General features: G+C 37.5%; 1 protein-coding gene across 1 annotated transcript; it reads right to left on the bottom strand.

Annotated features, from left to right (window-relative positions):
• Window positions 1–51,489: 51,489 nt before the first annotated feature.
• CCDC172 (coiled-coil domain containing 172) lies at window positions 51,490–131,612 on the bottom strand (the record flags this gene model as incomplete). The annotated part of the gene is made up of 8 exons (XM_080695410.1): window positions 51,490–51,525; window positions 52,521–52,608; window positions 77,925–78,027; window positions 78,702–78,803; window positions 95,851–96,016; window positions 97,350–97,466; window positions 131,230–131,315; window positions 131,534–131,612. The coding sequence occupies 8 exons, from the start codon at window positions 131,610–131,612 to the stop codon at window positions 51,490–51,492; spliced, it is 777 nt and encodes a 258-aa protein (XP_080551536.1).
• Between the last annotated feature and the right edge of the window lie 12,567 nt (window positions 131,613–144,179).

The following is a 144,179-nucleotide window of genomic DNA, read 5'->3' as shown; positions in this document are numbered from 1 at the left end:
ACACACTGAGTCATTCTTGAAAATTACATTAAGGTTTTGAGATGTGAGACAATGCACAATTAAAAGGCATTATTTTTCCAAACTACAATAAGTCTTTATTTCTAACACATTTCTGAACGTGAACATGTATTTATCAGAGTCTACTTGCCAATGTGACAATACAACATAGTGTTCATCGTCCCCGCCTTCAGAGGCCAACCCCAGGCCCAAATTCTGGCTCTGCTACTTATTAACAGCAGGACCTTGGGTTCTAAAGCCTCACTGTTTTCTTCTTCATCCATAAAATGGGGGTAATCATGGTTCCTAACTCATAGGGTCATTTAAGTGATTGAATTATTTATTGTATGAATGATACCTGGTAGGAAGTGCTATAATAAAGGTTAACTTTTATTCAGGTTGCTTTTCAATTATGTTAGCGATTATGTTGGGAAATTTGTATTCACATTTAGCTAACTACACCCTTCCATGATTTTACATAGCCTTCACGATCTATTTCAATAATGCAAACTGACTTTTTGACTATTACATTAAGTTAAATTAATGAGCAATTCAATCCACTAAGATATTCTGGGTTCCTTACTTTTTAAGTGTTCATTAAAGATGGCTGAAAGGATTCTTGTTTTTTTTCCTCAATTTTTCTCCTCTTACCATAATAGCATTAAATTTTTAATGATTTAAATGGCACTCTGCCTTTTGATACAAACCTTGTTACATTATGCAAGAACCAGGCAAAGAGGAGATTATGAAGAAAAATAGTTCCAAGTGCTGGGTGTTTCATTGGGTTGAAACGTTTCCTGCCACTCGGAGCAGCCAGTCCACACTGGCTGGCAGACAAGCAGTCAGCAGAGGAGTTCGGCAGCACCAAGCATGGTGCCTGGCGTGTTGTGGATGCCATTCTCTAAAAGCTCCACCGAGCCAGGTGCAATGGGGCACACCCGTAATTGCCTTAGTTGGAAGGTTGAGACAGGAGGATCTCAGGTGCAAGGCTAGCCTCAGCAATTCAGCAAGACCCTCATCAACCTAATGAGACCCCATTTCAAAATAAAAATTATCTTTAAAAGGGCCAGGTGTGTAGCTTGGATGCAGAATGCTCCTGGGTTCAGTCTCTAGTATCAAAAATAAAATAAAATAAAATCTTCCTCAATTACTACTAGATATTTTCTCCAAGGGGCACTTCAAGAATCAGTGTTTTTAGTCATATGTGTAGGGTAAGTATGAATAACATAATAAAGTAACAATTCTCAGAAGAATGTATCTATTCATGTGTTTATCCTAAGTGACAAGCACATCGTCTACAACATAAAAGGTACTTAATAAAAATCCTTAAGAAAAAAAGTACAAAGATCTACCGTGATAATATAGGAGATTTCAAAAGATCACCCATTTCATGTTTTCATAGCACCATTTAAGGAATATTTATAGTACCTAATAAATTATAGAATCATTAGGTGTTTGCCTATGAGTCTCCTCCCCTAGGGATAAGGACTGGTTTTTATTCACATGTCTGGCCTCCAGCACCTAGCAATAGGTCTATCATAACAGGCACTTGGTCAATATTTGTTGAAAGAAAAAAAACATTAGATTTTATTGATTTCACATCATCCAAGAAAATTCTTACTCTGGAGAGATTATCATTCTGAAAGTCAAGACTCATACTTCAACAATTGCACTTAACGAGAATCAGAGACTGTGAGGCCACAGATGCTTACTGAAATATGACAGTTTTGCCTGAAAAGTATCACATAAAGGAGCTAACAACAGCTTTTAAAAGTCCATAAAGAAATCTATCCTGTCCAAATCTTCAGCTCAACACTGCTAACGGTCCTCTGAGCCTTACTAACTGGGTGTTTTATCCCAATCATAAGATCATCACATCCAAGTCCTAAGAAACTGTTTCCCCAGAGCTTCCTCATGGCTTCCCCATCCTCATTATTGGAGCTGCTCTTCTTTGAACCAAAGCTGGAAATGTCCACATCATCACTGATGCTCTCAGGGTCCTGGCTGCCCACATCCAGTGAATGGCACCAGCCTATCCATCGCCTCACTCAAGCCTCCCTCCCTCAGACCCAGTGTCATGACCCCTACTCAGAACTTCATCTCTTGCCTGAAGTATTGCTGCCATCCCAGGCTTCTGTCTCCAAAGTCATGCATCCTGGATGTTATTTAATGATAAACTATTTTAAATCCCATTTCTGGCCACACTTTCCTCAAATACCTCTAAATAATAAAGTTCAAACTCTCTCTCTCTCTCTCTCTCTCTCTCTCTCTCTCTTTTTTGTGGTACTGGGGGTGGAACCCAGGGTCTTTCTACCTCCAGGCTATACTCCCAGACCTAGTTTTTATATTTTATTTAGAAACAGGGTTTCACTAAGTTACTGAGAGCCTCACTAAGTTAGCTGAGGCTGGCTTTGAGCCTGTGCGATCCTCCTATCCCAGCCTCCCAAGCGCAGGGATTACAAGTGTGCGCCACCACACCTGGCTCAAACTCTGTTTTGACTTAGAACAAGAACTTCTATGTCCACTCTTCAGTCTATCTTCTAAGTCTTAAAGTCTATGTCCCGCCGGGCGTGGTGGTGCACACTTGTAATCCTTGTGCTTGGGAGGCAGAGACAGGAGGATCACGCAGGTTCAAAGCCAGCCTCACTGGCGTAAGAGACCCTGTTTCCAAGTATATAAAAATAGATCTGAGAGTGTAGCCCAGCGGTAGAAGGGCTTCCAAGAACCCCAGTACCATAATGTGTGTGTGTGTGTGTGTGTGTGTGTGTGTGTGTGTGTGTGTGTAGCCGGGAGGTAGAAGGGTTTCCAGGAACCCCAGTACAATCACCAAAAAAAAAGTCCATGTCCCTTCACACTCAGTGCCCCGTCCACCTCTGAGTCTTTACTCAGGTTGTTTCTTCTACCAGGATAGTCCTTCCTCACCCTTTCAATTCAGTAAACCTAAATTGTAATCAAAGACCCAAATGAAATGTAAAAATCTTGCCCATGAATGTTTCTCTCAGTTCCCCTCAAGATATGTAATATTTCTCATTTCTGAATGTCTACTTCATGTTATATTATTTAAAACATTTTGTATAACTTAACCAATCTTGTATTGCTTACTTTTCATCTCCACTATTAAACTTTAAGCGTGAAGGCAAAAAGTATGTATTTATATGCTTCATATGACATTTGTTTAACACAGACTTTTTTTTCTAAAACACCAATCTGATGATTTTTCTGTGAGATAAAATACAAACTCATGAGCACATGTATGCAGTCTTTCTCAACCTGCCCCACCTGCTTCTCTGCCCACTCCACACTGTAAGCACCATCAGGCTGAACCACTTCCAACACTGCAAACAAGCCAGCAGTGCCCCTGCCTCTGCACCTTCCATGTGCTTTTCTGCACCTTTTCCTTCCCCTCTGCTACCAGGTAAGACCTAGTCAGTGTCACGACTACCTACTCTTTGAAATCATCCCCAACTCCTCAATGGAAAATTATCATTGACTCTGGGCTCCTACACACACTGGACATATCTCTAACTCTGGGACAATGACACTATCATCAGTCCCTGTTGGGCTGTACCACTTGACCACCTCCTGGAGATTAAGGAAACAGTGTCTCATAGGTCTCTTTTGTTCCTCAGAACCAAGAAAGGTGCCTGTCACTTGGTAGATACTCAGTACTTCTTGAACGAATATATATATATATATATATATATATATATATATATATACATATATATATATATATATATACACACACACACACACACACACACACACACTTTTTTGTAGTATTGGAGATTGAACCCAGAGGCATTTCACCTCCGAGCTACATTACTTTTTATTCTTTATTTTGAGAAAGGGTCTCATGGAGTTGCAAAGGGTCTCTCTAAGTAGCTGAGGCCGTCCTTGAACCATGATCCTCCTGTCTCAGCCTCCCAAATGCTGGGATTACATGTCTGTGCCACCACACCTGGCATGAACAAATATTTTAACAAATAAATGAGAAAAAGAGAGAGGGGAGAGAGAAAAAAAGAGATGAAAAATAATAACAGACATCTTGATTTGGCTACACATTTCAAAACATGAAAATTCTGGGGCTGTGGTGTAGCTGAGTGATAGACTGCATGGGTAGCATGTGCAAGGCCCTTGGTTCAAGCCTCAGCATTGCAAATAAAAATTCTGAGGCACAAAATTCCTACAATAATAACCGCCACAACTCATGGGGAAGAAAGCAACCCTGTAAGTTTAATAATTTCTTTTTCATGTTTTCTATTATATTTACTTTAATATGCATCAACTTTAGGTTTCTCTGAAATATTCCTTAAATATTTTTATCTTTACACTAAGAAAGGCATATATACTTCAATATAACAAATGCATATTTGACAACAAATAATGGCAATAATTCAACTTTGATATTCATAAACATTTATCTCCAACATGATAAACTGGATTATTTCATCAACTAACTTAATATTATTTATTTTTGCTTCATGAAAATGGTTAGTCTAATTCATTAATTTTACCTATGAAAGAGGACATAAGGGCAAATTAAAGACAACTGAATTTTCTCTTTCCACAAGAGAACCAGTACTTGGGTCATTTTTGGCAATGGCATGCTGCTTCTGGAGTTTTATAGGACATATATCCTTCAGCTCTTTACATGATAAATCACAAAACTCACTTTAACAAGTATACATATCTCTTCTGGAAGATTTTATACTTAAATTTTACATGACATTAATATGATACAGAAAAGTCAACCCAATCTGACATCTGAAGAGGATACTAAAAAGAATGACCTGGAAATAGAGTAAATGGAAATCAGTGGTCTCTGCTTTTCATAATCCCACTAGCTAGCTATGGTCTAGGACTGGACACTCTTTGTAGATATTGATTCCTTTGTCTGTCAAATGAGGAGATTGAACTTTGTATATAAGGTCTTTTATGTTCCTATGTAATCTATGCTTTGAATTTGAAGAATCACCTTTATAGATAGTTGAGAAAGTTTTTACTGGAAAAAAAAATAAACGGGACAATTTGAATTCCTATCTCAAAATGATGGTGTGCAGCCTGGAGTGGTAGAGCATGTTTGTAATCCCATTTTGAAGGCTGAGACAGGAGGATTGCGGTTTGCAGTCACAGCTATTCATTGAGGCCCTTTGCAACTCAGCAAGATCCTGTTTCAAAATAAAGAATAAAAAGCCCAGTGTGGTGGCACAGGCTTGTAATCCCAGCATTTGGGAGGCTGAGACAGGAGGATTGTGATTCATGGATTGCCTCAGCTACTTAGTGAGGCCCTTTGCAACTCAGTGAGACGCTGGTTCAAAATAAAGAATAAAAAATAGGGCTGGGGGTATAGCTCAGAGGTCAAATGCCCCTGGGTTCCATACCTAGTACTGAAAAAAAAAAGAAAAGAAAGGAAAAATGATGCTGCGCTACAACTACAACCAGAGTCCTAAACAGAGCCCTGATTCTGAGAGTCTTAATCAGGCTCAGCCACTCACCCCCAAAATTAACTGATTAAAAAGTAATGGTGAAAAGCAGAAAGGAACTTTAATCAACTTGGCAGTACTAGAAAGCCCAGTGAAGTCAGCATTTCAGCCCTGTCTTTGGGGTGCTATGAGCTTTGTTTTTAAGCAGAGGAGAAGTTGGGGCACGGAGCAGGAGGAATGTGTAATTAAGCAGTTTTGGTCAAACTGTGGTTTCATCATGATCACAGGTCTGGTTTTCTGAAACGGCTTAGGAGAAGTCCTCATCGCTTGAGGGTGCTATCTCCATTTGTGTCACAGGATGTTTATCTATTCGACCAGTGATCCTGGAAGGGGGCAATTTGTTCCCTAGGGATTATTGTTCCAGCTTGGGGCTGGCAGTGTCATCTCACCTATATCTCACCTATAAGGCTCAGCTGCTCCTGGAAGGCATAGGGAAAAGACTAGAGATTTCCGGGCATGGCTCCAGGGGTCAGGAACAGGCTGCTACAAACGAACAGCTGAATGCTCCTGCAAATTTCGAAAATACCTTAGTTATTCTTACCTTGGTGTCTCAAAGGGGGTGGATTACTAGCTTCTGAGGAACACTCCTCAAATGATTATCAGGATTATATGCCGAGATGAACAAGAATCTTAAATTTTGACCCAAATTTTAAGGCAATAAAGGAGACAGATACAAAAGTATGGTAAAGATCCCACATTTTTATCCTTCTTTTAATGATCTATTGGGCATCTTCAGGTGCAAGTGAAGTCAGAGCTTTTAGCACAAAGCACCTGCTAATTCTCTGTTATATAACCATAAAGCTACCTATGATGATATTTCTTGGAAACTGTTGTCTCCATGTAGATCATAGTCAGGCAGTGTTTCTTGGTAACATTCAGAAAAGAGTGCCTTTCTTGGGGCAGGATATTACTAAGACACTTTAGAAATGGAGAAGGACTTTAATTACAACTAAAATATACAAAGAATCGGTGTGTCTTGATGAATGGAGAAATTGACTTATGTCCAATCAGATCCGAGACCTCGCTTTAGCATGAACACCAGTGCTGTTTTGAAACAATAGCATCTGAGATCCCCCCCCCCACTGTGGAAGAGCATAATGAAAACAATAACAAGGAACTACATACCTTAAAGGATGAAGCCTCACCCTTGAGCTGGAGGACTCCTAAGGAAAGAGAGACCAGTTGACAGATCATAAAGGCTCAATTTACGAATGGATCTTCAAATATACCAACATCTCCAAATGAAAAATTAATGGATTACTTCAATAATATATTTCATAGTATTACTACAGATAAGATCCTGGTTATTAACAGGGTTTAGGAAATTTAAACACTGATTCTACCCTCAAGGAGACTACAGTCTCATTAAAGTTGTATGACATATACATTAAGAACTCTAAAAGCAGATTGAAGGTAAAATTTATGAACCAAACAGAAAGGTAATAAATCCAACCTCATTGGCAGTGCCCGAGGAGAGGCTGCATGACTATTTGGGTGATGTAAGAGATATTTATACATCTGTTAAGAAGTTCAACCACATGACCTTCAAGATCCTCTCTAATAAATGTGTTATGGTTTTATTAAGTCCATCAATCCCATAGGAAAGATCAGAAAAGAGCTGATTTTCTGTTCAAGTAATGGCTCAGGTAGATGTTGTTTCTTCTTATAGAAATGTGCCTCTATTTTATATTATCAATTTCCAACAAGGGATCTTAAAAAACATTCTTAATTAATTTGCTTAAAACTCCTTTGAGAATTCAATCAGTAAAAAAAAAAAATCCAATAGAGAACATTTTAAAATCATTTCTAAAATCAGATTCAAACATTTTTCCCCCAGCATCATCACACTGACTTTTTAAAGAAATTTTTAATTATTTTATGTAAGATGAACTAGAAGAACGAGGCTAATATCCTAGACTTCCATATATCTATAATTCCCATTTACTCTTCATACTACTTTAGCTTTGAGATTAATTGTTCAGAATCTTATTTCACAGTCACTCAACTTTTATTGACTCCAATATTGACAGACTCAGTACAAGTTATAAAGCCTTATGTGGCATGATATATAATTAAAATACTTTGTCTCATAATTTATATTAATGCGTGCATGTCAGGGAATACCTATTTGCCTCCAAGAAGAATGTAAACCCACATAAATTAATTTTTTGTGGACGAGCCTTGCAGGGCCATTAAGCACTCTGCCTTTGGCTCGCATGGGGAAGAGCAGGCAGCCGTGCACTATGGCTGAGAGTAGAGTGGCTCAGCCTACTCTGCTTTGAAGCCTCTCCTGTTCACATATACTCATATTCAACTAGCCTACTGGGTAGAGTTTTCAAGATGCAAAAACACTGGATGAGCTGAAAATACAATAAAAACAAAGCATCCATAGAAGCATCTTTTCCTGGCACTACCCACTAGCAACTTTGATTAGCACTTTGAGTAATCTTGATATTTCTCTGCAGATATTTTACCTGTAGTTCATTCATTTAATGTGTGGTTTCAAAGTAAAAGCTATAGTAACTTTCTGTCTAAATTATCATGGTAAGTGAGACTCCCACTATCTTATCCGTATACTCATACGTAAGTTCAGTGGAAAGTAATGTATATGGCTGGTGACATAGCTCAGTGGTAAAGGGCTTGCCAGGCATGCACAAGAAATACCCTGAGTTCAATCTCTGGTACCTAAAAAAAAATTCAGAAAAGTAATGAGAAATGTCTAACCATTTTTATAGAACTGAGTTAGAAAAAAGCAAGTAGCAAGATCTGGTCTTCTATTTACAGATCAAGATACTTTGTCAGGATGCCCAAGAGGAATAAGGCTCTGGCAACTGATGTAGCTACCCAAAGCAAAAAGACAGAACCTATGTAAACTGGAAAGCAAATGTATCAATGGATAAGGAGAAAAATCCCCTCTGAGGAGATAGGATACTCTGGCGCCTGGTAATTACGATCTCTCCCCCGGCCAGATCAATAAGGCTTCTGTTGCTTGGGGAGCATCATATGTAGGCAAGGACATTGAGGTGAATGTTAATTATGGCCACTGCTGACGATGCCTCTGTCTCCATAGTGACAATATCCTCGAGGCCACTGGTCTGGCTACATTTTACCCCTAGACTGTGCCGAAGACACGCTGACAAATTCCTGCTGTTTGGACTCTGTCTCATTACATAGTTTGTTCTCTTTAATATAGCCTATCATTATCATATGATGATAGTGCATCATTCAGGGGTTTGGGACCAGGCCAAGGCCACTCAAGAAGGGAACATTTTCTAAGGGACCTAGAACTTAAGTTTCCAACGACTATGGGAGCTATCTAGACAAGACGCCAGCCAAGTATAAAAAGACAACCCAAATCACTTCCCATTTCCCAAACAATGATAGAAGTATGTAACACAGTGCAAACAGGTGGGCATGACATCAGGGATAGGTGAAGTTTTAAAATATAAATCAACACGGAAAAAGTAGGGATGTCTCGTACTGATTTGTTACTCCTTGGCTTGGCACGATAGCCTCATATAAGGCATCAGAATCAGGCCCTAAAACCCTAAACCACAAGTCCTTCAACTGGGAGCAGTCACTGAGTTACTTTTGTATGCAAAAATGGAGTTTACAAACATAAGTGCTATTTAACTTGTATAGACTTTCTTTATACAATAGTGATTATCTTGGGATATATATTCAGTTCTGGCACTCCAACATCATCATACATTAATTAGTTTTTAGTTATTCATTGCCTTGCAGTTAAACAACAACAACAACAACAATAACAACACTTCGATTTGTAGTTCTCTGGTCATATGATCAATATCAAAAAAGGAAGACAAAATAAGCAATAAACTTTCAGAAAGTTTAAAATTGGAAGATGTGTTTGGGATTCTGCTTTCAATTATACAGTTTTGATAATATGGTTCAGGTTATTAGTCACATTTCAGAGAACTGATTGTGGTGTGTGTTAATGGGCCAGGCTGTAACTTGTCAAATTAGTTTCTTCAAGAGAAAATTACACTTAAAAATGAAAAAATTCCAATTATACATTTGTGTAGCTGTTTATAAATGCATTCAAAGTCTATAGGTTCTAAAACTCAACCAAATATTAAAGTCCATAGGTTCTATTATCAACTGAAAAGACCCCAGACTTCTATATATTTTGTATTGTTAAGAACTGAGTAGGAAATTTCATCTTGAATGGCACTAAAACGTCCAGAAATAACTCTCACCACTCAGCCACCACACATGCAATTCACAAAAAGGAGCCCTGTTGTATCTGGATTTCAAAAGCCAGGGGTCCAGGGTCAATTACTACACATTCATGGTATATTATATTTTAAATTCTTTGGCACAAAGCAATTCCTGGCAAATTATATAATAAGGAAAGCTAGTTTATGTCTCTTGGAAAATGCTTCCTTTTCAAATTTAAGTTTTTCACATTAATGCTGTTCACTGTAGGAGTTGAGTCATGCTGACTTTTTTTTTTCTTTACCAAATATGTCAACTTTTTGCAAAATACTTTCTAAGTCATTTGCTGAATTCCAATCAGGGCATTTCATCTTCTGACACATAGAAATCTTGTCAATATCATCAGTTAAATATAGGGAACTAGGTGATATTACTTATATCTGTGCTTTCTTCAACTGCAATAGAACTGCTATAACTAACTTAAATTCTGTGTGTTTGTGGGGGACAGGTACTGGGGACTGAACCCAGGGGCATTCTGCCTCTGAGCTACACTCCCAGACCTATTTTATTTTTTATTTTGAAACAAAAGGGTTGCAATAAGTTACATAGGGCTTCACTAAGTTGATGAGGCTGGTCTTGAACTTGCGATCCTCCTGTTTCAGCCTCCCAAGTACTGGGATTAAAGGTGTATGCCACCATGCCCAGCTATTTCTATGCTTTTTATTTTTTTAATTTATTTTTATTTTTTGGTGGCACTGGGGTTCCTGGAAACCATTTTACCTCCGGGCTACACTCCCAGACACTTATTTTTTTTAATATTTTTATTTGGAAACAGGGTCTCTTAAGCCAGCGAGGCTGGCTTCAAACCTGCGTGATCCTCCTGTCTCTGCCTCCCAAGCGCGGGGATTACAAGCCTGCGCCACCATGCCCGGCTTCGCTGCTTTCTTATAACTATTCTGTAAGTGCTCAGAATAGTTCGAGGAACCTAACTTCAACATACCACTACTCAACAGCACTTCCAATACAACTTGGATGCGCTTGTCTCTGTGTAGGACACATAATTTCTGCCACATTCTACCATGCTCTTTTATAAACGTGCCATTCTAAATGGCTTTTTATGGCTGGATCATTTTTTCACTTAATATATAACCTCATTTACAATAGTATCAGATATTTTATTCATACCCAAAAATGATTGCTTGCTGAAAGTTCGGTCCTTTTTTCAGTTTAATATCTTCATCCCTCATCTTCTCCATATACCAGTCAGAGGTCTTGTGATGGTTTATTTCCTAATGACCTCTTAAATTGTGCTTCTTCCAAGAGAGTCATCTTTTATTTGCCTATTACACAGGGAGACATTTTCTTCACTTCATCAGAGAAAGATGATCTCTTAAATTGAGCCTGAATTGATCTTTATTTTCCCACATGCAGTGGTATGTGGGCCTACAGAAGCAATAATTTAGGAGAAATAATTCCAATGGCAAATAAAATTATCCTCAGTGTTTAGAGAGACAATAGGGAGTAATGGTGCTTGTGGCTAACAAGAAAGCCAATGTTCCATCTAAGGAAACAGCTTTTGCCCCCTATATGAAAGAGGTATCTGATTGCTTCCATGCAAGAAAGCAGGTCTAGCATCATCAGAACTAACATTTTTAAAAAAGGAATTGGAAAATGATCAGGTCCATTAAACAAAACAAAACAAAAAAGCAGTACAGGTCAAAGGCCAGACAAAACAAGTAAGCAAGGTAGATTAGTCCCACAGACAACCAGTATGAAATTTCTATATTAAAGTGTTTTGTGAATCAACTGGAGACGGATCAAAGATCTGGAAGTTAGACCAGGCACTGTGAAGCTACTAGAGGAGGGCACAGGTTCAACAGACCAACATATAGGCACAGGTAGAAACTTACTCAACAGATGCCCAAGGCTCAGGAAATTAAAACAAGAATTAATAAGTGGGATGGCATTAAACTAAAAGCATTCTGGTCATCAAGGGAAACCATCAAGTCTAAAAAGGAAGCCAATAAATTGGGAGAAGATCTTTGCCAGCTATCCCTCTGATAGAGGACTAATAACTAAAATATACAAAGAATTTAAAAGACTTTAAACTAAAAAAAAAAAAAATAACCAAATCAAGAAACGGGGAATTGAATTGAATAGACACTTCACAAAAGAAAAAATACAAATGGCCAACAGACACATGAAAAAATGTTCAACATCATTAGCAATCAGGGAGATGCAAATCAAAACTACACTGAGATTCCATTTAATTCCAATCAGAATGGCAAACATCAAGAAGTAAAAAAACAATAAATGTTGGCCAGGATGTGGGGACAAAGGAATTCTTTTACACTGTTCGTGGGATTGCAAATTTGTTCAGCCATTGTGATCCTTCTGAAGATTACTCAGAAATATTTTTTACAGAAAATTGGGAATGGATCCACCATAGGATCTGGCTATACCATTCCCAGATATCTTTTCAAAGAGGCTGAAATCAGAGAACTACAGTAATATATAAATACTCATGTTCATAACAGCACAATTCACAGTAGCTAATTTTGGAACCAACCTAGGTGTCCATCAACAGATGAGTGGATTACAAAATTAAGGGAAATATACACAATGGAATTCTACTCAGCAATAAAGAAGAACAAAATTATGCCATTTGCAAGAAAACGGAAGGACTCAAAGAACATTATGCTAAGTGAGATTAACCAGACACAGAAAGTGAAGAGTCATATTTTTTTTAATATGTGGAAGCTAGGGAGTTATTGGGTTACCAGAGGGACTCCAGATAATGGAAGAGAAACCTCAGTGGACTGAGGGAGGTGGTCTAAGGGAAGGGGAGGGGGAGACTGAGGCTCAGTAATTATAAGTTGCATTTCATATACATGTGTGAATATACTAACATCAATCTCAGTACTCTGTATGGAAGAGGGGTAAAATGGGGAGATGGGAGCATCAAGTGCTATGTGCATGTACGTCACTGTCAACATGATTTATATTATGATGTGAGACTATAATGCACCAATAAAAGCATATTAAAAATAAAAATAAAATGTTTAGTGTTTTCCTAGGATTTTACTTTTCTAAAACTATACCAGTCACCTTGAATAAACCTGTTAACAGAAAACTACACATGAAATAGTGTGAATTGCCTATTTTGTTATCCAATAGGTTTTTCTGGCAGAGACACCAGTGCCCCACCCAACATCCTACCATGGGGATGAAGTCAGGTGATGCTACCGGCGACAGCCCTGGGATTTATGGATGGCACAGGACCCAATCCAGACCAGGCTTTTGTTTAAGCAAGTAAGAGATAGCTTCTTCTCTTGGAGTCATTACCAGAAAGTAGTCTTGAATGGTCTATGGTCGTTTTAGCCTCCCCATAGGAAGATTCTACTTAAAATGATGCCAACTTGGAGGAAGAGAGCAGAGTCAAAGACAAAACCAAACAAAGAGGAGGAAAGAGACAAATGGTCATGAGATCATTTCAACCGCTGAGCCCAGCCATTCCTGAAGGCAGAATTTTCCTGATCTTTCCAGCCATATGAACCAATATGTTCTCTTTTTGGCTTAGGATCATTTAGGGTGGGTTTCTATAATATGAAAAGTCCTGCCCCTGACTAGTAGAGATAGTGATTACCCATCAGGTCTATCTTGTTTAATAAAGATCCCCTGTGTTCCAAAAGTTTTTTCATTATAATTTAATGTACTGAACTATAGCCTCTTATTTAACATGAATTTTACCAAATAGTTATTGAAAACCTTTTATAAAGGGTCAGATAGTAAGCATTTTAAACTTTGTGGGCCAGATTTTGGTGCAACCAACTCAATTTAGCCATTATATCATGAAATCAGCTATCAACAAATTATAAATAAATAAGGATGGCCATGTTATAAGATGATTTTAATGTCCATCTTAAACCATGATAAGATGGTTTTAATGTCACTAAAATGTACATTTCACATAAATCCACATCATGAAATATTATTCATTCTTCTTTTGATTTTTTGGTAACCACTTAAAAATCATTCTCAGCTTGTAAGCCATATTTGGCCTTTAAACTATAGTTTACTGCCCTTATCATAGATTATGATAAAAGAAAATTTCTAGAAACAGCCTAAGTTTAATTACAAAGGCCCTTGCCCAGCATGCACTAGGAACTGGGTTAGTACATGCCGGGCTGACATGTTGCTGGTCCTTTTCTGAGGCTCTTACAAACTTCCTTTCATTACGTAGATAATGGCTTTCTGACCTATATAATTTTCCTTCTTTCTAAAGAATTTCTTTTAATATTTCTTACAAAGTAGATCTACCGGCAGCAAATTCCCAAAGAATGGAGGGTGAAAGTGATAAGAAATGTTAACTAGTTAATTGCTAAGGGCTGAAGCCACCTCTGACAAAAGAGACTTCCCCATTTATGAATAAATGTTAGAAACCTTGCTTTAAAACCCCTGGAGACTGATCCTTAGGCACTACACTTTCCTGCTCACTGCTTTCTGACTATTAACCCCAGCCAATTTAGAAGAAACAAGCATTTCTCCTTGTGGACTGTCCTCCAATCTCAAAATGCTCCCCCCTTTGCCTTATCCCAGCTCTCATTTCTGTAGCCAGTGTAGGTTCAATGGAAACAACTTATGCTTCCCTTTCCAAAGCTTCACTATGAAACTTCCTCTTGCTTCTTGGTCCAGTGGACATATTTCCAGCTGCTATCCAGCTTTGCTGCTAATAGCTGCAAAACTTTTCCAAGACCTGGTCTTTTATTGCTAGCATCTGTAATGGCTCAGTAAGCCCCCCCCCTTTTTTTTTCAGAGAACTCTCAGTCTAAAAAGTTGTGCTTTCAGGTTTTGTGCTTACAACCTCCATAAGGGTCAGAGTGAGTCTTATTTGTCATCTTGTCCCTAGACCAATATTCACACATATGTAAATGCTTCACATATAACCAATTATCAAATAGATAAATGTGTGATCCAGGAAAATGAAGATTATGGAAAATTCAGGTATCAAAAAAGACAGTTCCACTAATTATTTTGGAAATTTAATAGAAGTTTTAGTTTTAAGGAACCTGAAGAATCATGATTTATTTCCACCAGTTTTTGGGTCCCTTTGTTGTTCGATCGTCTCTTCAAAAACTCCCTCCAGAATTGTGCCGGGAACTCCAACCTTTCTCCGGGCATTCAAGTCGCTCTTCTGTCTTTATGGCCTCTGCCCCCACACCTGCATAAGGATCCTAAGCACAGAGGGGTTCTGCTTACAAATCAGGTGACCAAGCATCCCAATTTCTTTTCCTTCCCCTTCCTTCCTTCCTTCCTTCCTTCCTTCCTTCCTTCCTTCCTTCTTTCCTTCCTTCCTTCTTTCCTTCCTTCCTTCCCTTCCTTCTTTCCTTCTGCATTACCTCCCTTGCTTCCTTTCTTTCTCCCTTCCTTCCTTCCTTCCTTCCTTCCCTTCCTTCTTTCCTTCCTCATTACCTCCCTTCCTTCCTTACTTCCTTCCTTCTCTTCCTTCTTTCCTTCCTCATTACCTCCCTTGCTTCCTTTCTTCCTTCCTTCCTTCCTTGCTTCCTTCCTTCCTTCTCTTCCTTCTTTCCTTCCTCATTACCTCCCTTGCTTCCTTTCTTCCTTCCTTCCTTCCCTTCCCTTCCTTCTTTCCTTCCTCATTACCTCCCTTGCTTCCTTTCTCCCTTCCTTCCTTCCTCCCTTCTTTCCTTCCTTCCTTCCTTCCCAGTGCTAAGTCAGCATCCAGGGTCTCACCCACATGAGGTAAGTGCTTTACTACTACATCTCCAGCCTGACAATTTATTATTAAGATTCTCAATAGGTAACTAATGTTAGGCAACTCAACCATTCATTTTTTCACACATAAAATGGAGAAAATATCACCTATTAATATTCACATATTTTAAAAGTATAACATGGAATGGTGAATATACAGTGCATATATGCTTCCTAAATTCTTTAAAATTTTTAACATATTTTTGCGTGTGTGCAGTACTGGGGATGGAATCCAGTGGCTTTTCTACCTCCAGGATATACTCCCAGACCTATTTTATACTTTATTTAGAACCAGGGTCTCACTAAGTTGCTGAGAGCCTCACTAAGTAGCTGAGGCGGGCTTTGAACCTGTGTGATCCTCCTGTCTCAGCCTCCCAAGTGCTGGGATTACACCAGTGCGCCACCACGCTCGGCAACACATTATTAATAAAGTTTTTAGTGGCTTCACAATGATCAATATGTATAAAGAATGTGACTATCTTTCTTGAAAAAATAAACCAAATTTGTTTTAAACATAATCACTATAAAAATTCTCTTATTTTTAAATACAAAAAAAAAATAGGAATTATCAAAGGAATTGTTGGGGGAATAATCAAGTACAACCAGGACAGTTTTCATACCATATTTTTTCTTTGTTGTTAATCTCATATTCAACTAATTTTAAACAATGCATGAAATGAAAAATGCTATCTTATTTTTTATTGGATATGGGCAAAAGAATTCAGTCAATGCAAGCTCAAAAATATAAAAAATTAAGCTTTCAGAATGTTTTACTCTAGAGGAACACAAAATTTGGAGCATCTTTTAAAATGATATTTCATTCTAATGAACTCCTTTTTCCTTTCACTCACTTGGAGGATAAACACAGACTTCTGGTTAAAGTGAGCACCAAATGAATAAAACAGAAATGTGTCATCAATTGATAACACAAATATTAAATAATAGTATTCTAAGATTTTTAAGTTTTTCTCCCAACAATGAACAAGTCTCTTTCCACAGAAATCAATGTGTCCTTTATTGTGTTGCTTAGCTACTGTTGCTAAGCTTTTTCAAGTTTTATTTTTCTTGAAAGGTAATATTGTTCCATATAATCTGTGGGTCTCTCTTTCCCTACTTTACCTTCTGTTATATCTACATAAAACTAAAAATCTATACCAACATATTTTTGTTTTAGATCATGATACATGAAAGTGGCTAGAATGAAAATTGTTTTAAATGTTTATATCATATTTCAACTGTAAATCCTCATAAATGAGAAATCTGGGGCCATTGGCCATACTATCTATGCAATCCATAATTTGCATTTATGTCCATCTCTGAAATATTTATGTAAAAATAAAATATCTAATGCTGACCAAAAGTGATTCCATCACTTAAGAACTATAGAATGAGAATATATTCCATCATTTAAGAAAGAGAGTGGTAGCTGGGTGTGGTGGCACACTCTTGTAATCGCAGTATTTGGAAGGCTGAGACAGGAGGTTCAGGGACAGCCTCAGCTATTTAGTGAGGCCCTTTGCAACTCAGTGAGACCATGTTTCAAAATAAAGAATAAAAATAGGGCTGAGGGTGTAGCTGGGAGGTAGATGCCCCTGGGTTCTATCCTCAGGACCTCAAAGAGAGAGAGGGGGAAGGGGTAACAATTTCCCTTAGTTATCTTCTTCTGATATAGTATATATTTTAGCAAGTATATAAATGGAACATTCTTTTTCTACTCTATTACTATTACGGAGACTCATAAAACAATACCATAAAGTGTGGTGCTTTGATTTGCAAAGCCAGAGAAACAGTCTAACAACTTGAGTCTCTGACCTGCTCCTTCCTCCCTGTCTCTTGATTATGTTTTATCCTTTTTCTCCCCTGAAGGCAGGAAGAAACTCTTTCTTTGATCCCTTTTCCAAAGGAAGTTACCTTCCCAAAGGAAGGCAAGTGTTAGGAAGTTTCATTACTCAAGAAAGATTAATTACCAGAGAACAGACTGAAAACCAAACACACCTAGAGCCAGAGGAATTTTGTCTCAGATCACTGTTCTCAATTCCCCTTAAAAATCACTTACTATCCCTCGAAAGTGCCAGCAGCCCCTCTACTTCCCCTTACCCGATGAAGAGGGTCTTTAAGCCTCAGCCATCTGGCCATACTTTGCGTTTCATATTTTACATGGCTCCTGAACACGTGTGTGTTAACAAAGTGTATGATTTTTCTCCTGTTGATCCGTCTATTGTCAGTTTATTTCAGCAGCCTTAAAGAGTCAAATGTTCAGAGGGAAAGGGGAAAATTCCCATAGCCTCTAAACTCTGGGAAGCAATGTCATTTTCCACAGATGGTTAAAAAACAGAAAAAACACCAAAGTATTCTAGTCAGCTTCAGTTGTAATTTCCTAAGAGAAATGAGCCCAGGTTGTGCACAAGCCTGACTCCTGCAGTCTGCTGGAGTTCTTCAAGGGAGGGGCTTTGTCTTACTCATCTTTTTACCTCCAGATAAATGGAAGATAACAGGAGGAAAGAGCTCAGTGAGAGTGGAAAGGAATTGATGGAGAGGTAAAAGGCCAGTGGTTAAGATTCTATTTGTAGACATGGCCAAAAGTTTCTTTAGGAAATGAAGACAACATTGTATCAGCCAGGACTAGAGAGTAACCTCTAAAGAAATAAAAATAAGAAGGAATCATCATTATTTTAAATGTAGACAAATTTCAAAAAGCCACCCTAAAATTTATACCCATTTCTTAATCTCTATTGAGTTGGTATATGACCAACTACAGGATAGTTGAAGGAGACACTATGAGATTAGAAACTATATGTTTTCTTCTCTATCGTGGAAGCTAGAAAAAAAAAGGAAATAAAAGACTTCAAATAATAAGGAAAGATACTAAAAGAATAGTGGAAGGAGATTTGGGGAGGAAGATGGGGTGGGAAGGGAGGAGACTTGATGAAAGAATCAGTTCAAACAATCCTAGGTACATTCATAGAAGCCTTCAACACCAATCTCAACTGTATGACTGGAGAGGCAGAGAGAGCGGGGTAGGATCTGAGGATATACACCAGGTGCTGTGTGCATGTGTATTTCTATCCACTAACCTTCAATATGATGTATGGTTACAGTGCACCAATAAAAGTGCACTCAACAAAGAACCATTTGATCAGTTGTTGGAATTTGTGTTCCTTTTGAATTCTTGTGTTGCATATATGCATGTTCAATATTTTAGAAAAAGGTAGGGTTAAAATTATTTTACCCCATGAAAGGCTGCATGGCAAAACAGGCTTAACTTTTATTTTCTAGAAACAAGTGTGAGATTCTATTGAAAAAAATCTAGATTTTAAAGAGGCAGATAAGCTGGGCGTGGTGGCGCATGCTTGTAATCCCCGCGCTTGGGAGGCAGAGACAGGAGGATCGCGCAGGTTCGAAGCCAGCCTGGCGCACTGGCTTAGGAGACCCTGTTTCCAAATAAAAATGTAAAAATAGGTCTGGGAGTGTAGCCCGTAGGTAGAAGGGCTTCCAGGAACCCCAGTACCACCAAAAATAAATAAATAAATAAATAAATAAATAAATAAATAAATAGGCAGATACACTTATTCTCAATATACCTGACCTCTATCTTAGTAGATTTCTTTAATTTTTAACTCATTTTTTGAGGTGGGGTCTCACTATATATCTAGGTTGGCCTTGAATTCCTGGGCTTTAAGAAATCCTCCTGTCTCAGCTTCCCAAGTAACTAGGAGTACAGGCACATAGCATCATTCCTGGCAACACTTGATTTTATTTTTTTTAATTTATTTTTTATTTTTTTATTTTTTCTGACCTCTTTATTTTTTTAACAATTTTTTATTGAACATAAATAGTATACATTTACACTATATTTGGTGCCCTCTCCCCCGCCGCCCCCGTTTTCCCTTCCCCCCTCCCACCAATGGTTGTCCAGGTTAACCATGTCTTATTCATAATTTTACACATGTTCAGGTGTAGACCCTCATTAATCAAGATCGGCCTTCCTCCTCTCCTATCTTACCATCCAAACTTAGCTAGTATTTCCCCTTCAATATCTGGAATCCCACTGGTATCCTTTGTGTTTCCTAGTTTGGGAATATTAGAGGAAACATATGTATCTTCTCCTTCTGTGCTTGGCTGACCTCACTTAACATAATGTTCTCCAGGGCTTTCCATCTTCTTGCAAATGATATAATTTTGTTCTTCTTTATGGCTGAATAGAATTCCATTGTGTGTATTTCCCACAGTTTTGCTATCCATTCATCTGTTGATGGTGATCTGGTTTGGTTCCATATTTTGGCTATTACAAATTGTGCTGCTATGAACATAGGTATGCATATGTTGCTGTAGTTCTCTAAATTCAACTCCTTTGGAAAGATACCCAGGAGTGGTATAGCTGGATCATATGGTGGATCTATTCCCACCTTTTTTAGGAATCTCCACACAGATCTCCATAGTGGTTGAACTAGTTTGCATTCCCACCAACAGTGTAAAAGAGTTCCTCTTTCCCCACATCCTCGCCAGCATTTGTTGTTGTTTGATTTCTTTATGCTTGCTACTCTGACTGGGGTTAGGTGGAATCTCACTGTAGTTTTGATTTGCATCTCCCTGATGGCCAGTGATGAAGAACATCTTTTCATGTATCTATTAGCCCTTTGTATCTCTTCTTTTGTGAAGTGTCTATTTAGTTCATTTGCCCATTTCTTGATTGGGTTGTTTGTTTTGCTAGTGTAGAGTCTTTTGAGCTCTTTGTATACTCTGGATATTAGCCCCCTATCAGAATGGTGGCTGGTAAAGATCCTTTCCCATTCTGTAGGCTTCCTCTTTAGGTTATTGATAGTTTCCTTTGATGAGAAGAAACTTTTTAGTTTGATGTTATCCCACTTGTTTATTCTTGCTTTAATTTCCTGAGCTTTGGATGTTTTGTTGAGAAAGTTACTGCCTGTGCCAATATGTTGTAGTGTTGAACCTATGCTCTCCTCTACTAACTTCACAGTCTCAGGTCTAATTTCTAAGTCTTTGATCCATCTTGAGTTGATTCCTGTGTTTGGTGAGATATAGGGGCTTAGATTCATCTTTTTACAAATGGTTAGCCAGTTCTCCCAGCACCACTTGTTGAAAAGGCTGTCTTTTCTCCAGCGTGTGTGTTTGGCCCCTTTGTCAAAGATTAATTGACTAAAGATGTGTGGGTTTGTTTCTGTATCTTCTATTCTAATCCACTGGTCAGTATATCTGTTTTTGTGCCAGTACCATGCTGTTTTTACTACTATTGCTCTATAGTATAGTTTGAAGTCTGGGATTGTAATGCCTCCTGCGTGTTTCTTGTTATTGAGAATTGCTTTGGCTATTCTAGGTCTTTTCTTTCTCCATATGAAGTTCATGATTAATTTTTCTAGGTCTCTGAAGAATGTCACTGGTATTTTAATGGGAATTGCATTGAACCTATAGATCAGTTTTGGCAGAATGGCCATTTTGATATTTATTCTGCCTATCCATGAGCACGGGAGATCTTTCCATCTTCCAAGGTCTTCTTCAATTTCTTTCTTTAATGTTTTATAGTTTTTGTTGTAGAGGTCTTTTACATCTTGGGTTAGGTTTATTCCTAGGTATTTTATTGATTTTGAGGTTATAGTGAATGGAATTGTTGTTTTTGTTTCTTTCATTGTGGATTCGTTGTTGGCATAAAGAAAGGCCACTGATTTCTTTAGGTTGATTTTGTAACCTGCAACTTTGCTGAATTTGTCAATCAGCTCCAGAAGTCTTTTGGTTGAGTTCTTTGGGTCTTCCAGATAAAGGATCATGTCATCTGCGAATAAGGATCATTTTAATTCCTCTCTTCCTATGTGAATTCCTTTGATTTCCTTCTCTTGTCTGATTGCTGCAGCAAGAGTCTCAAGGACTATATTGAAAAGGAGTGGTGATAGTGGGCATCCTTGTCTTGTTCCTGACTGTAGCGGAAATTCTTGCAGTTTTTCCCCATTCAATATAATGTTGGCTTTGGGTTTGCAGTATATTGCCTTGATGATGTTGAAGTACTTTCCTTCTATCCCAATTTTTTGCAGTGTTTTTAACATATATGGATGTTGGATTTTGTCGAATGCTTTTTCAGCATCTATTGCTATGATGACGTGGTTTTTGTTCTTGGTTCTATTTATGTGGTGAATAACATGTATTGATTTGCGTATGTTGAACCAGCCTTGTTTTTCTGGGATGAAACCGACTTGGTCATGATGTATTATTCTCTTGATATAGTTTTGAATGCGTATAGCTAGTATTTTGTTTAGAATTTTTGCATCTATGTTCATTAAGGATATTGGTCTGTAGTTTTCCTTTCTTGAGGTATCTTTATTTGGTTTGGGGATTAATGTGATACTGGCCTCATAGAAGGAATTTGGAAGATTTCCATCTCTTTCAATTTCCCGGAACATGTTATGAAGTATTGATATTAGTTGTTCACTGAAGGTTTTGTAGAATTCAGCTGGGAACCCATTTGGGCCTGGGGTTTTCTTTGGTGGAAGAATTTTTATTGCCGTTTCTATTTCTTTGGTTGTTATTGGTTGGTTTAGGCTTGCTATGTCCTCTTGGTTGAGTGTAGGAAGGTTAACTGTGCTTAGAAATCTATCAATTTCTTCCAGGTTTTCAAGTCTATTGGAGTATAAATTTTTAAAGTAGTTTCTGATAATATTTTGAATTTCTTCACTATCTGTGGTGATATCTCCTTTTTCATTTCTAATTTTGATAATTTGAGTTGATTCTCTTTTTCTTTTGGTTAGGTTGGCCAGGGGTTTATCAATTCTATTAATCTTTTCAAAGAACCAACTTTTTGTTTTATTCTTTGAATTGTTTTTTTTTTTGTTCTCTATTTCATTTATTTCTGCTCTAATTTTGATGATTTCTTGTCTTCTGCTGGCTTTGGGAATAGACTGTTGAAGAATTTCTAGATCCTTGAGTTGTGTCATTAGGTTCTTTACTTGGTGGTTCTCCGTCCTTTTTATGTGGGCACTCAATGCAATAAACTTTCCTCTTAGTACTGCCTTCATGGTGTCCCATAGGTTTTGGTAGGTTGTGTCTCTGTTTTCATTTGTTTCCAGAAATTTCTTTATTTCTTCCCTAATTTCTGCTCTTACCCATTCGTCATTCAATAGTGTATCATTCATTCTCCATGAATTTGAATACTTTCTTTTGAGTTTGCTGTTGTTGATTTCTACTTTTATTCTGTTGTGGTCTGAAAAGATGCATGGAATTATATTACATTTTTTTAATTTGCTGGTATTTTCTTTGTGTCCCAGGATGTGATCTATTTTGGAGAAAGTTCCATGGGCTGCTGAGAAGAAAGTGTATTCTGTAGTTCCTGGTTGAAATACTCTGAAAATGTCTATTAGGTCCATTTGGTTTATGGTTTCCTTTAGTTCTAAAGCGTCTTTACTCATCTTTTGCCTTGAAGATCGATCCAGTGGTGTGAGAGGCATATTAAAGTCTCCCAGAATTATTATATTTGGGTCTACTTGGGATCTTATGTCCAGAAGGGTTTGTTTAACAAATGAGGTTGCACCCATATTTGGGGCATAAATATTTACTATCATTATATCTTCTTGGTGTATTGTTCCTTTTAATAAAAGGAAGTGCCCTGATTTGTCTCTTTTGATGTGTTTTAGTTTAAAGTCTGTTTTGTTGGATATCAGGGTTGCTACTCCTGCTCTTTTTTGGTCACTGGTGGCATGGTATATCTTTTTCCATCCTTTCACGTTCAGCCTGTGAATGTCTTTGGCTGTGAGGTGAGTTTCTTGCAGACAGCATATATTTGGATTATGTTTCCTAATCCACATTGCCAGTCTATGTCTTTTGATTGGTGAGTTAAGTCCTTTGACATTAAGAGATATTATTGAAATATGATTTTTGTTTTCTGCCATTTTGTGTTCTATCTACTCTTGGGTGGTGTGATCTTTCTTCTTTACTTAAATGGCCCATTTATTAACTTCCTCTCTTCTCTGATTCTGAAGTCTGCTTCTTTTTTCTTCCTTATGGTTTATTTCTTTAAGAATTTTCTCTAGTGTTGGCTTTGAATTCATGAATTTTTTGAGATTCTGTTTATCCTGAAAGACTTTGGTTTCATCATTGATCTTGAATAGTAGTTTTGCTGGATAGATGAGTCTTGGTTGGAAGTTATTTTCTTCCAGGGTCTGAATCACATCGTACCAGTCTCTCCTAGCATTCCTGACCTGGGTTGTATAGTCTGGGGTGATTCTTATTGTTTTGCCTCTATATGTCACCTGTCCTTTTGTTCTCACTGCTTTTAAGATTCCTTCCTTGGCCTCTATGTTGGTCAATTTGGTTATTATGTGGCGTGGAGTGGTTTTTCTTTGGTCCTGTCTCAGTGGAGTTCTGTATGCCTCCTGGACTTGAAGATTCAAGTCTCTTTCCATATTTGGAAAATTCTCTGAGATTATTTCCTTGAAGATATTACAGATGCCCTTGGTCTGTACCTCTATCCCTTCCTCAATGCCTATTATCCATAAATTAGGGCGCTTCATATTATCCCATAATTGCTGGATGTTTAGGTTTTGTTGCTGTAAAGATTTCTGTATATCGCTGACTGTGTTTTTGGTTTGGGATGTACTGTCTTCTAATATTGATATTCTGTTTTCCATTTCATCTAATCTTCCAGAATTTCTTTCTATTGCTGTCTTCATTTCACTTATTGCCTCTTTCATTTCATTCCAGACCTCTTTCTGATTCTTTTTTAGTGTTTCTAATTCACCTTTAACCTCCTCTATACTTGTTTTAAATCATTTCATCATATTGAACATCAAGATTCTGAACTCCCCTTCTTGCATTCCTAGTAGGTCAGTATTCGTGATTTCTGCTGTCTCTTCATAATTCCTGGTTCTCATATTTATAGCATTCTCTGTCCTGTTTTTCTGATTTCTACCCATCGTTCGTGAGTATTGTGCTTAGTCAAATCTTAATATTAGGAGTTTAGGGGTATCGGCTAGTCAGCAGAGCCTTTCCAGTGTTGAGGGCGGGTGATGTTTGAGGAGCTGGGGTGATAACACTTTGTTTTAAAATGAGCACTCTGGGGCACATCGATGAGGTTGATGTTGATCAGTATATGCCCCAAGATTTCCTTGGTTAACTTCCTTCCTTCTTTCCTCTTTCTTTCTTTCTTTCTTTTCTTTCTTTCTTTCTTTCTTTCTTTCTTTCTTTCTTTCTTTCTTTCTTTCTCTCTCTTTCTTTCTTTCTTTCTTTCTTTCTTTCTTTCTTTCTTTCTTTCTTTCTTTCTTTCTTTCTTTCTTTCTGTGGTACTGGGGTTCCTGGGAGCCCTTCTGCCTCCAGGCTACACTCCCAGACCTATTTTATACTTTTTTTTTTTTTGAAACAGGGTCTCTTAAACCAGTGCAATCCTCCTGTCTCTGCCTCCCAAGCACAGGGATTACAAGCATGCACCAACACGACCGGTGGTGACTTTTCTTTATGCAAAAGAAGAGAGATCCCTGAGCAGTTTATGAAACCTGTTTATGTATTTTAACAGTATCTTTCATCTAATACTTCACTTGGAGTAGCACTCTTGATTGTAAGAGCTATAACATCAGACACTGTTTAGAAATTGTCCCTTCAAAACTGTCTGGATCTCTAGAGGGTGTGGTGAGCTTGGCCTTCACTGCTGCAAGTTGCAGTCGGTGTTTGCACAGGAGGAACTGATGATGTACAGTCCAATATTCTGCAGCTGCTTATTACAAGTGCTTGATTGTTTTCCTGTTTGCAGCTGCGAGGTGGGCAGGTTTCTTTTTTGGTGTTCTTGAGCGGTGCTCTGGATCTCTGGAGGGCATGGTGAGCTCGGCCGCCACTGCTGTGAGTTGTAGCCGGTGTTTGCGCAGGAGGACCTAATGGCTTACAATCCTGATGATCCACAGCTGCTTACTTTGGGTCCTTGATCGTCTTCCTATTTTTTTCTGGAGTCAGATGCAGTGAGGCAAGATGGTGTTGTTGTGGCACCATCAGCCGCGAGGTGGGCAGATTTCCTTTCTGATGTTGTTGAGCACCATTCTGGGTCTCTGAAGGGCTTGGTGAGCTCGGTAGCCACTGCTGGAAGTTGTAGCCTATGTTTGCGCAGAAGGAACTGATAACATACAATCCTGATGATCTGCAACTGCTCACTTCAGGCCCTCGGTTGTCTCCCTGTTTGCTTCTGGAGTTGGGTGCAGTGAGGCATGATGGTACCTTTAATGTGCCTGCAGCCGCGAGGCAAGCAGGTTCCTCTTCTGTTCTCTGATTGGTCTTCTAGCCTTTCTTTCCCTGTCGCCTTTGTTCTTTTTAAAGTTGTGATGTTTTCTGGCTTTTGTAAGAACGCTGTTTTTAAGGCAGTGGAGAGCGAGAGTCAGCAGGACTGGTCTGCACTGCTTCCTCAGCTGCTGTCTTCCTGGAAGTCAAATAATTTTAATATCTGTCTTCTTCCACAGAATAACTATATAGCATTACTCTGAGGATATTATATTTTCTTATTTTTTATTCAAATAGTTTTTTTCAAGATTAATTATTACTAACAAATCCTGATTTTTAGTGCAGGTTCAGGATTCCTTATCCAAATACTTGGGACCAGAAACTTTTCAGATTTTGAAATATTCACTTATGCAATATGAGATATTTTGGGGATGGGACCTAAGTCTAAATATAAAATTTATTTATGTTTGATATATATCTTATCATACTTATAACCTGAAGGTAATTATTTTAGTGTGTGTGTGTGTGTGTGTGTGTGTGTGTGTGTGTGTATAGTACTGGGGATTGAACTTGGGGTCATTATAACTCTGAGCCACACCCCAAGCCCTTTTCTTTTTAATTTTGAAACAGGGTCTCATTAAATTCCTGAAGCTGGTGTCAAACCTGTGATCTCCTGTTTCAGCCCCTCAAGTACTGGGATTACAGGGGCACACCAGCTCTCCCAGCTTCTAGGTTTCAGCTGAAAATCATTTACCCCTTGGCCTTGATCCTGCAGTGGCACATCATGGCGGCAGTAGAGGGGGAGCTGCCCACATGAAGGTGTAAAGAACAATTTTAATATTATTGTGGGGAGGAAAAGAGGCAGGGTAGATTCCAGAGGGAAACACACAAGTACTATGTGTATGTTTGTTTTAATAAATTACAAAAGATATGGGGGGTGTATCTCAGAGGCAGAAAGCCTCTGGGTTCAGTCCCTAGTACAGAAAGAGGAAGGAAGGCAGGCAGGCAGGGTAGTTGGCTCCATAAAGTGACAATATGGCCTAGTCAAGTTGCTGGCAAATTTCTTAAAACATAAGAAAGGCTGATATAAACTGAGTTTTTACATAGAAGCCAGTTAAATTAGATGTGGATTCAAATATTACACCAATTTATTAGAAAAGTAAAAACCATATCTCTTGTTATAAAGGGAAAAATTGAAAATCAATTCAGTTAATTAAAAAAGAGGTTCTCCAACTTGTAAGGCAACGCCATCAGGCTATACCAAATCCTTTCAGAAAGGTCCCAAACTTAGAGCCACAGGCACATTCTGAGAGGCCATCTGAGGCACATCGAGTAAGAACTAATCATCCATATTTACTGCTTACAAGCTGCTCAGGTTTTACCATATTCTTCTTCAATAAATGTGAACTACTGCAGAATTATTTTATCGCTCACTAGAAAAATGTTTGTCCTTGATATTCAATTCGGCAGCACAGAGATGCTCTGGGGAATATGAAGCCGGTACTGAATTCTGAATTTGTGCCAGAACATTTACAAACACAAACCAGTTTCTTCAGCTTCAAATGTGGAAATTAGATGGTGCTGAGGGAGGAAAAGCTCCTGCTTAAAGGACATGACTTCTACAAAATGAACCAAACAAAGGGAGCTCTTGATTCTGCCTCCGAGTCGAGAAGCCCCAGAATTATGTCTCCAAGTAAGTCTGTATCATTTGCGTTGATTACGAGTTGCTTCCTGGAACTGGAGGAGAGGCTGTATGTTTTGGGCAGGGAGAAGTCATGTTAAGAGGTTTAGCAGGATAGCTAAAAGAAAAGGGTGATGAGATGAATGGGTCTTGAAATTTCTGATAGGCATGGTCAAGAGAAACTCAGCCTTATTCACATGGAGTCAGAAATCAGTGCCTTTCTAATAAAAAAAAGGGGGGGGGGTCCAGAAGAAGTCCACTTTAGTGATCAGGATGCCAGGAGATTGTGCAGGAATTTCTCCCTACTCTCAAGTGCAAAAGGGACAAGGAAGAAACAAAAGAAAACACTAATGATTTACGAAAAACACAAAAGAAAAAAATGAAGGAAGGAAGAAAGGAAGGAGAGAGGGAAGAATGAACCTAGGCTCCATAAAGTGATAATATAGCCTAGTCAAGTTGTTGACAAATTTCTTAAAACATAATCCTTCTGAAGGCTGATATAAACTGAGTTTATACATAGAAGCCAGTTTAATTCATCTGGGTTCAGATATTACACCAATAAGGAAGGGAGGGAGGGGAAGGGCAGGGCAAACAGATACATCAGTATAGCCCATAATTCCCAAGCTCCACAATAGTTTATCAAAGAGCAATCCAATGTATGAAAAATAATTATTTTTGCCTATGAGCCACTAGCAGCAAAATGAATTTTGTGGCATAATTATAGTTTTGCCGTAGTTACTTGGAACTGACAGATCAAGCAGGTTTTGAGGCTGAGTCTGAATGAGCGGACAGTTCATCTCACTTAGTCTTGGGTGGTCTGTGCAGTAAGAGAATGTATGACCTGCCCTCGTGATTGCATCCCATGAGCTGGTGGAGCTGAAGGGCTGATGTGGGCAACAAGCAACACGCGTGTGGTCCTGAGAAGGGTGGGATGGAGACTCACCAGACTCCTGGTTCTTCCTGAGGATCATGTGTCCCACGCTAAGAATGGTGCTCAATCTTGTTTCAGCTTCTAAAAAATTAAAAACAGAACCAAAAAAAATAACAATAAAAACCTGGAGAACTCAAGCCAGGTGTGGTAGCACACGCCTGTAATTTCAGTACTTGGGAAGCTGAGGACTGCAGGTTCAAGACCAATGTTGGCAACTTAGCAACACTCTTAGCAACCCAGTGAGACCTCATTTCAAAATAATTTTTTTTAAAAGGGCTGAGGATATAGTCCAGAGGTAGAATGCCCCTGGATTCAATCCTGCTGTACCAAAACAACAAAAATGACTTGGAGAAATCACAAGAAAACTCTGAAGGCCGTTCTGTCCCTGCATATTCATTCATTTTTACCAAGTTGGTCTCTGGAAAGAACCCTGGAGTTGGACCAGAATCTTGTTTTCTGACACAAATATTAAAGAATCTAACTTCAAAACACATGGTACTCTGTGGAGATGAGGCAATAGCTCAGGCCTAGCCAAGTGAAAAGTGTGTTCTCTAAGGAACTCAATAACGCCTAAAACATCTTGAGTACTTGTTGGCCCTAACTGAACATTGGAATTACTCCGGAAGCTTTAAAGTGCTGGCATCCATTTTAATTTGCTTGTTTACCTTATAAGTTTTTAGTTAAAAATTTAGATGAGGAGTGCTTGAAGATAGAATAAAGTGTATGAAGACATCATTGGTGTGCCCCTATGAAGCAAGGCAGGATTAGAGGAGAGCGCCCTCAAGTTGATAAAAGGCATTATAAAACATCCTAAGGCTAACACCGTATTTAATGGTGAAACGTTAAGTCCTTACCTCCCAAGACTGGAAACAGGAAACTTGTGTTTTCTCTCATCATTTGTATCTAGCAGTGAACTAGACGTACTTGCTAGTGCATTTAGGCAAAAAGAAGAAACAAAACATACCTAATGCAAAAAGAAGTTGTTGAGCCATCATTATTTACAGGTGATTCTCTCAGTGCGTATTTAGAGCATCCTATGGTTTGTAAACCTAGGGGAGCTAACAAGTGAATTTAGCAAGATCACAATGTCTCGGGGAATATTTTAAAAATTAACTTAATTTCTATAGTAAGCCATGAATGATTTTAATATTAAAATGATATTAGGTACAAAGGCATCAAAAACATCAAATACATTGGAAAATACCTTACAAATATCTTGGGGGAAAAAAGAGATATATGACTTCTTTTTTTTTTTTTAACAGTACTGGGGACTGAACCCTGGGGCATTCTACCTCCAAGATACACCCCCAGCCTTATTTTTTATTCTTTATTTTGAAATAGGGTCTCACTGAGTTGCAAAGAGCCTCACTAAGTAGCTGACATTGTGTCTCAGCCTCCCAAATGCTAGGATTACAAACCTGTGCCACCACACCTGGATCCCTGTATAAGACTTCTAATTGAAATATTTGAAATGTGCCGGGTGTGGTGGTGCATACGGTAATCTCAGTACTGGGAGGCTAAGACAGAAGGATTGCAGGTTCAAGGGCAGCCTCAGCAATGCAGCAAGATTCTCAGCAACCTAGCAAGACCCTGTTTCAAAATACAAAAAAGCCAGGTGTGGTGGTGCACGCTGTAATCACAGCATTTGGGTGGCTGAGAAAGGAGGATCTGGATTTGCAGACAGCCTCAGCTACTTAGTGAGGCCCTCCACAACTCTGTGAGACCCTGTTTCAAAATAAAGAATAAAATAAAATAGGGCTGGGGGTGTAGCTCAGAGGTAGAATGCCCCTGGGTTCCGTTCCCAGTACAAGGAGAGGAGAGGAGAGGAGAGGAGAGGAGAGAGAGAGAGAGAGAGAGAGAGAGAGAGAGAGAGAGAGAGAGAGAGAAGAAGAAGAAGAAGAAGAAGAAGAAGAAGAAGAAGAAGAAGAAGAAGAAGAAGAAAGAGAGAGAGAGAGAGAGAAAGAAAGAAAGAAAGAAAGAAAGAAAGAAAGAAAGAAAGAATAAAGAAAGAAAGAAAGAAAGGCTGGGGTATAGCTTGGAGATAGAATGCCCTCTCCAATTTAAAACTGGATTTTTTTTTTTTTAGCTCCTTGTATAGTCTGGATATTACTCCCTGTGGAAGGATGGATGGATACTCTGTAAATATTTTCTCCCACTCTGTTTGATGTCTTTTTGCTTCTTAGTTTGATATAACCCTGTTAGGCTATTTTTGCTTTTGTTTCCTGTGATTTTTGAAGGTCTTACTCAAAGAAAAAGCATTGTCTATCCTGATGTTTTAAAGTGTTTCCCCTGTGTTTTATTCTAGTAGTTCTGGGCCTTACATTTAGATCTTTGACCTATTTTGAGTTTGTTTTTGCATATGATGGGTGGTAAGTGTCTAGTTTATTTCTTCTGCCTATAGCTACCCAGTGTTGTTGAGAATCAGTCTTCACAGTTCTAGTTATCGGTGAGTTTCTTGTGGAAAGCGTTCTTCTAGTTAACCAGTCTACAGCTGTTACCTCGTAATCACATTCTACTGTGTTTTGAACTTGAATTCCTCAGTCAGTAATTGTGGTAGAAAACAATCCTGATCCACCTTCAAGGTTCTTTTCAAAGACCAACTTGTTAAACTGAGTGACAAGGAGGTACAGGTGGACTTAGCCTGATACTACTGTCTTTGAAGAAGGAGGAATGAGGCCCCGAGCTGAGAAATGCCAAAAGCCTAGAAAAGTTGGAAAAGGCAAGGAATTTGGATTATCCCCTAGAGCTGCCAGAAAGGACCAGCCCTGTTCACATCTTGATTTTAACCATGTAAGACCCACTTCTTTCTTCTGATCTCTAGAGCTACAAGATAATATATGTATATTGCATCAAGCCATTAAAGTTGTAATATTTTTTTCACAGCAGCAAAAGGAAACTAATAAAATACATCACCATTTACCCATATATGTATGATATTTATACACACAAATACATGTTACACATTTCCAGTTTTTTAAATGTTTATTTTATTTTACTTAATTATTTACTTACTTATTTTTGCAATACTGGGGATGGAACCCGGGGCATTTTACCTCCAAGCTACAACCCCAGCCCTATTTTTTATTCTTTATTTTGAAACAAGATCTCACTAGTTGCAAAGGGCCTCACTGAGTAGCTGAGGCCGACTGTAAACAGTGATCCTCCTGTCTCAGCCTCCCAAATGCTGGGATTACAAGCATGTGCCACCATGCCCGGTTGTTAAAATGTTTATTTTAAATGTTAATATATTTTATAAACTACTTTTTTCACCAAAAATTGACAACAGACATTCCTCCATTTTAATGGTTGCTTGATATGTCCTTGATTCCATATTTAGGTCATGCCAAATTTTCTAAAACTACCAATCATGTAACATTCTTATTCATAGACATACTATCTACATTTATACCTAGCAGTACCTGAGAGGTTATTTCCTAAAAATGTTATAAAAACATGTACCATTTCATTAATTTTGCAAATTCTGGCGTAATCTTTCTGTTTAATTTTTGCAATTTGTTGGAAAAAAACTGTATCTTGATTTTTTCACACTTTTTAAATTATAAATGAGTTTGAGCATCTTTTCATATGAATATTAGTTTTTGAAGCTCTTTCTCTTAATTATTAATATCCATTGACCATTTTCTATTATTCCATTTTTATTAATATTTAAAATTCTCTTTCTAGATTATTAATATTAACTCTTAGTTTGTAAATATATTTTCCCAGTTTTTCATGACCCTGTGTATGTGTAGCATCAGATGTCCTTCAGGATCTAAACACTTTATTTTCCATACACTTCTGACTTACAGGAGACCTTACCCCTAGCCTGCTCCTCTATCCTAAAAAGCTGTTTCTTTCCTATTCATATACTTTGTCAAAGAAATAGTTAAATTTCAACCTTTTAATGAAGCTGAATTTTAATTAATCTGAAGTAATTAACACTAAAGCGTGATGTCATTTTTCATGACAAACAGCAGAGAAAAATTTAGTGGCTCGTCCTTGACATCAAAATGTCTTCTAAGGATCCCAGAAAGTGAAGGAAACACCTCAGTGGAGCCAGGGAGGAAGGGTAGGGAAGAAGGAAGACTGAGGTTCATAAATGGAAATGCTACCATTGACTGTGTGTACACATGTGACTATACCATTGTCAACCTGGGTACTTGGTATTGGGAGGGAGGGTAATGGGGAGGCGGGGGAGGGCACCAAGTACTGTGCACATGTATGTCATTGTCAACATGATTTACATCATGATGTGCGACTATGATACACCGATAAAAGCATAAAAAAGTAAAGGAGGAAGCTGGGCATGGTGGCGCATGCTTGTAATCCCAGCATTTGAGAGGTGGAGACCGGAGGATCATGGTTCGTGGGCAGCCTCGGCTACCTAGTGAGGCCCTTCGCAACTCAGTGAGACCTCGTTTCAAAAACTAGAAAGGAGCCGGTCGTGGTGGCACACGCTTGTAATCCCCGCGCTTGGGAGGCAGAGACAGGAGGATCGCGCAGGTTCGAAGCTATTTTTGTAGCCTTAGTGACTAGCATGGAGCCTGGTACAACTGTTGGTATTTAATAAACACTTTTTAGGAGTAAAGTCGGGTGCTGTGCTGTGTGTACGGACGTGTTTTAGTTCTTACCTTTCTTCACATTTGAAACTGCTGCCCATTGCACTGCTTCCTCCTGAAGCTCTATCCTAGAAGGCCTCCCCGTCACACCTGTCTCCTCCCCTACCTCTAGGACAGTCCTGCTGTTCTTTGCTAGCTCCTCCTCCACTGGCTGACCCTTAGAGATGCTGGCTCCCCAGGGCCTTCCTCTACACACACATCCTCTTCAGGGGATTCCACCCCCAAGTATTCAATTTTTGTTTGTTATTTACAACAAATCTTTATTTCCAACAGATCATATGACCGCTGCCTCTGGGTTTTTTCCCCCTTAGATAGCTCACAGATACCTCCTATTTATCACAAAACTGGCACTTACTGCTTTTCTCCTTCACTTTCCTTCAACTTGACCTGCTCCACAGCACCTTATCTCAATAAATAGCACTCCTGTGCAACCCAGTATTCAGCTAGATACCGAGGCACCATGTGCGATTCCTCTGTCCCCTTCGCTTCTCCCTTCCTCTCCACCACAAAACTCTTTTAATTCTAGGACCTAATTTTTTTCTCAAATGTATCTTCTCCAAATCACTTCCACATGATCCAAGTCACTATCAGTTCTCACCTGTATCAATTTTCATCCTTTACTAACCACAATGGCCTCTGGTCTCCCTGCGCTTAGTTTAGGTCTTCTCTTCAATTTCTTTCTAACGACTGTAGCAAGTGTGCCTTAGTCAGAATGCTTTACCTGTAAATATGATTGTTTCCTCATTAAAATCCTTTGCTCAGGGCTGGGAGGTGGCTCAGTGGTAGCATGTGTGAGGTCCTGGGTTTGATCACCAGAACTATAAAACAAAAAGCAAACTCCTTTCTTCCTATCTGTAATGTAAAGTCCAGACAGCGGCCCAAGGGGTCTGTAATGCCTTCGAGCCTGGCCAGGGCTTCCTGTTTCTATACATATGGAGCTCAGATCCTTGAGAGCTCTTGGGGTTTCTCAAAGGCCCTTTCCTCTTCTTGAAACGTCACTACGCCACTCCCCCTTCCTCATGCTGACTCATTCATTTATTCTTTAGGGGTCAATTTAAAGAGCAATCTCTCTAGGAGTAATTTCTTCACACACTGTCTATTCTCACAATACCATGTACTGATTGATTGAATGATTGAATTTTAGTACTGGGGACCGAACCCAGTTGTAGTCTACTTAAGAACCATATGACCTCAAGCCCTTTTTGTAATTTTTTGTTTGAAACAGTCTCACTAAGTTGCTGAGTTATTGAGGCTGTTCTCCAACCTGCAATCCTCCTGTCTCGGCTTCCCAAGTACTGAGATTACAGGCGTTCAGTACTGTGCCTGGCTTCATAGTACCCCTTTAAAACATACATCATAAAGTTCAATATATCCTTTTTAGTTTCTTCTTTATTTATGTTCTTCATTAAAAATAAGCTTTGTCAGTACAGAAGAAAAAAGTGTTTATTGGACCCTACAATCTTTCTAGCATTAATGCTATGTCTGGTACACAGTAGACAATAAATATTTGTCAACTAAATGAATGAGTAAGTGGAATTCAAATAACAGTAAAATCGTTTCTGCTCTTAAGGAACCTGGAGAAAAGAGACAGCAAGAAGATTGATGGTAATCAAACATGAGTGATACGTTGTAACAAAGTAGATATAAAAACTAAAGAGGAATTAAAGGATTGACTAATGTTGCCAATAGCTGAGTAGGACAAAAAAAGGCTTTACAGAGGAAATGACACTGTAGCCAAACCTCAAGAGCAAGTGGACACTGAAGTGTCTGGAATATACCAAGTGTTTTGCTGTAGAGCCCACAGTTGTTCTTCCTTCCTGTGGTAGCAACACTCCCATTTTCTCTTGGAAAGCAAGGCTTCTACTTTCTCAGTACTGGTTTGCATTAAGTCAATCAATCTTATTCCTGGCTCCTCCCATCAGCCCTGCCTGGCCAATCAGAATCACAAAAATGGATCCAGGCACAGACACTTGAGGGCAAGACAGACCAATGAAAGCCAGTTTGGGGACTTAGGAGAAGTACTGCATACTGCAGAAAGATGTTCTTTGTTTTCTGGGGATAGGCAAACTGATGTGAACTGAGCCCAGAGCCGCCAGTAGCTGCCTTTGCAGCCAGGTGGGCAGAGTTTGCTTAGAGATGGAGCCAGAAGGACCAGCACAATCATTTCTTGGTTTTTATAACTAGTTTGAATTGAGTATGTGGGCATCTGCAAGTAAAAGCATCCAAACTTATTCAGGACCAATAAATACCTATTAAAGTGGATAAAAGGTTAACAGGCAGAAATATAATGAGATGGGATAGCAGGTCATAAAGAAATATGCAATGCAACATAAAAGAGAAAATAAAGTTTAATACAACTTAATTGAACCTTTCTAGAAAATGGTGAAGCATGTATGTATGTATGTATGTAAGTATGCATAATATGTTTGTGTATGTATTGCCAGCAGCCTACAGACACAAGATTTTTGATATCTTGTGAGACACCTATTTGGCTGTTTGAAAGCTCTGCTATCATTTTGACCTAGAATGTACTGTCCACCCAAATCCATGTTTTAAAGGCTTGTTCCCCTGAGTGGAGTGGCTTTATGGGGAGGAGGTAGAGCCTTTAAGGGGTGAGGACAAGCAGGAGGTTTTCTTTTCACTCCCAGTGAAAAGAAAGCCCTCAAAGGACATAGTGGGACCCCAGCCCCTTCTTTCCTCCTCCTTTTATGCTTTGCTATGCCTGGATGTGTGCGCCCCACACATTGAGGCCTCGAAACAGTGGGTCTGGAGGCCATGAATTCAAACCTCTCAAACTGAGCTGAAATAAACCATTTTCTGTAAGTTATTGATTTTTAAAAAATATTTTGCTAACATATTTTAAATCTCACTTATCCAAAGAATCCCAAAGATGGCAAATATCTTTTCTTATCTCTCTGAAGATATGTTGTTTTTTTTTTAAGTATTAATCTTCATTATCCTTCCAAGTTGCTTTTCCTCCACTTTTTTTTTTTTTTTTTCCTTTTGAGGTACTGGAGATGGAACCCAGGGGCATTCTACCTCCAAGCTACATAAACCCCAGCCCTACTTTTACTCTTTATTTTGAAACAGGGTCTCACTGAGTTGCAAAGGACCTCCCTAAGTAGCTGAGGTAGGCCGCAAACTGCGATCTTCCTGTCTCAGCTTCCCAACTGCTGGGATTACAAGAGTGCGCCACCACGCCCCACTTCCCCAGTTTTTCTGGATAGATCCTCTTTATGTTGAAGGCCTGTCCTGTGAAAGCATTTCTATGTTAAAGCAAGACTGTAAAGAGTTAGCTGAACCTTCTGAAAACATGGGTGGCACTTGTCAACTTTGGGTTACACTCCAGGGTCATCTGGCTGGACTGCTTCACGATCCCCTACTTAGTCTTTTCTTTGGGGCTTGTGAGATTCATCTTTCGCTTGGAACTGTGGTCTCAAACTCGAGTGTGCATGGCAGTCAGCTGTAGGGCTTGTGAAAGCAGACTGCTGGGCGTCACTTACAGAATATGGGATGCAGTAGATCTTGGGTGGAGACAGACTTGGCACTTCTAACAAGTTCCTAGATGATATTGATGCTGCTAGTCCTGAGACGTCAATTTGAGACCTCCACTGGCTTGGAGGATATAAACATGGCCACCCAAAATGAGACCTCTGTTAGAGTAAAAGGCTGGCAATTAAAACATTCAGAATAGCCGGGCGTGGTGGCGTACGCTTGTAATCCCCACGCTTGGGAGGTGGAGACAGAAGGATGGCGCAGGTTCAAAACCAGCCGCGTGAGAGACCCTGTTTCAAAAATATAAAATAGGTCTGGGAGTGTAGCCCGGAGGTAGAAGGGCTTCCAGGAGCCCTAGTACCACCAAAAAAAAAAAAAAAATCAGAATAGCCGGGCGTGGTGGCACACGCTTGTAATCCCAGCATTCGGAAGGCTGAGACCGGAGGAACGCAGTTTGTGGACAGCCTCAGCTACTTAGTGAAGCCCTCTGCAACTCAGTGAGACCTGGTTTCAAACTAAAAAATTAAAAATAGGGCAGGGGGTGTAGCTGGGAGGCCGAATGCCCCTGGGTTCCATCCCCAGACCTGCAAAAAAAAAAAAAAAAAAAAAAAAAAAAACTCAGAATGTAAATATTTCTTAATCCCTGTTTTTAATAATGACACTATATTCAACAGTGCCAGGTACCCCCTATCTATAAGTCTCTCTCTTTTATAGCCTCCAGAAAATAAAAATAAAATCTTCTGCTAGGGTTGGGAGAGGCTGTCCCCCGCTGAAGTGGGGGATAGGAGCTGAGGGATTCAGCATTTCCTAAAGATACATTCAGCTCAGTCCCTTCATTTCCAGCCCCGCCTCCAACTCCACTTCCAAAGGTGCCAAGTTCCAACACCTCTCCAGCACTTCAGGATCCTGAAAGAGCAAATCAGAGACAGGCTTTCTGTTTGCCTCTGCTGGCTTGGGACCCGCCTTCTCATTTGCTCATTACTTGGTCCCCATCATCCCTCGACTTTGTAGCTTTCAAAGTCATGCTGGTAGCCATGCCTCAATCACCTTCTCTTTGCTGTTTGGATTTTTAAGAGAAAAATAGTTTTACTATGACAACAGCAGAATTTGGGGGAAACATGAAGGTCACGCTTTATGTTCAATCTGCCTCCTTCGATTGAAATTTAGGAGAGTCTTTAGTGTCCAAAAAAACTGTGTCCTTAGACTCATTATATTTCAGAGTATAGAACAGCACTTTCTTGGAAGCAAACTGAACCATCCCCAGAAGTGCCTCTAGGCTGGTCAGTCCTGTTGTTTCAGATGTGGCAAAAGATGCCAATTCTGTGTGCACGGGGAAACGGGCTTCACAGCCTCAGGCTGTCCTACTGCCACAGCCAAGTGGGTCAGGACTCTGGGATACAAGCTACACATCAGACATTTTGTGACACAAAGCAAGAAATAAAAGTATATGAACCCGTAAGTTCATTTCATATATAGTAACAGTAAAAACATTAATATCAAGATTAGTAGTACCACATTCCATACTGTCTTCTGGCCAACAACAATTGGAGTGATCATGATGAACAGAATTACAGCGCAGCCTTTATATACGATGTCTCAAAGAATCTGTATAAACCAATAAGATGGACACTACTGTATCCTTTTACTACCAACTAGAAAATGAACTCAGAAGAGGTAAGAGACTTGCCTAAGGCAACCACGCTAAGCAGAGCAAGACAGAACCATAAGCTGGCCTCATTCTACCACCCTCACATGACCACTCTGAAGAAGGGAGATAAAAGCAAATGCAAAACCTGTGGGTATGGAATGAAGAACTCAAGCTGATCTTGTAATATAATTCAGTCTACTTGAATTACTTGTGAATCCTCCTGTCTCAGCCTCCCAAGCTCTAGGATTACAAGCATGTGCCATCACACTCGCCTTTATTATTTTATTTTGAGATGGGATCTCACTAAGTTACCCAGACTGCCCTCAAACTTATAATCCTCCTACCTCAGCCTCCCAAGTAGCTGGGATGTCAGGTCTGTGGAACCAAACTGGCTTATATTACTTCTTAAAGCAAAGTTTTACACCTTCATTTAAATATGTATTCAAGTAAACATAAAATCACAATTTTTTTCCCTTAAAACAAAAGCTTACTCAGATTTCTGTTATTTCAAATAAGCATATTACCCGCCAGGTAATGGCAATCATTCAAAACACTAACAACAACAAATGCTGGCGAGGATGTGGCAAAGTGGGAACTCTAATACATTGTTGGTAGAATCGCAAATTAGTGCAACCACTTTGGAAAACAGTATGGAGAATCCTCAGAAGAATGGGAACAAATCTACCATTCGATCCAGCAACACCACTTCTGGGTATCTACCCAAAAGAAAGGAAACCAAATGACCAAACTAATGCATGTGTATCTATGTTCATAGCTGCACAATTCACCATAGCTAAACTATGGAGCCAGCCAAGATGTCCATCAACAGATGAATGGATTACAAAATTGTGGGATATGTGCACAACGGAATTTTACTCAGCCATAAAAAAAATACCATTGCGGTATTTACTGGGAAATGGATCTTGAGGACATTATGCTAAGCGAGATTAGTCAGTCACAAAAAGTAAGGAATCGGATGATTTCCCTAATATGTGAAAGCTAGGGTGAAAGGGGTCATAGGAGGAACTGCAGGTGAAAAAGGAGATCCTATAGAGGAGCAAATAAGGCAACCTAACTGTGGGGATGGGAGTAGGGGAGAGGGAAAAGCTTTAAAGAGCATGATGTACTTATTCATATGGAAGTCAACCAGTAAACCAAGCATGGGAGGGAGGGATGGGGAGGGAGTGAGGTGGGGACTGAGTGGGGGCTGGCTAGGTGATGTGTACATTTATGTCTACACAAGTTTTTTACCCCATTATGATGTATAAATACAATGCACTAATAAAAATATGTTAAAAAAGTATAGGTTAACCATATGCATGAAGTCTTTCACATTTATTGGGTATCTGCAAGATACTTTAATATGGACCAGAAACAGAAAGATAAATGAATGGAAATTCTTGCCTTCTCAAAGTATGAAATCTAGAGGAGAATAATAATTATATCACTGCTGAATAATACTATAATGCATATTCTGAAAATGTCCTGTGAGGTAAAGAGGGCATGCCCAATTTGCCTGGTGGTACTAGGAGACACTTGGCAGAGAAATGCATAAACTAACAAAGAAGGGATATTTCTGTTTGAATAACCTCCACACATTATGGGAAGGAGTTAAGTGGTGGCCTCCCCCAGCAAAAAAAAGTTTAAATATTCCTGGTACTGAATACACTGCTACTGTATCTCTGGAAGAAATAGCTCTCTCTCCTGCATCGGGCCTCCTGAATTCAATAATAACAGCATTTATTAGAGAGTACTGACTGCAGGCAGCCCTGAATTTAAAACTACTTCAAAACTGCAACGATATTGATGACTTACTCAGCCTGGCAGCCTCCGTCCCCTTGGCTATGGAACAGTTACCACGATTCCCAGCTGTTAGGCTGATGCTCAGGATGAGAGATTATCTATTATAACACCTAGCATGAGAGATCAAAACTCAAAATTTGAATCTGGACTTTAAGTTTAAAAGGAAATAATTATCTAGTGGTAAAGCTGATCGGCAAGCCACCCTAAGTGGAGTGACTTCACTTTATTTGCTGGATTAACATGCATGAATTAATCTTTGAAAAGCAGACTGAAAGTTTTTGTTGTTGTTCAAAAATTTTTAAATGTAGCCGGACGTGGTGGTGCATGCTTGTAATCCCCACGCTTGGGAGGCTGAGACAGGAGGATTGTGCAGGTTCGAAGCCAGCCTCAGCTGGCTTAAGAGACTGTTTCCAAATAAAATATAAAATAGGTCTGGGAGTGTAGCCCAGAAGTAGAAGGTCCCTGGGTTCCATCCCTAGTACCACCAAAAAATTAAAAAAAATAAAATAATTTTTAAATGCATTAATCAAACCAATTAGTTTCCCTTAAAGCTAGCAAAAGTGGAAACAGTACTATAATATTGCTAAAATTTTACTTTTCAATCCCTTAGACAGTATTTTCTTAAGTACAGAAATATTAATGTAAGGATTAGTGTCAAATATGTATTTGAGACTTTTTAAAAAATTATTGGTGCACTGTAGTCATACATCTTTATGGAGTACACGATGGTAGAGGCATCCATGCACACATCATTAATTTAGCCCTCCCCCATTCCACCCTGATCCCTCCCCCTCCCACCTCATGTTTGGCTTAGTTAGTGATTGACATTGATATGCTTGTGAATCTACATTAGGGAATTTATCTCTACCCCCACTTCACTCCCAGTTATTTGCTTATCAGTGGTTTCTCCTCTTTTGTCTAGAGTTCCTTCTATGAGATTTTTATATGTATATACAAATATATGTATATTTTTTATTTTTTTAATGGTGCACTGTATTCATACATCATAGTGGGATACAAACTTTTGTAGACATACATGCACATTTCGCCCAGTCAGCCCCCACCCGATCCCCACCCCATTCTCTCCCCATCCCTCCCTCCCATGCTTGGCGTAGTGGTTGACATCTAGTATTATAGCAATTTATCCAAAATTAAAAGTGATAATCTCACATAACAGTTTAATTTGTCTGATACCAAGCTTTTGATGACTTAAAGATAACATTTCAATATTTCTTTTTACTTTCTTTCTTACCAGAGAATATTTTTTTCTATTTTTTTAGGTGAAACTATCATATATTTATATATTTATTTTTCAGAAAAAAAATCTATCCTAATATGGAATATGGACTCTAGATACCCAAAATGATCTTGAAAAAGAACAAAGCTAGAAGATATATATTTTCTGATTTCAAACCATATAAAGCTACAATAATTGAAACAGTATAGTACTATTCTAAAGGCAGATATATAAACCATTGGAATTAAATAAAAGCCTGGAGCTAAATTCTTCCCTATATTGTCAGGTTATTTTTGACAAGGTTTCCACGAACATTTGGTGGTGGAAATAATAATCTTTTAACTAAATATTGTTGAAAAATAATAATTACATGGAAAAGAATAAAATTGGACCCTTACCTATTCCCATATACAAATATTAACTCAAAATATATAATAGACCTAAATATAAATCTTAAGACTATAAACTTTTAGGAGAAAATCTGGGTCATAAAACCTCACTACATTGAAATTGGCAGTGATTTCTTGGTTATGATTTCAATGGCACAGGCAACAGAAGAGTATACAAACTCCCTAAAAAATAAAAAAAAAATATTGTATATCCAAAGACAATGTAAACAGAGTTAACAGTTACTAAAAGAAAGGGATAAAATATTTCCAAATGCTATATCTGAAGGTATATTAATATTCCAACTAGAAATCCTAAAAATTAACAACAATAAAGGCAAACAGTACCCTTTAGAGATAGGTAAAAGACTAACATAAATAATGAATCTCCACAGATAACCAATCTTAGTTGTCTGTTGGATGGAAACTCTTGTTTCTCTGGTTCTGGTGTGTGTTACCTATTTCTTCTTTGTAGTTAATCTCTTTGAGTATTTTCACTAGCGCTGGTTTTGAAGGCATAAATTCCTTCAGTTTCTGTTTGTCATGGAAGCTTCTTATTTCTCCATCTAATTTGATAGAAAGTTTTGCTGGGTAGGAAGTTTTTGGCTGGAAGTTGTTTTCTCTCAGAGTTTGGAATATGTTACTCCAAGCCCTTCTGGCTCTCATGACTTGGTTTGGGAAGTCTGGAGTGATTCTAATTGGTTTGCCTCTGAATGTCACTTGGCCCTTTGTTTTTGTTGCCTTTAAGATTCTCTGCTTGGCTTCCACATTGGTCATTTTGACAATTATGTGGCGTGGGGATCCTCTTCTCCGATCCCGTCTAAAGGGAGTTCTATAAGTTTCCTGGACCTGTGTATCAAACTCTTGCTCTATGTTTGGAAAATTTTCTGCTATTACTTCCTTGAAGAGATTGTTGATCCCTTTGGTTTCACTTTCTTTTCCCTCCTCTATTCCAATTATTCTTAGGTTAGCTCACTTAAAATGGGCCCATATTTCTTCAATGTCAGATTCCTGCTGTCGGATATTTTTTCCTAGATTAGAAACTATGCGTTCATTTTTGGATTGCTCATCTTCTAAGAGCGAAATTCTGTTCTCCCTGTGGTCTAATCGGTTGTTCATGCTTTGAATTGATGCCTTTACTTCATTAATTGCATCCTATATCTCTTTTTGGCTCTCTCTGAGTTCTTTTCGAAGCACCTCTATTATTTCTACAGTTATTTTCCTGATTTGATCTTCTAGAAATCTCTGATTTTCTGTTTTATTGGGTTCTGGTGTTGTGGGTTTGTGGGCATTCATTGCTCCAGTATTATTCCTCTTTCCCATGATTCGGAAGTTTGTGCCTTCTCTGGGTTCTTCCCTTGGGTCACTATGACTTCACTTAAGGTGTTCTGGATCTCGAGTCAGTAGTATCTCAGACCCCACTACTCCTTTACTGGGTTGTATCACAGAGTCTCCGACCCAGAGAGTCGATAGAGGCTGCTTTAGACTCTGGGGGGTGCCAGGTTGCACGTTCTATGTTGTGATATCTCAGCCACCGCCCCTCCCCCACTGGGTCAAGTCCCAGGGAGTACAGTACTGGGATTTCTCCTCTGTGGCCCACAATTTGACTCACTGTTCTTGAGTACGCAGATGTAGCTGTACTAGACTCGGTGAATTCGCTGCTGCTGCCGCTGGTGGCAATATGACGCCTCTGTTACGCCCTCGGCCCTGAGGCTGGCGTATTTCTTCTTGGTTTTGATTTCCACTCTGAATCCCTGCAGCGTGTGCTGAGCTCAGCCACTGGGAGCTTTAGATGCTCCTTGCACCGAGAAGTCCCGCCTGCCTGTTCCGCAGCGGCTCACCTCAGCTCGCTGTAGCCGTCCGGTGAACTCGCCGCTGCCGCCGGCAGTAAAGCGCTGCTGCCACGTCCTCGGGCATGAGGCCGGTGTATCTCCTCTGTGGCTCTGCGCTCTGTTCTCAGTCTGCTTTCTCTTGGAGCCTGGTGATTTTTTTGTTTCTCTGGTGATGGTGTTTTCTGGCTATGAAAGGCACTGATTTTGTGGTAATGGAGATTGGTTGTTAGCGGGGCTCTTAAGCCCCGCTTTTCTCGGTCGCCATCTTCCTGGAAGTCGAGATTTTTATATATATATATTTGAATAACTGGAAACTACATATAGGGATTTAAATTTTATCTACTACAAATGAAGGAGGAAAGAAAGGATGGGAAGGAGGGAGGGGGAAGGGAAAAGGAAAAAGGGAAGAAGGGTTGGAGGAAAGGAGGATGGGGTAAAGGGAGGCAGAGAGGATGGATCATCCTATAAGGATTTGTCATTCTCAAACTTGAGCACACAAAAAAACCAGTCCCTCCAATGTTGGGCTCAATGTGGTACTAGGAATTGCCAGCAGATGGCACTCATATATTTTTCTAAATATGGTGCCAAATAAAACCAGGATTACTTAAACTTTGTGTTTCAGATCAGAAAGACTGAATAAACCACAGAGCAAACACATTTCAAAACTTTCTATTACCATGAGAAATAATGCTTTTAAGGTACTCTAATGCGCATTCATAGCTTGCAAGCAACTTACAATTTTCACTCTATTCTAACAGCTGGTGGAACGTAAGTATTCATAACCATTATCTGCTGATCAACAGCTTGATAATAGTGGGCTATAAATGACCACGGGGAGATCCACAACTTCTTCCAAAATGGGATATGGGACCATAATATTCTAGTTTATTTTCAATGCTTTTAATAGTTGTTCTACATAGATAGGTTCTGAAATTAGCAAAATTATCATTACCGTTTTCTCAGCTAAGTAAACAGAGCTTCTGAAAGAGTAAAAAAATGAGAGAAAAGAGTAATTCAACCAAAAGAGATAATCAGCAATAAATGTATCCTCTGGTTTAACTAGAGAATCAATAATTTATGCTTAAATCCTTAATAAATATGGGCTGTTCATATTCAAACCATATTTCAACACATATTTACTCGAACATATCACATATGCCACTAAGGAAGAGGTAGTGTACAGTCTGGGGTGGTGGCTCATGCTTGTAATCCCAGTAATTGAGAGGCTGAAACAGGAGGATCATGGGTTCAAAGACAGCCTCAGCAACTTAGCAAGATCCTTGGCAACTTCGGGAGACCCTGCTTCAAAATAAAAAATAAAGTGGGGCAGGGGGGTGAAGGTCAGAGGTAGAATGCCCCTGGGTTCCATCCCCCACCCCCACACACAGTGTGTGAAAGACAGTATCACTGCTGTCATAGAACCTCTGTTTATGGGAGTATGAAGATAATTAAGCCAGTGTTTGTGACAATGTGGCTGTGGGGCTACTTTAGGTTGACCCTTTCAAGGAGGTTTCTCTTCTCTGAGTAGATGACTTGGCTGATCCTGACTGAGGGAAGCAGGCAGCCATGCAGAGGTCAAGGGGAGGAGCCTCCAGGCAGAGGGAGCATGGTCAGCCTGGGTGCAGAAGGCCCTGTGGCTGGCGAGCATGAGGAGGACGGGACAGAACACCTCCAGCAGGAGCCAAGCTGATGGAGAGATGGAAGAAAGGACAGACGGGGAAGAAATGAGCAAGGGTGCTAAATTCAAGTTAATCAGAATTTCCACACATTGATCTTTCTGGAATTTTTTCATTAGTCTAGATTTCTGTCGTAGCGGGTACTGAAATGAATATAATTCTTCTTATTATTTGGTATTTGAAGACATTGCCATCCTTTGGTTATCACCTTAAATATCAATGATCACAGAGCAGTACTGAAAATAAGCACATCTCTAGAAAGTATAATAAAATGGGATGAATAGGCATTACTTTCAAGAGATATCCAGATGGTGAATTTTTAATACTATTCAATTCTTTTATACCAATTTATCCCCCCTTTTTCCCTCAAGGACTGCTGAAAATTATTCTTTCTCAGTTAATTAAAGATTCATATTTGCTGATTATGATTAGTCAATGTTTTCTGGTAAAAGGATGAATTATATAATTCTCAAATTTTATAACATTTGTTGAATTTTATTACAAAAATTTTTGAAAAGCAATATATTTTTAAGTATATTATGAGTGAGGCCCAAGCAATTAAGCTGTAAAAAGGCCCACTGCTTTCTATAACCACACACAGGTCAGATCATTAGTGAAAACCTGGGTTCCTCTTAAAAGATACTGCAATATATACTTGGTCTCAAAATATAATCCCAATAAGGAGGTTTTAAGCCAAAAGTGATGGTGCATGCCAGAAATCCCAGTACTTAGGAGGCTAAGGCAAGAGGTTCATAGAATTGAGGACAGCCTCAGCAACTTAGTGAGACTCTGAGACTCTCAGCAACGTAGCAAGATCCTATTTCAAAACAGAAAATAAAAAGGGCTGTGGATGTAGCTTGGAGGTAGAATGCCCCTGAGTTCAATCCTTAGTACAAAAAAAATAATAAAAGAGATTTTAGATGAGTAAAAATGTTTTAATAAATATAACCCTGAAATTTTAAGAGTTTTAGTTGGCACTAAATTTTAGGGCTGATATTACCATGCCCCTATGACTATCCCTGAGCTACCTATACCCAATCAGGAGCTTCTTGTCCAACATTCACAAAAACGGTTTCAACAACGCCCTGTTTGATGGTGGCTTGCCCTTGCAAATACTTTCAGTAATCACAGAGCCATATCCAGAAATATTCATTAGTAACTATATTTGCATCTATTAGATGTAGATTAAGAGGGTTTTATTTTAACAAGATTTTATTTACCAGCTAATTGGAATGACAATTTATTACAAGTATGAAAATAATTAACTTAGAATTATTAGAGTAGTGCAGCTCTTCTGGTTGGAAGAGAAAAAAATAAACTCATTTTCTTTACTCTCTGGGCCTTGTTTGGAGCAGCTACTTATGTCAGTCATTGTTATTAATTTCACATCGCTACTTTGAATTCCGGTGCTGTTGATTTCTTAAAGGCCTTTTAAAAATAAATTTGCCTTGTATCAAATGCAGTTGTTTAAATAAGCATTCAATTCTGACAGATTTTTCTCTTCATAATTTTCACAGCAACAGCTGGGAGAGAACTTCACCATCAGTCATGGCTTTCTTTGTTATACTTCTTTTTTTTCCTACAATCAAATAAATATGTTCTTATAATATGCATTACCCTGCAAAATTTTTCTTCATGCTTAATAAATGTGACCCTCCATAAATAAACAACAAATAAAATTTTGATTCTTCCTTATCAAAGACAGGAAAGTTCTGATATCATTTTTTTTCACATATTAGTATTGTCTCAATATTCTTTTTGTCATATCAGTAAGCTAAATATGAAAAGAAACCTGCTTTGCTGTATGATTATTTGTCTATTAGTCCAAGAAAAACGACCTGAATATGCAATGTTTAGAAAGTACAAATGCAACTAGCTATGCATTCCTGTCTCAAACATCTTCAAAGATAACTTCATCCTTCCTTTTCCTACATAAAAAAGCATTGTTGTCTTAAGATAAAAGGGCCACAAAACCCCAAGACTTAATCCCTGCTTCAGGCTAATGACAAAAAATATTTTTCATTTTTAGTTCACATCCTGAAAAAAAATTCCCTGGACAGATGTTCTGAACTAGATTTTGAGAGGCAAATATATTTGCTTCACTTAAGTACTTTTCAGTATGATAAAAGAAAGAAGAGGGGTAAAAAAAAAACCATAAAAGTTCACCTAAAACAGATCAGCTTCAAATGATAAAATATTTTTAGTACATTGAACAACTTCAGTTTCAAATATTAACCTATAAATATTTGAATGACAGAACACCTTACCCTAATACACCCAGGATTAAAATTGTTTCATATTTACTTCTAATCATGTCACTGAACTACTGTTTTCCTGACTGCGAATAAATGATTTATTCATATTTGTGTGACAGTTATATATGATTGATTGGGACAGAACAGAAAGGGACTTTGTCCTCTGCAAAAGCTTAGGACAGGACCTGTCCAGTGTATGCCGTCTGTCCATCTGCAGCCAGCCAGCTGAATTACTGCGTGCCCATCTGGTAAGAGACTCAACAGATTGTCCTCAGCATAATTCCCAATCTACAATAAATTACCAAGCCCAATTGACTCTGTTTTCTAGATTCTAATTCATTACAATGCAATGACCTCAACCTTAAGACTTTTTGAATATCAACCATGGTTTTGTAAGTTTCAAGGAAAAACAGCCAGGCAAGCAAACAAAGTACTCTCAATTTTTGTTGCTTTTACAGAAGAAAACACTACCATTGAAAAAACGGATAGAATAGAAATCATCCTAACTGTGCATACCTAGAGATGAACTTTTCCTTCTCATTTCACTAATTGGGCCAAGCTAAGAAGAAAAGACCAGGGGCCAGGCTGCACCCTATACTTATGCTGATGCTCCCGCATTCAGACGCAGCAAACTGTCTATACATTTTACTATTACCCCCAATGGGAAGCTGAACACTAGAAAGTGGTTTCAAAGAGAACTCTGGTTGCATAAAGAGCTGCAGTGACAAGCCGGGAACCTCAGAGCCACATCAGTATTACTTTAGGCCAGTCTGCACGGTGGTTATAACTAAATATATGGCAAATTAAATGAACTTATTTAATGAATACACACTTGTTTAAAAACTGCCTTTCTCTAGAGCCAAAGTCTTACTTCCAGAGTCATTAAATTCAGTCTGAGATGCATTTTTACCCAGATAATTTCGGTTAATTTTCCTACTTAGGAGTTTTATGACTTAACTTTCTTTTTTATATACACTTTTACTGTTACACTGTAATTATACATCATAGTGAGGTTCAAAGGGATACAAACATGCACACAGCTCGGAGTGTTTCCCTTCAGGTCCCACCTGCAGCCCACCCCGTCCATACTAGTGGCCGTCACACAAGGAACAGCATTTGTAAAGTGCCCTCCCACTCTCCTCTCCCCTTTACCACCCCCTCACTCAGTCCCCTCCCACTGCTCTACTTGTCTCTCTCATTTATCTGATGTTTCCTGTTTCCTAATTTCCACATATGAGAGAAAATATTCGGCCTTTAATTTTCTGAGACTAGATCATCCTACGAGGCACAATATTCTCTAGTTCCATCCATTTTCCTGCAAATGACAGTTTTCTTCTTCTTTATGGCTGAGTAAAACTGTATTGTGTCTATATACACCATGTTTTCTTCATCCATTCATCTGCTGACAGACACCTAGATGGGTCCCAGTGTAGCTGTTGTGAATTGTGTGACTATAGACATGGATATGCATGCATCATTAGAGTATTTTGACTAATGCCTTTGGAACAATACAGAGTGGGACAGCTGGGTTATATGGCAGTTCCATTCTCAGTCTTTTTTCTTTTTTCTTTTTTTTGCGGTACTGGGGATAAAACAAATGGGTATTCTACCTCCAAGCTTCATCTCCAGCCCTATTTTTTATTCTTTATTTTGAAACAGCATTTCACTGAGTTGCAAAGCACCTCACTAAGTAGCTGAGGCTGGCCGAGAACCCCAATCTCCTGTCTCAGCCTCCCGAATGCTGGGATTACAAGTGTTCGCCACCATGCCCAGCTCCATTCCTAGTCTTTTGAAGAAACTTCATACTCATCTCTATAGTGGTTATACTACTTTAAAATTCCACAAACAATATATATGATTTCCTGTTTCCCATATCCTCATCAATATTTATTATTATTTGTATTCCTGATGATTGCCATTATAACTGAAATTAGATGAAATCTCAGTGTAGTTTTGATTTGCATTTCTCTAACTGCTAATGATGTCGAAAATTTTCTTTTTTATATGTGTATTGTCTATTTGATTTTCTTCTTTTGAGAACTGTCTATTCATATCAATTTCCCATTTGGGGCATTTTTTAGTGTTGGGCATTTCTGAGTTCTTTATATATTCTAGATATTAGTCCTCTACCAGAAGATTAGCTGGCAAAGATTTTCTCCCAGTCGGCTCTCTCTTTAAGACTCCTGATTGTTTCCTTTGCTGCACAAAAGCTTTTTGACGCCATCCCATTTATTAATTATTAGTTTTATTTCCTGAGCTTTAAGGATCTTATTGAGGAAGTCTTTACCAGTGCTTCTAGGTTGAGAGTTGATCCTATGTTTTCTTCTAGTAATTGCAAAGCTTATAGTCTAAATTTCTAATACAGTCTTTGATCTACCTTAAAAAAAAAAACCTGAAACCAGACCTAAGACACTGCTATTTTATATCAACAGTAGAGTTGAGCTTTGTACATTGTGATTCCTACTGGTTGTTATGTTTCTATTGCTTCAGAGAATTTGTTCCTTTACTCACATCAATTGTAAGAGTCTTTGTTATTCTGATTGGTATCACATAGGTAGTTCTTTGTATTACTTGTATTACTCCACCATGCAGTGCTACGGTAATCATGAATGAAAATTCATTTAAATCATAAAATTTGTACTTTAATCATTTTGAAATAATAAAAATACTAAATCCTTAGCTTTTTTCAAATTCAATTTATATAAATCCTGACCCTATTACTAAATATTAACTCTACATATTCTATGTGGCATACATGTGAAAGATCAGTAACATCAGTAGGCTTATTGTGCATATATGACACTGCACGTGAGCTATATAAATAGGCAGCAGATCTCTTGTTCACATTAATATTTTAGCTACAAAACCAAAACGAACAAAAACTACTGGCAAGTGAAAAGAGCTTTATTTGTAAACTCATTCTGCATATTAATAATATGACATACATATAATAATATGCATGAGACAGGATATGGGTAAACAAATGAGCTAAAATAAGACAGAACTTAAGTCATGACCAATCCCAATAACCATTTTCCATTCTATATTTGCATATAAAATAGATTATAATTCTCTCGCAGAATTAATTTTTCTTAAGCAAAAAATAATTAAATATTTAGAAAATAAAAATAGAAATTACTTCTGGAGATGCAAATTATTTAAACCAATAGCAATTGGTATATATCCCAAAAGTGAGTGTTTTAAGTTTATTAATTTTTAAAATATAAGAGTGTAAAACATCAAATACAAAAACTTGGTATTGAAATAAGAACTGTCTCGAAACTAGTTCTAAGCCCTCTACACCTTAACATGAGTAGATCCAAGGCATTTGTGAACATTTCATATTTGGTGTTACACTAACACAACAATAAGAAAGGGAACATGGACCTAACATTAGCACATCTCCCTAAGCAAGTTTGGTTCCCTTGACCTACCTGCCCCGAACCAGGGCCTTGTTAAATAGTTTCAACACAGTTTTAGACACCAGTGAAAATGAACCTTTCTAGCTAGTCAGGAGTACTGACAGTAGAAAAATAAGTGATGCTGGAAACTTGGTGGTAATACTAAGTTTGATCCAACCCTAAGTACAGTGTTCTGTTGCAATGTTTCAGGCTGCCAGTGAAAACGAATCCTGATGGCCATAAGGTGATTATGTCTCTCCCCAAGTGGATAACTTATCTTCATCCTAAGCAACACTGGCATTAGGAAGAAAACTGGCAGGCACAAATTGCTAAGAAATGGCTGCAGGTGCCCCGGACTTTTAACTCTACAGATACACAGAGAAAATGGAAAAAAGTGGCTTTTACAAGATGAATAGCCTCAGAGGACTCTGTCAACAGACATCTTATGATTGGAGAAGGATTAAAATAAAAGCAATCACCTTTTTGGGTGGAAATGGCACCAACAAAATTGAGGCGGTAAGCTGAGCATTCCTTCTTATGTGTGCTTGGCTGGACCCGAGGTTAAGTGAGAATAAAGAATGAAAACAACAGGCCAGAAAGGAGAGATAGCTAAGGGCAGGGCATGCAAGGGGTGTGGAAACACAGCATCTACCTCTTTCTCTTCCTTTAGAAACCAGACTACACAAAAGCCCTTAGAGGTCCACTGACTGACAACACAAAGATTACTTTATGTGTTAACGAACTAGTTCTAGGTACCAACCGATGAATATTCTGGTCCTCAGGTTTGGCACAAGCATCATGGTTAGGTTACTAATCATGCATCTGCCGCAACAATTTGATTCTAAAATGCCCTGACCAAGTCTCAGATGGCTCATCACTCTTGAAAAGTTATTTGTTTTCCTGAAGATCTTTCTGTGCCAATGTCTGAAAAGTAAACATACAATGAGTATTCATAAAGAAAATCAAATTCTTTTTCCCCCAACACTGGAGATTGAACCCAAGGCCTCATGCATGCTTCTCAAGCACTCTCTCATGAGCTACCCTACATCTCAGTCCTTTAAACTATTTTGAGATAGAATCTCATTAAGTTGCCCAGACTGATTTCAAACTTGTGATCTTCCTGCTTCAGCCTCATAAATAGCTGGGGTTAGAGGTACATACCACCACACCTGGCCTCAACCTAAATTCTTAATAAAGGAATCACATAAAATTTACTTAAATTTAGCACAGGGATAACTCTGGGCATTTCTAAATGGTGTTTTCAAAAGGTTTTATCGAAAATATAACTCTAAACCTAAGTGAAACATTTTTGAACATAAAATGTTTACAGAAAATAAACATGAAACAAAATGTAATGTATCAAATTAAAACTATATTTAAACATACTTTAAAGCTATGCATGTCTTGTATTAAAATACAGCATGGCATTTATAAACAACCAAAGTAAGCAGTTAAAGTAATTTAAAGTGCTCCCACACAATCTGAAAATAAGCTTCCAATAATTAAATCTATTTTTTTAGATCATAAAAATCTGTAACAAAGTTTCAGGATCAAATAAAACATAATGTATGCCTATCAAAAACAAGATGCTTTTAAGCATTATGATTATTAAACTTCTTTAGTGCATAATCCTCTAATAACAGGATAGTTTCAGTCATGGATATGTGAGGTCAGACTGAAAAACTTAGTTTGAAACTATAATCTTCTATTTGACTAAAACTTGCTTCATGTGGTACCTAATTCTCTGGGAACTCAAAATACTTTACAGATTTATATTCTGTCTTTAGTTTTATTCATTGTTGTTTATTAGGTTTTTCAGAGGGGTAAAAACTACTCCAAACATATGTAATTCAGAAAAAACATTCTTACCACTGGTAGAATGATGCAAAACAGAAGTTAAATAAGCAGTGATGGCTTACCGACTCCAAAAATTCTACTTCTGATTGGAGAGCTTCATAAATACTTTCCAAGTCATCTTCCTTATGAACTTCTAATTCTTTTTTTAGTCTGTTTAAAAAAATCATTCAATGAATTGAACACTGAACTGATATATAATAATTTTTATTGTATATACAGTGATGGGTTTATAGCTCAAAAATCAGAATTTCAAGTCAAAAGTAAAGAAGTTACAAATTTTAATTCTCTGTAATTCTTTGAAGACTTTATAAAGTTTGAGGAAAAATTCAGATAAAGAAAATAATGTTAGAAAATAAGTTATAAACATTTATTGGTCTTTTGATAAGAATAACATGGTTTAGTAGGAAAAACATAGTACTGTATCAGATAACCTGTTTTAGTCCTGGCCACTAACAAACTAAATAAACTTGTTTAAATTATTTAGCATCTCTAAATCTAAAAATTTTTCAAGAATAAAAAATTGTGATATTTCACATTGCTCTAAAATTAACTTTATAAAATGCATGTGTAATTAAAATGTTTTAAGAAAATTAAACATTCATGTTCTTCCCCAATTGTTTTCAAATAATTTGAATTTTTTAAGAAAAATTATTTCAAAGCTAGGTGCGGTGGCACTCACTTGTAACCCCAGTACTCAGCTACTTAGCGAAGCCCTCTACAACTTAATGAGACTCTGTTTTAAAATAAAGAGTAAAAAATAGGACTGGTCGTGTAACTTGGAGGTAGAATGCCTCTGGGTTCATCCCCAGTACCAAAAAAAAAAAAAACCCAAAATCTATTTTATGCCTATATTTAGTGTGGAAAATAGTGAAGATGTCATCTTCCATTTCTACCAAAAAATTAAAAAGGCAGAACACTAAGACTTAAAATGGGTAGCTAGGAGTGTGAAGCTGCCCTGAGAGCAGACAGGAAAAGTAACATTACTCTCATAAACCTTAATGATCACAGACTGACAATTAGATGAAAAGTACAGATCAACGTGAACCTGTGCTGAACCCGATCCTCAAGCACTTAAGACCAACAATTTCCCATAGATACCAACAACAGCAAAAGGAAATCCCCTCTATAGGAAACCCTAATATATTTAGACCCACACATCGTCCATACACTGAGAATCAACAATGAGTTTATAATAAAAAAATCACAAAGCATAGAACTAGAAAATCCAGTATAAGTAAAGTCAGTAGAGATGAGAATAACAGATTATATCATAATACATAAAGAACTACACATCTATAAGAAAAAGACAATACAATACAAAACAGGAACAAACAAAAATCCAATTTTTAACAGATAATGCAAAACAAGTTTTCTAATGACTAACAGAAACATGAATTGGTGTTCAATTACATTAGTGATCAGGGAAATATAAGGTCCAAAGTTCTATTTGGCATCCAATCCTTCTTTATGAAAAACGTAGCAGCCTTTTTTTGTAGTATAGTCTGTTGGCAAAAAATTCAATCAACTTTTATTTGTCTAAATATAGCCAAATTATGGAACCACTAGGTGTTCATCAACAGATAAATAGGGTATATATACACAATGAAATTTTTCTCAGTCATAGAGAACAACAAAATTATGTCATTTGCAGAGAGATGGATGGAATCAGAGAATATCATGATAAGTCTGTCTCAGAAAGTTCAGTTCAATATTTTCTCTCATATGCAGAAGCTAGAGGGAAAAGAAGAAGGTAAGAGATTCTAGATAATTGAGGAGAGTGACCAGTGGAACAGTGGAAGGAAGGGAAGAAATTGAGAGGAAAATCAGGATGAAACAGAGTTCAAATTATGATATGTGTGAAGTTATCACTACCAACATCATTATTGTATACAGAGGATGGGATGTGAAGGGAAACATACCGAGACTTGTATAATTTAATGACAAGTCAACTTGCTCTCTTTCTTTTTGATTTTTAGCTTTATATTTGCTTTTGAGAGGTTTGAATATGATGTGTATAGTTTACCTTTTTAAAATAAGCCAGGCGTGGTGGCGCACGCTTTTAATCCCCGCGCTTGAGAGGTGGAGACAGGAGGATCACGCAGGTTCGAAGCCAACCTCGCTGGCTTAAGAGACCCTGTTTCCATATAAAAATATAAAACATAGGTTTGGGAGTATAGCCTGGAGGTAGAAGGGTTTCCAGGAACCCCAGTACCACCCAAAAAAAAAAAAATGCTAGCTGGGTATGGTGGCCCAGGCTTGTAATCCCAGCATTCGGGAGGCTGAGACTGGAGGACTGCGGTTTGCGGACAGCCTCAGCTACTTAGTGAGAACCTCTCTTAAAATAAATAATAAAGAATAAAAAATAGGGCAGGGGGTATAACTCGGAGGTACAACGTGCCTAGGTTCCATCCCCTGCCCCCCTAAAAAAATGCTATTTGGTGTTCTCTGAGACCATCTGTGCTTTGAAGTATTTCATTATTTTTGTAAAACTCTCTGCCATTATCCCTGGCATATGAAACAGTACGATGAATCTCAAGTGCATTAGCTAGACTTTACAGTTTTCATTACACCTACCTGACATATTAGAAAAGGCACAACTAGGAAAAGAAAATAGACCAATGGTGTGGGTAGACTGCAGGCATTGACTATAAATGGGCAAGAAAAAACTTTTAGGGTGTGGTGGTGATTACATGACTGATTTTGTTTTGCAAGCCTCAAATCTGTATCCTAAAAAGGGATACCGATTTACTATATGCCAATTATACTTCAATAAGCCAGAGAGAGGGGGGGAGAAAGAGGGGGGGTGGGAAAGAAAGTTGGTTGTCCAGGTTCCTGTAAGATGACAACCATCACCTAAATTGGAAAAAAAAAAAAAAAAAACCTCTCAGCAAATCTCCCATAAACCATACAGACAAGCTAACTAGGAAACAGAAAATATTGCAAACTTGAAATTACATTTAAGCAGGGAAATGAACATCTACAACCTGCTGTGAATCCTGCACCAATGGGAGGGAATTAAGCAGCAATTAAATGGAAGGGAGGAGAAAGGAAAAGGGGCCCAGGCAAGTGGACGGTCCAGCCCCAGCGAGCAAGAGTGGAGTAGTGAGAGCAGGCTGGGCCTCACAGGCCAGAGCAGGCCCTGCTGCAGAAACGGAGAGTTTTTAAGACAAAAGCTCTCTTAGCGTTGGGTGTGTGTGTGGGGTGCTTGTATGTTTTTCTTATTTAATGACCTTTGTCTCTCTAGAGCCCTTAATTTCCATTTCTTGATGTCTTTAAAGGTTAAAGCCCTTCCAAGTTGTCTATTTTTTCACACAGGTACCATATCTGAATGAAAAAAAAGAGATTGTTTTATTTTTCTATGGAGAAAAATTTTAAGAACTATATTATGAACAAAAAACAAAAACTACATTTAGAAACTAGATAATTCCAAAATGATATAAACTGGGTGAGTATAAAAATGAAGAAAACAGTTACCTTTCTTCCTGAAGCAAATATAACACTGATATATACCCATGCCAAAAGTTATAAATAAAATACTGGCAAAATACCAAACCAATACCACATTAGAAAGAGAATCCAGGATGATCAATTAGGATTTATTTCAGGAATGAATGTGTAGTTCAATATTAATATTAACATAACTGATCACACTACTATTTCCCACCTTTAAAATATTAAAAATAATCCGGGCATGGTGGCGCACGCTTGTAATCCCCGCACTTGGGAGGCAGAGACAGGAGGATCGCGCAGGTTCGAAGCCAGCCGCGTGCGCTGGCTTAGGAGACCCTGTTTCCAAATAAAAATGTAAAAATAGGTCTGGGAGTTTAGTCCGGAGGTAGAAGGGCTTCTAGGAACCCCAGTACCACCAAAAAAAAAAAATATATATATATATATATATATGTATATGTATATATTAAAAATAGATCCTTGATGAAAATTACCAGTAAAAGTTAAAATTAATGGATTTTTTGCACAATTAAAACATCAGTCCTAAATATATATATATAAACTATTTTAAACATATAGATATATTAATACTATAAATATAAATTTAGTATAATATAAATATGAATAACTATTAGAAGTATTTTATACTAATGTATGTGTATGTCACATTTGCTAGGGAAACACTAGAGGCAATTCCTTCAGGAATAATGATGTTCATTGCCTCTACCTGTTTTTCATATTTTGCTGGATTAACTCACCAAAATTAATCTAGAGAAAATGACTAGAGGCATAAGAATTTGAGAGTAGTAATAAAACTACTTCAGTTTTCAGGTGATGTGACAATATGCCTGGAGAATCAATGAGAAAGTACACTCAAAAAGTAAGATAATTTAGTAAGGTGGCAAAATATAAAATTAGCATACAAAAGTAAGTAGGCTTTATTGTCATCAATAATAACTACAGTACTTTATCCTCAGATAGAACATCATAAAAATGTTAATTATTCCAAGTTAAATCAACTCAATGTGATCCCAACAAAAATACTAATAAGTTTTTCCCCCCTGGTGCTAGACAAATTGATCCTTAAGTTCATACAGAAAACAAAATAAACAATCAAGAAAGCTCTTAAATGCTTTACTTCACACAAACACACACACACACACACACGCACGCACGCACGCACGCACGCACGCATGCACCTGAAAAGGGAAAACAAAGCAGGGTGACTAGCCCTACCAGATGTTGTCGTACTACATACTATTAACCTTTGGTAATTAAAATAGCACAATACTGGTGTATAAATAGAGCAGTAAGACACACAGAAGACATAGACTTAAGTACAAAAGACATTTAGAATGTGAGAAAGGGGGTCCCTCAAAACACTGGAAGAAAAAGACTTTTTAAAAGTTTTAGGACACAAATGCATATAAATGAATATCAAAGATAAAACTGGATCTATATTTCACAATGTATATGCTCTAAATGGATGAAATATTTAAATATGAAAAGTGAAACCAAAGGAGGACAAAATGAAAGCATAAGTAAATTTCTTTATTCATTGAATATGGATAAATAGTTTTAAACTATGGCTTAAAATATACATAAAATAAAAGAAAGATTTTAAAATTCAACTATGTTTAAAAAATGACTAACAGCCAGGTACAGCGCTACATACCTGAAATCGAGCTACTTGGGAGGCTGAAGCAGAAGAATTGTGAATTCAAGGCTAGCAAAGGCAAAATAATAAAACCCTGTCTCAGAAAACTTCTTCATAGCAAAAATTACTCTAAGTCAAAAGGCAAATGATATTCTGGAATTAAACATTTGCCACATGAAGAAATTTTCTAACCTAAGGGGAATATGACCAAAACCTTGATGTGAAAATATAGAAAGGTCATAAACTAGCAGTTCAGGTGGGAGGCCCTGGGTTCTGTTCTTTTCTTTTCTTTTCTCTTCTTTTCTTTCTTTCTTTCTTTTTTTTTTTTTTTTTTTTGGTGGTACTGGCGTTCTTAGAAGCCCTTCTACCTCCGGGCTACACTCCCTGACCTATTTTATATATTTTTTTATTTGGAAAGAGGGTCTCTTAAGCCAGTGTGGCTGGCTTCAAACCTGCGTGATCCTCCTGTCTCCACCTCCCAAGTGCAGGTATTACAAGCGGGTGCCACCATGCCCGGCTAGGCCCTGGGTTCTATGCCCAGCACATAATTTTAAAAGAGACAGTTCATAGGGAATGGTATACAAGTTGCCCTTAAACATATTTTAAAAATGCTCAATTTTATTCAGAATAAAGACTGGAAATTATGCTATTCAGGGATACTATTTCTCATTTATGAGGTTGCCAATGCTCAACAAAAAACTTTTAGTGAGGCTATGGGGAAACAAATGGGCTCAAACATCACCATAAGAAATTCAAAATGAGTGGGCGTGGTGGCGCGCGCTTGTAATGCCAGCATTTGGGAGGCTGAGACAGGAGGATCACAGTTCACGGACAGCCTCAGCTACTTAGTGAAACCCTCTGCAATTCAGTGAGACCCTGTTTCAAAATAAAGAATAAAAAATAGGGCTGAGGTGTAGCTTGGAGACAGAATGCCCCTGGGTTTTATTCCCAGTACTGCAAAAAAAAAAAAAAAAAGAAAAAAAAGAAATTCAAAATGGTACAATCTCAATAAAGAGTGTGATGCTAATAAAACTGTATTTGCATTTTCCTTTGACCTTGCCATTCTATTACTAGTAATGTGCTGTGTAAAAACAAAACAACTTATGTTCAAGGTTATTTGCTGCAGTATTATTTTATTTTTGCGGATCTGGAGATGGAACCCAGGAGCATTTGACCTTCGAGCTACACCCCCCGCCCCCGCTCTATTTTTTATTCTTTATTTTGAAACCAGGTCTCACTGAGTTGCAGAGGGCCTCACTAAGTAGCTGAGGCTGTCCACGAACCGCGATCGTCTGGTCTCAACCTCTCAAATGCTGGGATTACAAGCGTGCGCCACCACGCCCGGCTGCAGTATTATTTTAATAACAAAATACTGGAAAAAATCTCTGTATCCATTCATAAGAAACTGATTAAATAGTTTAGTACACCCATTATGATGAAGTATTATACATCTATAAAAATGAAAATAATCTCTTTTTAACTAACATAGAGTGAGTTCGAGGATGCATTATCAAATGAAAAACAACAGGATAGAAAGATTATAAACAGGGTGTTATTGTTTGTGAAAGAGAAAAGAATACATATTTAACCAGTAATTTTTGTAAAAAGACACAGGGAAGATAATCCATAAACTAGTGGAGATGCCTCTCTGCAGCAGTGAGTGAAAATGGAATGAAATACAGAGGGGATGCGGTGAGATTCCTCTAGGTATCGTTTTATACTCTTCTGACTTTTGAAAAATAATGTTTCACATCTCCATCAAATAAAATTTAATCAATAAGACTGGCAAAAAAAAATCCATAAAGCTTGACACAAAATAGCACTTAAGTTAGATATACAAAAACCTAACTGCATTTCAATTTTATAATCCAAGAAAAATGTTTGAAAATTTAATTGAACTAATTTTTGTACATAGTCTATATACCTTAGGTGAGATATATGATAATACAAAATACAGAAGGAGCCTATATTTTATTTAGTAGGCTTATTGTTCATGGCAGTACACAGATACCAATTTAAAATCATGTTTAATATTACAAAGTTTAGGCAATGAATAATTACATGGATGTTGTTAAGAATCAGACTTTTCACTAGAAAAAGGTAAGTATAGATGCAGACTATGGGGAGGCGAAGACAAACCCTTTCATTTCAGATTTTAATTGGAGGGAATCAGTATAAATTCATGATTATAAACTGACATTGTGGGTTGTGCCCACGGCAAGTACTTAGTCCCAGTGACAGTAAGCAGCAGTGAGCACACCTGGCACTGTGATCCGCCGCTCAGTGCCAGCTCAAGTGTACCGGAGGTCCTTAGAGAAATGACTGGTGGATCTAAGCAAGGGTAGGAGCAGCCTGGATAGCTTCTTGCCCCAGAAAAAAAAAATTAAAACCTGATGGAAACATGTCAAGTTGAGTTATTCCAGGAATTTAAAAACAGCTCAGTATTTGTATATTTATGAATGCCATTTATTATAGTAACAGATTAAAGAAGAAAAATGCATATTATTATATCAATATATGCAGAAAGAAACATTTGATGAAATCAAGCACCCATTCGTAACTTAGACTCTTAGTAACTCTATGGTATAAAAATATCTAACTTCTCTAATAAAAAACTTATAAATTAAAAAAGGGGGAACTTCCAGATTGAAATAAATTTAGAAGACATTCTAGCTCATTGATATGTGTATACATTATTTGGAACCTAATTTAGACAAACTGAAAAATCAATGACATTTATAGGTCATTGAGAATTTGGCCACTGACTGGATATTTGATGGTATCAGTTAATTACTCTTCATTATTTCTACATGTGATAATGGACTCTAGTTATCTTTTTTTCTTTTTGCAGTGATGGTAATTGCATCTTGTGCATGCTAGGCAAGCACTCTATCACTGAGTTACACTGATCAGAAAGTCAACATATAAAATTTTCCTATATTTCTATGTACCAGCATTGAACAGTCAGAACATATACATTTGTTTAAAAGCATAATTTATAACATTATCTAAAAGTACAAGCTACCTAAAAAATAAAACTCACCAAAATGCACAATATTGAAAAGCAGAAAATTATAAAGTTTTATTGAAAGATATTAAAGAAAACTTAAATCAATGAAGATATCCTAAGTTCAAAGACAGGAACTCTCAGTTTAATAAGTACGTAAATTTTTTTCTGAAGTGAATATAGGATAAGTTAAATTGCAATCAAAATTAAAAAGAATTTTCATAAATATTTTAAGTTAACTCAGAAATTTATATTAAAAAACAAAGATCTGACTTCCGGGAAGATGGCGACCGAGAAAATCGGGGCTTAAGAGCCCCGCTAACAACAAATCTCCATTACCACAAAATCAGCGCCTTTCACAGCCAGAAAACACCATTACCAGAGAAACAAAAAAATCACCAGGCTCCAGAGAGAAAGCGGACTGAGAACAGAGCCACAGAGGAGATAAACGGCCTCACACCCGAGGACGCGGCAGACGCTGCAGCAGCGCCATACTGCCGGCGGCACCGGCAAATTCACAGGACAGCTACGCAAGCCGAGGTGAGCCACTGCGGAACAGCCAGGCGGGATTTCTCTGCGCAGAGAGCATCTAAAGCTCCCAGTGGCTGAGCTCAGCACACGCTGCAGGGATTCAGAGTGGAAATCAAAACCAAGAAGAAAAACACCAGCCCCACAGCCAAGGGCGTAGCAGCGGCGCCATATTGCCACCGGCGGCAGCAGCACCGAATTCAGCGAGGCCAGTACAGCTACATCTGAGTACTCAAGAACAGTGAGTCAAATTGCGGGCCACAGAGGAGAAATCCCAGTACTGTACTCCCTGGGACTTGACCCAGTGGGGGAGGGGCGGTGGCAGAGATATCACACCATAGGAGAACGTGCAACCTGGCACCCCCCACAGTCTAAAGCAGCCTCTATCGACTCTCTGGGTCAGAGACTCTGTGATACAACCCAGTAAAGGAGTAGTGGGGTCTGAGATACTACTGACTTGAGATCCAGAACACCTTAAGTGAAGTCATAGTGACCCAAGGGAAGAACCCAGAGAAGGCACAAACATCCGAAATCATGGGAAAGAGGAATAATACTGGAGCAATAAATGCCCACAACCCCACAACATCAGAACCCGATAAAACTGAAAATCAGAGATTTCTAGAAGATCAAATCAGGAAAATAACTGTAGAAATAATAGAGGTGCTTCGAAAAGAACTCAGAGAGAGCCAAAAAGAGATAAAGGATGCAATTAATGAAGTAAAGGCCTCAATTCAAAGCACAAACAACCGATTAGAACACATGAAGAATAGAATCACGCTCTTAGAAGATGAGCAATCCAAAAATGAATGCATAGTTTTTAATCTAGAAAAAAATATCAGACAGCAGGAATCTGATATTGAAGAAATATGGGCCCATTTTAAGAGAGCTAACCTAAGAATAATTGGAATAGAGGAGGGAAAAGAAAGTGAAACCAAAGGGATCAACAATCTCTTCAAGGAAGTAATAGCAGAAAATTTTCCAAACATAGAGCAAGAGGTTGATACACAGGTCCAGGAAAATTATAGAACTCCCTTTAGACAGGATCGGAGAAGAGGATCCCCACGCCACATAATTGTCAAAATGACCAGTGTGGAAGCCAAGCAGAGAATCTTAAAGGCAACAAAAGCAAAGGGCCAAGTGACATTCCAAGGCAAACCAATTAGAATCACTCCAGACTTCCCAAAACAAGTTATGAGAGCCAGAAGGGCTTGGAGTAACATATTCCAAACTCTGAAAGAAAACAACTTCCAGCCAAAAATTTCCTACCCAGCAAAACTTTCTATCAAATTAGATGGAGAAATAAGAAGCTTCCATGACAAACAGAAACTGAAGGAATTTATGTCTTCAAAACCAGCGCTAGAGAAAATACTCAAAGAGATTAACTACAAAGAAGAAATAGGTAACACACTCCAGAACTAGAGAAACAAGATTTTCCATCCAACAGACAACTAAGATTGGTTATCTGTGGAGATTCATTATTTATGTTAGTCTTTTACCTATCTTTAAAGGGTATTGTTTGCCTTTATTGTTGTTAATTTCTAGGACTTCTAGTTGGAATATTAATATACCTTCAGATATAGCATTTGGAAATATTTTATCCCATTCTATTAGTAACTGTTAACTCTGTTTACATTGTCTTTGGATATACAATAATTTTTTTATTTTTTAGGGAGTTTGTATACTCCTCTGTTGCATGTGCCATTGAAATAACCAAGAAATCACTGCCAATTTCAATGTTGTGAGGTTTTATGACCCAGATTTTCTCCTAAAAGTTTATAATCTTAAGATTTATATTTAGGTCTATTATCTATTTTGAGTTAATATTTGTATATGGGATTAGGTAAGGGTCCAATTTTATTTTTTCATGTAATTATTATTTTTTAACAATATTTAGTTAAAAGATTAATATTTCCACCACCAAATGTTCGTGGAAACCTTGTCAAAAATAACGACAATATAGGGAAGAATTTAGCTCTAGGCTTTTATTTAACTCCAATGGTTTATATATCTGCCTTTAGAATAGTACTACACTGTTTCAATTATTGTAGCTCTATATGGTTTGAAATCAGAAAATATATATCTTCTTGCTTTGTTCTTTTTCAAGATCGTTTTGGGTACCTAGAGTCCATATTCCATATTAGGATAGATTTTTTTCTGAAAAATAAATATATAAATATATGATAGTTTCACCTAAAAAATAGAAAAAAAATTCTCTGGTAAGAAAGAAGGCAAAAAGAAATATTGAAATGTTATCTTTAAGTCATCAAAAGCTTGGTATCAGACAAATGAAACTGTTATGTGAGATTATCATTTTTAATTTTAGATAAATTGCCATAATACTAGATGTCAACTACTAAGCCAAGCATGGGAGAAAGGGATAGGGAGAGAATGGGGTGGGGATCGGGTGGGGGCTGACTGGGCAATGTGTGCATGTATGTCTACAAAAGTATGTATCCCACTATGATGTATGAATACAGTGCACCAATAAAAATAAAAAAATAAAAACAAAGATCTATGAATAATCAAGACACTTTTGGAGAAGATGAAAAGAATAAGGTGCCCCTTATTCTTTACTATTATTCTACCTTATACCTCATTATAAAGTAACAGTAACTAAGCAATTATAGTTGAACAGTGTGCATCTAATAGTAATTAGGAGTTTTTGAATAAGAATAAACTAATTGAGCAATAGGATGAATACAAAATCTGAATGAAGTCCTCTATATACATATATATGCATGGTATATATGTCAAACATACATACAGCATACCATCTGATCGAAAATAATTCAGAGGCATTTTACAGAAAAGGAAATGCACGGGCCATAAACAGATGAAAAACGTTCAACTACATAGAGAGTCAGGGCACTAGAGGTTAAAATCACAAAATAACATTTCATATCCATAAGACTGGCAAAAATTAATGTCTGAAAATAAAGTATTGAGGAAGATGAGGATCAATGCAAAACTGTGTAACGTAATAATGGACATACAAATTGGTTTAATCACTTTGGAAAACAGCCTGTCATTATCTTGAAGCTCAACCTTCCAAGCAGTTCCAGATATGTCATAGAGAAATTCTGGCACATGCTAGCAGCATGCAAACAGCAACACCACTGTGCCAGGAAGAACCTGGAATCACCCAGCTGTCCATCAAAGAGAAAAGGCTGTGATATATTCACTGATCTACACTGACCAATAATATAGGTACATCTCAGAAACAATGTTGAATAGAAAACAAGCCCCAATGTAGGGCATGGTGGGCACTTTGTAATCCCAGCATTCTGGAGGCTGAGACCAGATCAGCCTCAGCCACTTAGCGGGGCCCTTTGCAATTCAGTGAGACCCTGTTTCAAAAATAAAAAGACAAAAAAAAAAAAAATAGGTCTGTGGGTGTAGCTTGGAGGTAGCATGCCCCTGGGTTTCATCCTCAGTACCAGAAAGAAAAAGAAAAGAAAAGAAGCCCCAGACAGTATAATACCATTTTTACAAAATTCAAAAACAAGCAAATACAATGAATAGATTGTTTGGGCGTGTGTGTGTGTGTGTGTGTGTGTGTGTGTGTGTGTGTGTGTGTATGTACACACATACATATGATGGATGGATTATATATAAACATATGATATACATTTAAATAAATTATATAATAAAGCAGGAAAATGAATCAAAGAGGTCATATAATACACAAGTACAAGAAGATGAACTACAGTAGGGATATTAATTACATCCAGGGTAAGATAATATAAGTTAAAGGAGGAACCATACCTAGGGCAAATTATTGGTAATGTTTTAGTTTGTTCACAGGTATTCAATATATTATTATGTTTAGAAATCACAGAGTTTATATGTATTCTAAGAACACCTAGAGAAGAAAAACATTTTTTACAGAGATGAATAAACAAATCATGTATGTGAAGTTCATTGTGTTCTGAATTTTTAAGAACTTAATAATAAATAGAAATCCCAAGGAGTGCTTAGTTAAGACAGCAAGTTATTAATTTTGAACATCAGATGTGTGCACAGCCATAAATACCCTTCTAATAAATACTTTTAAAGAGTAGTTGTCTCTAATTCCCTCAGGAATTCCCTTTAAAATCAGAAACAAGACAAAGATGGCCCTCTATCACCACTAGTTTTTAAGACAGTCCTCAACTCTTGCCAGAGCAATAAGAGAAGGATATAAAAGGAATTCAAATAGAAAAGAACTGAAAGTATCTCTATTTGTAGATGGCATGATTCTATATTTAGAAGACCCAAAAACTCAAACACAAGACTAACAGAGCTGATCAACAAATTTAGCAAAGTAGTGGAATACAAATCAACCTATAAAAATCAGTAGCTTTTCTATATGTAACTATGAGTCCACTGAGAAAGAAATCCAGAAAATAATTCCATTCACAATAACTTCAGAACCAATAAAATACCTAGGAATAAACCAAACCAAGGAGGTAAAAGACACCTACAATGAAAATTATAAAACACTTTAAAGAAAGTGGAAGATGGAAAGATCTCCATTGGGAAGACAAAATAAATATTATCAAAATAGCCATTTTACCAAAAGTGACCTACAGAGTCAATGAAATCCCTAACAAGGTACCAATGCCATTCGTAATAGATCTAGAAAAAGCAGCCATAAATTTCATATGGAGAAACAAAAAATTCTGAATACTAAAGAAATTCTCAGCAATAAGAATCATGCAGGAGGCATCACAATTTATGACTTCAAATAATACTACAGAGGTACAGTAATACAAATGTATGGTATTAGCACAAAAACAGACACATAGACCAAGAGTTCAGAATACAAGACACAGAAACAAATCCAAAAACTTAAAGCCAATTGATTTTCAACAAAGATGCCAGACACATATGCATACACTGGAGAAAAGACATCCTTTTCCACAAATGGTGTTGGGAAAATTGGTTATCTAGTTGTAGAAAAACGGAACTAAATTCTTACCTCTCACCCTGCACAGGAGTGGATCAAAGACCTAGAAGTAGGATTTGAATCTTTGAAGCTAGAGGAGGGCATAGGTCCAACATTCTAACATATAGGCACAGATAGAAACTTCCTCAACTAGACCTCCCTTTCAAGGTTCAGGAAATTAAAATAAGAATTATTAATTGGATGGCATTAAATTAAAAAGTTTCTGCTCATCAAAGGAAACCATAAGAAAGGGAGAAGATCTTTGCAAAGAACTTAAAAGACTTTACACTAAAATAGAAATAATGCAATCAAGAAATGGACAACTTATTTGAATAGACACTTCACAAAAGATGAAATACTAATGGCCAATAATACATGAAAAGTGTTGAACATCAAGAGCAATCAGGGAGATGCAAATCAAAACTATACTGAGATTCCATTTAACCCCAATCAGAATGGCAAACATCAGTAAGTAATAAAAAACAATATATGTTGGTGAGAATGTGGGGAAATAGGAACTCTTTTACACTGCTGGTGGGATTGCAAATTAGTTCAGCCCCTATGGAGATCAGTATAGAGATTCCTCAGAAAATTGGAATGGATCCATCATAGGATCTGGCTATACCATTCCTGGATAGCTTTCCAAAGGGGCTGAAATCAGAAATATAGTAATATATACTCATGTTCATAGCAGCACAATTTACAATAGCTGATTTGGGGCCCAACTTAGGTCTCCATCAACAGATGAGTGGATTACAAAATTATGGGAAATACACACAATGGAATTCTACTCAGTGATAAAGAACAAATTATGTCATTTGCAAGAAAATGGAAGGACCTGAACAACATTATGCTAAATGAGATTAACCATACACAGAAAGTGAAGGGTTATAAGTTTTCTCTAATATGTGGAGTTAGGAGTAATTGGAGCTGGGCGTAAATGGGATACCAGAGGGCCTCTAGATAATAGAGGAGAAACCTCAGTGAAGCTAGGGAGGTGCTCTATGGGAATTTGAGGCGGAAGAGTGAGACTCATTGAAGGAACTGCTACCATTGGCTATGTGTACATATGTAAAAATACTATCAATCTCAATACTCTGTATGGGAAAGGAAGGAAATGGGGAGGTAGCCGGAGATGGGGGGAATACCAAATGCTGTGTGCAGGTATATCACTGTCAACATGATTTACAATATAATGTGAGACGATAATGCACCAATAAAAGCATCTAAAAATAAGTTAAAAATAAATAAAAACACCTGCTCAATCAAGACAAGATTTTTATTGTATATATTATCATATAATTGGCATTTTTAAGATAGTTCTTTACCTAGGAATCTTAATTGGCCAGATACACTTGTCTACATTTGAAACATGCGTTTTCTTTTGTACCTCACTAAAGAAGACCCAATTACTTTAACTTCAAAAAGAGATGTGTTTTATTTTCCCAGTTTTATGGAGGCATAGTGACAAATTAAAATTGTACATATTTAAGATTCATGGTGTGATTTGATTTTTTTTAGAAATAACAAATCTGGTGTGGTAGTACACACCTATAAACCCAGTACTTGGAAGGCTGAGATAGGAAAATTGTAGATTCATGACCAGCCTCAACAACTTTGTGAAGCCTTCTACACCTTAATGAGATCTTGTTGTTGTTATTGTTGTTGTTGTTGTTGTTGTTTTTGTTGTTGTTGTTGTTGTTTGTGGGTCTGGGGATGGAAGCCAGGGGCATTCGACCTCCAAGCTACACCCCCTGCCCTATTTTCTTCTTTATTCTTTATTTTGAAACAGGGTCTCACTAAGTTGTAGAAGGCCTCACTGAGTAGCTAAGGCTGTCTGCAAACTGCCATCCTCTGGTCTCAGCCTCCTGAATGCTGGGATTACATGCATGCACCACCACGCCCAGTTGAGATCTTGTTAAAAAAAAAAAAAGTATAATTCAGGGAAAGTTAAAAAAAGTATAATTCAGAGAAAGAACACTTCTAGGTTCAATTCCCAGCATCACACACACACACACACACACACACACACACACACACACACACACGAAATAATGTCATTACTCCCTTGAAGTTCATGAGCACCTCATTATGATGTTTATGTATGTATACAAATACACATACGATAGTGTATATATACAGTATATATATATATATACTATATCTATATTACACACATTGTGAAATGACCACAAACTAATTAAAATATCACCTCTCATAATTATAGTGGGCATGGTGAGAATATTTAAGATCTCTTTTAGCAAATTTCAAGTATAAAAGCTAGGCATGGTGGCACAAGCTGGTAACCCCAGTACTTGGGAAGCTGAGACAGGTTTGCAGCCAACCTCAGTCACTTAGTGAGGCCCTCCACAACTTAGTGAGACCCTGTTTCAAAATAAAGGGACAAAGCCAGGCATGGTGGCGCACGCTTGTAATCCCCGCGCTTGGGAGGCGGAGACGGGGGATCACGCAGGTTCGAAGTCAGCTGTGCTGGCTTAGGAGACCCTGTTTCCAAATAAAAAATATGAAATAGGTCTGGGAGTATAGCCCAGAGGTAGAAGGGCTTCCAGGAACCCCAGTACCACAAATAAATAAATAAATAAATAAATAAATAAATAAATAAATAAATAGACAAAAAAGAACTGGGAGTATAGCTTGGAGGTAGAATGCTCCTGGGTTCCATCCCCAGGACCACAAATAAAATAACATAAAATGTAATTAATTATGTATTATTAAAACAGACCTTATTTATTCTGCATAACTAAACACTTAAACCCTTTTACTGACATCTCTCATTGTCCCCAACTCCTGAAAACCAGTTTTCTCCTCTCAAGGTCTACACAATCAGTTATTTTTTAGATTCCAAGTGTGAGTGGGATCATGTAGCATATCATGGAGCATTTATTTTCCAGGGGCTCATTTCACTTAGCATAATGTGCTCTAGTCCATCTATGTGGGCATAAGTGAGGGGATTGTCTTCTATTCTTAAGGCAGATTGCTATTGCACTATATGTGTCACATGTTCTTTTTCCGTCCTGTTGATGGCCACGGTTGATTCTACACCTTGACTATCGTGAATAGTGCTGCGATTAACATGGGAGTGCTGATGTCTCTTAGAGGCACTGATTTCCTTTCAACAATAATGTATTTGCTAGGGGTGGTGGCGCACGCTTGTAGTCCCAGCATTCTGGAGGTAGAGACTGGAAGATCCCAGTTCGGACAGCCTCAGCTACTTAGTGAGGCTCTTTACAACTCAGTGAGACCATTTCAAAAATTAAAAGAAGACTAAATAATAGGGCTGAGGATGTAGCTCAGAGGTACAATGACCCTGGGATTCATCCCCAGTACCAAAAAAAAAAATGTATTTTACATAAACTTGTTAATTAAAATACCATTTGTATTATTGAAAATATATAAATAAATATTATTTTTCTATATTAGTTCATGTGAAAATTATTTAGGTGAAATTTGAATATAATTACCTTTTTAAAGTAATTTAAGCATATATATGTTATATACAAATAAAATAAGTATGTAAAGTTATTTATAAGTAATATGTTACTTTTCAAAAGTAATATATAATTTGTTTCTGAAAATGATTTTGAAAGTTGAATGCACTGAAGCAAAATTACAATTTTCTAACTATGCTTTCCCTTGTCCAAGCCATGACCCAACAGGTAAGAGTCCTCCCAGGTATGTGGGCTGCATCAGAGAAACCTGGAAATGGAGCAGGAAGAGGGTGGCAACTTGCCAGCATTTCCCTCACTCAAAATCCTGGGTTGGCTGTGTAGGTACCAGTTCTTGGCACATATTTTTTCTTATTTTCCCCAGTCACACACCAACGGATATTTGTTTATAAATATAAGCATAAAAAAGCAACAACCCTGTTATATCTTATAACAGGGTTAATATGTCATATCTGTTATATCTTATAAATGCTCAGAATAAAAATATCATGCTGTTGACTTCACAGATTTATTTCTGAAACATGCTTCCTGTTGTATTAAATGAGCACAAATATTGGTTATATAAGACGTAAAAACCACTCTAGAAGAAAGTTTTTGGGGTAAAGAAAATGAAATGTTTAAAAATGAAATGTTTAAAATATATCAAAGATATGAAAGAATTTAGGAAACGATCACTGAAATGTTGTATATGGTCTATATAATATTCAAAATTATTTCAAAATTTAGAGGCAAATAGGTACATTTATATTTGAATGCAACTTTTAAAATAATCAATTGAGAATGTCAACAAATTTTCCCTATATTTACTTAGGAGCTTGAGTAACTACAGTATGTGCCAAGAATTCACAAAACAAGAGCTCTCTATTAGCTTGAAGGCTACATAATCGATGCTATAGAGACACTTCTGCTAGTGAATAAATAATGAAGTTCTACAGAAAAGATGCAGAGTCAACAGAAATATTCAACCAGATATATAGCTAGGAATGATCTTGGAATTAAATGGGGATTTTTATATTTTATAAATTTTTAAAAAGGGAATAAAATAATATAGGTGTGGTACCAATACATAATTATTTGACTCTCGTTTTGCAGAAACTTTAGAGCTGAATGAGATATGTTACACTTGTTCACTTTGAATTAGTTCTAGTTGAAAACAAAGAGCAAAATAAATGTGGAGGCTGGGCGTGGTGGTGCACGCCTGTAATCCCTGTGCTTGGGAGGCGGAGACAGAAGGTTCACACAGGTTCAAAGCCAGCTGCGCTGGCTTAAGAGACCCTGTTTCCAAATAAAAAATATATATATATATAAAAAATAGGTCTGGGAGTGTAGCCCGGAGGTAGAAGGATATCCAGGAACCCTAGTACCACCAAAAAATAAATAAATAAATAAAAATAAATGTGGACTCTTTCTAAATGTAACCTGGATAACAACTCCTATTGCTATATTAAATGATGCTTATTCTAAATAATATTATAGAAGCATTGCTATAAGCATTTAAGGATATATTTATAGAAATATGTCCATTTATTAACAATTATGTCTTGTACATGCATTCATGGGAGAATGATAAGATAAATATGGCATCTCCATACAATGTAAGATGTCCAAATTAACATGGAAACTGTTTATGATATTTTGATAAGCAAATTACAGACTAGTATGTATGACCCTATAATACTACTGTTGCTAAATCACATGAAAATACCTGCATATATGTGAACATAAAGAGAAACACATAAACTCTGGAAGATATACAACAAACTTTTAACAATGATGAGACAGACCTTGTACATCAGAGTCAGTGATGAGAAAGGAGACTCTAACATTTTACATCTTGGTAGTGTTTAAAATTTTTATTCAATCTAACCTATTCTCACAATTTATATATGTGTATGCAGATATATATTCAATACATATATCCATAAACATATATTTGATCAAATAAAAATATGTATGTGTAAATATACATACATATTCATCAGCATATATTTTGGAGAAGTTTATGGTATTTTAGTCTCATAATGTTTATGCCTTCTTATAAATTTAAGAACCATCAGTGTGACCTCTATGACCAATTTAACTGGATGACTTTTATATTGAAGAGGCAACAGCAGTGCTTTAAGACTACCTAAAATGCATTCAGCATCTCTCAGCAGCAAATGTAGATTAATTTTCATGCAGTTTCCATTGCAACTATGCTCTTCACAAAACTGTACTATCTTATAAATGCTCAGAATGAAAATATCATGCTGTTGATTTCACAGATTTATTTCTGAAACATGCTTCCTGTTGTATTAAATGAGCACAAATATTGGTTATATAAGACGTAAAAACCACTCTAGAAAAAAGTTTTTGGGGTAAAGAAAATGAAATGTTTAAAATTGTCTGCTATGTTACTATTTAGAGTGCCTTAAAAAAAATCACAACTCAAGTGTATTTTGGTAACCTTAGTGTTGAGTAGTAATAAAATATAAAAGGTTCTGGGAGTTTGTAGGAGCCCAATATAGAGCACTCTTCTTTCCCACCTCAAATCTTCCCAATTAAAAAATGAGGAAAAAGGGAGGCTAAACATTTAACTTCCTAGTGATGCAGCACATGGTAGAGAATGTGACTAATACCTGCAGGCAAGGGTGTCCAGTACTGAACTCCATAAGCAGACTAACAACTCACATCCCTGGAGGCAGCACTGGACCCCGGGAGCCCTCTCTCAGTCCTACCTCCACAAAACAAGCAGGTAGAGGGGCAGAGGAAACACCTTCTCTGAGTCAGGCCAGGCTGAAAACCACAGGGCAAGGAAGGACCTGGGCTCCACATGACCCAGTGAACCCTCCCAAACTGACCAGGTTGAGGCACTCCTCCCCGCTTAAGAAAAGTGAGGGAGGGACCAGGCTGAGGCCAGGAGGGTTAAATTGGTACAGCTTTTCCAAACTAAAGGGAAAATCAGGAGTAAAAAGAATTCCATTCCAAAGTGAAACTATCCCAGTGGGTAAAATATACCATGTCTTTGCAAATAACACTGAATATACATGAAGAACTTTTGTTTTTTTGGTAGTAAAAATTCAATTATATGCGGACTTAATCACAGGAACAAATATGTATTGAGCACTGCGTGCCCTTAACTGTGCTAGATGCAGAGACTGAAAGGGAGATGCACTGGAGTCCCCAGTCTAGTGAGACAGACTGTATCATAAGCTATGATTAATGATAACACAATTATAAACCAGTTATCTGTGGGTATAGAAAACAATGGCAGAGGAATGCTTACACGATTACATTCATTTATTCCTGTACTTATTTTTTCGATACCTACTGTATGCTATCTCTATCAAAGACAGATATCTATTTAATGGTGAACAAAATAGACATCATCATTCTTCTTACTGAACACATGATCCAGACAGACATCAGCAAAATAAATGCATAAATATGTGATTACAAAATGGAATGTGTTCTGCAAAGGAAAAAATACAGGATACTGCTAGGAAAACTGATAGGTTACATGACTTAGATCATAGAAAAAGATCTGAGGAAACATTTCAACTGAGACTTAAGGATGGGGTATGGCCCATCAGGCAGGCAGAGCAGGGAACAAAGCACTGTAGAAGATGAAAAGGTAAATACAAAGGGCTTTAGGTGGAAGAAAACTGGGGGTGTCCGAGGAACGGATGAGAAAAGGACCACGCCTGAAGATAATACCTGGGAGGTGGTCAGAGGTCGTCTCGTGAAGAGTCGGGTTGGTCATGTTAAGGACTTTAGGTTCTAATTTTTATTATGAATTCATTAAATAACTTAAAGAAGGGAATAACGTGATGAAATTATCACAGGTTAAAGGCTAGGAGAGTAGGGAAAAAGAGCAGGAAAGAGACTGTCACTGAGGTCCAGGTGAGAGAGAGGGGTGGCTAGAAGTTGGGTAGAAGCAATGGACATAGAGAAGTGGGAAAGTTCAAAACGTATTTTGTAGGTAAAAACAACCAAAAGCAGTGATGAATTGGGGTAAGGTAACAGTGGTGAGAACTTCATCAAAAATGATACATGCGCTGGGTGTTGAGGACTGAGCTGGATTTTGACAGATAAAAGAGTGAAGGACATTTGGGTTTGAAGGCCTGTGGATATGCAAAATACGAATCATATTCTGATGCACTACTAATAAAGGGTATGCGAAAAAACAGTGTAGGGAGATGGTTGTTAGTCAGAACTTATTAAAGACCCTTAAAGCTTTCTCTTTTTTAATGTTTATTTTTTATTTTTGCTTTTTACACTTTTTAAAAATTTTTATTGGTGCATTGTATGTATACATCATAATGAAGCAAAAAAAACTTGTGTAGACATAAATGCACATATCACCCAGCCAGCCCCTCCAAGTCCCCACACCACTCCCTCCCCAGCCCTCCCTCTCATGCTTTCAATAAGAAGGTTTAGTTTTGTCTGTTTGTTTAAACAAGACAGAATAATTTCAAATCAATTTCTCTTTATATTAGCCTTTGGAAATTCAGGATGGAAAGTGAAGAAAGAGGGATTCAGAGCCAGTGCCATGGCCTGTACCTGCAATCCCAAATACTCTGGAGGCTGAGGTAGGGAGGATCATTTGAAACTAGGAATTTGAAACCAACCTGGGCACCATAGCGAGACCCTCATCCCCAAACAAACAAAAGTTATAAAAAATAAAGAGTTCAGGACACATACTTGAAAATTATATGTAGATTATGACTAAAATCACTGAATCAAGTAAAGGAGCCCATTAAAAGTACAAATTAAAAGAGAATCCTTGATTAACGTCCAGGAAACCTTTACACTTAAAGAATAAACAGAAGAAATGAGAAAGAAATTTGAAAGATATGAAACTCTTACAGATAGTATAATATGAAAATGAAATTATAAGTAGTTATGGCTAGTAATTATATATGTCAAGCACTGTTTATAAGGACTTTATATATTGAATTGTATATTTTAAAATATTTTACTATAATATTTGAGGTAGGTAGTATTATTAACCTTTTGTTATAGATGTGGAGACTGAAGCATAGAAAAGTTTAAGTTGCTTGTCTAAAGTTACTGACCTAGTAAGTAGCAGAGCTGAGATTCAGGAAAATTTATTATAATCTTAACCTCTAGGTTTACTGTCTATCAAGACCCAGATATTTATCATTTCTGTTCTCCATAAACAATATTTTTTAAAATAGAACAAAAACTAGCTTAGTTATACTTACAGGACGCTTCTGAGGTTTCTGATGAATTCACCAAACCTCTGGTTTCAGTAAGTGTTAATTATAACAATAGTCTACATGAATTCATGTGAAACTACCAGTGCCAATCTCAATACTATGCATGGGGAGGGGAGGGGCTGGGGAGGGGAAAGTCAATCAAGTACTGTGGTGCATGTGCAGCCCTGTCACTCTGAACTACAGTATGTCAGACTACAGTGCACCAATAGAGATGTATATTTAAAAAACTAGTCTCTAGCCGGGCATGGTGGCGCATGCTTGTAATCCCCACGCTTGGGTGGCGGAGACAGGAGGATCGCACAGGTTCGAAGCCAGCCACGCTGGCTTAAGAGACCTGGTTTCCAAATAAAAATATAAAAAATAGGTCTGGGAGCGTAGCCTGGAGGTAGACGGGCTTCCAGAAACCCCAGTACCTCACACACACACACACAAAAAGTAGTCTCTAGGTTGACTAGTGTGCTCCACCCTATTCAAAATATAATTTGTAAGTAATTAAACATCTTGGTATTTATAAAGGGAAATATTACGTAAAGCAGGAACTATTAAATACATTAAAGAATAACATCTTTAATCTTCCTGAACATGGCAGATTAATTTTCTAAATATAAAACTTTACACACATATGTACATTTTACATAATCTATATATGCATATATACATATACACACACATAGAAGTTCCTCCTTATAAGTGGTTTCACTTTCTTCAGTTTTAATTACCTGTTCTCTCAATTATCAGGGTCAGTAGCAGTTTGAAATTATTAAATAGAAAATTCTAAAAAAAGCAACTTAAAAATTTTACACAATTTTCATTATAGTATTACTGCAATTGTCCTATTTTATTATTAGTTATTGTTAATCTTTTACTGTGTCTAATTTGTAAACTTTATCACAGATATATAGAAGAAAAAATACCACATCTATAAAATTCTATACTATCTGTGGTTTTAAGCATCCACTAGGGGTCGATCTTTAATGTTCAGGCATAATAAGAGATTAACAACAATAATAAAATAGAAAAATTTAAACAATATAATAAGGACTATATGAATGTGGTCTATTTCTTCTGAAAGAGTCAAGAAAAATATTAACATATTTAGACCACAGTTTGCCATCTATAACTGAAACCAAGGAAAGTGCAATGGTGGATAAGGTGGGACTACTGAAGAAAGAATAAGTTCATAGAGATGAACTCATATTAAGGTGTTCTCTTATAATTGCTTTCTTACTGGTTAAAGTTTATTAAAAGTGGAAATATAATTATAACCTTATAATAAACCTGGTTCTCAACTAAGGATGATTTTGCTACTCCCCACCTCCACCCCAGGGGACATTTAGCAGTGTCTAGTGATATTCTGGGTTGTCACAACTAAGAGGTGGGTGGTGTTACTGGCATGTAGTGGGTTCAGACCATTATACATCTTACAATGTGTAGGACAGCCATCCACAGTCAAGAATAATCCAGCCTAAAATAGTGGTAGTTTGAGAAAGACTGCTATAAAAATAATATCTACTCCACTAGAGGTCAGATCTGAAAAATTAAGAAAAATGTTAACTATTGGAAAACTCAGTATATATTTTAACACATAGATAAAAAGACTATTCTATTCCAAAATTTAAAAATAAAATTCACTTAATTTTGACCTTTAAGATGAAGCTGAATAAATGTTCTACCATTTTTGTCATCCTTAGTATTATTGCACTAGTTATAAGATAGATGGTCCTTTTTCTTAAAATATTTAAACTCAATATTTTGATTTCACTCTTCACTTGAGAAATTTTCACTTGGGAATCCTTTCATGAAACTCATTATAGAAAAGCTAATTACACATATCAAAGATTTTAAAGTGGAAATCCATAAATACTGGCATCTCATTAATAACACTAAAATGCAGTGGATGGACGAGGTACCTGGACTGACATTTCTGTCACTACTTCCTCTGTCACTGTTTATGAAGGAAAAAGCAATCTCCAACAGATGCTATGTGTTTAATTTAACTTAGGGAAAATTTTATGACTGAGTGATAAACCCACAAAACCAGAATTTATAGTAGAAGTTCTTATACTACTAAGTATGATGATACCAGAGGGCATTACCATTTTTTAAAGGATAAAGAATCAATGAGCAGATTGTCATTACGAAAATTCATTCTGTATCATACATATCACCCAAGAGGTTAATATTTTATGCTTATAAAACTTAACATAAAATTAAATTGCAAATATTTTCTCACAATCTACTAAAATGACAGCCTAAGGCAATACACTGCCAATATGAAGCATTTGCTCGGCTCTAGTGAACATATTTCCTGTATGATTTATGTGAGAAGGGCTTCATTTGCTACTTCATAGATTCTGTAATGAAGATTCTTTTCTCATATGAAGCCCAGGAAGTATAAGAGCTTCTTTAAAACTTGGAACTCAATAAATGTAATCCCAAATTACCAATAAGTAATAGTCAAAAAAATGAGGCCTTTTCTCAAGTTTATGACTATGTCACTTCAAACAACAGCCGTTACTCCACTATCCAAATTCATAAAACGCATCTAAATAGTCCATACACAAAACACATTCCCCATTCTTGAGGAACCAAACCAGAGTAACAAATTTCAAGCAAAATAACAGTAGATTATACCAGAGTAACAAGTAAAATCATCTACTGTTATTTTACTTGAAGTAGATACTCCCTCCCCTGAACCTAGAAAAATTAAATATGATTTCAATGCTTTCCCCTAAAAACATTACGAATAAAAGTAGATTGCCTTGGAGATACACGTGTGTGTGTGTGTGTGTGTGTGTGTGTGTGTGTGTGTGTGTGTGTTGAAACAGGGCCTCACTAAGTTGCAGAGAGCCTCACTAAGCAGCTGAAGCTGGCTGAGAACCTGGATCCTCCAGTCTCAGCCTCCCAAGTATGGGGAATTACAAGCATGCACCACCATGCCCGGCTTGACTTGTATATTAAAACGACAATAACACTCCATGTAATATACAAAAAATAAAATTGATTTCACTATCATCAACCCAATGCCTCATAAACTGATATGTAGCAATTTTTAGCCAGTGAAGTGTTTGCTTTTGGTAAGTTTCATGATAAACATAGAAGAAAAAAATGTCTTTATCTGGAACTTTTTAAGAAACATAGGCACCTAGCTTTTTGATGAAGTCTTAGAAATTTCCAGATCTTATATAAAAGTATAATAGAAAACTCTCACCTTAAGCACTCAGCATCGTTTTGAGGCTTTTCTTTGATTTTTATTTTTTCTCCCTCTAGGTATTTGGTAGTAAAAATGGCTTCATTCTCTTCATCTTTAAGAACTAAACAGTAAAGAAAAAATTCTTATAACCTTTTGCTTTATTTTTAAATGCACTTGTACTGATTCATTGTAATTATACATCATAGTGAGATTCACTGGGATGCAAACATGTATACATATTCAGCATAAAGGTTACTTTTGTTCACTCATGAAAAGAGTCAAATTTTTTGTATTGCACATCAAATATACATATGAATATTTTTTTATTTTCTACTTCAACATAGCAGCTGAAAGCACAAAAAAGATCTTTGCAGAATTTATAATATTAATAATATCAGCGGTAAAGCCAGGCATGGTGGCACATGCTTGTAATCCCAGCATTTGGGAGGCTGAGACAAGAGAATAGTGGTTCGTAGACAGGCCTCAGCTACTTAGAGAGGCCCTCGACAACTTAGTGAGGCCCTGTTTCAAAATAAACAAAAAAAATAGCTCAGAGGTAGATTGCCCCTGGGTTCCATCCCCAGTACTACTGCATCATCATCATCATCATCATCATCATCATCATCATCATCATCATCATCGTAATAATATCAGCTGTAACACCAATTCAGTGTTGTATCTATTCCTTTTTTATACTAATACCATATCCCAACAGATTAATATATTTTGAAAGGATAATATATCCCTGCTATATTCTTTTACCAAGCAAAATAAACTAACACAAAAATAAAATACCTTTATATTTTCTCTGGAGAGTAAACAACTCTTGTGTCAATTCATTCTTTTGTCTTTGAAGTTCATTTAACTGGCCACTCTCCTGTTCCAATGATTTCACTTCTAGAAACAAATACAATAACATCTAAAAACTACTTAGGAATACATTTAATCAAGGAAATGAAAGTTTGTATGCTTGGAAACTATAAAACATTGATTTAAAAAATTGAAGACAAAGCTAAGGAGAAATATATCCCATGTTCATGAATCAGAAGAATTAATAGTGTTTAAATGTCCATATTACCCAAAGCAACATACAGGTTTAATACAATTCCCATAAAAATTCCAATGGCATTTTTCAAAGAAACAGAAAACAAAACCTCTAAAATGTCTAGAAACAGACAAATAAAAAACACATTTTAAATATTTAGGCTTTTCCCTAAATATATCAGCATTATTAACTTTTTCTCATATAATAAAAATTTAAGCAGCATAAATTTTAAACTCCAAATGGCTTCCCTTGACCATCTAGAAACTGTCTTTAATAAACTAACCAGCACTCATTAATCACCAAGTGTTTCAAAAAAGATGTTAGGTGGTGGTTAGGCTAACAAAAGATAATCCAAACTATGTAATATCACTAAGTACAATGAACTCCTAAGAAGATAATAAGAAAATAAACCTCTATAACCAAAGAGCATTTATTTAAGAGTATTTACTGTATTTAGTACAGTATTTACTACATAACTAAAGTCTTTCTCAATATTACAAATATTGTTTCTTCTACTTAAAATCCCCGACCTCCCTTGATTTTCACAACTAATGCCAATTCATCTGTTAAAATTCATCTCTAAATTTTTCAAATGCTTTTTATTCTGCCATAATCTTCTCGAACTCCATTTACACATTTATTAGACTGCTTGAACATTATTCCAGAGGTTTCAGGGGTCAGTCCATGGGCAATTGGCTTACAGAAGAAAAAGGGCTTGGTAGCAAAGCTTTAGTGCATAGAAGAGGGGGAAGGAAAAGGTCCACTCTACTCATGGCAGCAGGAGCAGAGAAAAACTGTCTCTAGATCCCAGTGACCAAACCCTCCAGCCATGTCTCATATCTGAACCTTATTGCATTTCCCACATGCGAGGTTTTGAGAGACATTTTAAACCATAACACACGTGCATATGTATATGCATGTATGTATGTATGTTTACATATATATACAACCCAGGAGCCATGTGTGTATATGTATACATGTGTACACACTACATATGTGTGTGTGTGTATGCTTGTATCACTTTGAATCTCAGTATAATGTGTGATTTCATTGTACCAATAAACAGATATATAAAAAGAAAATAACCTATATTAAATACTACTATAGACCCACCCTATAAAAATGTTATAAACAAGGTTTTAATCTGAGCCATAGCAATGTAAATGTCTGGTAAAAAATAACTTTAGCTAAAACAATGTCTCTATTATTTAGAGGAAGATAGCAAAACTCAAACCTTCAACAGAATTGTAAACACAATGTCTCGTATGCAGTCCAAAATCACTAGACATCTGAAAATGTGAAAATAACTAGGGCAAGGGGGAAATTGGGTCAACTGAAATATGCACAGAAATGACAAAGATGATGCGACTGAAGACCAGGAATTTACAACTACTTTTATAAAGATTCACAGGGACATGATCTTAATGAAGAACTAAATGGAAAGATAAAAAGTAAACACTTAACCAGGGATAGATGAAATTTTTCTTAACTCGATAAAAGGCATCTATGAAAAAACTCATAGCCATTATAAAACTCATTAGTGAAAGAATGACTTTCCTATCTAAGATCAGGAGAAAGAAAAAAAATATCCACTCTTACCATTTCTAATCAATACTGTACTGGAGAGTTTAGCTAGGGTATTCAAGCAAGAAAAAGAAATAAAAGACATCCGCATTAGTAAAGTAGTAGTAAAACTATCTGTTTAAAGGTAGCATGATCTTGTATATAAAAAATCCCAAGGAACTTAAGGAACTCAACACTAAGCAAACAACCCGGGTAGCCAGGTGTGACGGTGTGCACTTGTAATCCCAGCACTTGGGAGGCTGAGACAGGAGGATCACGGTTTGTGGACAGCCTCAGCTACTTAGTGAGGCCCTCTACAACTTAGTGACACCATTTCAAAATAAGGAATAAAAAGGAATAATATAAAAATATAATAATATAAAAAGGAATAATAAGGAATAAATAGGTCTGGGGGTGTAATTTGTGGGTGAATACTCCTGGGTTTCATCACCAGTACCAAAAAAAAAAGAAAAAAGAAAATAACCCAATCAAAAAATGGGCAAAAAATGGGCAAGTGAAATAAATAGACACTTCACAAAAGAAGATATTCAAATGGCCAATAAATGTATTAAAAAATGCTTAGCATCATTAGCAATCAGAGAGATGCAAATTAAAACTATCCTGAGATTTCACCTACCTCCAACCAGAATGGAAATCATTCAAAACACAAACAGTAACAAATGCTGGCGAGGATGTAGAGAAGTGGGAACGCTAATACATTGTTGGTGGGATTGCAAATTAGTGCGACCACTTTGGAAAACAGTATGGAGGATCCTCAGAAGAATGGGAACGTACTTACCATATGATCCAGCAATACCACTTCTGGGTATCTACCCAAAAGAATGGAAACCAAACTGTCAAACTAATGCATGTGCATCTATGATCATAATCAGACAACATTCCTTATGCCCAAAGAGCTACCCATAAGTCATTCCTCTCTGCATATAAGAGACCACAGTTTATGAACAATTTTTAATATTTGTCTGAACTCAGTGGGGTTAGTTCAGTATGGCTGCAAATGCTATAAAAATAAAATTGTCTTTTAAAGATAAATATAATGAGATGTTTAATTTTGACAAAAGGAACTATTTAATCAGCTCAGGATCTTTTGTGTATACTCTATGGACAATCTGGAGAGACAAGTACTGTTTTAATGTCACATTCACCAGTGGAGTTTGTGGTATATGGTATAAATTTCTTGATAATATATTTCTTAATCTCAAGGCAAAAGATATATCCATATAATAGCTCTCTTTTTATTTCTTCTTCAGATATAACCTGTATTATAACATAACCTAAAATGCTTCTTCACCAAACTTTCTTGGCTGTATTTCCTATGTTGCCATTATTCAAAAGTTAACATTTTCTCTTCTATTTTATAGACGCTGTCTCAAAACAATATTTTTAAAAAGAGCTGAGGATAAGCTTATAGGTAGAGCACTTGCCTAGCATGTATAAAACCCTGGTTCAATCTCCAGTACAACACACACACACACACACACACACACACACACACACACACACACACATACACTTATTATTAACAGTAATTTCTTCAAAAACTATTTATTTGGTAGTTTTTCCCCCAAAAAGATAACTCTGTGAAATATGTTTAAAGACTATAGCAAGGCTGGGCACTTGTGATCCTATTGTCTCAGCTTCCCAAGTACTGGGATTACAGGTGTGTATCATCATGTCTGGTTTTTCATTCAATTTTTCTAACAGTGTGGTCTTAGAACTTAGTCAAACCTAAGATACTGGTGCTGTAGCTAATAAAAACCTCTAGGAAAAAAGATGAAATCTCGACTAATTTAATTCTACTAAGTCAGGACTCTTCTGCTTAATGAAATCATATACCATGATAAAAAATAAATGTCTCTCAATGCACGTGAGTTCTTAGAATTGTTACCCTTTCACTTTCCAGTCGTTTTTCTTTACTCAGCCTAGTGCAGTTTCCTGTTCACAGTGGGTAACACACAGCCAAAGATTCAACGGGGCCTCTACATAAACTTCTGACGCTGCTTCTCTGTGTGGACCGTTCTCTCAAGGACTGACTTGGCCTCCCTGACCTAAAATCTCTGTGTCATCAACTCCTTCTGATCACTTGTCATTGTTCAAGTTCCTCTTCACAGCATTACTGACCAAAATCTGTGTGCAGATGGAGTACTCCTTAATTGCTGGTTTCCTCTCCATCAGGAATCACAGTCCTACATTGTTTCTTGTTCTTAATATCTGAAAATAGTGTTTAATATTATTTTCTCCAGTCTTCTAACTTTGCAGTAGGAGGGAAAATTCCATTCATTTCTCCTTTTTGATCATAAGTAAAAGCCAATTACATAATATTTAAGTTATCTTTTACTTGTCTGTCTTCCACATTAGACCATAAGCTCCTGGAAAACAGGAATCGTGCTTATTCAATTCTTGTATTAGTGCCTAGAACTGTATAAATATAGAGAGAGCACAAGAGTAGGTGCTAAAGAAAGTGTGTTGAACTGAATTAAAATGAATCATATGATTGTCTTCAAATATCTTTGATTATTCACAATATTTTTGCCCATTGATATAGGTAATAAGTTGACAGTCCTATAAAAATTAATAGATTCACATTTGTGTTTTTGCTAAGAGGTAAAAATTTTAAATATAACTACATCTAACAATTAAGATATGCATTCTAGGATACTATAACACAATATTTTAAGAAATTAAAAGTCAAGCTTTGCATGTGGCACACGCTTGTAATCCCAGCATTTGGGAGGCCGAGACTGGAGGATCATGGTTCAGGGACAGCCTCAGCTACTTAGCGGGGCCTTTCACAACTCAGTGAGACGCTGTTTCAAAAATAAAAAAGGGCTGGGGATGTAGCTCAGAGGTACAGTGCCCCTGGGTTCCATCTCCAGTACCAAAAAAAAAAAAAAAAAGTAATTAAGAGCCAGGCATGGTGGTGCCCCTTGTAATGGCAGTGCTTGGGAGGCTGAGACAGGAGGACTGCAGGTTTGTGGACAGCCTCAGCAACCAGTAAGACTTTCATCAACCTAGTGATACTCTGTTTACAAAAAATAAAATAAGGCATGGGCTATAGCCTGGAGGTAGAATGTCCCTGGCTCAATCCCACCTAAAATAAATACTTTTTATTCTTTATTAGATGATTTATCAGATGTTCTTTGATAAAATATCTTTGCAAAACATAGGTAAGAATGATAGAAAATTTTTGGATCTATTCCTGAGAAAGGATTATTTTCTTAGTCCTGACTCTTTAGGCTAAGTAGACTGAGATTGAAAGATTGATTTTTTTTTTTTTTTTTTTTTTTTTAGTGGTACTGGGGGTTCCTGGAAACCCTCCGGGCTACACTCCCAGACCTGTTTTATATTTTTATTTGGAAACAGGGTCTCTTAAGCCAGTGAGGCTGGCTTCGAACCTACGCGATCCTCCTGTCTCCACCTCCCAAGTGCAGGGATTACAAGCGTGCGCCACCATGCCCGGCTGAAGATTGATTCTTTAAAAAAAAATTTCCATTTTCTAACAAAACTTGCAGAACTAAAACACTGTGCTGTGGTGATAAGTTCCCCTCCCCCACTTCCCACTGCCTTATCCTTATTTTACTATTATAATTATTTAAAGCTTTATGGGGTGTAACTGATGTGGTAATCACTTTCAATTTCTTTCACTGCTTAAAACAGTTTTAATCAATAGCTCAGTTTTATTGCTATGTATAGTAAACAAAGTAAAACAATCAAAATTCACTCCCATCTTTTAACATCAATTTTCCTCATATATACATTGTCAATCATTAACAGATATTACCAAGCAAATAAAAAGTAAAATATACAACTTGCCTCACATTCAAGAAAAACTGACCAACTGGAAGAAATGTGTCATAGGAACATTTAAAAGTAATGTTATAGCAATCATTATAGTCATTATTTTGAAGCCAAAAGTGATCAATCCTTTCATCTGTAATTATCAGATGTTAAAAATGAAGTCATTTCACAAATATATACTGAAGATCAAGTAGTCTATCCCTTTAATTTCTGAGGCCAAAAACTTTGGATCAACTTTAGTATCTCTCTTGTTCTTCCATTCCCACACCTAGTTCATCAGAAAATCCTGCTCAGCAAACTTTAAAATATAGATTCCAGAATCTGAATACCTACTGGCATTTCCATTGCTTCTTCCCTTATCTAAACCAACATCCCCTCTCAAACATTACTGCCCCTTCCTCCCCAGGTGTCCCTATTTCTGCCTTTACCTCCTCTAAGTGCTTCTCCAGCAGCCAGAGGAACCTGTAAGACGTGAGACTTTTCACTCCTCTGTTCACAGCCTCCGATGTCTTCTAACCTCACTAGTGAAAGTCAGAGGGCAGCCCACAGGGTCCAGGTGATTCTTGTTCCCTTTCTGACCTCATGACCTTTCCTTCTACTCTAAAGAACTTGGGCTCTTTGCTTTTACTCAAAAACAGATTAAACACAATCTCCCTACCGGAGCTTTGCCTGCCAATCTTACCTGTGAAGTGCTCTTCCCCAGTACCCATTTGGGCCCCTTTCTTTTCACTTTCAGGTTTTATTCAAATATACCTTATTAGGACTTCCGGGAAGATGGCGACCGAGAAAAGTGGGGCTTAAGAGCCCCGAAAACAACAAATCTCCATTACCACAAAATCAGCACCTTTCATAGCCAGAAAACACCATCACCAGTGAAACAAAAAATCACCAGGCTCCAGAGAGAAAGCAGACTGAGAACAGAGCCAAAGAGGAGATACACCGGCCTCACGCCCAAGGCCGCGGCAGACGCGGCAGCAGCGCCATACTGCCAGCGGCACCGGCAAATTCACGGGATGGCTACAGCAAGCTGAGGTGAGCTGCGGAACAGCCAGGCGGGATTTCTCTGCGCAGAGAGCATCTAAAGCTCCCAGTGGCCGAGCTCAGCACACGCCGCAGGGATACAGAGTGGAAATCAAAACCAAGAAGAAAAACACCAGCCCCACAGCCGAGGACATAGCAGCGGTGCCATATTGCCACCGGCGGCAGCAGCACCGAATTCACCAAGTCTAGTACAGCTACATCTGCGTACTCAAGAACAGTGAGTCAAATTGCGGGCCACAGAGGAGAAATCCCATTACTGTACTCCCTAGAACTTGACCCAGTGGGGGAGGGGCGGTGGCTGAGATATCACACCATAGGAGAACATGCAACCTGGCACCCCCCACAGTCTAAAGCAGCCTCTATCGACTCTCTGGGTCGGAGACTCTGTGCTACAACCCAGTAAAGGAGTAGTGGGGTCTGAGATACTACTGACTCGAGATCCAGAACACCTTAAGTGAAGTCACAGTGACCCAAGGGAAGAACCCAGAGAAGGTACAAACTTCTGAAATCATGGGAAAGAGGAATAATACTGGAGCAATAAATGCCCACAACCCCACAACATCAGAACCCGATAAAACAGAAAATCAGAGATTTCTAGAAGATCAAATCAGGAAAATAACTAGAAATAATAGAGGTGCTTCGAAAAGAACTCAGAGAGAGCCAAAAAGAGATAAAGGATGCAATTAATGAAGTAAAGGCCTCAATTCAAAGCACAAACAACCGATTAGACCACATGGAGAACAGAATCTCGCTCTTAGAAGATGAGCAATCCAAAAATGAACGCATAGTTTCTAATCTAGAAAAAAATATCCGACAGCAGGAATCTGATATTGAAGAAATATGGGCCCAATTTAAGAGAGCTAACCTAAGAATAATTGGAATAGAGGAGGGAAAAGAAAGTGAAACCAAAGTGATCAACAATCTCTTCAAGGAAGTAATAGCAGAAAATTTTCCAGACATAGAGCAAGAGGTCGATACACAGGTCCAGGAAACTTATAGAACTCCCTTTAGACAGGATCGGAGAAGAGGATCCCCACGCCACATAATTGTCAAAATGACCAATGTGGAAGCCAAGCAGAGAATCTTAAAGGCAACAAAAACAAAGGGCCAAGTGACACTCAGAGGCAAACCAATTAGAATCACTCCAGACTTCCCAAACCAAGTCATGAGAGCCAGAAGGGCTTGGAGTAACATATTCCAAACTCTGAGAGAAAACAACTTCCAGCCAAAAATTTCCTACCCAGCAAAACTTTCTATCAAATTAGATGGAGAAATAAGAAGCTTCCATGACAAACAGAAACTGAAGGAATTTATGTATTCAAAACCAGCACTAGAGAAAATACTCAAAGAGATTAACTACAAAGAAGAAATAGGTAACACACTCCAGAACTAAAGAAACAAGATTTTCCATCCAACAGACAACTAAGATTGATTATCTGTGGAGATTCATTATTTATGTTAGTCTTTTACCTATCTCTAAAGGGTATTGTTTGCCTTTATTGTTGTTAATTTTTAGGATTTCTAGTTGGAATATTAATATACCTTCAGATATAGCAATTGGAAATATTTTATCCCATTCTATTAGTAACTGTTAACTCTGTTTACATTGTCTTTGGATATACAATATTATTTTTTCTTTTTTAGGGAGTTTGTATACTCCTCTGTTGCCTGTGCCATTGAAATCATAACCAAGAAATCACTGCCAATTTCAATGTTGTGAGGTTTTATGACCCAGATTTTCTCCTAAAAGTTTATAGTCTTAAGATTTATATTTAAGTCTTTTATCTATTTTGAGTTATTATTTGTATATGGGATTAGGTAAGGGTCCAATTTTATTTTTTCATGTAATTATTATTTTTCAACTATATTTAGTTAAAAGATTATTATTTCCACCACCAAATGTTCGTGGAAACCTTGTCAAAAATAACTTGACAATATAGGGAAGAATTTAGCTCTAGGCTTTTATTTAACTCCAATGGTTTATATATCTGCCTTCATAATAGTACTACACTGTTTCAATTATTGTAGCTTTATATGGTTTGAAATCAGAAACTATATATCTTCTAGCTTTGTTCTTTTTCAAGATCGTTTTGGGTACCTAGAGTCCATATTTCACAGTAGGATAGATTTTTTTCTGAAAAATAAATATATAAATATATGATAGTTTCACCTAAAAAATAGAAAAAAAAATATTCTCTGGTAAGAACGAAAGCAAAAAGAAATATTGAAATGTTATCTTTAAGTCATCAAAAGCTTGCTATCAGACAAATGAAACTGTTATGTGAGATTATCATTTTTAATTTTAGATAAATTGCCATAATACTAGATGTCAACTACTAAGCCAAGCATGGGAGGGAGGGATAGGAAGAGAATGGGGTGGGGATTGGGTGGGGGATGACTGGGAAAAGTGTGCATGTATGTCTACAAAAGTATGTATCCTACCATGATGTATGAATACAGTGCACCAAAAAAAATATATATATACCTCATTAGTGAGGCCTTCCCTGAGCATCGGAAACCGTGCTACAGATGCAACCACCTAGGCTAACAACCCTCCTTCCCTCACTTTTCTCCTCACCCACCCTTCCCTACTTCCCTTCCTTCCTTACTCTCTTCCTTCCTTCCTGTTTCCTCTATTTCAATATTGACTCCACAAAAGGAGAGATTTTTTTTCTTCTCTTTTGGTCGTTTATAGTTACACCAATGCCTGTAACAGTGTCTGATACACAGAGTATACAATAAATATTACTGAATGAATGAATGAATAAATATTCTAAGAGAATTTCCAAAGTATATTTATGAGAAAAGAAGTTCTTACCCCTGTAGAAATATATACTTTAGTGGGGGAGAGAAACGTGAATTAATAAGCATAAAGTATATGATTACATTGAACTACAAATAGGTAAAGAGAACTATGAAAGAACACAGCCAGAACCACTCACCCAACATGCAACCGGAAGGAGAGAGGAGCAGAGAACTTTCTGAGGAAGTAGCATTTGACCTGTGATCAGAAGGACTGAGTTAAAGAGGTAAAAGTTAAGAGAAGACTTGCAGATAGAGCACATTCACAGGTCCCGAGAGGAAGCACCACGTGATCTGGGGAACAGGAGAGGTCAATGCATCTTCAGCAAGGAGACTGCAGGGTGAGACTGGAAGGAGGACAGATGCTAGGAGTGACAAAATATGCCGCGATCTTGGTTTGCTATGTTTCCTGGGATACTTTTACATAAAGCATAACTTAGGAGGCTCAGTATAATAGACCATTACTATCATCTTTTTCAAATACACAAATTTAGTATTTTGAAATATTTTGGTAACTTCAAGGTGCAATAATAGAATATAACTCTGAGGTTTAAAAAGCAGTAAATCAAAGATGATTTGGGGAAAACACTCTTCAATAGAAAATAATAAAACCAGCCACGAAAGGCTTAGAATGGAGATTATTCAAAACCCATTGCAACTGGCTAACTATTCAGAGTTGAGGGATGAAAGCTCAGCAGGAAGATCAGAGGAGGAGGCCAAGGGAAGAAGGAAGAAAGGGGGAAACCCAAGTGTCAGGAAATGCAGGTGTGGTGGCACAAATGAGAAGGGGACAGAGCAAGCACTGAGAGGCAGGACAATGGAAACTAAAACTGCCGGGAAGAAAAGGGCCCTCTCACCTGCTCAGAGCTGAAGCCTCCCTTCTCTACTTCTACTATCAAGGAGTCACCCGAAACAGTTCCACAGGTGATTTTTTGAAACCTGAGGGATATGATGTGCCTCAAATTTACATTTTTTTAACTAGGGAAAAAAGAATTCACATTCCTTTTGCAAAGTCAGTAACACACACACACACACACACACACACACACACACACGATAAATCTCGCTCATAAACAATGATGTAAAAGTCTTACTGAAAATAATTCAGTAATAGAAGACACACGCTCAAACACACACAATAAACCTTGCTCATAAACACTGATGCAAAAATCTTAATATCAAAAAAAATTCAGTAATATACTAGAAGACTAAGAGACCACACTAAGTAAGGCTAACGACAGGATATTTATTAATATAACTCATTGGGGGGGTGGAGGGAGAAGGGAGAGGGAAGAAGAGAGGAGGCAGACAGCAAGTAGGAGGAGAAAGTGATCTTCAATGCTGCATTATGATTAATGATAAAACTCTATATTTTCAAAAATAATTAGTACTTAACAATGTCCTAAAATTATCAATGAAACTGATTTTAAAATGTACTAGGTATTACAAAACAAAGTTATCATTAGCTGAAACTGATACAAAAACCTCAGTGAATAAAGTGCAAATAAAAGAATTTGATAAGGTAGGTTATTCGAAAATTAGAATATGGAAAAAAGTCACTGACCTATAGATAAACAGTAACCAGAAAAAAAATACCACAGAGGAAAAGATACCATTTATGATACTTAGTAATACTTAGAGAGATGTTAACAAGAAAAAGGCAAAGCTTTAATTGAAATCTTGTTTTTTGGGTAGGAAGAGTCAGGACTGGCAATGTCTTTCCCCCTATATTCCTTAATAAATTTGGTGCAGATCTAATTAAAACACAAGATAATTTCTAACTTGACAATAATTAACTTTTGCCTAATAAAACAAACCCAGGAGGATATGAATAATGAAAACCAAGAAGAAAGGATTGTCCCCGTAGATGCCAAGGCATGTTATGAAAGTAAAATAATCACAAAACAAAGTAGAGCAGACAGAGTACAGAAAGACATGTGCATGACACATACATATATAATGTGAATTTACTATATGACAAGTGCCACTGGTTGAAATAGATAAATTATATAATAAATAATATGAAACAGCCATCCAGTTATTTGGAAAAAGCAAAATTGGAACCCTATCTCTATCATTAAGTTCTAGATGGATGTAAAATATAAATTAAGAAAGGAAAACAAAATTATAAATACACATGGCTGAACTTTTGAAAAAAATACATACACAAAGAAAGGCTAAGTTAGAGACAAAATTCAGACGCTATAAAGGAAAAGACTAATTATAGTGAGAGATACATTTCTATATTTCTATGGCATTTAAACACATGTACACTCATGTGCACGTGTGCAAGCATGCACACACACACACACACACACACACACACACACACACACACACAACTATAAGCAAATCCAAAAGGCAAGCAATAAACAAGGAAACAATATTTACAAGACACATGATAGGGACTAACTTCCTTAACTAACAAAAAGCTAATATTGGCAAAGACTAAAATTATTGATAAAACTGCTTAGTAATGGTATAGGATAATGCTACAGGAAAATAGGCAGTTTCCTTTATTTTTGAGAGCAAAAGTAACAAATTCAATTTTAAGGAGCATAATTTGGCATTTAATTTCTTTATGTTTTCCTCTGATCTGCACGTTTCAGTAGCTTTTACCATAAAAATATATTCACAAAGGAAAAGTAAGATGAAAACTCTGATGAAGTCCCCTAGATATGGACACATAGGTTGTTTCCAGATTTTTTATTTGTTTTCTTCTTCTCAAAATAACTACCAGTCTTACCATGTGTACACTACTTCCAGTCTTCTCTAGAAACTTTGCTTCTTTGTTGAATATTAAATTCTACCTCTATACTGGCTCAAACAATTCAAAACTTAAATATTTTCAAATATTTCTCACCTCAAAAAAGAGAAATTAACGTTGGACGTGGTGGCACACACTTGTAATCCCAGCATTTGGGAGGCTGAGACCAGAGGATCTTGGTTCACAGACAGCCTCAGCTACTTAGCGAGGCCCTTCGCAACTCAGTGAGAATTTGTTTCAAAATTTAAAATAGACTAAAAACCTAGAGCTGGGGGGTGTAGCTCAGAGGTACAATGCCACTGGGTCTCATTCCCAGTACCACACACACACAGAAAAAGAATTTAAAAAAAGATGACCCTACTTTTCCACTACAAACCCTCCCCTTACCTCCACTCTTCCTTTGTTACAGAACTCTTATCCACAGAGAGACTTCCAAGATTTTTTTGTTCCTTTTTATGATACTGGGGATAGAACGCAGGGGCATTATGCCTCCGAGCTACACCTCAGCCCTATTTTTTATTTTTTATTTTAAAACAGGGTCTCACTAAGGTGCGAGGGCCTAAGTAGCTGAGGCTGGCCGCGAATCTGCGATCCTCTTGTCTCAACCTCCCAAGTACTGGGATTACAAGTGTGCGCCACCATGCCCAGCTTTCAAAGACTTTTAAGAACCTTCAAACCAACTTTTCAAAGCAACTGTACCATTCATTTTACATTTTCATCACTCCTATATGAGTTTCAGATGTTCGCATTCTTGTCAATATTGGTTTAGTTTGTCTTTTTAATTTTGATTAAATGAATATAATGGGAATATTTCACTGTGTTTTAATTTGTATTTTCTGGTATGTTTCCACATAATTCTTTGGTCATTAGTATCCTATGATAAAGTTCAACACCCCCCCCCCATTTTTAAGTTGGCTTTTTTGCCTTACTATTTTCAGGTTATAAGAATACATTGGCAGACATACTTTCTCTGTGTCTTTAGTTTTTCATTTTCTTACATGTCTTAAATTTTTATTTTAAATTCAGTTGTGTTTTTTCTCTTCTACAGTTCATGTTTCTATGTCCCATCTAGGAGGTCATTCCCCTTTCCAAGATGGTTAAAATTTTCTGATTTCTTCTAGAAGATTCATAATTTCAGATTCTATGCTTAAGTTCATTTGAGTTAATTTTTAAGATGGTGTGCAGAAAGGGTTAAGAGTCATTACTGTACAATCCCTGTCTAAATGTTCCAGCACCACTTGTTGAAAAGGCTTTCCTTTCTCCCACTGAACTGCTATGCCATCTCTGTTGAAATCAAATGTTTAAGTATCTATATCTACTTCTGGACTCTTCTGTTCTACTATGCTCTGTGTCAGTCAGCTTCGTCTTGCTGTGACCAAAATACCAGACAAGAATAACTTACAGAAGGAAATATTTATTTTGTCTCACAATTTCAAATATTTAGTCTGTGGTCAGCTAGCTCCAGACAGGAACATCATGGTGGCAGGCCAGGGCTGGGGAAAGGTACTCAGGTTGTGGCGGCTGGGAGGCAGGGGATGAATATAGTCCCCAGCCCACACCTCCAGAGTTCCACCTGCCTCCATCTTGCTTCACTTGGACCACGTCTTCAACAAGGGAGCTTTGTGAGGGACACTGCAGAATCAAACCATCACATGGTCTATGCTCTATATTCCTATTCATAAGCCAGTGAAATAGTATGTTTAATTTTAGTAAATTTTAACATCAGGAAGTATAAACTTTTCCTTATTTTTTCAGTTTTCTATTTCTTCTATTTCAAATGCAGTTATTTTTACTTTCAGTTTGTTTGCTCTTTCTGTAGTTTCAACAAGTAAAACATTCTATCATTGATCTTAGGCCATTGTTTTTATTTTATTTTTTTACTAATATAAGCATTAAAAGGTACCTGTGTATCTCCTTTAACAAAAGATTGTTACATTAAATCTGTACTATCACTCAGCTCAAAATATTTTCTAAATTACTTCTGATTTTACCTCTGGTTCATGAATTATTTATAAGTGTGTTTAATTCCCAAATGTTTATGGTTTTGTAGATATTTGTTGCTGATTTTTAATTTAGAAACCCTTGTCATTAGAGATTATATTGTGGATAATTTCAGTCTATTAACTTATTAAAAATTTATCTTTTCTTTATTACAAAATTCTCTTTCTTATGTATGGTAACATTCTACCTCTGAGCTGTACCCCCAGCACCATCTTACTTTACTTTTTCTTAGGTTCAGGGTCTCCAGGGTTGCCGACACTGGCTTCCAACCTGTGATTCCCCTGTCTCAGCTTCCTACACCCTGGGATTACAGACAAAACCCACCATGCCTGGTTACTATTTTTCATCTCAGTCATTTTATCTGATATTTGCATAGCCTCGTTAGCCTTTTTGTGGTTACTATTTACATGGATTTTTTTTTAACTGATTTGGTTTAAACCTCTTTGTATCTTTAAGTTTCCTTAAGACTTTCTTTTGGAAGTATATTTGAGTCTTTTTTTTTTTTTTCCCAGTACTGGGGATGGAATCCAGGGGCATTCTACCTCCAAGTTAAACCTCCAGCCCTATTTTTTCTATTCTTTATTTTGAAATAGGTCTCACTGAGTTGTAAAGGGCCTCACTAAGTAGTAGAGGATGGCCTCAAACCAAGATCCTCCTGTCTCAGCCTCCCAAATGCTGGGATTACAAGCGTGCGCCACCATGCCTGGCTTATTGAGTCTTTTTTTTTTTTCATCCTGATATGCTCTGCCTTTTGACTGTAGTGATTAGTCCAGTAACATTTAATGTAATTATTGACAGAGAGATTTGGGCCTATCACTTAATTGTTTTCCATTTATTTTCTGAAGATTTTGTGCCTCTATTTCCTTTTTCCCACTTTCAGTCAGAATATATTAGTATTTTTGAAGATTCCTTTATAATTTACATATTGCTCTTTTATCTATATATCTATGTATTTTTCCTCATTAGTTGTTCTGGAAATTAAAACACCTGAGAAAGCCTATTTATAATATTCTCTCCTTCTAGGATCTCACCAGTAAGAAATGGCTTGAGAGTAAAATAAAACCCATACCATTCTTAGAAACCATGGCCTATCGACAAGATCAAAAATATTTAGAACTTTTTTCTTCACTCTCAAAAAAATCCAAGGTGATGCCTCAGAGAACCATCCAATCGAACTAGAAAGCCAATAAGAGGCACAGGATGTTATTTCTCATCAGTTTCAGTAGAAGCCCCCAAAAAGGAAAGCATATCACAAAGAGATTTGCAGTTATGGCTTTTTTCCTAATGAAGTCAATCTCAGTAAGATTCATGTGAGGCTTACAAAGTTTTATAAATATCTGTATTTTCATATATGCTGTGTTTGGACTGAAATGGGCAGGAATAAACAATAAAAAGTGAAAATGGAATCCTTGGATTCCCTGTCTTCTTCAGAACAGAAGCAAGCTGAGAAAAGCAGCAGCTGTAAGCACACACCAGCTCTCACTAAAAAAGAATAGCCAGGGGAAGGGGAAAAGAACACAGAGGGCAGAGCTGCTAGGATCACTCCTAGGCAGAGGATGCCTGAGCCCTAATCAAGGAATTTACAATATTTCCATAATTGTATTTCAGAACTGCTATGGAGCAAAAACACCTGTGCCTTTCTTGTTTTTTCCCTTTTCCAAACAGAAGTTCTCTACTATTATATCTCTTTCACTGTAGTATTCTGGAACTTATGAGGGAAAACTAGTCTCTTTACTTTGAGGTCTTCAGATCAAGAGGATATATACACAATGGAACTTTACTCAGCCATAAAGAACAACAAAATTACGTTATTTACAGGGAAATGGATGGAATGGAGAACATTATGCTAAGTGAGATTAGTCAATCACAAAAAGTAAGAAATCAGATTCTCTCCCTAATATGTGGAAGCTAGGGAGAAAATGGATCATAGGAGGAACTCTAGATGAAGAAGCAGAAACTATAGATGAGCAAATAAGGTGACTTAACTGAGGGGGACTGAGAGGGAAAGAGAAAAATATCCTAATGTACATGATGTATATTCACAAATATAGCAAAGTCAATCACTAAGCCAAACTTGAGAAGGAGAGAGGAGAAAGAAAATGGGGAGGGAAGTAGGGAAGGGCTAAGTGAATGATGTGTGCATGTATGCCTCTACCATCTTGTACCCCTTTGGATGTGTTACTACAATGCACCAATAAAAATTTTTTTTAAAAATAAGAAAATGAACTCAAGGAATTACATAGGAATGACGACCAAGAAGCATCACCTGCAACTGGACCTACTTTAAATGAAGAGACTCAAAACCAAGCTTTCATAGGACAGCTGATGCTTGAAAACGGATTTTTTACTTTCCCTATTTCCATCCACATTAATCAATAACAAAGTCCTGTCATTCTTCCTAAACATGCCTTTAATCCTCTCTCCTCTCTGTGGCAATTGATTTATCTCAGTATCTTATCACAGATTGCAATAATCTGCATACTAGAATTCATGAAATAAAACTCTCCTCAATCCACTATATAACCTTTCTTCCTAGTTTATACTGGATTGAGGGCAAAATGAGAATCACACCACCAGTTTTAACTTCATAATTTCTTTCCCACCACGGTGTACTGTAAATACATGCTTATGTATTTGCTGCTTCTACTTTTTAACTTCATACTGTCAGGACCTGGAAAGTCTCTATTACATAAAAACAATAAAAGGATATTTACATTGAACAAATGACTAAATGTACTTAGAAAGACTTTGAGAATGCTCACGATAAAAAAAATTCATTAGGACAAGTTACAGAGTAACTATGAAATAACAATTTGCATATTTGCTTATAAAAAAGTTACGTTTCTAAAAACTCACAATTATTTTTATTATTGCCAAACAAATGAGGTGGTAGTATATATTCATACCCATTTTCAAAATATTTGCCTGGTTTTCTAAGTCAGAGATTTCAATCTTGACATTTTCTTTCATCAAAAGCTCTCTTTTCTTTATTATTTCATACTCATTATTGAAGTCTGTAATTTCCTTATTAAATTTTTCCTCCTCTTCAGTCGCTTTTTTCTTTATATCCTCCTGAAAAACAGAAATAAAAAAGCAAATACAGTTTGGTTGTAATAATATTTTTCCTTAGTGATTTAAAATATAAGCATTAAGAAGCAGTAAAAACAAAAGTATAAAATTATGCTTCCTCATCTTACTATAAGAATGCTTTACTACTCTAGTAGAAAACTGAAAATATTACGTACTTAAAACAAAGTATCTTCAGATGGAATAGTTCTTCTTAAAGTTTTGTAAGAATTACTGAGGTACCACTCATCATACCTGTATTTATTTGTGAACGAAACTTTATAATCATATATGCCATAAAATTAAAATCTACAGTCAAAGGAATTAGTTTTATAAGGAAAAAAAGGAAAAAAAAGAAACAAGCAAGGATATTCAAGAAAGTATTTTTAAATGTAGATTGATGGAAACAAAATTATATATTCATTTCAAAATCGATTCATAAGTTTATGTATTATGAAATATCAACATAGTATGGAAATAAATATTTCCCAAAACACCAAACAAACCAAAGACCAAAACTTTTTGACAATACTAGAACCTAATAATTATTGTATTTTTCCACTTTTCTAAGAGATATCAAATAATTATAAGCCACATTTAGAAAATGGCCATGTCACTAAAAACTATCACATCGGTTGGTTCTAACTTCTGTATTTTTCAATATCTTTAAATGTATTTTCTTTAAAATGTCAAATAATTAGCCAGGCCTGGTGGCTCACGCTTGTAATCCCCGCGCTTGGGAGGCGGAGACAGGAGGATCGCGCAGGTTCAAAGCCAGCCATGCTGGCTTAGGAGACCCTGTTTCCAAATAAAAATATAAAATAGGTCTGGGAGTGCAGCCCGGAGGTAGAAGGGCTTCCAGGAACCCCAGTACCACCACAAAAAAAAAAAAAAGGTCAACTAATCACAAGTTATATCTTCAAACTGCCCTTGGCATTCAAAACTACTGCTCAGTTTTAGTTCTAACTTTTAAAACAGGTAAATGATAGCCATTCTTTTGCTACATCCATAAATATACCCAAAGTACAAAACTTTCTGCCTTTCAAAAGCAATAAAACCAAGGTATCAATGCCTAAGCAATCCAAATCAGTTGCACTCCTTCTTTTAGGCTTATTACAATTGCAAATAATTTCTATATTACATCCCTGTCAATAGAAGTCTTTCAAACTATATTGCTCTAACAACTGGTTTTAAAAGCACTTAATACTTTTACTTATCTGAATAGTACTATCAGTCCCTATGCATATGGATAATTTTCTAAAAGTACGTCTAAGTATATTTAACTACTCGTTGACAACGATATTGAAGCTGACTTTTTTCTGAGTGGCTGGAGACTTACTAAGGTTTGGAGAAGCATACTCTTTTTGTTTCTAATTTCTCCACACTGTCTGTATAAAGCATTTTCATGAATTTTCAAAAGCTCTAAGAGGAAGGATTTTTCAGAAAATTGTTGAACCTTCAAAGTGAAAAGAGAAAAATCATAATACAACAATTAATTAGACATTTTAGGCTACTTAGTTAACAAAACAGACATACATAGTATAAAACATTTTCTGAATTAATTTTTAAAATCTAAGGTTAAATTCACATTTAATATCTTACTGTATATTTACTAGCTTATAAGTGTTTCATACTTACAATTTTATAATCTCTTTCCCCAGTTAGTCTATTTTTTCCTCAAGGGCAGGGACTGTTTTCCCTCCCCCTCTCTAGCACAATTCTTAGGTTGGGAACTAAAGCTTTTTTACTCTACACACTTATAGAATATAATAAGTCATTTATACAATATAATAATATGAGATGCAAATCTATAAAATTAGGCAAAACCCAAAATGCATTACTATAACGATATGAAATAAAACATAAACCTGTTAAATTTCTCAAATAGGTTTTAAGGCCTCATTCTTAAATATTAGATCATTTTTATCTTCAGAGCCTGCAATATTGGTTAGTAATCTAGCCAAGCCGGTAGTGTGAGAGGCAGCCACTTCCGCTTTAGGCATTCAACAAGTCCCCTACAAACAAGACCAGCCCGGCTGGTTATCGCAGCAAATGTGGGGAAAGGTCTCTACTTTTTCTCTCCCATCCCCCTATTTCTATTCCTTATAGGAATTCATTCATTTTAGTGACTTATTTGGTTCTAAACAACAAAAGATAAACACTAGCATTAGATAGGTAACTATTATTTTATTTGGACTTTTAAAAATGGCATCTTCTTAGACATGCATACTGAAATCAAAGTCAGGAAGCTTTCATATATAAAATCTAAAAATGATGCAGGACTGAAATATTTTTCTACAGTTTTGGCACCAGCCTTCATAAGGGAGCATCACTTCAGATGGGTTGTTTCCATCTCTACAGAGAAAAGAAAAAAAGATACAAATTCAACTTAAGTTGCAGAAAGCAAGATTTATGTTAGTTATAAGAACCTCCTCAAGGTGAGAGGCAGGCTATGAAATCTCTGTCCCAGAAGAGACTGAAGAGTAAAGTGCCTAGGAATGGTCTAGTCCAGAGGCAAAGGGTTGGCTTAAAAGACATTTTGAAATATTGTGGTCAAAACATTCTAGAAATATTGGAATTTTTAAAAAATAGCTGAAATAAAATAGAAAATATGATCTTACATTTCTTACATTTGCCCGCACCTACAGTACTTGGTGCTATTTTCATCAACCCTATTTTAAGAAAAATATCAACAGAGAAAGATTAGAGAGATATATTTTACAGGACCAAAGGAACTGAGATTATATTTTAAAAATTGGGAGAAAGAAGATTGAAGTAGGTGGTATTTTACTAGTCAAGAAGACAGAAACTAGAAAGCTTTATACGATCCAAGTTTATACGATCATATAAAAATTGACAATGCAGTCAAAGATCCTCAATTCTATTACTTTTTATTTTGTGTAATATTTGAGGATATTTAGTACTTATTATGTAAATTAGAATAAAGTAAGGCCCAGAGAACTTCAATACTTCAGTAAATATTACATAATTAAATCAAGGCAAACCCAGGACTAAAATCCCGGTCTTCTGACTTCTCTCACTCTAAATCATGATGTTAACATGAAAACACTAGAACTTTTCCAAAGTAAAGATCATTCTAGAACTAAAAAAGGGACCTCAATCTCTCCAAACAGTATAAATTCAAAGTAGAGAAAATGTTCACAAATACTGATCCATGAGAGCTTCTGAGAAGGCTATGTGTACGACACACTTCTTAGGACTGTTACTGTGGGCAGAAACCCTGAGTGCCCTCAACAATGCTTCAGAGACTGAGTGTCAAGCTTAAATAATCATTCATCTACTAAGATATTTCAAGCACTATGCTTCTCACAGTGAAAACTCTTGAATTCTAATTCTGTTGCTAACATGAATCTGCTACAGAGGACCTGTGTCAAAATCTAAAAATGGAGAAAATCTTACTTATCAAATGAATATATTTTAATGAGGCTTAACCAAATTTATAATTCAAATTCAGAAAAGCTTTACTTGAAGGACTTAGAAGCTAACCAGCTTTGTTTCAGCTACCAACAGCTAAGAGCTAAAATTTCCAAATGCATTCATGACCTTTCTTAAGAGAAAGTAACAAATATTATACAGAGCTCTGTGACACATGGCACTTAACTCATTATTTTACTATAACATGAAAAATGAGACTACAGATCCACAACTAAAAAGTAGCAATGAGAGCCGGGCACTTGGGAGCTGAGACAGGAGGGTCGCACAGGTTCAAAGCCAGCCTCAGCTACTTAGTGAGACCCTGTTTCCTAATAAAATATAGGTCTGGGAGTATAGCCCAGGGGTAGAAAGCCCTTGTGTTCTACCCCCAGTACCACACACACACACACACACACACACACACACAAAAGTAGCAAATGATTCTTAGAAAGTGCATATGTTTAACCGTCTTCTTCCTTAAAATTCTGTTAACTGTCCGCTTTGAGGTCTTGTCTGCTTGTCTTCTAGTCTCTCCTCATCTCACTTTTGGTACTGCTCTGCCTTTATGCTTCACTTCCACATTTTCCATTCAGTCAAGACCTGAGAAGTCCCATAGAGTCAGTAACTATAGAAAGCTTGCAGTAACAATAATTTAAATTTTAATTAGGATATCTATGCTGAAACATCTAATACAAAAAGGTCTTGGCAAGTATGAGAAAAAGTATAATAGAGAAAGTGACAGGAATTGGAGTCAGGAGGATAAGTAAAAACAAATGCCTCCAGAACGCTGCTCGGCACAGCCGAGGCCATGGGGAGGCAAGGGAGGCAGGAGCTGGACGAGGCTGATATTATTAAACAGAGCCTGCATGCTTTAATGGAGCAAAAGGAATGAAAACACTGGATCTGCCCAGTTCCTCTTATTAACTATTCAGAAATAAGAGTTTCTCATAGTCACCAACAATGTATATATAGCGTTTGTTTTGGATAACTCCTTTCTTTGTGATATCCTAACTAATTCCTTGAGTTTTGTTATGGCACTGAGTTGGAAATCCAGACCTACTCATAGGTACTGTTTAAATGAATCTTCAAAATAAAACTCTTAGTATACTAATGAGATAAAAAAAATGAGGTGGTTTCACAATCAACAGAAATTTTTGTTATAAAGGTTATATGGGGGATCAGAAAAAAGATAAGAGATAGAAAGTTATACCACAAAAAATATTTCTTAACATATTTCTGAGTCAGGGCTGAACTGAGGCACAATCATGTCCATGATAGCTTGAACCATTTACTTTATGATAAATAGAAACTTTAAAAAGTTTTGACTCTGTCTCCTAAGTTACCCAAAGATTCCCCCCCAAAAAAAACTTTTTAAAAAGGGTGGAAAGTTCCTAATATCAAGATTACAAATCTTTCTCCAGGTTTCTGTCCTCTGGAAATGAAAAGAAAATATTTGCATCAGTCCTAAGTTGCATTCCAGAATAAAATGGCCAAGCTCTGTCAGAAAATACTGCTGTTTTGGAAAAGTTTAATTTATAGCAGTGCCAACTCCCTGCTCAATTCTGCTTCTCTCAGCAATAAAGATTTTTTTTCTTTTCCCAGTTGTATTCCTCTTGGGATATTTGATTTTTTTGTTGTTGCTGTTTTGTTTTTTAACAGAGCTTATAGTTTTCCTAGTGAGCTGACTTATCTCGTCAACTAGGTCAGGTTTCAACAAAGCCATGATTTGTGACTCTTCACTATTCTTGCTGCCTGAGTGCTTTTAGGTATTTTTCTACCAGAAAAGCTTGAAAACTGAAAATGACTGAGGGTTTTAAATTAATGTTTGGGTCCAAGTAAGCAAAATACTGAGCTATTCTTCGTTGTGGCTGCTGTAGTTAAAAATAATCTCGGCTGTGAGCAATTGACATTGTGCTGATTAAATGCTTTGCCCAATAGCATAATAGGCAACTTTACCTGAGAAAATACAAAGAAAGTTATGTATATTCACATCCCTAAAACAATAACAACCAGGAGGAATCATGTTTTTCTTATAACTATGATAAAAGGCATTTTAAACACTAGGATACATCAAGGAATACTGTACCAATAGCAGATGTTAAGAATTTTTTTAAAGACGCCTTTCATAAGTATGGCTCTAAACCACAGATGCAGTGCTTAAGGAATAATCACTATGACACACTAGTACTCATATAGTAAGAGAGAAGGTTCAGTAGTATAAACACTGGTCCTCATGGTGGCTATGAAGGCTTTCTGGGATCTGCATCCGCTACCCCACTGGGCCGCCTTTGCTCCTGCCTGATGCACACCCTCCTCAAGCCTGTTCACAGGACGCTCTCTGCCTGCCTGGAAATCTCCTTCCCCAAGTCCTTCACAGTACTAGAAAAAAAACACATTGTTTAAAATCTTGTATGCCTCTACCATCTTGTACTCCATTAAGTTGTATGACTACAATGCACCAATAATAATTTTTTAAAAAAATCTTATAGCAGTACAGGCGTTCCGAAGCCTGAAATGCATACAGATTAAAGGACTAAAAATTCCAACAAAACATTATAAACTTTGACTAAAAAAGCATATTACTAAGAACCAAGACATAAAAAATAAAACTGACAAGGAATGACAAAAATCTGTGATATCTATAACATATAAAAAGCTAGAAGGCCATAAAAAAGACAAGGGAAGGCTAAAGGATAAGAATGGGTAAAAATAAATACAAATAAGCAAAAATATTGTCAGTTAGCCGGGCCTGGTGGTGCATGCTTGTAATCCCCGCGCTTGGGAGGCGGAGACAGGAGGATCACATAAGTTCAAAGCCAGCCGCGCTGACTTAAGAGACCCTGTTTCCAAATAAAATATAAAAAATAGGGTTGGGAGTGTAGCCCAGAGGTAGAAGGGTTTCCAGGAACCCCAGTACCACCAATATATATACATATATATTCAGTTAAAATTCAATTTAAAACAACAAAAGATGCCATATTTACAAAAAAATGGCAATTTCTAGTGTCTGAGTGGTGAAATTGTATGAATTTCAGAGGAATGACCTTTCTGGAGGACAATTTAGAAATTCTCAAAACCTTGAAAACATATACCTATTGATGTAACAGTTTGACCTTTAGGACTTTTCCTTAAAAAGGGTAGATGCACAATGATGGAAGACAGGCATCGCAATGATGCTACAGAACAGTGACTTACTAATTATAACAGTAAATACTTATCAGGGAGATATCAGTTAACTAAAATATGATATACTATTGCTGGAATTCTATGCAACTATTAAAACTGCTTTATATACACACACAGAAATATCAAGGACAGAGTAAATTACTTATGAAAAAATGTTCATGCTTTTAATTAAGTTTGAAAAAGCATATTAACTGCACAGTAACATTTTGTTGATTTTTACTTTGTATTTTGCCTATTTTTAGAATAATTCTCAGTATACATTTCATTAATTTACAGAGAGCTAAAATGACTAAGCTATTTTAATTTTGAAAAAAATGATTGCCTTTTTTTTTTTTTTTTTTTTTTCAAAATGGCGACTGAGGGACACAGCACCTCTCAGTAGCTGAAGTAAATAAAGTTTAAATACTGAGAAAGCAGTGTCTAAATCAACAAAACAAATACATACCAGGAACCAAAACACATCCTGTACCTCGGCGGAACCCTGAACTTGAACAAGAAGAACAAAGATCGGACACGGGACCTGCTGCAGATACAATCTGACCGCGGACCAGAACGCTGAGCCGCGGGCTGCTTTGGCAGCTGTCCAAGGAGCTGCCTGCCCGATATTTCCACGGCAAGATAATCCGGGAATAAAAACGGACTTAGGACCGCATCCTAAGCAGCGAGCAGCACCCTCCAGAACTCTGTCTGCCCACCAGCGACCGGATCACATCGGCACAGAGACTCACACGGATTCCTGCACCAAGACAGGTACCTGAGGGCGCCCTAGTAACTGGGGTCCTAGCGTGTGCGGAGTCGCAGTCTCAAACCCCCACCACGGGCTCAAGCCTCAGAGCACTCTCCTCGCGCTTCCTGCCTGTCCCCTACTAGTAATCAGCGCCTGTACACTGCCCTCCTAAATTGGAGCCTGCTTCTGTGGCTAACCCCTGCCACCTTGCCAGAGCCTACCCTCCAGGCTGCAAAAGCACTGGGAGACCCGGAAATCTCCTTGGGGCACCCCCAGCCTCTACGTCCCGCGGGACGCAGAGACCATTGCTGGACACCGCACACTGGAACCTTGAGCACCTACCCTGCACCCCTGGCCCACCGCGGGGTATTCCCAACCTCCTGGTAGCCAGATGCTTAGTTCTAAGTGAGAACACAGCTCAATACACCTTGGAAGAACATACCAGCAGCAATAGACAGCTGCACCCACTCTCACTAGGGTCCAGTATTAACAGGGCATCCAGCCTGCACTCTTGGAATAGGCAGAGCTCTGGCAGTAAGTGTGGCCACCCAGGAACCAGCATTCATTTGCCCAGGGCACATCTTGGGACCACACCTGGCTAGCCCAGCTGGAATTTCCAGAGACACAAGAAAATCCATCGGGCCACAAAATCTGCTCAGGACCTCAGGGGGAAGTGCCAATTACACTTTAGTCACTCTCCACCCCTGCTGTAGGGAAGCACAGGCTGGAGGCGAGGGTGGTGAGTGCAGATGTGCTGACCACAGGTTAGAATTTCGCAGAATCTGTGAACTGTACAGAATCAAATAACAGTGAAACCAGACACCCGGACACATAAACCTAAAGCAGCTAAAGGAGAAAAAGGTGTCCAAACACCCAGAGTGACTTAAGAAGATAAAAATAGAGTACAAAGAAAACTAAGAGACATTGGACAGTATCCTGAAAGCTACCAAGCAATCAGATACACACATATTATATGGACCTGACCCCATATGCGTAAATAAGTAGGACTGTTTGTTTTACTTTTAATGTGGATGTTATGTTTTCTTTTGCTTTTAAAGTGCTTTTGTTTTAGTATGGTTATTGCTGTTTTCTTTTTTTTTCTTTTTCTTTCTTCTTTTAATCCAAACTTCTCTTACTTTAACTTGTTGTTTTATATATATATACATTGGATAGTTTGCCTTATTTCTTTATTTCACACGGCTGCTAGTTCCTTTTATTTTATTCCTCTTCCTTTTTCCTCTTTCTTCCCTTTTCCTTCCTTTTCTTTCATTCTCCTCCTTTGATTGGTTTACCTTCCTTTTTCTTGGATTACATAATAGTCTTGGTATCTTGAGCGGATTCTTTTTTTTTTTTTTTTTTTTTTTTTTTATGTCTGCCTGCTCCTACCAGCATCCCTATTTACAAACCTTCCCACACTAACCTACATACATTTCTCCCCCAAAACTTTTCCCCATAATATACCTCATGGTTTAAAACTCAAAGTATTTTTTATATCCATAACTACTCTACTAACAACAAGAGTCCTAGTAGTTAACTCTCTCTCATTCATAGCAAGTTATTACTTTATCATACTTAAAGTCCTTCTCAACCTAACATATCCTCCACCTAATCTGACTCCTTTACCCATCACCCCAGCTCCTCCCACATCACCCACTTTCAACACTGGAAAGGCTCTGCTGACTGGCCGACACTCCTAAACTCCTAATATTAAGATTTGACTAAACACATTACTCACGAACGATGGGTAGAAATCAGAAAAACAGGACAGAGAACACTATAAATATGAGAACCAGGAGTTATGAAGAGACAGCAGAAATCACGAATACTGACCTACTAGAAATGCAAGAAGGGGAGTTCAGAATCTTGTTGTTCAATATGATGAAAGGTTTTAAAACAAGTATAGAGGAGGTTAAAGGTGAAATAGAAACACTAAAAAAGAATCAGAAAGAGGTCTGGAATGAAATGAAAGAGGCAATAAGTGAAATGAAGACAGCAATAGAAAGAAACTCTGGAAGATTAGATGAAATGGAAAACAGAATATCAATATTAGAAGACAGTACATCCCAAACCGAAAACACAGTCAGCGATATACAGAAATCTTTACAGCAACAAAACCTAAACATCCAGCAATTATGGGATAATATGAAGCGCCCTAATTTACGGATAATAGGCATTGAGGAAGGGATAGAGGTACAGACCAAGGGCATATGTAATATCTTCAAGGAAATAATCTCAGAGAATTTTCCAAATATGGAAAGAGACTTGAATCTTCAAGTACAGGAGGCATACAGAACTCCACTGAGACAGGACCAAAGAAAAACCACTCCACGCCACATAATAACCAAATTGACCAGCATAGAGGCCAAGGAAGGAATCTTAAAAGCAGTAAGAACAAAAGGACAGGTGACATATAGAGGCAAAACAATAAGAATCACCCCAGACTATACAACCCAGGTCAGGAATGCTAGGAGAGACTGGTATGACGTGATTCAGACCCTGGAAGAACATAACTTCCAGCCCAAATTAATCTACCCAGCAAAACTACTATTCAAGATCAATGGGGAAGTCAAAGTCTTTCAGGATAAACAGAATCTCAAAAAATTCATGAATTCAAAGCCAACACTAGAGAAAATTCTTAAAGAAATAAATCATAAGGAAGAAAAAAGAAGCAGACTCCAGAATCAGAGAAGCGAGGAAGTTAATAAGTGGGCCATTTAAGTAAAGAAGAAAGATCACAACACCCAAGAGTAGACAGAACACAAAATGGCAGAAAACAAAAAGCATATTTCAATAATATCACTTAATGTCAAAGGACTTAACTCACCAATCAAAAGACATAGACTGGCAATGTGGATTAGGAAACATAATCCAAACATATGCTGTCTGCAAGAAACTCACCTCACAGCCAAAGACATTCACAGGTTGAAGGTGAAAGGATGGAAAAAGATATACCATGCCACCAGTGACCGAAAAAGAGCAGGGGTAGCAACCCTGATATCCAACAAAACAGACTTTAAAATAAAACACATCAAAAGAGACAAATCAGGGCACTTCCTTTTATTAAAAGGAACAATACACCAAGAAGATATAATGATAGTAAATATTTATGCCCCAAATGTGGGTGCAACCACATTCGTAAAACAAACCCTTCTGGACATAAGATCCCAAGTAGACCCAAATACAATAATTCTGGGAGACTTTAATACGCCTCTCACACCACTGGATCGATCTTCGAGGCAAAAGATGAGTAAAGATGCTCTAGAACTAAAGGAAACCATAAACCAAATGGACCTAATAGACGTTTTCAGAGTATTTCAACCAGGAACTACAGAATACACTTTCTTCTCAGCAGCCCATGGAACCTTCTCCAAAATAGATCACATCCTGGGACACAAAGAAAATACCAGCAAATTCAAAAAATGTAATATAATCCCATGCATCTTTTCAGACCACAATGGAATAAAAGTAGAAATCAACAACAGGAAACTCGAAAGAAAGTATTCAAATTCATGGAGAATGAATGATACACTACTAAATGACGAATGGGTAAGAGCAGAAATTAGGGAAGAAATAAAGAAATTTATGGAAACAAACGAAAACAGAGACACAACCCACCAAAACCTATGGGACACCATGAAGGCAGTACTAAGAGGAAAGTTTATCGCATTGAGTGCCCACATAAAAAGGATGGAGAACCACCAAGTAAAGAACCTAATGAAACAACTCAAGGATCTAGAAATTCTGCAACAATCCATTCCCAAAGCCAGCAGAAGACGAGAAATCATCAAAATTAGAGCAGAAATAAATGAAATAGAGAACAAAAAAACAATTCAAAGAATCAATAAAACAAAAAGTTGGTTCTTTGAAAAGATTAATAGAATTGATAAACCCCTGGCCAACCTAACCAAAAGAAAAAGAGAATCAACTCAAATTACCAAAATTAGAAATGAAAAAGGAGATATCACCACTGATAGTGAAGAAATTCAAAACATTATCAGAAACTACTTTAAAAATTTATACTCCAATAGATTTGAAAACCTGGATGAAATTGACAGATTTCTAAACACAGTTAACCTTCCTACACTCAACCAAGAGGACATAGCAAGCCTAAACCAACCAATAACAACCAAAGAAATAGAAACGGCAATAAAAATTCTTCCACCAAAGAAAAGCCCAGGCCCAGATGGGTTCCCAGCTGAATTCTACAAAACCTTCAGTGAACAACTAATACCAATACTTCATAACACGTTCCGGGAAATTGAAAGAGATGGAACTCTTCCAAATTCCTTCTATGAGGCCAGTATCACATTAATCCCCAAACCAAATAAAGATACCTCAAGAAAGGAAAACTACAGACCAATATCCTTAATGAACATAGATGCAAAAATTCTAAACAAAATACTAGCTATACGCATTCAAAACTATATCAAGAGAACAATTCATCACGACCAAGTCGGTTTCATCCCAGAAAAACAAGGCTGGTTCAACATACGCAAATCAATACATGTTATTCACCACATAAATAGAACCAAGAACAAAAACCACATCATCATAGCAATAGATGCTGAAAAAGCATTCGACAAAATCCAACACCCATTTATGTTAAAAACACTGCAAAAAATTGGGATAGAAGGAAAGTACTTCAACATCATCAAGGCAATATACTGCAAACCCAAAGCCAACATTATATTGAATGGGGAAAAACTGCAAGAATTTCCGCTACAGTCAGGAACAAGACAAGGATGCCCACTTTCACCTCTCCTTTTCAATATAGTCCTTGAGACTCTTGCTGCAGCAATCAGACAAGAGAAGGAAATCAAAGGAATCCACATAGGAAGAGAGGAAGTGAAATTATCCTTATTCGCAGATGACATGATCCTTTACCTGGAAGACCCAAAGAACTCAACCAAAAGACTTCTGGAGCTGATCGACAAATTCGGCAAAGTCGCAGGTTACAAAATCAACCTAAAGAAATCAGTGGCCTTTCTTTATGCCAACAACGAATCCACAATGAAGGAAACAAAAACAACAATTCCATTCACTATAACCTCAAAACCAATAAAATACCTAGGAATAAACCTAACCCAAGATGTAAAAGACCTCTACAACAAAAACTATAAAACATTAAAAAAAGAAATAGAAGAAGACCTTGGAAGATGGAAAGATCTCCCGTGCTCATGGATAGGCAGAATAAATATCATCAAAATGGCCATTCTGCCAAAACTGATCTATAGGTTCAATGCAATTCCCATTAAAATACCAGTGACATTCTTCAGAGACCTAGAAAAATCAATCATGAACTTCATATGGAGAAAGAAAAGACCTAGAATAGCCAAAGCAATTCTCAATAACAAGAAACACGCAGGAGGCATTACAATCCCAGACTTCAAACTATACTATAGAGCAATAGTAGTAAAAACAGCATGGTACTGGCACAAAAACAGATATACTGACCAGTGGATTAGAATAGAAGATACAGAAACAAACCCACACATCTTTAGTCAATTAATCTTTGACAAAGGGGCCAAACACATACGCTGGAGAAAAGACAGCCTTTTCAACAAGTGGTGCTGGGAGAACTGGCTAGCCATTTGTAAAAAGATGAAGCTAAACCCCTATATCTCACCTAACACAGGAATCAACTCAAGATGGATCAAAGACTTAGAAATTAGACCTGAGACGGTGAAGTTAGTAGAGGAGAACATAGGTTCAACACTACAACATATTGGCACAGGCAGTAACTTTCTCAACAAAACCTCCAAAGCTCAGGAAATTAAAGCAAGAATAAACAAGTGGGATAACATTAAACTAAAAAGTTTCTTCTCATCAAAGGAAACTATCAATAACCTAAAGAGGAAGCCTACAGAATGGGAAAGGATCTTTACCAGCCACCATTCTGATAGGGGGCTAATATCCAGAGTATACAAAGAGCTCAAAAGGCTCTACACCAACAAAACAAACAACCCAATCAAGAAATGGGCAAATGAACTAAATAGACACTTCACAAAAGAAGAGATACAAAGGGCTAATAGATACATGAAAAGATGTTCTTCATCACTGGCCATCAGGGAGATGCAAATCAAAACTACACTGAGATTCCATCTAACCCCAGTGAGAGTAGCAAGCATAAAGAAATCAAACAACAACAAATGCTGGCGAGGATGTGGGGAAAGAGGAACTCTTTTACACTGTTGGTGGGAGTGCAAACTAGTTCAGCCACTATGGAGATCTGTGTGGAGATTCCTAAGAAAGGTGGGAATAGATCCACCATATGATCCAGCTATACCACTCCTGGGTATCTTTCCAAAAGGGTTGAATTCAGAGAAATACAGCAACATATGCATACCTATGTTCATAGCAGCACAATTTGTAATAGCCAAAATATGGATCCAACCCAGATCACCATCAACAGATGAATGGATAGCAAAACTGTGGGAAATACACACAATGGAATTCTATTCAGCCATAAAGAAGAACAAAATTTTATCATTTGCAAGAAGATGGAAAGCCCTGGAAAGCATCATGTTAAGTGAGATCAGCCAAGCACAGAAGGAGAAGATACACATGTTTCCTCTAATATGCCCAAACTAGAAAACACAAAGGATACCAGTAGGACCCCAGATATTAGAGGGGAAATACTAGCTAAGTTTTAATGGAAAGATAGGAGAGGAGAAAGGCCGATCTTGATTAAGGAGCATCTTCACCTGAACATGTGTAAAATTATGAATAAGACATGGTTAACCTGGCCAACCATTGGTGGGGGGGGGGGAGAAAATGGGGGCGGGGGGAGAGGGCACCAAATATAGTGTAAATGTATACTATTTATGTTCAATAAAAAATTGTTAAAAAAATAAAATAAAATAAAAAAAAATAAAAATAAAAAAAAAAAAAAAAAAAAAAATTTAAAGCCTTGCCGCGTGTGGTGGCGCACGCTTGTAATCCCCATGCTTGGGAGGTGGTGACAGGAGGATCGCGCAGGTTCGAAGTCAGCCTTGCTGGCTCTGTTTCCAAATAAAAATATAAAAATAGGTCTGGGAGTGTAGCCCGAAGGTAAAAGGGTTTCCAGGAACCCCAGTACCACAAAAAATAAATGAATAAATAAATAAATAAATAAATAAATAAATAAAAAAAAAAAAAAAAAAATGATTGCATATTCACCAAATATAATGGCAGAAAGCTCTTGGAACTTCCCAGGGATATAACCTACTCTCTCAGTAGGGGAATAAGCAGGTGTCTCTAATAGAGATGAAGAGGACTGGAAGCTGACAATGCAAATATCACTTTACAGTAACAATGGTATCCATTTTCCCAATTTGATCATCTTATCGTTTCCCATTTTCCCAATTTGATCATCTTATCGTTTCCCATTCCTTCCACCCCCCTCTCTTCTCCTGGAAGGGATTCATTAGAACAGTAAGCAGGACTGGACTACTGGACTGTATTTGTCCTAGAACTAATCTGAATTAAAGAAGTGAAGGTATGCAGACTTCTTTTCTTTTTCTTTTTTTTTTTTTTTTTTTTGGTGGTAGTGTGGGGTTCCTGGAAACCCTTCTACCTCCGGGCTACACTCCCAGACCTATTTTTATACTTTTTTTATTTGGAAACAGGGTCTTTTAAGCCAGCGCAGGGCTGGCTTTGAAGCTGAGGGATCCTCCTGTCTCCGCCTCCCAAGCGCAGGGATTACAAGCATCAGCTACCACGCCCGGCCCAGGTATGCAGACTTTTAACTACCCTGAAATATTAATTCAGGCAACAACAATCTAAAAAGCCATATGAGCACCAAAGCCTGTTTGAGAAATTCTGCCCCAGGTCTGGGGTCACAGGCACAGAGTAGCTGGTTTGCCTCTGCCCTCTTCTACTCTCCTTGCTGAACTCGTGTGGTGTTCCAAAGTTCTTACCAACCTAGACACACCCTACCCCAAATAACCCCTGTGCTACAAAATGATCTTCCTCACATAAAATTTCTGTTCCCATAAAGCTTCCACTTCCATCCTGAGCCAGATGTTAGTCTGATTGGGGGAAGAGAAGCAGAACAAATACTGACAGGCCAAGAACATCTTAACACTTGCTAATCGAAAACACTGGGCAACGTGTTCAGACGCTTGGAAATAAGGTGCCTGGTGTGTTCTGTGACACGTCTTCCTATTCTGCAAGCAACAGAATGCTGGAGGAGAGGTTTCTCATGAGCTGCCTTTAGTGGAAGAACTAGATCTCCTCCTCATAATGAGAAAACCTAGTACATAAGCAAGAAAAGAGCACACCTCAGTTGAGTAAAAATACTGCAACACACTAGAAGTCGGGGTGGAACACTCGCCTAATTTAGAGCTTCAGTGCTAAGAAGTCGACTCATTCTTCGTGAACTCAAGAAAATTAGAGTGGCATAGACAGCGATTTACATATTTTAGCTGTTGGCAAACTGCAGGTCTGAATAGATCTCACAGACTCAACATGAACCCTATAAAAATACACTTTAACAGAAGAGAAAAAGAAAATCCAGCAGATACACGGTATACCTCTACATATCATTTCAGAATGCCAAAGACTGAATCAATTGCTAAAAACTCTAAGAGCAAATAAACCCATAAGGAAATAAGATAAAGATACAACAAGCTGAGATACAAAAAAGGCAGAAAGTTAATGAAATGTGGAAAAAAGGCAACACAAAATTTAAATTTGCGGAGCATTAACTAACAAAACTGACACTGCAGGAGACAGAATCAGTGATATAAAGTATAAGAAGCTTTGCCCAGACTGCTAAGGACCAGCAAGTAAATAACAGAAGATCAGAGAACACAGAACAAAGTCTAAACTATGAAATGTGAGTGCTCGAAAAACAAAACAGCTGAGGTTAAAACAAGAGGCTTATTCTTGCTTCAAAATTAACAGACACTCTGTGCACAAACTTGGAATTATAAAAAAAGAAAATGTTACACAATCAAGGAAGAAAAATGAAACGAGTAGGTTCCCTAGAAAGTTTTTTTTTTTTTTTAACCAGGCTATCTGGTTTTTATCTGGGCATTGATGGCACATGCCTGTAATCCCAGTACTTGGGAGGCTAAGACAGGAGGATTGCAGGTGCAAGGGCAGCCTCAACAACTTAGCAAGACCCTGTTTCAAAATAACAAATATAAAGGGCTGATCATGTAGCTTGAAGGTAGAATTCCTCTGGGTTCAATCTCCAGCACCAAAAAGCAAATAAACAAAAAGCTATTTTCAGTATACTTCTCTGTATTAATAAACTTAATACTAACTTTAATATTAATACTAATATTAATAAAGTTCAGTACTCTTTTCTGTATTAATACAGTTTATATCTATATATTTTTTTTTTTTGGTGGTACTGGGGATGGAACCCTTCTACCTCCGGGCTACACTCCCAGATACCTACTGTTTATATTTTTATTTGGAAACAGGGTCTCTTAAGCCAGAAAGGCTGGCTTCAAACCTGCGTGATCCTCTTGTCTCTGCCTCCCAAGTGCGGGAATTACAAGTGTGCGCCACCATGCCCGGCTATATCTATAAATTTTTTTAAAAACAGAATTGAAAGCTGGGCGTGGTGGTGCATGCTTGTAATCCCAGTACCTGGGAGGCTGAGACAGGAAAATTGCAGGTTCACAGAAAGCCTCAGCTACTTAGAGGCCCTCTGCAACTAAGCAAAATCCTGTTTCAAAATAAAAAATAAAAAAATAGGGCTAAAGATGTGGTTCAAAGATAGGATGCCCCTGGTCCAATCCCCAGTATGGCAAATAAATAAATAAATGCAGATTTGACTCAAGGAAAAGAAATCTATACATAAACAAGTCATACAACGGAAGACAACAGAGAAAAATTTCAAGTATTAATGGCTTAGGAAAACCATCATTCACATATTCTTTCTGAAAAATTATTTGACTCATCAAAAACTAAATCGAAATGTGATACACACACACACTGGAATTTTTACTCAGCAATAAAGAACAATAAAATGATGTCACTTGAAGGAAAACAGATGGAACAGAGCATAGTACGCTATGTGAGATCAGCCAGTCTCAGAAAGTCAAGGGTCAAATGCTTTCTCTCATATGTGGATGCCAGAGAGAAAAGAGAAAACAAGAGAAACTTTAGGTGACTGAGGAGCGAGACCAGTGGAATAGTGGAAGGCCGTAGGGGAGAAAGGGGGGAAGGGAAATGGAAGGACTGATGAAAGGAGCAATTCAGTTTATTCTTGGTCCAGCCACACTACTTCCGGGCATGAGGCATCAGCACCGACCTCACTGTCCTGCGAGGGACGGTGGGTAGCAGGTGGGAGCCGAGATCCGTGTGTGCATCTGCTTTATGACTTTGAACCTTATCCTTAATAGCCCACAAATAAAAGTAAAAATAAATAAGAACTCTAGAAGTAACAAGTGGACATATTAAAACATTTTCTGAACCAAAATACCAAACCACAACTTTGTAACCAAGTGTTGCAATAAAGCACTGGTGGCCATATTTTTGAGTCTCTGCTGAGCCTTGACATCAAGGGAGTGAAGTAAGATTCCTAGAACAAATGTTTCTTTTATAGAAACTTCTTTAATTCAAAGGCCATATTTTAGCTGGCCATATACTCAAGAACATATCTACCCAGAAAACTTGAAAAGCTATAAGCATTTGTTGAAAATGAATTTCTTTAATAAATTTCAAATTTGTAACTGATATGGTAATAAAAAATCATTTTCTGGCAGCTGGGCATGGAGTACTCGGGTATTGGGGAGGCGGAGGCAGGAGAACATCTTGAACCCAAGAATTTGAAACCAACCTGGGCAACAAACATTCTGAGACATATCAAGGAAGAGAGAGGGAGAGAAGGAAGGATGGACAGAGAGAGAAAGGAATTTTATTGTGAAGAAATCTGACTATGGCAGTATATGCCAATATGAAAATAATCCACTATTCCAGACATAGAGAAATACTGGATAAAACAATAATTACATTTAAAATATGTATAGTTTATGTAATTACGACAAAAAGGAGAGAAGAAAATTTTAATGCCTTACACAGGATAAGATGGTAGGTTAGTACTGTTAGTACTTGAGTGCACAGGGGCATCTTTCAGAGTAGATACGGGGATTAGGAGCTAGGGTTTTAAATGTCCATGAAAGACTGAAAGTCGGGCCAATGGGAGTTGGACTGGGTCGCCTGAGGAGATGCCTGTCTACTGGCATAGACAGAGGAATCTTTGTCAGCTACAGAAGTAAAGTAACAAAATTCCAGCCAATAGCCTAGATGTGCCTCATGTAAGTACACCACATCTCACTCTGCCAGACCCGGGAGAGGTGTCTCACCTGTGCACCAAACCCAATCCTGAACTGTTCATGGATGTGAGATCAGTGTCTCTTATCCATTCAGTACAGAAATTCTGGGCTCAGAAATTGACATTAAAAGCCAAGCATGGTGGTGTATGCCTGTAATTCTAGTAGGAGGCCTAGACAGGAGGATCTTAGTTTCAGGCCCAGCCTCAGCCACTTAGCAAAACCCTGTTTCAAAATAAAAGTGATACTGGGCTAATAGACAGAAGAAGGCCTCTCTCTGGGTTCAACCTTTAGTACCAAAAAACAAACAAAAAAACAACATTTAAAATCTCTTGAATAGGTAAAACCTGGAGTCCTGTAAGCAGGAGAAACTGCTTCTTGGCGATACCCTTCCTATGAAGGGAGAGCGTGGCTATGGGACTGTCATGGTAATAGCTCAGCTGAAGATAAATTCCCAGTGAAAGTCTTTTTTTCCCTCAGTTCTGGGGATTAAATCCAGAGTCTCATGCATGCTAGGCAAGCGTTCTACCACTGAGCTATATCCCCAGCTCTCTTAATTTTAAGACAGGATCTCATTAAGTTGCCCAGGCTGGCCTCCAGCTTAAGATCCTCATCTCAGCCTCCCAAGTAGATAGAATTACAGGACTATGCCACAATGCCAGCAAAAAACAAAGATAAAAAACTCTTAAGAGTTAATTTAAAAAGTAAACACCTTTAAAAAAAAAAGTCAAGTGAAACAAGTAAATTTAGAGAAGAAAATAGAAAGCTGACTTCTATGAAAAAAAATTTAAAAATAATTTATTTGCTCAATAAGCATTTAATATCTACTATGATTCAGGAGCTGTTCTATATGCTGGGAATAAACACAGTGAACAAAACAGATGCATTTCTATTCCTTATGAAGCTTACAATCCACTGAGGGGAGACAAATCATAAACAGATCAATATAAAATATGTCCAGAGATGGTAAGTGCTACCCAGAAAAGTAAAGCAGAATAAAGACTAACATTAAAAAATAGCACATGGTGATGCTACTTACACAAGGTCACAGAGACGCACAGAAGCTGTTCTCAAAATGTTGGTCCTACCTCCCTCACACAGTCCAAAACAATTACTGAAAACTCTTGTTTTGTAATAGATATCTATTACTATTTCCTGTGTCAGACATTAAAAATGGAAAGATTTTTAAATGTTTTATTCAATAATAATAATAATAATAGACCCATTGCATTTTAAAATAAGTAAAATATCATTATGAAAAAATACTTGGATCACGCAGGTTCGAAGCCAGCCTCACTGGCTTAGGAGACCCTGTTTCCAAATTTAAAAAAAAAAAAAAAAAAAAAAAAAAATATATATATATATATATATATATATATGTCTGGGAGTGTAGCCTGGAGGTAGAAGGGCTTCCAGGGACCCCAGTACCACCAAAACAACAACAACAACAACAACAACAACAACAACAACAACAACAAACTTCCAAAACAAAAAACTTAGAGGATCTGTGGGCCGGAGTCATGGTGGTGCACACTTACAATCCCGGTACGTAGGAAGCTGAGATAGGAGGATCGCTGTTTGAGGCCAGCTTCAGCTACCTAGTGAGATCCTCTGCAACTTAGTGAAATCCTGTTTCAAAATGAGAATTAAAAAAATAGGGCTGTGGAATGTAGCTCAGAGGTAGAATGTCTATTTTTATATTTTTTAAAAAAAGAAGAGTTATGTGTATTTGTGTATTTTATATATACTGTATGTTATATATTACAAACTTCTTTAATGGCTGGATTTATTGAAGACAGCTGGAACCTCATACTTATTTCTATTCAGTCTTTTTGCAGTATGCTTTTTTAGTTAAGTGTAGATACAAAGACATAGTTGGAAGTAGGGAGGCGTATATTAGTACTATTTTCAAATAATCATATATATGTTTTACACCAAAATTCAACAAGCAATAATCTCTTAAAGGTTAGTTGCAAAGTGAAATCTAAAACTATGTCAATGAACTTTTTATTTTAAATAAGATCCATTGGTTTGTCTTGTGCTTTGAGGTGTGTGTGTGTGTGTGTGTGTGTGTGTGTGTGTGTTACTGGGAATTGAACCCATGGGGTTTTTACCACTGAAGTATGTCCCTAACCATTTATCTTTTTTTGAAACAGGGTCTTGATAGATTGATGACAGTCTTACTAAGTTGCTAAGGTTGTCCTCAAACCTGTGACCCTCCTGTTCTCAGCCTCCAAACTACTGAGATTACAGGTATGTGCCGCCATGCTTGCATTTAATCCATGCAATTCTGTAACAGTTTGTTCCAGGCCTTTAGAAAACACTGCTTCACTGAATTATGTAAATCTTCCAATGTTGACACATTTCATAATAAGGCATCAAAAATAACATTCACTAATATTACTAACTCCTCAGGAGAATATTTTAGTGTTAGTTATTAAATTTAGAGTAGAAGATATGAATCTACCTATATTCTAATTTTTGTTTGAAAGACTGAATATTATCATTTGTGAAAATAATAATAATGATGTAAGATACTTCCTAAAATGTTAGGCTAACTTCATTCATTGTTTAGAAAATGTTGCCAAATATTCAAGTCTAAATAATTACAGTTTGGCTGTCAATTATTCAAGTAGAACTGGTGTTACAGAAAAAGAACTGCTACTTCATACTGTAGCTCTTCACACACTTGCGCCCCTTGTGACCATCACTGGCTCTGTAACACAGAAGTACTAACTTCTAATTCATCCCACACAATAGTGAAAATGCATATACTCAATGGTAATCTTCCATAAGATTACTATTTCTTATACTTTTTTTTTTTTTTGGTAGTACTGGGGTTCCTGGAAGCCCTTCTACCTCCGGGATACACTCCCACGGGCTCCACTCCCAGACCCATTTTTTAACTTTTTTTATGTGGAAACAGGGTCTCTTAAGCCAGCGAGGCTGGCTCCGAACCAGCATGATCCTCCTGTCTCTGCCTCCCAAGCGCGGGGATTACAAGCGTGCGCCACCACGCCCGGCTTTCTTATACTTTTTAAAATAAATTTTTATTAGTGCATTGTAGTCATATATCTTAATGGGATAAAAGAAAAAACTTGTGGAGATATACATGCACACACATCACTCAATCAGCCCCTACCTAATCACCTAAACCCTTCCCTCTCCCTCCCTCCTTCCCATGCTTGGCTTCCTGATTGACTTTGATATGTTTAAGTACATCATGTGCATTAAAGAGTTTCCGTCTTCCTCCCTACCATCCCTTCAGACAGGTCACCTTAATTACTCCTCTATATGATCCCTTCTTATCTAGAGTTCTTCCTGTTACCCATTTCTCCCCAGTTTTCACACATTAGGAAAAGCATCTGATTTATTTTTTGTGACATTTCACTGTAAATGCCATAATTTTGTTCTCCCTTATGGCTGGGCAAAATTCCATGGTTAAAATTCCCCTAGTGTTGTAATCTACTCATCTGTTGAAGGACATCTTGGCTGGTTCCACAGTTTGGCAATGGTAAACTGTGCAGCTATGAACATGGTTGCTCATGCATTAGGGCCAGCAGGACCCTGCAACCGCATAGCTAGGAAGCACTAGAAGCTGCCGCTGCCTCATCTCATTTCTCAGCAGATTCCCAGATCCAAGTGACCTCTATTTAAAAAAACTGGTTGTGAATGGATCTTCTTGTAAAAAATCACTCACCTTCTGGCTTTCAGGATCTCAGCAAGTGGGAATAAGTGTGGAAATTTAAAGAAGTACTTCCAAGGAAGAAAGAAGCTGTAATTGATCAGATGTAGAGAAATAGGAGCTCTAATACATTGTTGGTGGGATTGCAAGTTGGTGCAACCACTTTGGAAAACAGTATGGAAGATCCTCAGAAGAAGGAAAACGAACTTACCATAGGATCCAGCAATACCACCTCTGGGTATCTACCAGAAAGAATGAAAACCAAAATACCAAACTAATGCATGAGCAACCATATTCATTTCTTACACTTTAACCATAAAGTGAAATTGGTGGTTTTTTCCTTAGTGTGTGTACAGAGCAGCAACACATGCAGTAAGTACTAGTACAGCTTGTGCCACTGCCTCAACTTGTGGAAGGCAACAACGGTTCATTCCCCTTGGCTTCTGCACCACCAAGGTATGGATCAGCATAATGAAATGGCAAATAATACCTCTGTACTATTATAAGAATAGTGTGACTTCACGGAATCTTCGGAACTACCTTGGAGACTCCTTTTGAGAACCAATACTCTAAGGTAGAAACCGCACAGGCATCTAGGACGACCAGGCATGAAAACTCCCATGGACTCCTAATGTCAGAACAGACAGTCCTGCCCCTCAACAAGATGGTCACTGTGCCAACCAGCTTTCTACTATGACAAAATACCTGAGGAAGACAACTTAAAAGGAGGAAGTATTTATTTTGGCCCACAGTTTTAGATTCCAGTTCTTGGTCACTTGGCTGTGTTGTTTCTGGGCCCAAAGGAAGGGATAACATTATGGTGGAGTGTGGTAGAATAGAACTGCTCACCTTATGGTGGGTAGGAAGCAGAGAGAGAGGGAGAGACAGACAGACAGACAGAAAGAGAAGGGGCCAGGGATAAAATATGCCCGTTAAGAGTATATCCCCAGTGACCTACTTCCTTCAACCAGTCCCGCCTCTAAGTTTCCACCATCTCTCAATATCTCATTTAGCAAGGAACCCCTCAGTGGGTTAAGCCATTGACGAGATTAGGCCCTCAGACCCACACTGCCTCCCAGGCCCCACTTCTGAACACTGCCACATTGGGACCACACCTTCACCACATGAGCTTCTGAGGAGATTTCAGATCTAAATCATAATAGTCTCCTTACTCGGTGCCTGCCGTGAGGCAAGGCTGGTGCTGGGGCCTCCGAGGCCGGGATTGGAGCCTGCCGAGGGGTTAGGCCAGTGCCTAGGGATTGGAGCCTGCCGAGGGGTTAGGCCGGTGCCGGGGCCAGCGGCCAGCATCGGAGCCTGCTGTGAGGCAAGGCCGCTACTGAGGCCTCTGAGGCTGGGATCGAAGCCTGCCGAGGGGTTAGGCTGGTGCCGGGGCCAATGGCCGGCATCGAAGCCTGCCATGGGGCAAGGCCGCTACTGGGGCCTCCAAGGCCGGGATCGAAGCCTGCCAAGGGGTTAGGCTGATGCCGGGGGCAGTAGCCAGCATCGGAGCCTGCCATGAGGCAAGGCCGGTGCTGGGGCCTCCGAGGCCAGGATTGGAGCCTGCTGAGGGGTTAGGCCAGTGCTGGTGCCAGCGGCTGGCACTGAAGCCTTTCATGAGGCAAGAACGGTACTGAGGCCTCTAAGGCTGGGATCAGAGCCTGCCGAGGGGTTAGGCCAGTGCCGAGGCCAGCGAGGCCGGGATTGGAGCTTGCCACGAGGCAAGGCTGGAGCTGGGGCCTCCGAGGCCAGGATCAGAGCCTGCTGAGGGGTTAGGCCGGTGCCGGGGCCAGCGGCCAACATCGGAGCCTTCTGTGAGGCAAGGCCGCTACTGAGGCCTCCGAGGCCGGGATTGGAGCCTGCCTTGAGGCTAGGCCAGTGCTGGGGCCACAGAGGCCGGTATCGGAGCCAGCTGAGGGGTTAGGCCGGTGTCGGGGCCAGCAAGACCAGAATTGGGGCCTCCCCTGAGGCAAGGCCACTGCTTGAGCCAGCAAGGTCTAGATCAATCCACCGGGTAGCCAGGCCACTACTGGGGCCGTCAAGAGTGGGATCGGTACTTGCAACGCGGCATGCACAGAGAAATATCGTAGAAAATAAAAACCAGATGCTTCCCCTAATCAGCAATAACTAGGAGGAAAGGGGCAACAGGAAGAGGTCGAGCTATAGAAAGGGCCCTATAGTGAAGCAATTAAGGTGACCAATCAGAGGGTATGGAATAGGGGAGGATAGAGCCTCTTTAAACGGCAGGAGGTACATAAACAAATGTATCAAAGTTAATCACCAAACAGGCATGGGATGGAGGGAGGGGGAGAGAATGGGATGGGGACTGGATGAGGGCTGATTAGATGATGTGTGCTTGTATATCCTCTCAAGTCTTGTATTCCAATGTGATATATGATTACAATGTACCAATAAAAATAAATTTAAAAAAATTTTAAAAATAAATATAATAATAGTCCCCTTACTGTTGGGGTGGAGTCCTAAATAGACTGAGTGAGCCTGACACAATGCTAGTTGAGGAAAGAGCATTTCAAGAAGAGGCTTTGAAAAAATGGCAGCACAGTCAAGCATCCCTAGAAAATCAAATTGTCCCCACGTAAGTGGGCTAATGCCCAGTAAGATACTCAAAGGGACTCTATTTGTGTATTTTCAAGTTTTGGATAGTCATTCATGACATATGTGATAAGACATTCTTTAAAGGATTTTAGAGAAAATAAAAACTATAAATTTTAAAAAATAATCTCAAAACTCTTGAGTTGACAGTTTTACACATGTGATGTTGCTTGATATCAATTTTCTTATTAGTAAGAAAGGTCACTTATTTGCCAGTTACTCATGGTGTGATTTAGAGGTTGTTTAATGGATGTTTGTTGAATGAGTAATTATTCCATGTGTGACTGAAGATATTTAGGAGAAATAGGAATCACAGTTAATTGATTTTCCAAGAAATAATAAATCACAAACATTAAAACTCTTTGTGTTGTATACTTTTATGAGGCTAACAACTAAAATTTAATCTCATGCTTTCTGCATTCTGAGCCACAAATTTGGTATTCTTTAATTAAAGAATTTTCTCCATTCCTGGAAGGGAAACATTTTTTTTCTGTTCAAAACATTCTAACATTCAGGCTAAACAATTTATTTAGAGTAGCTCTTTTTTTAAAAAGGAACAGAGGTACTGGTAGATTTTACAATTAGAAACAGTGCAGTGTACTTTCCACTCTATGGATCCAAGCCAGAAAGTGCAACTTTTTAGATTTATAAACACCTACAAACAGAAAAGCTATCTAGTATATAGTTATAGTGTGCTCTAAACTGCTATTACCATGAAATATTATTTGGATTTTCTTATAGTCACGAAAACAAAGTTAAGAAAAAGGAGTCCAATATATTCTGTAAAAAATATTTTTCATTTCATAAGAAATATAGTCATTTCAACTCTTTTAATAAGAGAAGTTGCTACTTCTCAGAGGCCTGTATCTCCATCAAAGAATTGTAACCATACACATGACCATTATTTAGATTTCACGTTAAGAATAAATGTGCCAAGTGGCCAATAAGCACATAAAAATATGTTCAATATCATTAGAGAACTGGAAATACAATCAACAATAAGACATTACTTTATATCCACTAAGATAGCTTTTAAAAATGGAAAATAAGTGTTGGGGAAGATATAAAGACACTGAAACACTCATACACTGCTGACGAAAATGGTACAGCTACTGTGGAAACAGTCTAGCATTTTCTTAGGAAAGAAATCCAGGGTTACCATCTGACCCAGCAATTCCACTCCTAGATGGAACACTCAAGAGATCTGAAGACCTAGGTTCAGACAAATATTTGTGTAGACATGCTCACAGATGCATTATTCATAATAGCTAAAAGACACAAAAGACCCAAAGGGTCATCCAATGAACTGAGATACAAAATATGGTATATGTATACAATAAAATATTGTTCATTCATAAAAGGAATGAAGTACTCATAATATACTACAACAGGATGCCCCTTGAAAACAGGCTAAGTGAAATAAGCCAGTCATGAATGGCCACATGCTGTGGAATTCTATTTCTGTGACATTCCCAGAGACCACAAAAAAAGCATTGTGATCTACGGCTACTGGAGTGTGGAAATGGGGATGGACGGTGACTGCTAATAAGTATAGGGTTTCTTTCTGAGGTAATGAAAATGTTCTGGAATTGGATAGAAATGGTTGCACAACCTTGGGAAAAGACTAAAAATCATTGCTTTGTACCTTTTAAAATGTATTTTTATTTTGTAAAGTGACCTAGCAGCTGTGTCCCCACCTTCCACTTAAGAAATACAGCATTGCATGTAGCTTAAGTGCCCTGTATACCCTTGCCTGATTACAGTTATCTTCTGCCACTAACAGACATAATCACTATCTTGATGCACTATTTATCATCCGTATGCATGCCATTATACTTTTACTGTATTTGTATATCCCTGGCAAGATGTATTTTTGCTTTACACTTTTATTTTTGCTTTACACCAAACTTATGTTACTTTTATAGGTTGTTTTAAAATCACATTATATTTTAGAGATTTATTAATTATTTTAAGCCATCATTAAGTGGCTTTTTACCAATGACATCTAGCACTTGGGATTCCGAGGTCATCCTCTCAGAAATAATAACTAAGCCCATTAAATGTCTTTTGTCTACCTTTTTATCAATCAGGTGATTTCTCCAAGCATCCAAAACTACCATTAACTGAATTCTTGTTCAAAATAAAAGAATTAAAGTGCATTTCATAATATAAAAGGTTTTTAAAGACTCCAACATAAAACAACTCTTTAAGTGAGGGATAATTTATAGGGGAAATCTCATATTATATTCTGTCACATATAATAAATCATACTAAGGAAAAGATAAAACATAAAAATTAGCCTGAATCATTTCAACCAACTATAAGCACTCTCTGTATGACATTCTGACTTTACCCGCCAAAACTGTTTGTGTAGACACTGCTTGCCTCCCTGACATGCACTCCTCCCTTCCTTAGAAACTAGCTAATAATTTTGTAAACCTACACCATCTCCAGACAGCCCACTGAATTGGAAAGACCACAGCTATGGATTCACAAGTCATAATTTGTGTGTGAGGAGGGGATGGGAAAGAGAAGTTATGAGACCTGGGAAAGAAATTTCCTTGCTTTTCAGAGATAGCTTCTAAACATCTCCCACCCCTCCTCATTTCCTCTCCCTCCTCCTCTTTTTTTCTTCTTCCTCCTCCTTCTTCTCCCTCCTCCTCCTCTTCTTTCTCTCTCTCCTATTCTAATCTAGTAATAAAATTTCATTTTATTTAGTGCAAGAATATACTCTGTTAAAAATTCATTCCCAGAATCCCTTGCCAATGATGACCATGTAGCAAAATTCGAATCTTAGAGATGTAGTCCTAAATCCTTGGGAAGGAATTCCCTTCCACTAAAACAATGTAAAGTTGTATCAGAAAAAGCTTTTGAGTTTACTCCTTCCTCTGTTTCCACCTAGAATTCAGATATGATGCCTAGAGATGGTCCTTGAGACTATACGGAAGGAAAGTTACATTTAAGGAGATGATGGAATAAAAGAACATGCTAGAGTCTTAGGATTTCATTGGGCATCTTTAATAAATGGCCCTGGACTATCCACATTCAGACGTCCTATTATATGAGGAAAAAAAGAAAACATTCTTATTTTATAAAGCCACCATGGCTATATTTTTGTTAAAAGCAACCTGATGCTATTACAACTGATAAAACTGCTGAATCAAATACCAGGTTTTCAATTACATAAGTCAATTAATTCCCCAATACTGTTCAAGACATTTTGAACTGAATTTCTATTACCTGCAACCAAGAGAAGCCTAGCTGAAAGAGCTTGCTTTTCAAGGAAGGGGTAATCCCTCTGACTTTAAGTCCCTCAAGGGCAAGGACAATACATTATTCATCCTAATCTGCTGCCTCACAGATACTGATCTTTAGTAATGAGTAGCCAAGTTATAGGAAAATCTTTCCAGAAGGATGGTAATACCCTGCTTACATAAGGCTTCTCAACTGACAAAGCAAAGGAACAAGGGGAGAGCACATTCCTACTAACAGCTTCTTTAAACATATATGACTTAAGCTTACCAAATTTGACATAATAAGCAAGGAGACAGCTTCGAGTGGACCACGCCTTCCATTTGCTGTCACTGTCCTCAAGTCCTGCATCTGCTCCCATCCTTTCCTTCTTTCCTTCCTTTTAGAGGATAGTATAGTGGTTAAGGGCTAGAGCTCTCGAGTCAGCGCACAGACTCCAACGTTGGATCTACTGCGTACCCCCTACTTGACCTCTAACAAGCGATTTAATTCTCTGCATCTCTTTTCTCAAAAGTATAATGGTGGTAACAATACAACCATCCTCACTGACTCTGGTGAGAGTTTATAAAATAAATTTAGAAAATGAGAATTTATAAAATGAATTTATAGATAATACTTATAAAATGCTTAGTATAAGGTCAGGCATATTGTAATTATTTGCGAAATGTTACCTATTTTAGTTTTTCCAACACAGCAGGCATCCCTCCTCTTGCTTAGGCCCTTCCTTACCTCACGCTTTGGACCCCAAATCCCTTCTACCTCCTCAGGGATTCAACATTTTATGTCAAATGACTGAAAGGAATTCATGTGAAAAAGACACAGAGACTATAAGCAACAAAGTGTAACTACCCCCAATATTTTCTTGGTCATAGTTAATAGAAACATAGAAATGTATTAGAGCCAGGCATGGTGGTGCACGCTTATAACCCCACCATTTGAGAGGCTGAGATAGGAGGATCGCGGTTTGCAGCCTCAGCTACTTAGTGAGGCCCTCTGCAACTGAATGAGACCTTGTTTCAAAATAAAGAATAAAAAATAGAGCTAGGGGTGTAGCTCGGAGGTACAATGCCCCTTGGTCCCATCTTTAGTACTGAAAAAAAAAAAGAAAGAAAGGAATGTATTAAACTGAAAAACAGAATTTCTACCTTATTTTAAAATTAAGACTAAATACATGCTATTGAAACAAATGTTAATTAGAGGGAAAAAATGTCCTTCTTTCATTCACATTTTAAAGAAAGTTTTATTTGTTACAGTACTGAATATTAAACTCGGGGGACTCTACCACTGACCTATATTGCCAGCCAGCCATTTTTTTGTTTTTTGAGACAGGGTCTTCCTAAATTGCCAAAACTGGCCTCAAACTTGGGAGTCCTTAGCCTCCCAAGTAGCTGGGATTACATCAGTGTGCAAAAACGCTGGGCCTTTAAGAAACTTTTTTTTGTGGTGGTACTGGGGTTCCTGGAAGCCCTTCTACCTCCAGGCTACACTCCCAGACCTATTTTCTACTTTTTAATTTTTGGAAACAGGGTCTCTTAAGCCAGAGCGGCTGGCTTCAAACCTGCGCGATCCTCCTGTCTCCGCTTCCCAAGCCCGGGGATTACAAGTGTGCGCCACCACGCCCGATTAAGAAACTTTTAATCGACAATAAAATTAATTTTGGAAGCATGTAAACTCTTCTGTGATAAAAACAAATCTAGAAAGAAAGCATCTCAATCACAAAATTCCATTTTAATACTGTAAATGATAACTTACGATTTTTTTCTTTCTCTATTTAGGTAATAAAGTACTAAAGGATATGACTTTGCCTGCTGTTCTGGGAGGGTTCCAAACCAATTAAAAAAAGGAACATGTGCATTTTGAAGTAAAGAAGTAAATGGAGCCACCTTAAGTTATTTCCTTATTTCAATATAATTTTTCTTTAAAAATTCATGAAATAATCTTTTATTATTGTCATATTTATGCAATAAGTTAAAAATGGAAAAACAAACAAAATATTCATAAAATAACCCCAGTTTTTCCTCCATTTACTTTCTTCTAAGGGATTATGGCATTATTTGGGGTTTTATGTACTATGTTTATAAAAATTCAATTCCCAAATTATTATAAATGCCTTTCTGTAAAGGAAAGAAGAAAATGACCTTTATTAAGTAAAAATAACATGTCAAGACAAATTACAAATGTTGCAGTACAGAAAATGAAGTGTGACACTCAAAATGAGAATGGATATTTGGACAAGTAAGTGTTCCCCCTTACAAATAAGGGTAGTGTCAGAACAAATGAATAATTTCCTATGTATTTGGATAAGATAGTGTTAACATGGCACAGGGACATTTTACCCTGTTTGAAAATTCCGTAACATGCTGAAGAGAGCATTTATTTTCTGGCACCACAAAAAAAGCCTGGAGAGTCTATCCCTTCGTAGGAAATAAGGAATCAAGGTTGATTTGGAAAAAGAAACAGCCACAAAACTGACTTCACAGAAGCGGAGTGACAGACCCTACTAGGTAGAAGAGGAGTAAGACCTAAAGAGCAACAAGCCACACTCAAGTAAATAAATCGTGATATAATTGTCACAGCTTAAGTTTTGTAGAGTTGCTCCCCTAATATTTTAAAGGGCAGTGATATGAGCTGTTTACAAATAACTTTGTTAATGAAATTCAATGTGATCCCTGTTTCTGGTTTCTTTGTTAATGGTAGTTGTCATAGTTACTTCAAAGAAGTTTCACATTTACATGGTTATATATTTTTAATTTGTTTTGTGGTTTTTGAGACAATTCTTAATACTTAATTTATTATTTTTACGGATGGGCTATATTGTTTTATTTTAATGTACTTTTATTAGTGCACTGTAGTCTCACATCCTAATGAAACACAGAGACAGACACACGTGCTCTCAGCACTCAGTTATCTCACCCTCCTGCTTTACTTCTTCCCTTCCTCGTACACGATACTTCAATTAACACTGACAATTTCATATATGCATGTGTATCTTCTATGTCATTAGAAGTGTTTTCATTCATTATCCCTCTCCCCTCATCTCTCTCCCCTAGACTGCTCCATCACTCCATTGGGGATTCTCCTCCATTATTTAAGTCCCTCTTGTATTCCAATAACTCTCTAGCTTCCACATTTGAGAAAACACATATGACCCTTCATTTTCTGTAACTGGCTAATCTCACTTTACATAATGTTCTCCAGGTCCATGCATTTTCCTGCAAATTACATAATTTTGTTCTTCTTTATTGCTGAGTAGAATTCCAGTGTGTATATATCCCACAGTTTTTGTAATACATTCATTTGTTGATGGATACCTAGGCTGATTCCATGGTGCTGCTATAACCATGGATATAAGTATCACTATAACATTCAGATTTCAGTTCATTTGAAAAGATTCCGTAAGAACCACCATGTATAGTGGTTCCATTCTCAGTTTTCAGAGGAATCTCCACACTGATCCCCATAGCAGCTGCACTGCTTTTCAATCCCACCAATAGTGCAGAGGGGTTCCTGTTTCCCCACATCCTCGCCAGCGTTCATTGTTGTTTGATTTCTTAATGATTGCCATTCTGATTGGGGCTAGATGGAATCTCAGTGTAGTTTGGATTTGCATCTCCCCGATTGTCTTTTTTTTTTTTTAATAAAAAGACACCTTCTGATACTTAAAAGAAGCAACAATTATTCTGTGAGTCCTTCATTTTGGTTGGCTCTGCCATCAATACTATAAAACCTTTCCTTGACTATCAAAAGCTTTAGGTATACTGGTAAGCTTTAATACGAATCCACGGCATGTTCTCATCTTTCTGTTTTCATATTACCAAACCTAACCAGGCATACTGTGGCTGTCCAATGCACAAAGTAATCATACTACATAATCTGAGACTTTTGCAACCATATATTTTAAAGGACTCATTGAGCCCTGAAAGGCAAATGCTATCACTCAAGTTCTAATTACATGCTACCTGGGTTTTACAGAACAGAAAAAAATGAATACTGTACTTCCTAAGTACATTTTTTGACCACAAGCAACCTCCAAAATAAATGCCCAAAATATTTTCTGAATGTATAACTCTATAAAAGCTCAAGTACTGCCCTTCTCAAATCATGTTCTAGCTCCTCCTTCTGCTTCCACTTGATAAATGTGTCAATAAACGCCAAGTCAAACAGCCTAGTAAATATGTTTTCATTGTTATTGGCAGTCATATAATTAACTTGGAGAACAAAAGAAACAAGAAATCAATTTATGATCACTTCTTTAGTTCTTCCTATTAGTCACTTACATTACAATTGTAGTTCTACTTTTAAATCTTTATACACACATACCATCTTGATGATAATTATAAATCAAGTTATTTCAATTACAAATTAGTGCTGTATGAACTGTGACCCTCATATGTTAATTTTATTAGTAAAATAGAATTGTATTATTACCCATGTATATTAGCTGATTAAAAAGCAATACACATTTATGAGCCTATATTAATTAGTAATTTCAGCAAATGTTTCTAAACAACATTAGAGATATGCTCTGCCTTCTCTCTAATACAACTGAATCAACATTTTCTTTATGGATGTATATATGAATAAATCACATTTCCATTTTCAAGCAAAATAGGCTATTAACAAAATATTACAAAGAGTAAACTTTCTACAAAAAAATATTAATTCAATTTATTATTTTATATATAAATCAAACCTCGGAGGGACATTTTACCTCCGAGCTACACTCCTGGTCCTATTTTTTATTCTTTTTATTTATTTTTTTTTTAAACAGGGTCTCACTGAGTTGCAAAGGGCCTCGCTAAGTAGCTGAGGCTTTCCCTGAATCATGATCCTCCAGTCTCTACCTCCCAAATGCTAGTATTACAAGCCAACACCACCACGCCCAGCTCAAACCTTTTATTAAAAAAAAAAAAAAATCTTATCTGTCAGGTCAATATCTTCACCCATCTTGGAAAAACACATTTTGTACAAAAACTTATATAAGTGACCTTTTAAAAATACTGCCTCAGATGCAAAGCTTCAGATGTATTCTTATTTGTCATAAATAAAAAAGGTTTAGATGAACTCAAAAAAATCTGTTCTAATTAAAAATTCTTACTTTCACTATAGTAGTTAATTGCAAATTCTATATCATGGACAAGACATTTAATCTTTCCTTCTCTCTGTTTCCTCACCTCTAAGGAGGGGACAATGATAGTGCCTTATCGTAAGATTCCTGTTAGGATACATGGACTTACACAGGTAAAGTAGTTAGAAAGGTGCCTGGCGTGACCTAGTTACATGCCCTGTGCTGCTTACTTCTACTAGCTGCTAGCTGCCAATCCTGTATCCTCATTCTTTTTCAAGAAGTAGAAAGTTACATCATGATGTCCTTCATGCTTTGCCTATCAAACCAGCTTTCAGCACTGCCAACAGTAGCTAGTTTACTTGCTATTCACAGGCAAAACAGCAGATAGGGTCTCAGCAAATAACGGTTCCAAATTCTACTTTAAAAGCTAGCAAGACCTCAGAGATGAGAGGGTGAGAGAGGAGGAACGGTTCATCAATGAGTATTCAGTTACAGTTAGGAGAAGTAAGGTCTAGTGTTGTACTACACAGCAGAGTGACTCGGAGATAATAAAAATGAACCGTATTTAAAAGATGTACTGTATAAGTTTTCTGTAAAAAATCAGATTGTGAATGTTTTGACTACACAGAAATGATAAGTATTTGAGGAGATAGATAGGTTTACCTTGATTTGAACACGATAAACTGTATACTACACATGTATAGAAAAATCACACGGTAACTGTAAATATGGACAATTCTGTCAATTAAATGAAAAAGAGCATTTTCCCTATTATCTATCACACTATTAGTTTTCATTAATTCACTAAATACACTATGTATTGTACGCAAGACAATGGACACAATGAGAATGAATGACGCTTAAAAATATTCTAAACATATTGCTCATGAAATATTGGGGGATCCAAATGCAAATATGTACATACATATACGTGTGTGTGCGTGTGTGCGTGTGTGTGTGTGTGTGTGTGTGTGTGTGTAGTTATTTTACCAAATGTCCAGAAAGTGCTTTATGGGTGATGTTTGAGCCAGATGTGGAAAGAACTCAGTTGACCCAGTGGTTCTCAAATCTTTTTATTCACAAAGAAAACTGAAAATCCCTCACAGTGGGTAAGCTGTAATAGACATATTTGAAGCAAGCAGACTTCTCATTGAACACTGCTTGCTCAGCTCCTCCTTAGGTATAGAATAAATGTTTTTAAATAGCTGTCTGGTTCCAGCCAGTGAGGCCTTCACTGTGACATACTTAAGCGATGTTCTTAGCTTCCTATCTGTTCCCATCCTCCCAATCGCAGCTCAGAAAGCTCTCCCTCAAGACACTTTTATCACACCTCTCCCAGATCAAAAACAGGCACTGACTTCCTCCTATTCCCAGCTCTCAGGCCTCTGCTTTTGACTGGATTCCTCTCCCGATATTCCTTAGGCAGGTGTGCCTCCCTTTGCCACAAAGGTTTTCTCCTACTACTTTTCTTTGCCTCTCCAAAATGCTATCTACCCTTCCAAAGCGCCTTCAAGAAGCTGTCACTCTTTTGTTCTGATTTAAAATAACATAACTTTCCAAGTGCTGAAGCAAATAAGGAAATGCTAGTGGTATGCTCAGAGATGAAAGACATGTCCAAAACACAGAGACATCCAATCCATCACACCCATATAGTACACTTAAAATGTTATTCAAAATTTATATACAGCACCAACTACTTATTCTTCTAATGACTTTATGTTCTTCCAAAACCTTAACCATCCCACAAATAGAACAATAAATTCTTCATACTTAAACCCGTTTGTTTAGGGTACGTTCATATTAGAACAGAAGGCATAAACTGATTCAGGCCTTTAAATATTACTAGATGACACGGAACTACAGTAACCAGCATAACCTAAGGTTCCTACTTGAAGGACAAGTATTAAAATAGTAAAATATCCCCCCAAAGCCGAGCTCAGATAGACTGCATCAAGTGACAATAAGCAATGCTTTCCACATCAATACCTTAGATTCCAACTTGATTTTCTCTTCATTCAGCTCCTCTGTTGCTTTCTTAATTTTTTCACGACATCTGGTTATTTCTGCCCTTACTGTAACACAAATTAAATCTTTAAACACATCAATCCTTCCCAAGTCCCCGTTCCCGGTAGCATTTGGTATGACACTTTTCAGCTGTCCTACCCTAGATATTGGAAGGAAGACCCCTAATGGCTCTGCCCACTATCCCCAGGCTTTTTTCCTTCGGCTCCAAGCACGCAGATCCAGAAGACTTTAAAAGGCCCCAAGCAAAGGACAGAAAAGACCCCACCTTCTCGCATCAGACGGCGACTCTCCTCCGCCTGGTGTTCAGAGAAGATAATGTGTTGGAACAAGGACTCTAAACTCATCGCGGGACCGCGCTCCTGCGGATCCTTTTTGCGTCGTTAAATATTTTATAACCGAGCCTGAGGATCCTGGAAAGCATAATAAAGGATTAATCTACAACCATTCCCAGCTAGACTCATCTCCTGCTCCGGTCCCCTACCCAGACGGAGCCCGAGCTGGGGCCGAGTCAGCCCCCACCCCACCCCGTGGCCTTGATTTCCCCTGCTAAGATCTCAAACCCGGTTTTCTCCCCGCGCCCTCAGACCCCAGGCTCAGGCTCGGCCTTTTCCCCTGGCAGAGCGCGGCTCCCCGACCAAGAATCTGCTTCTGTGCGGCTTTCCTTCTGGCTCTGGTGGCAAAACCTGAGGGCCAGGGCGCGTCTGGCCTCTTCATCGCAGCCCCCTTTCTTCAACTGGATCTACAACGTGAAGCTGAGACAGGAGGATGCGGTTCGCGGACAGCCTCAGCTACTATCCAGTGAGGCCCTATGCAACTCAGTGAGACCCAGTTTCAAAATAAAGAATAATAAAAAATAATAGGGCTGGGGTGTAGCTCAGAGGTACAATGCCCGTGGGTCCCATCCCCAGTACCCAAACAAACAAACAAACAAAAACATACCTGTCACTAACTTTGGGCCAACTCCCTATGGCCCTGACCTTATAACCCGGCCTAATCTCGCGAGAACTTTCAGCTACGGTGGCTCGTTGCGCCCATTCTGCTTGCAGCGCATTCACTAGCGCAAACCCCAGAGGTCTGTAGGCCTTCTTGGAGTTGGGTGAGTACTCTCCAAGACACAAATACCCAGTATTATAAAGTACAAAGAACCCATGATTCTAAATATAAACTTTCGCAAAGTCTTATCCTTTGAAGACGGCAAGACTGCTATAAACGTGCAATGTCTGACATTCCGCCTTAATCATTCCTCTGTAATCAGGGCATATCTTTTTTGTCTGCTTTAAAATTAATCATTGCCTTTTGTAATCAAGCTGCAGTAATATTAACACTTCAATATCTGAGCAATAAGTGTCAGCAGACCAAAGCGGTTACTAATTAAAGCTTAAACATGAAAGGCACCTCTAGTACTTTTGCATAGGATTTTTAAAATTAAAAAACAAAATAATTTTAGATTTAGCAGGTCAAAATATTGACATTGTAATAAACATCTGACTTTATTTCTGAATGTAAAATTGACATTAGCTAAACTTTAAAAAGTTATTTCTGGTTAGAACGTGTTTAAAATGAAATAAAATAAGATAAATGTAGTTTTTCATATCATAGTAGGCTTAATTAATATTTCATTAATGCTGTAGTAGAATCAGTTATATATTTTACTTTATTCCAGATTTCTACCTTAATTTCTATCAAGTCATGTCTGCATAAAATTTAATTTTTAAGTTTATTATAAAAGACTACATAGTAAAAAAGTAATGAAGCAGAAAAGAATTGCCCATAAGCATATTTCAAAGCAAATATTAATGAAATTTTGGCTATTGCATCCAGATTATCCTTCTCATCCAGCATTTTCCTCTGCACAACTTGAAATTACTGTGAATAGATGATAATGTTATTATAGTATTTATTTTTATATAATAATAGTTAACATTACTGTATAATATTATAGAATGAGTTGTATATTTTATAAGTGTTTTCGGACCACTTTCTTTATACCTCTTTGAAATGACATTTATTGCTATCTTCATGGTATAGTTGAAGAAACTGAGGCACATAATGATTCAAAGAACAAACTTAATCCAATGATCAATTCAATCAACACCTAAGACCTTGAATTGTATTAATTCTTTTAATAAATTCAACAACCCTAGGAGATCAGTGCTTTTGTTCCTTGAGGGACTGAGGCAGAGAGAAGTAAGTAGCTTGTGTAAGGTTGTGTACAATCGCTAGAAAATAGCACAACTAGGATTTGAACCTGTCTTGTCAAGGTTGCAGAAGGAGAACCCAAACCAAGAAATCTGGGATCAGATGCCATTAAGTCAGTTTTGAAATCTGCTCTTTTGTATTCCTCTTTATTATATCATAAGCATTTTACCGATTCACTCCAAAATATTCATAACTACACTTTTATAACTCATAATCTTCCATGATATGGAAGCATGTGTATAATTCAGATAGGCAGAAGTAAATTCAACTATTTTATCTGTTCAAGGATTGAAAGCAAACCTGAAATGGTGATTTGAATTTTTTCTTCAAGCACTCACTTGGAGGTTTCTGAGCTGTACCATGGCGACCATCAAAGAAAAGGGCTTCCAGAAGATAAATTATATTACTAATTAATATTACTCCCTTCAGAACTATTTCCTGTGGACTTGCACAGGGAGCGTCCTCACAAGGAGGCTGGTTTCAAAAGCATGATGCTATTTAACATTCCAATTTTATTAGCTACACGCAAACTCCATTTATTATTTAGCATGCTCTTTCTATACTGAAACTTGGCAGGATGGAAATCGGGCAGCCTTTGGGAGCCCAGTCGCCTCATTCACACGGGAGTGTAGAAGAGAGAGCTGTTGGAAATTTGACAGCGAGAAGGAGAATGTCGAGAAATGGTATGCTCATCTTCTGCCATCATCCTCTTGACATCCCAGAGCATTCTGCTGCTTTTAAATCTCATTAGCATCTTCTTAGAGGTACTATAACTATACACATTAGCAGGGTTTTAAATTTTTATTTTGTTTATTGAAGCAAACATAATTATGTGAGCCCACAATTCATATTTTACATTTTCATAATAATGAATAAAACTAACATATTAAGGTTTTAAAATGTTGCCGTCATATATCTAGCTTGTATAGTGTGGAGATCTTTTTCTCTTATAAATATATAGACTGATTACATTCTATAACATAGAGAGCCAGAGTAACATTACTTAAATTTATGCCAGATAAAAATGGTATATGACATGATAAAACTTTGTGGGCATACTATTTTCTGAAAATGTATCTAATACATCTAAAAAAGAAGTGCTTCCTTCAACAACTGTTTAATGAGTTTCTGGTTAGCATTCAACACTCATTCAACAGATATTATTGAGCACCTCCTACGTGCTATCTTAGAGAAACAACAAGATTTAATAAAAACAGAACTAAATAAAAAACATTTTTCTTTCCCTGGATATTTCTAACCTCATTGGAGAATTATTATATTTTTCAGCATTTTGGCAACAGTATAAACAACTGTTTTCAGATGTTTCAACAGATGTTCCTTAGAAAGAAAGTCAATTATTTGCATTATGATACCCACATATGATTCTCAGATCCAAACTTTCCATCTGTACGTCTTTCTTTGAATTGCATACCTATGGAATATAAAAGTTAAGATCACTCGTTGTCTCTGCACCTCAGCCTTCTGTTCATAATAACACCAGCACCTGGGTTATGGAGCCATCAATAATTGCCTTGCTAGAAGGCCTTATATAAGGCTATACTGCTCTTGTGATTTAAAACGTATTTCCTCTCCTTTCTTAGATTGATGACTTCCCTAAATTCTAAACCAGGATTGCAAATACCCACTAGCCCAGGGCATATATATTACAATGGAAAGAAGAAAAGTAATTCATTTATTTTATGCTTTTCTTATGGCATCTACCACAAAGGGAAAAAATATGTGGGTTCAACCAAGTTTAACAACCATTTATTGAATATCTACTAAGCGTAAAATTCTCTCCTGAGTACTATGGGGGGTAGAGAGAAACATCCAGGCCCTGCCCTCCTGGAGGTCATAATCTATTAAATGAGACCAAGCATACACAAGTAACTTGGGCAGCCTGTGTCTACATTCTTCACCCTTGTGTTATAGAACATGGTAGAGGAGGAATCAATAATTCTGATGTAGATGATCTGAGAAGTCTTATCAGCAGGGGATAAAATATCAGCTGGGTTTTAAAGAAGCTTGCTTGAGTCTTCAGGGGATAGAAAGTAAAGGGGGGAAAAAAGCATGAAACTAGGGGCGGGGGGGTCAACAGTTGAATGGGGTTTATAATGTTTCCGTGCCTACGATAGAGGACCATGTAATGTTTTAGAGCAGATGAGTGTCCTGACAGTTCTACGCAGTGATTTTGTGGCAATGGTTCAACATTGAAAAAGAAGAGACTAGACCAGGCATGGTGGTGCATGCTTGTAATCCCAGCATTCCGGAGGCAGAGACAACAGCCTCAGCTACTTAGTGAGGCTCTTCACAACTCAGTGAGACCCTGTTTCAAAAATAAAAGGACTAAGCCAGGCACGGTAGCACACGCTTGTAATCCCCGCGCTTGGGAGGTGGAGACAGGAGGACTGCGCAGGTTCGAAGCCAGCCGCGCTGGCTTAAGAGACCCTGTTTCCAAATTTAAAAAAGTATGAAATAGGTCTGGGAGTGTAGCCCGGAGGTAGAAGGGCTTCCGGCAACCCCAGTACCACCATATAAATAAATAAATAAATAAATAAATAAGGACTAAAAAATAGGACTGGGGGTGTAGCTCAGTGGTAGAATGCCCCTGGGTTTCATCCCAGTACCACAAAAAAGAAAAAAGAGAAAAGAAAGAAAAGAAAGAAAAGAAAAAGAAGAGTCTAACTGCACATGTTAAAGAGTTCATTTAGGCTGCTATAACAAAATGCTATCAACAGTCTTGCTTAAAAAAAAATGAAAATTTATTATTTCTTACAGTTTTGGAGATTGAAAAATTCAAGACTAAGGAGCCAATATATTTGATGTCTGGCAAGGACCTATTTCCTGTTTCATAAAAGACATCTTCTCAGCCCATCACTGTGGCACATGCCTGTAATCCCAGTACTTGGGAGGCTAAAACAAGAGGATCCCAGGTTTGAGTCCAGCCTCAGCAACTTAATAAATACCCTCATCAATTTAGTAAGACTGTTTCAAAATAAAAGATAAAATGGGGCTAGGAGTGTAGCTCAGAGGAAAAAAAAACAAAAATTAGAAGGTATCTTCTCACTTCATCTCACTTCATCTAGGTGGAAGCGACTAGCTAGCACTGTGTAATCTCTTTCATAAGAACACTAATCAATCATGAGGCCCTCCCCTCATTACCTAATCATATCCCCAAAGCCCCACTTCTAATAGGATCAATTGCTGTCAGGGGTCGGAATTCAACATAAGATTTTTGGAGAGATCTGAACATTCAGACCTCAGCGCTCACTGTGTGCCAGTCACCACCTGAGCCCTTGACATGAATGAATTATTTTAATCAACCTCAAAACAGTGTGAGATCGATGCTTTTGTTACTTGAGGGACTGAGGCAGAAAGAGCTAAGTAGCTTGTCCAAGCAGCAAGAATCAGAATGTTGTTGTTCTTCTGAGAATTGAACCCAGAAGCATTCTATCTCTGAGCTACACCCCAGTGCCCACTTATTTATTTACTTATGTACTTACTTCTTTCTTAATTTTTTTTTGAAGCAGAGTCTTGCTAAGTTGCTGAGAGCCTCACTATGTTGCTGAGGCTGATCTTGAACCTGCAATTCTCCTGTCTCAGCTTCCCAAGTAATGGAATTAACAGGTGTGTGCACCTCTATGTCCAGCTCAGAATTTGAGTTCCAGTTGACCCTTAACCATTTTATGCTTCCTCTAAAAGTCTAAAGACTGGTAGAAATGAAACTATTTCAGTAGGTGTTTCATTTTAAGGTAGATATATTTTTCACAAATGCTTATTGCCAATTAGTATTTCTTTTCTGAAGACATTTTCAGAATTCTAGAATATAGGTTAATTATGCAGTGCATCTGCAGTGAATTCAAATAAAATGTGATCTAAAGAAAAATAATTGAGAATGGGTCATGCCTTGTTGTAAATAATTATTTGATGAGCTATGTATCTAATATGTAAAGTTAAAAATATACAAAGTAGTCAGGCGTGGTGCCACAGGGAGGCTGAGACAGGAGGATGGCGCAGGTTCAAACCCAGCCTTCGCTGGCTTAAGAGACCCCATTTCCAAATAAAAAATATAAAAGAGGTCTGGAAGTGTAGCCTAGAGGTAGAAGATCCCTGGGTTCCATCCCCAGTACCACCAAATATATAAATACACACACACACACACACACACACACACACACACACACAAACACAGTACCAGAGTAGTTTTCTAATATTTACATTAGTTTCCTAGGGCTTTTATAACACGGTGTTACAAGTAGGTGTTTTAGAACAACAGCAAATTATTCTGCCACAGTTCTAGAAATCCAAAATCAAGATGCCGGCATATTTGGTTCCTCCTGGTATCTTAGGGATTCTGTTCCTTGACTCTTCCCAGCTTTCGGTCTTGCGCGTAATCCCTGTCAGCACCTGCCTTATAGATACATCACTTTAGTCTCTGCCTCTGTCCTCACTTGGTATCTTCCCTGTGTGTCTCTGTCTCTTTCTCTCTTCTACTGTCCTTACAAAGACTTGAGTCCTATTGGAGAAAAAGCTTATTCTATGCCAGCTCATCTTTATGCTAACCAATTTCATCTGTAAAAGAGCCCTCTTCCTAATATGGTCACATTCCAAGAGTTAGGACTTCAACTTATCTTTAGCAGGAAAATCATTCAACAGGCCTGAAAAGTTAACTTGTGGGAAATATTTATGATTTTTTTAAAAAAAAACTTAAATACAACTGGTTTATTTATATTATAGTCAAAGCAGTTTTAGTGGCTTATGGAACTTTACAAAACATCTTTTATAATACTTTTACTTTATGATTATTATGATAGAAGCCAGAGTGGTATGAATTTCCATAATGTTGCACATACAATTAGAGCTAGATGTAGACATTATATTCATCTAGCTAGATCCGTTCTAATTTCTTGTTTTTTGTAAAAAGTGAAAGGTTTTTTTTGTTCACCAGTGACCTTTAACAACTTCACCTAAAATAATTCCCCTTTTATCTATTTTCTATATTTAATTTTTAAGAGTATAAAGAAAGGGGATAAGAGCCAGCCTAGAAGAGTTCATCTAATGCAGGGATTCTTCCTTACTAAGGAGGATGGATGGATGGATGGATGGATGGGTGGATGATATACAGATAGAAAGAATACACATACACATATATATGATAAAATAATTTACTTACCTATGAAAGTGCTTAAACATATCAGTTTCATTTTCAGTCTTACTCTTCCACAGTAAAAAGGAAGGTAAACTGTCAATTCTTAATCACAGAGTAAAAAAAAGCAATTTCTCTTTTTTGTCATGAAATACAATGCATGAAGAAATTTCATTAACACTTCAGGGTTACTTAAATATCAAAATACCTGAATATCTTGAAGAAAAATCTGTAGTGTAGCTGATAAACCTGAATTTTTTCTTTGTCAAAGCCAAAGCCCAGATAAAAAACAGGAAATCTATCCCAAGAGCCTTACCCAAAAACCTAGCCCATCAGCCATGGAAACAAAAACAAAGCAAACTTGAAAAGCACTCTTCTCCGCCATGTGTAATCCATTTGCTTCCTCAACAAGTATTTATTGGGTTTGGCAGGTTAAGAATTTGGAATTAGATAAATAAGATAAGTAGCTTCAATCTGGTTGCATCCAGTTGTAGTTCCCATGACAATAAACTTAAGTGATTTAGGATTACATAGAAATAACTAAGACAGAAATTGAAAGACTTTTTCTTGCCAGTTATTTATTATGATCATTAATATATTTATTATAATCAATATATACTAATATTGTAATCATTAATATATTTATTTTTGTTTACCTAATAAGCACATGGTTGTTTGTCCACTAAACACTTAACTTTTAGTTGTTGTGTAAGTCTAAACTTAATACACTTATTTTATTATCATATTTTATATTAATCTTATTCTAATAGCTATGAATGAGTATTTCTATTAATTCAACGAATCAGTCATGGTAACTATTTGGAAATTTGGAATAAATTTTAGTGTTTCTAATACTTTCTATGAATTATTCAGTGACTCTGGGAAGTTTGAAAAAATTTAAGGTATACATTTACATATATGTGTGTAGGTAAAGTGAACTATAAATCCTATTTCTTCTTAAAACACTTTAGTAAATTGCTCATTTATCAGGATAAAATTACTTTATGCTTTCAATGTTTAAAATGACTTTAGTGACTTTAGTACAATAGTATTACATTATAAAAACCAGACACCACCATTATTTTCCCTCCATGAGGCCATAGACAGCTCAAAATGTTTTATTATAGTTTACATGGTTCATAAACCTTATCTTTTACTTGACATTGCAGGTGTGTTGATAATAGAATATAGAGAACCCTATAAGATGGCTACAGAAAGTAATTAGTTAGCATTTAAATAATAGAGCTTTAAGAAACATTTTACAGAGAGGGCACTCTGAGTATTTCCTTAGGTAATAAATAGTAAGCTGTTCTAAAACAGAATTGAATGCAATGAGCAAAAGAGTGAAAGGAATTCAAGCATCTGAAGACACAAAAAGAAATACTGTAAAATAGTAGTATTGCTAAGGAAGTTGTGTTGCATCATGGCTTCCTGCAATACTCTTAGAGTTCTGTACTTACTGTATCTCATCATTTGACTTAGAAAATCTGAGCATGCACGGGTTTCTTAATAAGCTACCCTTTACCATCTTCTTTCTCTAGGCATTAACCCAGAGAAAAACAGGCAACAGCCCAGGCCCTCCACCGTATCGTGTCTTAGCCTCCAGTGAATGAATGCGAGAGCTGTGTGCACAGGGGCCAAAACACTCATAAAGAAGATTCATGGTGATACTCTTAGAACAAATTAATAAAACCTAAGAGAACTTGACAGAAGAATGTCCTAAAGATGATTTTATTTCAGTAATTGTTGTATTTTAAATGCTTTCATTTTCTTTTGTGATGCCTTTTATCTTACTTACAGATGCTATTACTCATAAAATACGATATTTCAGTCCAGAAGGCTGTAACTGTAAATGAAACATAATATTCTCATCTTGAAGTAGATAAGGAGATTCAAATCTCCTGCTTCCTCGCACTGTAAGCTGATTACCACCGAGGTCAGAAGAGCTCCTTTCCACTTCCTTTAAGTGCCGGCTAGGAGATTTTATGTAACTGACCAAACACCTTTCTTTTTTTTATTTGGTCCCAGCATCTGCTTGACAGCTCTTCTCGGTGGTATACAAGCCAGACTAGCAAGTCTGCGCTTGGAGAGTGGTGCCAAAGCCTTAGAGTAAGTCTATGAGGAATGACCACAGATATCATTCAGTACATGTTTATTGAAGGCCTACTGTGTGTCAGATTCCCATGCCACAACAATAAACAAGATAAATGAGCTCTCTGCACTAACAGGGCCTACAAGGTCAAGAAAAACAAAGTATACGTGTTCTCTAAGTCAATACAAACACAGCAAGTGTAGGTATCAAATACATCCACCTGCGACAGAGACCTGCTATAGACAATGTGAACAACACGTTTCTACTCCATGGTCCCTGGAGCCTGGCAGGAATTGACATCTGCAGAACAAAGAGAAAGCCAGTGGGGTGGGTGCTCAGATGGGTTGTCCAAAGGGTCAGGGCTGACTCCCGCAGGGCCTTGGAGGCAATGGAAGGCCCTGCAGATTTATGTGGAGAAATGTTTGCGTGTGAAGAAAAAGATGACATCACAGCATTGCAGCTTGGTGGAGGCCTGAGAGCACACCAGTCCACACAGGATGGAGAGTGTCACCAGGCCCACAGCTCCATTTGGTTGATAACCAGCTATGTGACCCTGAAAAAATTCTTGCACCTCTTTTCTCCTTATCCTACTTGTTTTCAATAGAGATAGATGAATTCTAGTAAAAAAAAAAAGAGGGGGTGAACAGGAGAAAGAAAAGAAAAGAAACAAGCAATGCATATAGGTGGAAATTTCAGATAGTAAGATATGTAAAAAAAGAATTGAGGAATGTATTAGAATCATTGCCATGGTCAGTTAAGGATTAATAATAAGGCCTTATGGAAGAAAAAGACCAGAGTCATGCAAGAATCCTTTCCCTCCTTTGAATTTAGTTGGCCACAAATAAGTACACAGTAGAAATTCACTGGTGTGCCCACTCACAGTAGAAATTCGCTGGTATATCCATCCTGACTATAAATGTATTGAAATACTCGCACCCTGATTGGTAAATAACCACCGCTGTGGCCTCCAGCACCAGGCCAACCACCTCTGCTGTCTCTCCTCCACCACCATGCATAGCCACCCACAACCCAGCATGGAACTGGTCAGCTCCGATTACTCAGCGTCTGGGCCTATAAGAATGCCAGCATCTTATGGCTGCTTATACCAAATGATCACAAGCCAAGCATGGTGGCATACACCTTAACCCCAGTATTTAGAAGGCTGAGACAGGAAGGTCGTTAAGTTTGAGGACAGCCTAAGATGTCTAAGGGATAGCTAATCTAGGATAGTTCATCTGCTCCTAGTGGACAGGAGCCATATCTGATGGGTCTTTGAGATCCTCAGCAATCTAGTGAGACCTTTTTTCAAAAGAAAAAAATAAAAAGGGCTAGGGATGTAGCTCAGAGGTAGAATGCCCCTGAGTCCAATCACAACCCCAAAAAAATAAATATTCACAAACTTAAATGGCTTTAAATCATACAAATTGGTTTTAAAGGTCAGAAGTCTGAATTAGTCTCAGTGAGCCAAAGTCAAGGAGTCCTTAGTCCTTCTGGAGACTCTGGAGTTTCTTGCCTTTTTCATCTTGTAAAAACTCCCCATAGCCGGGTGTGGTGGCGCACGCTTGTAATCCCCGCGCTTGGGAGGCAGAGACAGGAGGATCGTGCAGGTTTGAAGCCAGCTGTGCGCACTGGCTTAGGAGACCCTGTTTCCAAATTTTAAAAAATGTAAAAATAGGTCTGGGAGTGTAGCCCGGAGGTAGAAGGGCTTCCAGGAACCCCAGTACCACCAAAAAAAAAAAAAAAAAACAACAAACAAACAAAAAAACAAAACAAAAACAACAACAACAACAAAAAAAAAAAAAAACTCCCCATACCTGTTGACTCCTGGCCTCTTCCTTTTTGAAGCCAGCAATGTAACATCTCCAAACCTCCCTCCTGTAGTCATATTTCTACCTTATAAATACTCTGGGCATTCCACTGTGTCCACATCTATAATCACTTCATTGTGAAATCGTTAATTAAATTAAATCACATCTCAAAGTCTCTTTTGCTGTGTAAGTTGGCGTATCTGCAGGTTTCAGGGATTACTTTGGGGATATCTTTGAGGCCACTGTTTTGTCTACATAGCGGTTCTGTTTCAATATTATATCTGAGAATATACAATAAGATTCATGGAATTCTCATAAAAATGCATCAGAGTCAAAAGGGGAGACATAAAGAAAAAACGTAAAATAGGCCATGTCAGGATCTTTCTGGAATGCTGCAGAGCTTTAATTACGTCCTCTTCACTAGTATATACAGTATCAAATTGATGAAGTAGTGAAAAAAAGGAAAGAATTGGGGCAATAGAGGAAGAATGAGAGATAAAGAATGGCAAGTCCAAATCTCCTTTCAGGACTCAGGAAAGTGAATCCTAAACTGAGATTGATAGATCCCAGTAAGGACAAGAGCATCCCCACAAACAGATGGAGAGTGTCCAGAATTCCATATCCTTCCCCAGTAGCTGTCTTCTAACTCGAGATACTGAAGGAAAACAATGTGAAAAAGAAATTGGCAAAGAAAGATAGAACTGATTAGAACGGACTCTGTGGCTTAATGCCCATGGGATGGTTTGATGAGGTTTGGGAAATTTTAAGATGTCTAAGGGATAGCTAATCTAGGATAGTTCATCTGCTCCTAGTGGACAGGCGCCATATCTGATGAGTCTTTGTAGATCAAACGGCAGCTTGTTTGCAATGGGAGTAAATGTCCTGAAATAAAATCTAAGTACCACTGTGAAATGCAGGAAGGGCCTGAGGGTCTTGTGCACACCATGGAATCCAGCGTCTGCAAGTGTCAGGCAAGGAGAAGCAGACTGAAGAAAGAAAGAAAAAAATGAATGTATGCAAAGGTCTGGCATAAGCAAATTTTGGGTGTTAAACTATAAACTTTCAAATGTTTGTCATAATAACCAGAAAAGGCTAGAAACTGACACCCGATTGGGTGTATTGGCATTTCAATATACTGTTATCTAAGCCCAAGTGATCAACTTAAAGGCCTGTGTTCCTGTCTATAAATGGGGTTACCAGATTTAGCGAATAAAAATATAGGATGTCCAGTTAAATCTGAATGTCAGATAAACAATGAAATAGCTCCTTAGCCTAAGTGTGTTCCAAAGGTCGCATAACAGCCTATCTGTATCTGTTAGATAATGTATTTTGTTGTATATTGTATTTTAAAGTCGTGTTGTGTGTTGTGTTTTAGGCAAATTGTAACTTTGTAAAGAGATTATGTTTGTTAATGATGGCATTACTTAGGAAAAAAAGGAAATTTCACTAGATAAATATGTTCAGAATGGGGCTAGGGGATGGTGGAGACCAGCTGGGTTGTGCTGTTTTAAAAGCATGCTTTTCTCAGAGCCAGGGCCCTTAGAGGAGGGCTGAAATTCAGCTTCTCGTAAATTCTGCAGAGTTACCAGGGAACAGTAATGAGCAAGGATAAAATCTGAAGGGAAGTTCAGTGGGGCAGGTAAGAGCTGCCGCATCCATATCACCT

The sequence above is a fragment of the Muscardinus avellanarius genome, assembly GCF_963383645.1.
Source record: "Muscardinus avellanarius genome assembly, chromosome: 4".
Classification (NCBI taxonomy): Eukaryota; Metazoa; Chordata; class Mammalia; order Rodentia; family Gliridae; genus Muscardinus; species Muscardinus avellanarius.
Note: the sequence above shows the minus strand (reverse complement) of the source record. Positions and strands in the feature narration are given on the sequence as shown.